The sequence below is a fragment of the Lissotriton vulgaris genome, chromosome 5, assembly GCF_964263255.1.
Source record: "Lissotriton vulgaris chromosome 5, aLisVul1.2, whole genome shotgun sequence".
In the NCBI taxonomy this organism is placed as follows: Eukaryota; Metazoa; Chordata; class Amphibia; order Caudata; family Salamandridae; genus Lissotriton; species Lissotriton vulgaris.
The window spans coordinates 1,623,642,217-1,623,786,395 of NC_141693.1; the positions used below are offsets into that span (position 1 = coordinate 1,623,642,217).

The 144,179-nt window shown below is 45.5% G+C and overlaps 1 protein-coding gene across 1 annotated transcript; it reads left to right on the plus strand.

Moving 5' to 3' along the window:
* The first annotated feature begins 118,052 nt into the window (after window positions 1-118,052).
* LOC147716854 (olfactory receptor 5G26-like) lies at window positions 118,053-118,997 on the plus strand. The gene has a single exon (XM_086919809.1). It carries the CDS (start codon window positions 118,053-118,055, stop codon window positions 118,995-118,997), a length of 945 nt encoding a protein of 314 aa, XP_086775935.1.
* Window positions 118,998-144,179: the final 25,182 nt, after the last annotated feature.

A 144,179-nucleotide genomic window follows, 5' to 3' on the forward strand; every position in this document is an offset into this window, starting at 1 on the left:
GATTTCTAGGATTGTGACTGTATTCACAAATAACCTTTCTAGCTCTCATACAATAATAGAGCACTGAAGTGTGGTTCTTTGTATTTTAATGGCTGTTTAAGCGCTTTTCATTAAACAATTAAATACAAATAATGAAGAACGACGCATGGGACATGAATCACAAAGCTATTTATTGTCAGAAATGTACGTTTTTTAGACTAATGAAAGTCTGTATTTGATGGTGCTAGGCGGTGGCGGTTCCTATCTATGGACGTTGACCCAGTGATATTGTGGCCCGTGTACCCCTCTCCCCCTTTTATGTGCATATACATTCAAATTTTAATTTACAACACACTCACTAATGGCATTTTATTTCATGTGCATGCGGCCTTCAGCCGGGGCATCAGCGATGTGTTTTTTAAGGGTGTGAGTTTCAGGCCGGCACGGTGCATACACATTTGAATTTATTTGGTGTACAGGTTTCTGTGGATGCATGATTGTAAGTATAATTTGAATTTGGTATACGAGTTTGAGTTTCTACGAGTACACACGCCATGACTAGTAGAAATGGCCACACATTATATTTACTGCAAATAAGATTTCTTTTAAATGGCAACACAAGGAGAAAGCTAGTTTTACACTGCCTTTGCGCAATTAGAATGGAGAAACTATAAAACAAAACCTATTCACTGTTCATATGTGAATGATAGGACTGCTGGTCGCACAATAACAATATAAAAAATCCAATCTGTTTTTATATTGCCGTTCTCTTGTTAATTAAAAAATACAGTGTACATTAGACTTCGGCATCTCTGCCGTAAATTAAAGTCAACGTCATTGCTATTGGATGTTATGCCCATTTAAAAGCATGTTCAAGACTATAAGTGAACCAGAGAGGTGAACCATCTGCTGAAATTCCAAAGTATTTCCTTATTGGTCCAAAGGCTTCAGAGGCCCTTTGTTCCCTGTAGGATTGTCATTGCAGCAAGTGGCTCCGAACCTTTTGAGGGCGAGTCTTGTCACTTTCAAGACACCGCAATGCTCAGAGTTCAAAGAGATGTGCTTTCAAACTCTATGCACACTCTGCATTGCAGAGTGTGTGCGTGGACTGCAAATACGTGAACCTTATGAGTGCATTTGCTTGCTCTGTCTACACACAGCTGTATGCCTGGGTGCTTCTGCTTCAGTGTGCTGTGCGTGCATCGTGCCTTGCACACAGGGACCCACAACTCTCTTGTTGTCGCGTTGTGTGATCCAATGGATCCAGTTAAAATGCTTCAGCTGAAGTGCACGGCACTAGTCTCCCGGTGCTGTGAAACCAAGGGAGGGACAGACAGCATCCCATCCTGCTCTCTACCCCCTACCTAGGACTGCCCCACTTCCCGCACACTGCCCTAAGTGTCTTCCCTCGCCTCTTCCCCATGCTCTGGTGCTCCTACTGATTCACTCTGTCTTATCATTCACCGTTTCACAGTCTCAGTCTGCCCACAGTGCTGCCCCAGCCCTGTCCTCTGATGTCAGCCCTTTACTCTGCCCTCAAGCAAGCTGCCACTCCCTTTCATCCTGGCCCGCCGTTGGCTCTGACCGCAGTCCTGGACAGCCCTTCACGCTGCCTGCCTTTACGCCTTCACTCTCTCTTGCCCACTCTCTGGCCCACAGACCTGCCCTCTGACGTCACCCCCTTTACTCTGCCCCCAACTAGCCCCTAGCGATACCCCTTCATTCGCCCATGTGAATCCCGTATGAATTTCCTCTGCCCATAGTCCTGCCACAGCTGGTACTTGGCGACGGTCCGGTTCTGCCCCTTTCCTGTACAAAAATGTTTATTGCATTTTGGGATGATGCAGATGTTACCAAAGTTCCCCGGAATTTGGAGGCTGGAATATCTAAATGCAGAACTAACCGGCTGTGTTTTTTTCACACTTCAGCTATCACTATTAACCACTAAATATCACGGCCTGGGTCAACACTGGGTGAAACGTGTGCCAAGTTGTTGGGTGGAATTTAACAACAGGATTTTGCAATGAGTGGAATATACAGCTTTCAACAGCTGGGCATTTCTTGGAAGTGCTCCCAGGGTGACCGCCCACTGCCCTCTGTGTCGCCTTCACACACAAACAAGTTGCAGTTTTCCAGATAAAAGACTTCTCTCAAGTCTTTAGACCTGAGTTTATTTTTTGACAAAACACTTGAATCTGCTCAGTTTTGATTTTAAAGCAGTTGGCCGATTTTATGGTTGTTTGGCAAACATAGATGACTGGTGGCAGGAATAGTCCAAGTTTTTGGTTTGCAGGCACGATGGGCAGTGCCAGGCCTAATTTTTGGGCCTTCCGTTGAACTCGAGGTGTGCAGTCAAGAAGATGTAAAGAACTTTTATCAGGGGCAGGCCGCTTGGCCCTGGCTGCCCGCTCTAGGCCTGGCTCCTGGTTTTCTGGTGGGACGACGCTGCTGCTGGAATCTTCTGGAAGAACCACATCCACTCGAGCTTCCTCCAGCGGTGTCTGAATGGGTGTGAGCGACGCGAAATGCAGCAAGTGATCCTCCCCATATTGGGCATGCCTGGGATACCTCGACCCGGGCCGGGTCCAAGGTTCCTCCTTCCTCTGCCCCTTCTTCATGCTGGACCTGTACCATGCCATGGCTAGCGAGGACGACAACAAGGGGCCGCAGGGGATCTCCCACCCAGTGCTGACCAGCCTCGGCACCCATTCCCCCGTCATCAGTCAGGCGAACACCATCATGAGTTTTGTGATGATAGTTGAGTAGTATACGGGTGCACCGTGTATGTTGGGGGGGGATTTATGGGTCTGGGAAAAAAGCTGTGTATGAGGGTTGGTTTGTAAACAACTATGTGTTAGGGCAGTTTGCTCAAACTGGGGCACCTCAGGGGATATCAAGAGGGCAAGGTGACAAAAATGGCTGGTGTTAGTTTAACCTCTCCACTAGTATTCCTGAAACGTTTAACAGAGTAGCTTTTAATCGTTAAAAGTTTGAAATGTTAAATGATTTCTCATCAAATAAAAAGTAACAAGTGACGTCATTTTGTTTTCTAGTCCCTCCCTTCACTTACAATGTTTGCCGTTGCCTTAAGACACATCACACTGGTTGGACTTCCTGGCCGTGTAAAAAATGTCATAGTCCACCCCCAGCGGCTGGTGCCTGTTCGTCTCTGGATGTGGAGACTTGCATTAACCAGAAGCCTTGAACTGCAGGCGTCTGGGACAAGTGACTGCCTTCACTCTGGTGCGGGCTCTCAGTCAGTATTCGCTTTATTTTTCTTTAAAAACCTCCTTGTCTGTTAGCCCACTGTTGACACACGTGTATAAAAGCTGTACTCAATGCGGTTTTCCATGTATGAGTTGAGGTGAAATTAGGTTTGTTCAGTGAGTGTTCGGATCCCATTAATTTGTACTGAGCAAAGGTTTGTTATTTAGTAAAGTGTTCGTATCAGTGCTGCAAATGAAAAAAACGTACCCTAGGAACCCATAAATTACGAGTCAAGGTGTTCACATCCAGTCTGATGGTGGCTGATTGATACTATATACTGTATACTTTTTAGAAAAGAAAAACAATAAAAAAACTGTCATTTACAATGCTAATAGCTCTAAACAATGTCACTGCGAGAGTGATTGCAATGCAAATGCTTCTTTAATACAGTCGTTCAGTTGTACATAATGTCTTCTTAGTAATATATAAGGTAACAAAAATTCTTAGAAACAAAGTTATTGTAACTTTGAAATATTCTACACAACAGGCCCGCCGCTCTACAACATAGGGTAAAAACATTAGCAATGCGTCCATTTCTAACGATAATGGCATTACTCCTAGTCCTACTCCCTCGCCTTCCTTCGGTACAAATGAGGCCCCGCCTCCCACCCAGACCCACCCCCAGCATAAAACTCTGCCCGCCCCCACCTCCACCTGTACATAAACAAGCCGCGCTAGCACTCAGTTGAACCGCACCGGGAGGGAGGGAGGGTCCTTGAAGGAAGGCGAGGGAGTAGGACTAGGAGTAATGCCATCATCATTAGAAATGGACGCATTACCTCCCGTCCCTCCCTCGCCTTCCTTCGGTACAAATGAGGACATAGCAAGCAGAGGAAAAGAGAGACAGACAACTGAGTGACAAAAAACACAAAACAGTGCCCCAAACACAGCAAATCAACATCCTAGGCCTCTGAAAGAGGACAAGACTCCATGGCCCGAACCCCCACAGGAGGAACCACCCCCACGAGAGCAAGAGCCACCAAGAGTGTGGACCGAAACCAACCACCAGGAAGGCTAACAACACCTGAGTCGGACCAAGCGAACAAACAAAGAGACCTCCACCCGGAAGGACCCAGGAACCAGCAGGTACCACAGCAAAAAGGTGCCGGACAGTCAAACTGACCAAACGAGCCTCAGTCAAGGAAGGAGCAGGACCGAACACAGGCAAAACCAACACGTGACAGATCCAAAACACAGAGTCAACGGAGGGACAAAGGACGGAACCCGACTCGAAACAAACAGATCTAAACAGCCCAGACAGAAGGGAAACATCCAAGAAAGGGTCCACAACCCCCCCATGCGCTCCACAGGGGCGACAACATTCCAATGCAGAGCAGCCGACCACACCGAAGATACATGAGGATACGAACCCGCGACCAAGAACCGGAACACAGGCCGCCGCAGTGCGCGCAGCAGGTCAGGCAGCCACCCGACCAGGCCCAAGTGGGTGGTAAACCCAAAAGGCAAGAGCCGAAACCCAAGACCCGCAAGGGGCCCAGAGGGAGGACCGGAAAGGACAACCAACCCCAGCAGCAAATACCCCGAAGGGAAGGACCGGACAAGGCGGGGAAACAAACACAGCAGACCCGGAAAAACAACCAGGCAACAGACCCCAGGCAACATGCAAGGAAGTCAGGAGCATCAAGAAGCCGGAAAGACGCCCAATGCACTTGCAGGGGGGCCACCGACAACCCCAAAAGAGCCCCAGCTGGAGGGAACCGCCACACCAAAAGGAGGCCAGGAGCAGAACGTCAGGCCCAAAAGGCCCACAAACACCAAGCACAGGACAGCCAAGAGGAGGACCAACGGGAACCCCACAAGCCACCGCCAACCAGACCGGAACCCCCAACACAGCTGAAACCAGGCGCACAACCACCAGGCAGCAGGCTCAAACCCCGCACAGAACCCAGGGGAAGAGCCCGAAACCCCAAAGGGCACAGAGCAACCGGAAGGAACCTCCACAGAGAGCAATACTGCCCGGACAGGAGAGGAAAACAAAGAGCCCAAGGCCAACGGGGGGCAGCCAGCAACACCCGAGCACAGAGCCACAGAGCCCGCACTGGAAAGGCCAGAGCAGTGGAAAAGCTGGGAAGGGGAAGCCGAGAGAAAACCCAGGACGAAGTATGGAACTAGCAAAGCAGAACTGCCAGCACACAGGCCACCCACCAAGGCAGAGAGCTGACAGACCCAGCACCCAGACCCCAGCCCAGAGAAACAGGGCCCAGGCAACCAAGGACAAGGACCAAAAACAGGACCCATCCGATCGAGGCAGACGACCAAGCCACTGGAATAACCACGGAGCCAACACCCTCAGATCCGCAGAGACCCCTGAAGGGGCACAAGGGCAAGTCCCAATGACAATACAGCCGCCAGCAAGAGGACCCCCGGGAGAGCAGCAGGAACCAGAACTGGAATCCGAACCAACCCCAGCCAAGCCCAGAACAGGCAGGCGACCGAAGCCACCACAAGCAGATCCGGAAGAGCCAGCGAACACCCATCCAGTAGTCAACAGCGGCCGAGCCACCAGGAGAGCACCCCGGGGGACGGACCGACAAGGGCAGCAGGGACAACAGACCCCGGAGACCAACTCAACAGAAGCCAGAAAGACAGGCGGAGAAAAAGAAAACAAGCCCAGGGAACCAGAAACACCACAGAACAGGTGCCCCAGCACCCGCAGCCACAGGACCGCCCGAGGAGCCCCGGGACAAAAAGGCCCAAACCCACGAAGGAAGAGAGACCAAGCACCCGGACAAGGGAACGGGGCTGAGCACAGTCCGAAGACAAGCCCTGACAAACTCCAGGGCCAGAGAGGGGACCAGTAAAGACACACCCCGGGACACCAAAAACCCAATCACCTTAAGAACTACAAAGGACCTCCTGAACAGACCGAGCAAAAAGACACTCCAGCCGCATGCCGCACGCGGCCGACCAGAGAAGGAAGAGGGAATACCCCTGCCGCATGAAGGAGAGCCCCGACAACAACCGGACATGCGGGAAGACCCAGGGCGAAGGCCCGAGGCTGAAGAGGAAGGACGCAACCCAGAAAACGTGCATACCACACAGAGAACGACAGGAAATGCAGAAAAGAAGCAGCGTCAGAGAAGCGGAGAGAAGGGTCCCCCAAAAAACCCAGCGCACACCAAAAACTGCCAGGCAAAGCCCGCGAAAAAGCAGCTTGAAAGGCCAACACACAGAAGGGAACCGGCTGAAGCCAGGAGCAGACCCCCAGGGGAACTGCAACAGGCACAAAGCCGCAGGACACCCCAGCAACAAAACGGAGCGGGCCCCAAACCCGAGCCCCACCGACAGGAACCCAGCAGACTGAACATAAGGCAAGCAAACAGGACACCCCGTCCAGGAGAGCCACCCAGCAGGAACAGGAGATGGGCCCCGGCAGAGGAACCCCCCCCAAACCGGAGGAACCCGCACCAAGCTGACCCAGCACCCATGAACCACCGCACACAGGACACCGCCAACAGAAACGTCCCGCAGCCACAGAGGAGGAAATGCCAAAGACGACCACCCACTGACAGGGAACCGACCAGACAGCAGTGACAGGAACCCAACAGGGCACAGCACTAAGGAAGCAGCAAGCCAGGGTGAAAAAAACAGCCCAAACAGCGACCACCCGAAAGCCAGAGGAGACACCCACAGTGGGGAAAACGGAGAGGCCCCAGTGCAAGGCACACGGTAAAGGCGGGACGCCCCATCACAGGCAAGGCAAGTAGAGGGTCCAAGGCGGCGACACCCAGCCACCACGAGCCGCCGACGCCAACTCCACGAAACCCCACATCAAGGAGGGCACAGAAGAAGCAGAGAACAGACCAGCCAGTGCCACGGCAGCGGCCAAGCAGAACAACAGACCCACCAAGCAATGCGGCCAGGACAGAGTCCAACAGCCCAACCGGAGGAAAGGGGCGACCCCCACCAAGAAGCAAATCCACTGGAGGGATGCACAGCCCAGAAGAGAACGCCCCTGCGCAAACAGAGCGTGCAGAGAAACCTGAAACCAAACAGGACTAAAACAGCACAGAAGAAAGAAGGAGGCCCGTGAAGAGACAGGCAACGGCCTGCTGCACAGGCAACCGACAAGCAACTGTCAGCAGGGCAGCACCACAGTGGACAAAGCCACACGCACAAAGCACATACAACACGTACGAGCAACATACGCCACACACAGCACCAACCCCTACCCTGGGAAAAAGGGCAAGCCCAACCGGGAGGGCCGGGAACACCAAGGGAAGAAACCCACAGGCCCCGCCCAGCAGGAAAGAGGAAAAACCCTGCCGACCAGCACAGGAGTCCAGCGACCCACAGCCCAAACGCCCACCACCCCTGAGCCACACGCAGACCAGAGGCGGGAGAAGGATTCACACCCAAGGACCCAGACGGGAATCAGTCGCACACAGGACCAGCTGGTCGAGGAGGGGACGCAGAAGGCATCAACCAAACCCCAGAACACATGACAGGGCAGCCACAATCAAGTCCAGCACCATCCTGAGACAAGCAAGGCAGAACACCCCCAAGGAGACCAGTGCAACAAGGGCGCCACAGGGGGACCGGAGACCCAGAAGGAGAGGAAGAGGACACCAGCATGCCCCCAACCAACCCCATGCAACTTCGCAAGGAGCAGACCCAGTGGCAGATAACCAGCAAGGCCACCACCAAAGGGAACATGGAGCAGAGGCAGGACAAGAATGGAAGCCAACCAGCGAAAACCAGTGCCACCAAAGGTCTTCACCGAGGCACAGCACCAAGGCCGGCAAACACCACTTCAGGGCAAGAGAAACACCCCAGCTGGAAGAAAAGAAAAAGAAAACGGGCACAAACCCGTCCTACCTGGTCCCCGGGAAGATAGCACTCCAGGCGGAGGCAGCCACGCAGTCCGACCCGGAAACGCAGCCCCAGCCACAGGAGGACCATCCAAAAACGTCGAGGAGCTCCGAGCCACCGCTCCGCCCCCACACCACGAGGGAGACGAGGAGAGGAGGCACCGCCAGGAGAACGCTACAGAAGGCATCGCCGTAGCAGAGAACCAGACCGAAGATTCCCCGGTATCGCCACAGGGAGGAGCTGAAAAGGCATGTCTCACTAGGGAGACAGAAAAAAACAGGTGGAGGTGGGGGCGGGCAGAGTTTTTATGCTGGGGTGGGTCTGGGTGCGAGGCGGTGCCTCATTTGTACCGAAGGAAGGCGAGGGAGGGACGGGAGGTAAAGCCAATTGCTCTGGCTAAACACTTATTAGGTCACAAAAGCAAGACCTATTGGCCATGCCAATGCTGGTTTATTGAGCCTTTGGTGGTTTAATTACAAAATGTGCCTCTGATTAGTACCGCAGCAGAGAGGATGTCAAAAATGTAACTTTTTTGCATATGATATTACTTTACATCTTAAGCCGGAAAAAAATAACAACCGAAGAGCCCTCGATATAATTCATGAATTTACTATGGGGAATGACTATAAAATCAATCTCTCTAAAACGGAAGTCTTGCTTTTTCGGATAGTGGTTAGCGATATCCCTCAATGTCTACAACCACAGCTGGCTTTGAATCATCCAGTACATTATCTTAGAAACCTTTGCCACCTCATATTTTGCAATTCGGTTCCATTTAATCAATTCGGCTACGGCTGAAGAAAGTCAAAGATCAGTCAGACTGATGGAATTTACTTCCAGTATCAACAGTAGGTTGAGATTCCCTGATTAAAATGTCAAATATACCTCTATTTGTATTTCTTCTGACTAGTTTTCCAATTAAACTGAGTAGGTCATATTTTCATCAAATAGACTCTCTTTTTAGTAAGTTTATTTGGAAAAACAAACGTCAGAGAGTTTGATTGGCAGTTCTGCAACTTAATTAGAAAAAGCGGGGCTAGCGCTACCCCTATTACACGGTTATTATCGTGCCTCTTTTTTAGATATTATGGTTCGAATAGTTCATCAGGACGGGCTTTCCAAATAATGAAAGAGTCGCAAAGGAAGTTACTGGCCTTTTTGAAAACCGATAAGCTACCAAAAAATACCGAAAAATAAAATGGTCCACAATATGACAATGTGTGGCAAACTGCTTTTTAGGAAATGGAACAAACCTTTATGCCATGCATTTATAATGTTAAAGGAGTGTAGTTATATGGAATCAACAACTGCTGGCTCTCTTCTAGACCACTGGAAGGCCAGATGGTTTCATCTAGTCGGAGATTCCTTTATTAATCAGAAGATAAATCATTATTGGGCTGAGGTTCAACTAGAGTTACAAGAAAATACTCATTCCCCTTTCTATAGTTTACTACAAGTAAACAGCTGCCTGAAAAATAAATGCACATTACTAAATGAGAGCCCTTTCATGTTAATGAAGTTAAATATTTCAGAGCAAAGTTGTCGGAGTTGGGAACAGGTATAGAGCTTTATGACAGAAATCAAAAGAAATACTGAATTCCAACAACCTATAGAGACTCTCTAAAAGCACTGGATGTAATACTACTCCGTCAGAATGGGGATTAACAGCAGAAAAGGGGCATAAAACACTTTGAGCGGCAAACTTTAAGAGAATTACTTTTTCATCTAGCTAGCTAGCGTACTAAACTCCCAGCGTTCTCCACAAGATAAATTCTGCGGTATTGAGCCAGTGTTCTAGGTGTCAGAGCAATGCTCTAGGGGATACGATTGGCCCCATATGTTCTTTACCTGTCTAGTACTCTACAACTTCTGGCATCAGTTTTACTGTGTTTTAAACAATATAGGGCCTGATTACGACATTTGGCAGTGTAGGAGTGGGCGGCATGCCACTGTAGCACCCCCGCACCCCACGAGTCCCTGCTGTCTGCCTGACAGATTACAAGTCATTTTATGATCTGTTCGGCAGGTGGCGGGCGGTCTTGTTGTGCTGATGTTTAAAGGCTCATTGTAAGCCTTAAGCTGCACCGCCCCTGGACTCCTGCATGAGAAAGAATGCACCATTCCTTGCATTCCTTCCTGTGCAGGAACTGGGGGTGCAAAACTACAGGGGGCACAACAAGTGCCCCCCGGCCTGGACCCACATGCACACGAGCAAGAGTAGGCCCTGTGTGGCCCCCCATTTTTCCTCACAGCCAGCAGTTACATGGAGGAAGAATCTCCATGACACCGCTGTCGGTGAGGAAAGTCGTAATATTCTTGGTGGTGACTCCGGGCACAACCAATAGACTACTCAATTTGTTGCGGAACCTAGAACTAATTGCAATACAATTTCTGTGAGTGGATTCTTATTGAAATTTGTCCGTGGAAAACGATGGTGAAAAGTCTACCACTCTATTATGACGCGTTAATCCAATATGGTGGATTTTTTAAAATGGCTGCCCATTATTTGAGATATAGGGTATAACTGTTTATATGCCCATGTGTGGTATCATTTTGAATGTTTTTAGGAACGGGAAAGTCAAAAATAACATCAAAAATTGTTTCTGATAACCGTAATATCAAACAATCGCAAAATATGTCAGATAGACAAAGTTTGTATAATTTTTTCGTTTACTTATATGACAAAGTGTGAAGGAACGTAAATATTACAATTAACTTTTGAAAGAAAAAGTTTGCTATTGTTTGTGTATTGTTTCGTAACTTTGTTGTTATTGTTTGTTTTTTTGTTAATCAAAAATGTTTCCTTTATGTGTTACAGGTTCTTGCGAGTTGCTGTGAGAGGGCAGCCATTTTGAAAAATCTGCCATATTGGATTAACGTGTCATGATAGAGTGGTAGACTTGTCACCATTGTTTTCTACGGAAAATTTTCAATAAGAATCCACTCACAGAAATTGTATTGCAATTAGTTCTAGGTTAGCCCATTTTTTAACTAATTTGACTAGACTAATACTCCATAATCAGGCCCTTAGTTGGCACAATGGTTCAACGCAGTACTAATCTGCAACTTCTGGCATCAAATTTTGTTTGGAATACATAATACCGTGGCACAATGGTTCAGCCATATGTTTCTTTGGCTCTGTTTGGCTTGCCCAGACAGACTAAAGGCCTTCTTTAGATTTCGGCGAGCAAGTTACTTTGTGACAAAGGTGACGGATATCCCATCCTCGGAAATAGAAATTCCATAGCATATTACAGGATTTCCATTTTGGTGAGTGGAATATCTGTAACTGTTGTGACGGAGTAAACTATTAGCCGAAATCTAAATCAGGCCTAAGATAAAACCTGGGACATTTCAGAGTTTCATTTTTATAGCCACGGCTGTGGCACACTCTCTAATACTACGAGCCTGGAAGTCACAATATATCCTGCAATAGACCATTGGGTCAATAAAATGTCTAGGATTAAAAAACGTGAATATTAGTATGTTTTACGGAGTAAGGGGTCTATTATGATGGTGGGCGGAGGCAACACCGCGGTGCTGGCAGTGGTGGAAAATGCTTTTTTCTGCACACCAGCAGCAGACCTCACACCCGCTATATTAGGATGGCCAAACATAGCCAATTTCCCATCCACCACAGTGCGAAACAAACCACCATCAAAGTTTGCCCGCCACCGCGGCAGTGGGAGCCAATGGAGATCCACCGCCATGCGGAATGACGTCCCGTCCGCCGTACAAATCAGGATGCCCCAAACATCCAGTCGCACTGCAGCGGAGAAACTGCCTAACCAGAGACGGTCGAAGCACGACAGCAGAGCACGAAATCAGAGTCCTGGGCCCCACCACCCAGTCATGACCACAATGGATCCAGCACTACACGTCTTCCCAGTGCTGTACCTGATACATTAACAGCAACTCATGCACGGTCACGGACGACACCTCAGGTACGCAAACACAATCCCGCACACACAACAACACACTATTCCTGGGCTGATATGGTGTTCCTGGCCATACCAGGCACCCTGGTGGGAAAAAGGAAGACATTCACAAGTGTACCAACACATGTCCTACCTGACACAAAAGCACCCCTCCACATCCGGGACACCCATCCACCGAGATCTTGAAGTAATGTCTTGGTCACGTCACCGCTGCAGTGAAGCCGCGTGAAAACATGCACACAATGCAGAAGGCAGGGCCGCCGCCAGGCATGGGCAGTGCACAAATACCACAGGGCGACACTGCCACCCTCCACACATTAGCCCCCCCCACATGAAAGGACATGCCATGTGCCCCTCCTGCGCTCCCCCATGCACAATACCAAGCCAGGTGAACCCACACCCTGCCCCACACACCAAACAACTAGGGAGATAGACACAGTAGGTGTGGTTGCCGAGGAACACACAGCACAGACGACCAGGGCCAGGGCAACCCACGCTCCACAACAACACCACACTCATGGCAAGGAAACTGAGTCCAAGCAAAAAATGAACACACACACAAATAATGAACAGTCACCCAACTGGACACACAGCCTGCCAAGTCTCACAGACATACCCCACACTGTCATACAGCCACATACACAGACCTCATGCCAGCAGCAATGGAGGACAACAAATAGGAAAGCCAAAGTGAGGTGCAAACACATGGTAGCCTAGGAGCCAACCACCAAGCATGTGAACATCACATGCAAGATAAGGAACATATAACAACACCCTTGGCCAACCAAATCACACATGGCTGGCACAGTGAGTGAAGTTAATCCACAGTCATCTCAGTGCAACAACTCAGGGAGACAGCAAGTCAACCCATGTATAGGCACATGGATGAAAGGAAGGGAATAAAGTCAAACAGTGAACAGCCACACATTTGTAGCCAACTACTTGATAGGTGTATGTCAGCAGCACAACACACAGGGCCCATTGCAACACACCATAACTTTCAAACACAAGTATGAACCTTCACACATACCCCATTCACACCTGCAGCACACAACACCAGTGTCAAACGCACAGAAGGGTGCCAATAATGTCCAGTCAAAACACTGAAAAGGCAATAGGAGCACAGACACAACATGATTGCAAACCCTCATCAGTCAGGAACAATGCACATACAACATACCACAACACAGACAAGAAGTGCATCAACACAAAAGAATCATGGACACACATGGGGAGAAATGGGCCTACAAAGACACACAGATATACATACCACACTACCCCATCAAGTCACCATGGTGTCATAGTGTACCACATGCATGCACATGCACAAGAATGACAAGAGACAGCTCAAATATGAAAGGAGGAAACATCAAGGATGCACCAAACACAACCACAAGAACACGAATGGACCTAAGTACATGTAACAGACACACAAGTAAGGCACAACACATCCAAATGAGACACACCAACAAAACACTCACACTGGCGTGCAGATACAACACCACACACAGAGCACCTGTCAACTGCAGGAGACAATGCAGCCCAAACACTGCACAACCACACCAGACACACAACAGATGCACATGCCAAGAAACCACATTGCAAACACAGCAGTACATTAGGGGATGCACACCAGGCAAGGTAAAGGCAACATACACTCACATCACTGCATGCACACCAAGCAGTGTGTGCACAACAAACATACCTGTTTCACGCAGATATGAGTGACGCACCATGAACACCAACAACAACAATCAAAGCAGCATACAGACAACACCACATCCAGGAAGTCAAGCAGTCCTTCAGCAAACACACATACAGCTAACCCAACACCCGCAGATGCACAAGTCTGGGACCCCAAAGTCGAGAAAACAGGATCAGAGGAACCAAGCCATAGGCAATGTTGAAGTGGCATATAGTGCAGTAAACCAAACCCACTGAGATAACGTTTTATTCAGCAAGGACACTGACAAGGCAGACACATGGAGTACCTTCTTTTTATTCGCGCATGACACAGATAGGCACCAGAATTAGACAAGAGCAAGGCCAATGGCCAGGAAAAAGTGCAGTTGAGGTACATGAGATCCTGCACAGGCAAGGTGGAAACAGCTGGGAACAACAAGGCCAGTGTCCAGGGCAAAGTGCAGAGAATGTCCGTTCGAAGCTGCACAGGTACGGGGTACACATCAAGGCCAGTAGCCAGTCCAATGCTCAGAGTAGTTGCATGGGATCCTGCACAGACAAGGTGTAAACAGCAGGGAACAACGAGGCCAGTGGCCAGGGCAAAGTGCAGTTGAGGTACATGAGACCCTACACAGGCAAGGGGCAAACAGCTGGGAAAAACAAGGCTAGTGGGTAGGGCAAAGTGCAGTTGAGGTACATGAGATCATGCACAGGCAATGTGCAAACAGCAGGGAACTACAAGGTCAGTGGCCAGGGTAACGTGCAGATGAGGTACATGAGATCCTGCATAGGCAAGTGGCATACAGCAGGGAACAACAAGGCCAGTGGCCAGGGCAAAGTGCTGTTGAGGTACATGGGATCCTGAACAGGCAAGTGGCAAACAGCAGAGAACAACAAGGCCAGTGGCCAGGGCAAAGTACAGTTGAGGTACATGAGAACCTGCACAGGCAAGGTGCAAACAGCAGGGAACAACAAGGCCAGTGGCCAGGGCAAACTGCAGAGTATGTCCATGAGAAGCTGCTCAGGTAATGGGCACACATTTAGGCCAGTGGCCAGTCCAATGCTCAGAGTAGTTGTATGAGATCCTGCACAGGGAATGTGTGTGACTGTACCCTGTCATGGTCAGCAACACAGTCAGGGTGGTAACCATGGGCAGTACAGGCACCGCTGTGGGTGAGACAGGTGTGTGAGGGGGACTTCCACTCAGACTTGGCTGTCGGTCAGACTGGGAAGTGGCTGTGTGTTGGGGAAAGTCAGAGGACTGGCCCAGGGAGAGAGAATCCAAGCTGAGGCCGAAGCATCAGAAGCCTGGGAATCTTGGACCAGGTGGTGTAGTGGCACGTGGAGGTCGAGTCATGCTGCCATGAGACAAGGTGTGGGTGGGAGATTGTTGAGGGGTCCCTTTCAACTTCTTTGGGATTTGAAATGGCTTCCCAGTCAGAGGATTAATGGAAAATGGTGAGGACACAACAGGCACACTCACCACCAAAGCTGCATCTGGTGCAGACTGTGCCCCTCTGGGGACATGCTGAATCCAGCAGGACACTGTGCCTGGCCTTGCCTATGCCCCTCCATCCCCTGTTTACCAGGTGTACCCCCTACAGTGCCCTCCTTTCCCTGATTCACGTGGCTTTGCATGGGAGTAGAAGTTGTGGGTGAATATGTCTTGGAGCTCTTCTTATGTGTACTCTTAGCAGGCTCCACCTTCTTGGCAGGCTGGGAAACTGTCTACTTGTCTCTGCAAGAAGCTTTTGGGACAGGAGAGTCCTGGGCTGGGGATGCCTCTGAGGCATGTGACCCTGAGGCCTGCTTCTTGCCTTTGTGGCCCTTGGTGTCGCCTGACAGGCTTTTATCTTTGCTCTCTGGGGTGGCTTTAGTTTTATGTGAGGATGGTGTTTATGCCCTGGACCTTTTGGGCTACTGCTGCTGTGTGCTGCGTGTACTGTATCTAGCCCTTGATGTCTGTGGCGTGGGGTCGCTATCGTCTGATGTGGCCACTGGCAGGTGGGTGGACAAAGGGACTGGAGCTGTACTCTGAGATTGTGCCTGTTGGAGGGCTGCCGTCAAAGTGGAGGATAAAGACCCTACATTAAAGCAACCACCTGTGCCAACTTTTTGTCATAGTCTACAAAGGCATTGAGGAGAGTTGTCTAGCCCTCACACAATGGCCCAAAGGTCCACAGACCCAGCACTGATGGCAGCAGGGGGGGCAGGAGCAGCGGTGCCAGGGGTGATGGACACTCTTCCCTTCTTACTATTGTGAACACAGGCAGCCCTAGTGGCTGCAGGTGGGAGACTGGGCACTGTACGCTGTGTGGTAGAAGAGGAGGCTGAGTCCCCGTTCCCAGTGCCCACCAACATAGATGCATCACCGCTGGCATCTGATGATGTTGAGGTCTGCGTCTCTGACTGTGATTCCTCATGCAGACTCTTGTCCCCCTCCGAGGAGCTGGTCACATCTGTGTCACTGTGCTTGTGGTCTAAACTGGGGTGGCATGGTGAGCAAAAGAATGATGGATTTAACCCATATCTCCTGACTGGGGGTGGATGTTCTGATTTGTTCTACATTCTGTCTATCAATTGTGTGTCTTTTGCTTTCTCGCCCCCACTGTGCTCGTGTGCAGCAGTCATGCTTGATGCCTCACCACTAGTGTCCATCACCTGGCCTTCCGTGCCGACGGGAGATGCTGCTTGAGTGAGAGAGATGTCGGGTCAGTTCATTTGCATCAACAGAACATTCATATGCAAGCAAAGCAACACTAAAGATGATGACATTTCCTTGTTACACACTACTCTGTACAAAAACATTGCGCAACTTCAATTTTTGACTTCATCTTACATCTTAAGCCGGAAAAAAATAACAACCGAAGAGCCCTCGATATAATTCATGAATTTACTATGGGGAATGACTATAAAATCAATCTCTCTAAAACGGAAGTCTTGCTTTTTCGGATAGTGGTTAGCGATATCCCTCAATGTCTACAACCACAGCTGGCTTTGAATCATCCAGTACATTATCTTAGAAACCTTTGCCACCTCATATTTTGCAATTCGGTTCCATTTAATCAATTCGGCTACGGCTGAAGAAAGTCAAAGATCAGTCAGACTGATGGAATTTACTTCCAGTATCAACAGTAGGTTGAGATTCCCTGATTAAAATGTCAAATATACCTCTATTTGTATTTCTTCTGACTAGTTTTCCAATTAAACTGAGTAGGTCATATTTTCATCAAATAGACTCTCTTTTTAGTAAGTTTATTTGGAAAAACAAACGTCAGAGAGTTTGATTGGCAGTTCTGCAACTTAATTAGAAAAAGCGGGGCTAGCGCTACCCCTATTACACGGTTATTATCGTGCCTCTTTTTTAGATATTATGGTTCGAATAGTTCATCAGGACGGGCTTTCCAAATAATGAAAGAGTCGCAAAGGAAGTTACTGGCCTTTTTGAAAACCGATAAGCTACCAAAAAATACCGAAAAATAAAATGGTCCACAATATGACAATGTGTGGCAAACTGCTTTTTAGGAAATGGAACAAACCTTTATGCCATGCATTTATAATGTTAAAGGAGTGTAGTTATATGGAATCAACAACTGCTGGCTCTCTTCTAGACCACTGGAAGGCCAGATGGTTTCATCTAGTCGGAGATTCCTTTATTAATCAGAAGATAAATCATTATTGGGCTGAGGTTCAACTAGAGTTACAAGAAAATACTCATTCCCCTTTCTATAGTTTACTACAAGTAAACAGCTGCCTGAAAAATAAATGCACATTACTAAATGAGAGCCCTTTCATGTTAATGAAGTTAAATATTTCAGAGCAAAGTTGTCGGAGTTGGGAACAGGTATAGAGCTTTATGACAGAAATCAAAAGAAATACTGAATTCCAACAACCTATAGAGACTCTCTAAAAGCACTGGATGTAATACTACTCCGTCAGAATGGGGATTAACAGCAGAAAAGGGGCATAAAACACTTTGAGCGGCAAACTTTAAGAGAATTACTTTTTCATCTAGCTAGCTAGCGTACTAAACTCCCAGCGTTCTCCACAAGATAAATTCTGCGGTATTGAGCCAGTGTTCTAGGTGTCAGAGCAATGCTCTAGGGGATACGATTGGCCCCATATGTTCTTTACCTGTCTAGTACTCTACAACTTCTGGCATCAGTTTTACTGTGTTTTAAACAATATAGGGCCTGATTACGACATTTGGCAGTGTAGGAGTGGGCGGCATGCCACTGTAGCACCCCCGCACCCCACGAGTCCCTGCTGTCTGCCTGACAGATTACAAGTCATTTTATGATCTGTTCGGCAGGTGGCGGGCGGTCTTGTTGTGCTGATGTTTAAAGGCTCATTGTAAGCCTTAAGCTGCACCGCCCCTGGACTCCTGCATGAGAAAGAATGCACCATTCCTTGCATTCCTTCCTGTGCAGGAACTGGGGGTGCAAAACTACAGGGGGCACAACAAGTGCCCCCCGGCCTGGACCCACATGCACACGAGCAAGAGTAGGCCCTGTGTGGCCCCCCATTTTTCATCACAGCCAGCAGTTACATGGAGGAAGAATCTCCATGACACCGCTGTCGGTGAGGAAAGTCGTAATATTCTTGGTGGTGACTCCGGGCACAACCAATAGACTACTCAATTTGTTGCGGAACCTAGAACTAATTGCAATACAATTTCTGTGAGTGGATTCTTATTGAAATTTGTCCGTGGAAAACGATGGTGAAAAGTCTACCACTCTATTATGACGCGTTAATCCAATATGGTGGATTTTTTAAAATGGCTGCCCATTATTTGAGATATAGGGTATAACTGTTTATATGCCCATGTGTGGTATCATTTTGAATGTTTTTAGGAACGGGAAAGTCAAAAATAACATCAAAAATTGTTTCTGATAACCGTAATATCAAACAATCGCAAAATATGTCAGATAGACAAAGTTTGTATAATTTTTTCGTTTACTTATATGACAAAGTGTGAAGGAACGTAAATATTACAATTAACTTTTGAAAGAAAAAGTTTGCTATTGTTTGTGTATTGTTTCGTAACTTTGTTGTTATTGTTTGTTTTTTTGTTAATCAAAAATGTTTCCTTTATGTGTTACAGGTTCTTGCGAGTTGCTGTGAGAGGGCAGCCATTTTGAAAAATCTGCCATATTGGATTAACGTGTCATGATAGAGTGGTAGACTTGTCACCATTGTTTTCTACGGAAAATTTTCAATAAGAATCCACTCACAGAAATTGTATTGCAATTAGTTCTAGGTTAGCCCATTTTTTAACTAATTTGACTAGACTAATACTCCATAATCAGGCCCTTAGTTGGCACAATGGTTCAACGCAGTACTAATCTGCAACTTCTGGCATCAAATTTTGTTTGGAATACATAATACCGTGGCACAATGGTTCAGCCATATGTTTCTTTGGCTCTGTTTGGCTTGCCCAGACAGACTAAAGGCCTTCTTTAGATTTCGGCGAGCAAGTTACTTTGTGACAAAGGTGACGGATATCCCATCCTCGGAAATAGAAATTCCATAGCATATTACAGGATTTCCATTTTGGTGAGTGGAATATCTGTAACTGTTGTGACGGAGTAAACTATTAGCCGAAATCTAAATCAGGCCTAAGATAAAACCTGGGACATTTCAGAGTTTCATTTTTATAGCCACGGCTGTGGCACACTCTCTAATACTACGAGCCTGGAAGTCACAATATATCCTGCAATAGACCATTGGGTCAATAAAATGTCTAGGATTAAAAAACGTGAATATTAGTATGTTTTACGGAGTAAGGGGTCTATTATGATGGTGGGCGGAGGCAACACCGCGGTGCTGGCAGTGGTGGAAAATGCTTTTTTCTGCACACCAGCAGCAGACCTCACACCCGCTATATTAGGATGGCCAAACATAGCCAATTTCCCATCCACCACAGTGCGAAACAAACCACCATCAAAGTTTGCCCGCCACCGCGGCAGTGGGAGCCAATGGAGATCCACCGCCATGCGGAATGACGTCCCGTCCGCCGTACAAATCAGGATGCCCCAAACATCCAGTCGCACTGCAGCGGAGAAACTGCCTAACCAGAGACGGTCGAAGCACGACAGCAGAGCACGAAATCAGAGTCCTGGGCCCCACCACCCAGTCATGACCACAATGGATCCAGCACTACACGTCTTCCCAGTGCTGTACCTGATACATTAACAGCAACTCATGCACGGTCACGGACGACACCTCAGGTACGCAAACACAATCCCGCACACACAACAACACACTATTCCTGGGCTGATATGGTGTTCCTGGCCATACCAGGCACCCTGGTGGGAAAAAGGAAGACATTCACAAGTGTACCAACACATGTCCTACCTGACACAAAAGCACCCCTCCACATCCGGGACACCCATCCACCGAGATCTTGAAGTAATGTCTTGGTCACGTCACCGCTGCAGTGAAGCCGCGTGAAAACATGCACACAATGCAGAAGGCAGGGCCGCCGCCAGGCATGGGCAGTGCACAAATACCACAGGGCGACACTGCCACCCTCCACACATTAGCCCCCCCCACATGAAAGGACATGCCATGTGCCCCTCCTGCGCTCCCCCATGCACAATACCAAGCCAGGTGAACCCACACCCTGCCCCACACACCAAACAACTAGGGAGATAGACACAGTAGGTGTGGTTGCCGAGGAACACACAGCACAGACGACCAGGGCCAGGGCAACCCACGCTCCACAACAACACCACACTCATGGCAAGGAAACTGAGTCCAAGCAAAAAATGAACACACACACAAATAATGAACAGTCACCCAACTGGACACACAGCCTGCCAAGTCTCACAGACATACCCCACACTGTCATACAGCCACATACACAGACCTCATGCCAGCAGCAATGGAGGACAACAAATAGGAAAGCCAAAGTGAGGTGCAAACACATGGTAGCCTAGGAGCCAACCACCAAGCATGTGAACATCACATGCAAGATAAGGAACATATAACAACACCCTTGGCCAACCAAATCACACATGGCTGGCACAGTGAGTGAAGTTAATCCACAGTCATCTCAGTGCAACAACTCAGGGAGACAGCAAGTCAACCCATGTATAGGCACATGGATGAAAGGAAGGGAATAAAGTCAAACAGTGAACAGCCACACATTTGTAGCCAACTACTTGATAGGTGTATGTCAGCAGCACAACACACAGGGCCCATTGCAACACACCATAACTTTCAAACACAAGTATGAACCTTCACACATACCCCATTCACACCTGCAGCACACAACACCAGTGTCAAACGCACAGAAGGGTGCCAATAATGTCCAGTCAAAACACTGAAAAGGCAATAGGAGCACAGACACAACATGATTGCAAACCCTCATCAGTCAGGAACAATGCACATACAACATACCACAACACAGACAAGAAGTGCATCAACACAAAAGAATCATGGACACACATGGGGAGAAATGGGCCTACAAAGACACACAGATATACATACCACACTACCCCATCAAGTCACCATGGTGTCATAGTGTACCACATGCATGCACATGCACAAGAATGACAAGAGACAGCTCAAATATGAAAGGAGGAAACATCAAGGATGCACCAAACACAACCACAAGAACACGAATGGACCTAAGTACATGTAACAGACACACAAGTAAGGCACAACACATCCAAATGAGACACACCAACAAAACACTCACACTGGCGTGCAGATACAACACCACACACAGAGCACCTGTCAACTGCAGGAGACAATGCAGCCCAAACACTGCACAACCACACCAGACACACAACAGATGCACATGCCAAGAAACCACATTGCAAACACAGCAGTACATTAGGGGATGCACACCAGGCAAGGTAAAGGCAACATACACTCACATCACTGCATGCACACCAAGCAGTGTGTGCACAACAAACATACCTGTTTCACGCAGATATGAGTGACGCACCATGAACACCAACAACAACAATCAAAGCAGCATACAGACAACACCACATCCAGGAAGTCAAGCAGTCCTTCAGCAAACACACATACAGCTAACCCAACACCCGCAGATGCACAAGTCTGGGACCCCAAAGTCGAGAAAACAGGATCAGAGGAACCAAGCCATAGGCAATGTTGAAGTGGCATATAGTGCAGTAAACCAAACCCACTGAGATAACGTTTTATTCAGCAAGGACACTGACAAGGCAGACACATGGAGTACCTTCTTTTTATTCGCGCATGACACAGATAGGCACCAGAATTAGACAAGAGCAAGGCCAATGGCCAGGAAAAAGTGCAGTTGAGGTACATGAGATCCTGCACAGGCAAGGTGGAAACAGCTGGGAACAACAAGGCCAGTGTCCAGGGCAAAGTGCAGAGAATGTCCGTTCGAAGCTGCACAGGTACGGGGTACACATCAAGGCCAGTAGCCAGTCCAATGCTCAGAGTAGTTGCATGGGATCCTGCACAGACAAGGTGTAAACAGCAGGGAACAACGAGGCCAGTGGCCAGGGCAAAGTGCAGTTGAGGTACATGAGACCCTACACAGGCAAGGGGCAAACAGCTGGGAAAAACAAGGCTAGTGGGTAGGGCAAAGTGCAGTTGAGGTACATGAGATCATGCACAGGCAATGTGCAAACAGCAGGGAACTACAAGGTCAGTGGCCAGGGTAACGTGCAGATGAGGTACATGAGATCCTGCATAGGCAAGTGGCATACAGCAGGGAACAACAAGGCCAGTGGCCAGGGCAAAGTGCTGTTGAGGTACATGGGATCCTGAACAGGCAAGTGGCAAACAGCAGAGAACAACAAGGCCAGTGGCCAGGGCAAAGTACAGTTGAGGTACATGAGAACCTGCACAGGCAAGGTGCAAACAGCAGGGAACAACAAGGCCAGTGGCCAGGGCAAACTGCAGAGTATGTCCATGAGAAGCTGCTCAGGTAATGGGCACACATTTAGGCCAGTGGCCAGTCCAATGCTCAGAGTAGTTGTATGAGATCCTGCACAGGGAATGTGTGTGACTGTACCCTGTCATGGTCAGCAACACAGTCAGGGTGGTAACCATGGGCAGTACAGGCACCGCTGTGGGTGAGACAGGTGTGTGAGGGGGACTTCCACTCAGACTTGGCTGTCGGTCAGACTGGGAAGTGGCTGTGTGTTGGGGAAAGTCAGAGGACTGGCCCAGGGAGAGAGAATCCAAGCTGAGGCCGAAGCATCAGAAGCCTGGGAATCTTGGACCAGGTGGTGTAGTGGCACGTGGAGGTCGAGTCATGCTGCCATGAGACAAGGTGTGGGTGGGAGATTGTTGAGGGGTCCCTTTCAACTTCTTTGGGATTTGAAATGGCTTCCCAGTCAGAGGATTAATGGAAAATGGTGAGGACACAACAGGCACACTCACCACCAAAGCTGCATCTGGTGCAGACTGTGCCCCTCTGGGGACATGCTGAATCCAGCAGGACACTGTGCCTGGCCTTGCCTATGCCCCTCCATCCCCTGTTTACCAGGTGTACCCCCTACAGTGCCCTCCTTTCCCTGATTCACGTGGCTTTGCATGGGAGTAGAAGTTGTGGGTGAATATGTCTTGGAGCTCTTCTTATGTGTACTCTTAGCAGGCTCCACCTTCTTGGCAGGCTGGGAAACTGTCTACTTGTCTCTGCAAGAAGCTTTTGGGACAGGAGAGTCCTGGGCTGGGGATGCCTCTGAGGCATGTGACCCTGAGGCCTGCTTCTTGCCTTTGTGGCCCTTGGTGTCGCCTGACAGGCTTTTATCTTTGCTCTCTGGGGTGGCTTTAGTTTTATGTGAGGATGGTGTTTATGCCCTGGACCTTTTGGGCTACTGCTGCTGTGTGCTGCGTGTACTGTATCTAGCCCTTGATGTCTGTGGCGTGGGGTCGCTATCGTCTGATGTGGCCACTGGCAGGTGGGTGGACAAAGGGACTGGAGCTGTACTCTGAGATTGTGCCTGTTGGAGGGCTGCCGTCAAAGTGGAGGATAAAGACCCTACATTAAAGCAACCACCTGTGCCAACTTTTTGTCATAGTCTACAAAGGCATTGAGGAGAGTTGTCTAGCCCTCACACAATGGCCCAAAGGTCCACAGACCCAGCACTGATGGCAGCAGGGGGGGCAGGAGCAGCGGTGCCAGGGGTGATGGACACTCTTCCCTTCTTACTATTGTGAACACAGGCAGCCCTAGTGGCTGCAGGTGGGAGACTGGGCACTGTACGCTGTGTGGTAGAAGAGGAGGCTGAGTCCCCGTTCCCAGTGCCCACCAACATAGATGCATCACCGCTGGCATCTGATGATGTTGAGGTCTGCGTCTCTGACTGTGATTCCTCATGCAGACTCTTGTCCCCCTCCGAGGAGCTGGTCACATCTGTGTCACTGTGCTTGTGGTCTAAACTGGGGTGGCATGGTGAGCAAAAGAATGATGGATTTAACCCATATCTCCTGACTGGGGGTGGATGTTCTGATTTGTTCTACATTCTGTCTATCAATTGTGTGTCTTTTGCTTTCTCGCCCCCACTGTGCTCGTGTGCAGCAGTCATGCTTGATGCCTCACCACTAGTGTCCATCACCTGGCCTTCCGTGCCGACGGGAGATGCTGCTTGAGTGAGAGAGATGTCGGGTCAGTTCATTTGCATCAACAGAACATTCATATGCAAGCAAAGCAACACTAAAGATGATGACATTTCCTTGTTACACACTACTCTGTACAAAAACATTGCGCAACTTCAATTTTTGACTTGATCCTTTGCCTGACAACAAGCTAACGGGGCACGAGGCAGCCATTTGATGCCCACACAGCCCACTATCCTTTCTATGGCTGCATTGAACCAGACACACAAATAGCTCTGAGCACGCCTAGGGCTCTGAAGGGGGCAAAGATGTACCCCACCACATGTTGCCACTGCCATATCTGTGTGGAGCAGAGGGGGACAACCCAGATACAGACGACAACATAACAGTCCACACTTGCCATGAGCTTATGCCATACACCACATTGTACTGTGGAGCAAACTACTGTTGGACATTGGTGTCAGATGTCTAAACATCAACATACTGAGGTCAGGCAATGCACACATTGATGAAAGCACACTCAGAATCTGCACACTGCCGTGCCCTTACATGGGATTTTCCACACTGACCCAATGCTGAAGAGACCTGAAGCCCACGACTATGAAAGCAATGTCAATGCTCATTACTCAAAGAACATTACGAAGTACAGGTAGTGCAAATGCATGACAGCTGCACCCAACACAGAGGCCACTTACAAGACACTGCATCACACTACCAACATCACATTGCCCAACACTGTCACAGGCTGTGAACACATGCAGACACACACAGCCAAAGTCACCCTTCCATGAATACTCACACCTAGCCTGCTGCTGATGCTCCTTCAAATGTGCATCCAGCTCAAGCTGTGCTAAGGCCAGGATGCGGGCCATTAATGGTGTCATTCTCCACTGCGCCAACCTGCCAGTCCGAGGGAGCAGCCCCAGCATCATCTCCGTCATGTTCTTGCTCAGGCTGCAGATGTCATCCCACCTCTTGTGACAGTAGGTTCGACATCCCAGAGCCTGCACCTTGCATGCAATGGCCCTCCACACAGCCTCACGCTGGTGGACTTTGAGCTGCAGGCATGGGAGACAAGAGGTGGAAAACATCAGTGACACAGTGTTATGTACCAAAACCTCTCAGTACAGTAGCATGATACTGACTCATCCCAAATCCACAGATATGTCTTTTAGACACAAGAATGCATCTTAGATGGTACATCATCATGGGAGATGCACGCGTAAATGCATGCAGGTGTGAGGGGGGTCACAGTTCTGCCCATCTCAAACACATGCCCACATCTGCTGTCCATTTTTAGGTAGAGCAAGACATACATTACATATCAACATATGTTTGGGGCTAGTCTCACTTTGTTCAACACTGCACAGCCCTCAATGTCCTTGCCCTGTGAATGGCTCACTGTGTCAGGGATGTCACATTTAGGGACATGATCTCACAAACCCACACCCTTCTCACAGGGCCTGTCGTGTGCAGTCTACAGGGCTGAGAAGGCTCATTGATGGAGAGTACTGACAAAAGACACATGTGACACTCTACGTTCAGTGATGTGTCCTTGTCATTTTGGGCGTTGACAGTGCAGGCCAGGTGGGCTCACATTGAGATGGAGAACAGGGATCCACATAGCCATTCACGCAAGCAATCACTGTCCTGACTCCTGCATTTCCAACTTGCTGCATCACTGTATGGCTGACGAGACAATACATGTCCCTCCAATCTTGATGTGCAGGCATGAAAACATGTGAAATAGGGTACACTCCCATTTCCCCTGGAGATAGCATGTTAGCTAGTGCATGACACAACCCCACACTCTTAGGCACAAACTGCATCAGATCAACTACATTTGTGCCGCCCACTGCACTGTCACTCATACTGTTGTAGACTTACCACGACATTTGAGGCAGCATATTGCCTTGAATACTGTGTGACCACCTCATCTACTAGGACCTTCAGCTCCTCGCTGGTGAAGAGACCGGCCCGGATCTTCTCTGTCCTCGACATCACTGTAGCCAGGTGACAGCAGCACCGGCAGTAGGTGGTGAGGGGTCTCAGGCAGCATCCCTTGAGGCAGCAGCAGGTGAGGGGTCTCCGGCAGCAGTCCCTGGAGACTGCAGCAGGTGAAGGGTCACATGCAGCAGTCCCTGGAGGCAGCAGCAGGTGAGGGATCTCTGGCAGCAGTCCCTGGAGGCAGCAGCAGGTGAGGGGTCTCAGGCAGCAGTCCCTGGATGCAGCAGCAGGTGAGGGGTCTCAAGCAGTAGGCACTGTAAGTTGTGTAAATGTGGGGCTCTTTCCCACACATATAGCCTCCTGGGGTAGTTCCAGTGGTTGTAAGTTGCTGCAATTGGTGGTCTATGTCAGCTTTTTTCAAATACATCCAATGACCGGCTCCACTGTGGCGGAGTACGCCTACCGTGATTTTCAAAATTGCATTAGTCTACCAAAATTGCGGTTCCCATTGGCTGTAAGGTCATGCTCAATTGCGGTGACACACCGCAGGGGCCAGGTGGGCACTTCCGTGGTGGTGCATCTTTCAATTGCATCCAATGGCCAGCCCCGAGGTGGTGGAGCACGCCTACTACGATTTTAAGAATTGCATTAGTCTACCGCAATTGCGGTTCTCATTGGCTGTAAGGGCATTCTCCATGGTGGTAACACACCGCAGTGGCCAGGCAGGAACTACTGCAGTGGTGCATCTGTCAACTGCATCCAATGATCGGCCCAGCGGTGGCGGAGCACGCCTACCGCGATTTTCAAAATTGCATTCGTCTACCACGATTGCAGGTTCCCATTGGCTGTAAGGGCATGCTCCAACTGCACTTGCGTTTTTGGTATTGGTGGTGACACACCGCTGGTGCCAGGTGGTAGCTACTGCGATTTGGGTGCCATACATTCACATGAGTGACCGCAATTTGGGTGGTGGAGCAAGCCTACCACCATTTGCGCATGTGTATATGGCTGTCACTACCGCATTTGCATTTATGGTGACACACCTCTGGTGCCAGGCAGTATCTACCGTGATTTGGGTACCATACATTCACATGAGTAACTGCGATTTGGGTGGTGGAGCACTGTGACAGCACCTATGGACACATCATGCTGTGTCAATGGCCAATGGGCAGTTATCAACAGTGCACTGTGGCCACATGACTAATGTTACATCATTGTGCACACAATGCCTATGTAACATTTACCCCACGGCTGGCTACACACGTTTGTGTATGTGATTTGGGACATTAGCATGTACTCCCTCACATGTAACTTGTGATATTCATGGGCATGTACACAGAACAGTGTTGTGATGGACTCTCCAATGGGTACACATGTCAATGTGTGAAAGTGCTTGGAAAATCTGAATGATGTTTGTCTCAATGAACAATGTGCAGATTTGACGGTCTACCTTTCTTGGCTAATGCACACACTTGTTGTTTATGCACAGCCTGTTGTCATTGTATTGCTAATGTATGCCATGTTCAACTTACTCATGAGCGTGTGGCATGTACAGTAACTAGGTATGAGACAGTGGTGTAGCAGTTTCACACATGCTGAATGATATACTACCAGGCCTGCTCATGCTAGATGTGGCCATATCTGCATTCTGATAGTCAGATGTTGGTTCAGAGGTACTTTCTGTGTGAAAGAGGACAAGTGTACGAGTTGTGTAACTGAAGGTGTCCCGATATATAAGCTGGTCTGAGACTCAAATGTGATAACAGCCATTGTTGGCATTGTGTCAGTCAAAAGGTAAGATGTTGTACACATCTCATGGTTTATTGCATTGACATGTGTCCACTTTGATCTCAACTAGGAGGAGAACAAATCTGCATCGTCCCTTCACAGTACAGGCAGACGTCGAAGCTGAGGAGGTCATCCGTAAATTCCATCTGGGTAGAGCCACCTACAAAACCTATGTGCTATGTTGGAGCCGTACCTGCAGGCTCGCAGGACATATTCAACTGCTTTCATCCCTACGTCTAAGTTGATGGCGGCCCTGCATTTTTTTGCCGCTGGATCATTCCAGCACATAGTGTCCAGCGCAGGTGGGATGTCGCAACCTATGTTCAGCATGGTGCTTCGTGATGTCCTGTCTGCTATGATGATCTACAAGAACAGATATATCCATTTCCCCAGGAGGGGTGACTTGGCGGCTGTGAAGGGAGATTTTTATGCCCTTGGACACATCCCCCATGTTGTTGGTGCCATTTTTTGCACACATGCTGGACTTGTTCCACCACAGGCACATGAGCACATCTACAGAAATCGAAAACATTTCCACTCCATAAATGTACAAGTGGTGTGCCAGGCGGATATGATCATCTTGCATGTGTGCGCAAAATTTCCAGGCTCAGCCCATGACTCCTACTTCACGCATTACAGCATTGTACCACAGCTGATGGCTAAACTGCTTCCTGAGCATGCATGGATTGTGGGTGGGTATGCTTAGTAAAAAAGCGTGCTGTGTTTGACATGTTGTCCTTTGCCACAGTAACATTACAAGGTTTCTCTGTGTTTCTCACACCTAGGTGACTCTACATATCCCAATGTCCTTGGTTGCTGAGCTCACTGCGGGATTCCAGGACGCCAGCTGAAGTCTGCTATAATGATGCCCATGGGAGGACACGTTGTGTGGTAGAGCGTACGTTTGGTCTCCTGAAGTCACGATTTCACTGCCTGGACAAGACCGAAGGTGCACTGATGTACTCGCCCAGAAAGGTGTGTTAGATTGTGATGGCATGCTGCATACTCCACAACTTGGCCATTCGCAAGGAGATCCCCCTGCTCCTCGATGCTGATGAGCAGCCAAGGCCCCGCCTGCAAACCAGCCTGTGTCCAGTGACAAGGGTAGTGGAGAGGAGGAAGGTGTTGACCTGTGTCTCAGCTCATCACCCGCTACTATACTTTGGAGGAGAGTGACTATGTAAGACGGACCCATTGTATGATGATGTTGCTGTTGTTGTCAGGGTGTATGTGAGCTTTGTCACTGCAGCTGGTTGTTGACCCAGTGGTGGCTGACAATGATTCCTGGACAGGGTAGTTTGGTACATCTACATGTTGTGTATGTTGGCACTGTTGCTCATTGTGATGTATGTATGATTGATTGGATTGATGGTCAGTGTTGTGTGATGTCTGTGATGCCACACATAGTCTAGTGAGTATTATTCTGTTGTGTTTTCCTAGGTCCCTTCAGCCTCTCCTTGCCTACATACATACAACACTCCTGGTACATTGCAATCATGGTGGATACTGCACATCCTAGAATAAACATGGATTATAAACAACAGCATGTGTGTAAGGATTATATATTTACAATGGTGACGTGAGGGAGTGAACAGCAACATTGAGGTGATTCATGAAGCAGTGAGTTGACAGTTATGGTAAATGAGAGAATCGAGTAGTTACCACATTGATGTGGTGACCCAGTCCAACAGACTGATGTCATTCCCAAGGCAGTGTGGGTAAGGACAGTCCAAAAGAGTCAATGCAGCAGTGATGAGTCTTATCATCATGGCTGGCTCCCTGATTGACGTTTAGCAGGTGCTTTGCCAGGGGTTACTCTCAGGGATTTCTTGGAACGGCCCCTTCGTTGCTTGGCAGGGGGGCCTCTGCTGTAGTGCCAGTGGGGTTTAAGGACTCACCCCCTCTGTGACTGCAGGGGAGGATGTTGAACTGCCATCCTGCAGAACACCAGTGGGAGGGGGAGGGGTTGTTTTTGGTGCAGGCCTGTCCCTCAGTTCCGCCACTAGCTGGCCCAAGAGGTCAACAATTTGACCCATGCGGGTGTCCGTGGACCTCATCAGCAGGAGGAGCTCATGGGAATCTTCTTCTGACCAGCCTGTTTGTCCCTGGGCTGATTCATAGGCTTCAATGACTCTGTTTATGTTGTCCAAGGCTTCGGTCCCAGGCTCTGGTTGTCTCTGACTGACCCTGCCCTCCCACCTTCTCCCTGCCCTCCTCAGTTGTTGGTGTGGGGTGGTCATCCTCTGTGACAGTGAGAGTGGTGCAGGTAGCACTGGTGGTGGTGAAGGATGCACAGGCATTAACAGCAGGGGTCTGCAGAGAGGTTGGTGTTGCAGCAGATGTCCTGGGACCTGTTGCGCCCAGGCACACCAAATGGGCCGGCTTCGAGCTCCTCATCCAAAGAATCCTGGGAGTTAACATCCGAGAGTCAATGTTCCGGTTGGGAGACTAGCTCAGCAGGTTACTGGTGTTGTCCTATGCAGTCAGTTCTTGGTCACCTGTGGGTCAGATGGGATATTGTCATTGTAGTGCTCCTGCATGCTTTGAGTTAGGTTTGTATTATTCACTGTTTGTACACAACACAGTTGAGTAATCATCACATCGTTTGTATGTGCACTACTGTGCCTACTGACATGATGTTGAGGTACATGTATTCCTTGTCCATGGTGTGAGGTATCAATACATACCATGCGCCACTTGCATATATTGTGATTACAGGGACATGTTGTCATCTAACCACCGGTGCAACAAATAATTTTGGTGAAGCCTCTTTGTTGATTACTCTGCCCTGGCAGACATTACATCTGAGGATGAACTGTTCATTGTCATCTCATGCATACCTTTGTCATGTCATGTGCATACCATACTTTCTTTGTCATCATGTGGTCCTTGCTGCTCTTGCCACATGGCACTTTCAGATGGCATTCAGTGCTGTGCATGATTATGCCCAGACTTTCTTCTTCATGTGAATTGGTGTGTCAAACTTTGGTTGCTGTGACAGTTATATTCACTTAGCTGTCTGCACACTGTGGGTGGCAATAGGAACTGTGTGTATTCTTGTGCGATGAGAGGCCTGGTGTTGTAATATGGCACCATGCTTTTTGAGGGAGGTGTGGCTTGGCCGGGTTTGATGGCGGACGCGTGAGCAGGGAGCTCTGCATCAGCCTCGTAATTCTCCTGAATATCCGGATGACATGGGCCGAGTAGTGAACCAGCAACAACCCCCAGTGGGTTGTGTTTATGCGGAGAGTGCCTGGAGCCTGGCACCTGGTGGTCTACGCAGTGAAACGGGGGAAAAGGAGAAATCGCCCGATCAGAGAGCGGGGGCTCAAAATGGCAGCTGAGGTGGCGGAGACCTACGCAGTGGATTGAGCTCCGGTTTGAAACAGAGAAGGGCCTTGAGATACTTCCCTAAGAAACGGCCCCCCTCAGCAAGATTGTGTGCTGGACCTGTGGCAGGAGGAGATATTCAGGCGGATCCGGGCGGCTCTATCCAGACATGCTGGGCGGTGGGAGGTGGATGCTCTTGGACTGCGGGTAACAACATATCCCTGAAGATGCTGCTGGGTACCCGCGGATACCGGATAGGCACCCCCCCGCCTGCGGAGCTGGTGGAGCAGGGGCGGACTGCGAGAGCTCTGGGGCTGGATCGGGTAATCGGAGTGCTGTATGTCCTGAGCCGATTGGGCCTGAGGGGGAGCACAGACATCAGGTACATGGGCGCCTGGTTGTGTGGGGCCGGTTACTGAGCCATCGTTGGTCCCCGGAGCACAACTCAGCGTATGGGATCCTACATCAGTGTCACACGGGTTGACGAACAGCCTTCCCCCGTAGGGATCTTGCGTGATGCAGCCAATTGGAAAATGTGGGACTGGGGGGCCCTGGGGACGCTGTGCCCAGAGCAGTGAGGGGAAGGCTTGGACTTATGCCCACAAGCAGGTGTTGGGCAGCAGGATTGTGCGGGCAAGACAGTACCTGCTGTCCTCATTGGACTGAGTGGTGGAACTAGGTTGAGCAGGAACACTGAACGGGGCAGCAGACAGGCGAAAAAACCCTCCTGAAGGACCGTGACTGGGGCCATAGCCAGGAATGGCTAAGAGGCGGTCGCCTGGATCACTGGCAGGGTCATTGGTGTAGACGTTCCCCGCTCTCACAGAGGAGCCTACGAGAGATCACTTGCAGCCAACAGTGGAGGGAACTACTGGACGGAGCACTTGGTGGTGGCGATCAAGGCCTTGGGTGAGCTCTGTCAGCCTGTGTGAGTGAGACACCACGCTGTCTGGGGCTCTGGCACCAGGAACAAGAGCACAATTGTCGTGGCGATCGGTAGCGGCCTGAAACATACAGTGAGGACTCTTGGTTGCTGGTGTGGGAGCATGGAGACCCATGAAGGATAGCAGGACCGGTGGCCTGATTGCGGCTCCAGTGCTCTGGCTGGGAGAAGACCAAGGGGAGAAGGTCTAAAGAGGAGCAGTCCTGAGGGTGCGTTGTAGTGGGCTGTACACTGCTGCGATAGGAGGGCTTTTTAAACTGGGCCCCTGGCACATGCTGCATGACGATAGCCCCACTGAGCAAGAAGAGGCAACAGCGGTGACCCTGCAGGCCACCTGTCGCCGGCTGTGAAAAGAGCCTGGGGGAAGTGAGGGAGGTCTACATCATCATGGGCAAACCCAGGGGCGGCCAGAGTGGGGTCCCCCAGGAACTGGAAGATGATATGCTGGATCCGGCATGGAGCGCCCTGAATGATCCGGTGCAGCCACAATTACAGCAGATTGTAGCAGCTATTGCTGACACAAAGGCAACCCTCCAGGACAGCAGCAAAGTCGCAGCGGGGCTTGGCCTATTAAGGGACAAACAGAAAAAGCTCTCTTGGAGGGCCAAGGAAAACAAACTCAGCATTGTAGAGTTGGCACCAGGACACAAGAATGTAGCGCAGCAGCTGCAGGCCTTAACAGATAGGGTGCAGATCTGTCAGAAGGGGTCAGAAGGGGACGACATGGTGACCTTCCTAAAGGAATGGTTCAGGAATGTTGTGGCTCTGGAGGGACTTACCACCTTCTACATGTTTGAGAGAACCCACAGAGTATCGGTCAGACCGCCGGCCCGAGGCAGGCCCCCGAGACTGGTGGTGGCCCGCCTGCTCCACTTTCGAGACAGAGACTTACTATTGCAAAAAGCAAGAGCAGATGGCCCCTTCACTGTGGACAGTTCCAGAGTCATGCTGTTTCCGGACTACATGATGCAGGTGCAAAGTAAGGGGGCCTCTTATATAGCAGTCAAAAAAGCTCTGAGAGATAAGGGCCTCCAGTACTACCTGTTGTTTCTGGCCCGCTTGCGTGTTATCCTAGACGAGAGCACACATTACGTTGACTCCCCCCAAGAAGATTGGGACTGTCTAGAGAATTATAGGAAGGAGCCGCCAAGAGTTCAAGATGCGGGAGAGAGGCAGGACGAGCTCTCAACTAACCCTAGGCGAAGCACTATGCTACGCTTGCGTAGTGTGCGAAGTTTGCGCAACTTCGCACTACGCGAGCTGCACGTAGCACAGTGCGAACACGTGTAGTGCAGCGTAGCTTAGTGCAGCGGTCATTTTTTGTTTGTTCGCGGTCCTCAACGTCATGTTCGCGACTGCGAGCAAGCAAAATGACATCCCGGCGAGATTCTCAACGTGGGGAGGTCAGGTTTCTCATTGCACATGCTAGCGACCGCTCGCGATGAGAAACTACCAGTTTGCATTGAGAAAGCTGCAGCTCGAGTAAAAATGTACTGGAGCCGCAGAAAACTACAGCTCTCACTGTGCAAGATGCCATTGTCAATGATTGCACAGTGCCAGATGCTTGTCCGCACTGTGCAATCATTGAAAACGCATCTTGCACAGTGCGAACATGCTACTACACAGCTCGCGTAGTGCTACGTGAAGTTCGCGTAGTGCGAAGTGCACTTCCAGTAGCTTCACGTAGCGCTACTTCGCGAACTACGCCCACCCTTACTCTCAACCATACTCTGCGACCATTATGGTGCACCCGCAACAGGCTCCAGAAGAAACCCACACTCACTCATACTGCATGGGAACGAGCAGCAGTGCTACAGGCAGTGGTGGGACTGGCACAGGAATGACCCTTAAAGATACTCATGTAGGATCGGCGGGAATAGATTTTGACTCTTCCTAAACTGGCGAGGAACAGATGCCAGCGGTGACACTGCAGACGTTGGATAACATTGCCTGAAGGGTGGGGCAGCATTAGGGTAAGCAAGAGCCCTGTAGCCTAATGATGCTGGTGGAGATTTGGCAAACGGCCTGGACTGACTTCGAAACTTTGAGGCTGATGTGCATTGACTGGAGATCTGTCAAGCCAGCTGCTGTACCCACTACCTCTGTATTCTTCAGAGGTTTTTGTGTGATTTGCTTTCATGGTTTGGATGGGTAATAGTTCTATAGTAGCTGTCCTGGGGAGGGGGAGTTGGGGTTGTTCCTTAGTTTTGGGGTTCATTGGGGCCAGGCATGCCACTGGACCAGCTTTTAAAGTTGAATTCCTGACACGGCTGGGATGTGGTTCGTCGATAACCTGAAGTGTTTATCATGGAATGTGCGTGGCATTCATTCAATGTGGCAACGCCAAAAATTACATGCATATTTAGTGCAGAGGGGAGTTCATATTGCATTGCTACAGGAAAAACACCTACAGGCGCAGGAAGGGGTAGCATTGCAGCGGCGCTGGCGATGCTTTTGCTCGGGAGTGTTGATATGGGTGAGGGAGGGGGTACCCTTCCAGTGCCGGGAGAAAATTATAGATCCAGAGGGGAGGTAGGTAGTGGTACTTGGGAAACTTGATGGACGTAACATTGCTCTGGGGAGCACTGATGCTCCTAATACGGAGCAACCAGCCTTTATCTCGCAGTTGTCCGGGAAGTTGGACCCCTATTTTACTGGCTCAGTATTGCTTGGAGGGGATTTTAATTGTATAGCAGATGTGATCATGGACCGCTCACACCCCGCTCCCTAATGTCCACACTCATGAGATCGCAGAGTCCAGGCGCAATTGGCAGAACCGTTGGGGCTTGGTGGATACTTGGATGGCCCAACACCCGGATGACTGAGATTACTCTTATTTCTCTGCATTGCACGACCTTCACATGCGGCTGGATGCATTATTATGCACTCTGGACGCCGATGTAGGAGTGCAGGGTAGTGAATACCTCGCCAGGACACTGTTGGATCATTATTCCTTATTGCTTTGGATACGATGGTCACGAACCCGGGCCCGGGTACCGACGTGGCAATTGAGACCGGAGGCATTGGAGGACAAAGTGTTCTGAGAGGCGGTGGGTACAGCCGTCACTCATTATTTTGGGGATAATGAGGGAATCGCCTCTACACCAGTAGTGGAATGGGATGCCCTTAAAACGGTGATTGGAGGAAGCTGCATAGCTGAAGCGGTAGGTGTGCATAGGGTACTACTAGGAGAAGTAGGAGATGCGGAACAGCACCTGCGGGACATAGAGAAAGATCTCCCTGAAAGACCCAATAAACAACATATGGCACGAAATAAAACACCAGGGACAGACAGTCTTCCGATTGAGTTTTATTTAACTTACTCCGAGCAGTTGGCACCACGCCTGGTAGCACTATATAATGAGGCGAGACAGTTGGGCCACTTCCCCGTGTCCACAAGAGAGGCGGTTAACATCCCTCTCCTTGAACCAGGTAAATCAGCATGGGACAGATCGGCGTATTGCCCGCTGTTCATGCTTAACACGGACTATAAGATATTGAGTCGCATCTTGGGTACCTGACTATTGCTCCACATGTCAACAATAATACATTAGGATCAGGCTGGGTTTATTCCTGCTCGTAATACGGCCTTAAACATTCAGAGATTGATGCCGGTACTGGAAGTGGACTCTTACACAAAAGATACTGCTGTGATATCTGCCGTTGATATAGAAAAGGCGTTTGATAGTTTGGAGTGGCTCTACCCGTTTAATGTTTTTGCCCGATTTGGACTTGGGAACAACTTTATAGCTTGAACGGCTTTACTTTATAAGTCTTCTACGGCATGGGTCAGAACGGGTAGGGTGATATCGGAAACTTGTGAGGTGAGTCGAGGCACGATGCAGGGATGCCCCTTATCCCACTGCTCTTTTCACTGGCCATGGAAAAACGTGCGGCAAAGGCTAGGACTTGAGAGATATTATCGGGGTCTACAGGTGCAGGGTCAGGCTCATAATATCCCCCTATGCGCAGATGACCTATTAATGTTTTTGGAAGACACAGGGCAGGCGTTGTTGGAGGCAAAGGCACTGCTACACGACCTAGGAGAACTGTCTGATCTTAGAGTTAACTGGGCTAAATCATGCCTGTTCCCAGTGGATGGAGGTGGGGCAGTACCTTTACCATGCAACTTTTACAACGCAAGTCGTTACAACGACTTGCGCTGGGGGGCACTGTAGGATAGGGAATAGTTTAATTTACATCCAAAACCTTCCCTACATTCCACGGGGACTGGAGTTGGAATAGTAAATTAAACTATTCACTATCCAGCGCCCCACACCGCAAGTCGTTGTAATGACTTGCGTTGTAAAACCTGCGTGGTAAAGGCATTGCATTGTAAAAGCATGTGTAGTAACAACATACATCCGTCCAGATTTACCATGCTCAGTCGGATGTATTAGAGGGCTACATATTCAGAGCGATAAGAGTGTTGGTGGGCAGCTTTGAGTTTTAGGGATCGCTCCCATTATCGCTTGCTGAGAGAATGGCCTTACTCAAAATGGTAGCCCTTCCCCGATTGTTGTATTATTTCATGACCTTGACGATTTGGATCCTGCGTGGATTTTTAAACATTCACGTCTATGATCACAGGATTTCTATGGGGCACTGGGAGGCAGCGGGTTGCCTTGACTGTACTGATGCGATCGAAATTTGAAGGTGGATGGGTGGTTCCCGACTTCGAAACTTACTATTTAGCCACGCAGCTGCAATTGTTGAAACAGAGAATGGCGCTGAGGCTGCTTGGGTCGCAGGAGGACAGAGGGGGAGCCCTGGAGCTGAAGTTGCTCTCACAGATCTTGCTAGACCTCCCTGTCCGCATTTGCTCCCAGTCAGAGAACCTGAAAACGGCATGGCAATGTTGGAGGCGAAGTCTCAAACAAGCAGATATACTAGTGCCATATGCCCCTGATATCCTGCTTTCTCTGTGAGAGGCACTCTCCCACGGGGGCTCCTGGAGGGAGTTAAGAGCCTGGGATGAGCAGAGATTGTCCACTATTGGGGATCTATATGAGGATGGGAATATGTTGCCCTTTCATGTATTACAGGAACGATTTGACCTAAGAGGGCCTGACTTCCTGCTTTACGCAGCGCTTACCGTGGCTATCCGTGCACACTGGAAGGAGGGTAAGACACAGCCTTGGGCTTCTTTGGGGTGTCAATATATTGTAACTGCAGTGGGGAAGTACAAGGCGGTCACATGCCTGTACAAGCACATGACCCAAGAGAAGCTGGCACCTTTGGAGGTATTTATAAGCAAGTGGGAGGTAGACCTGGAAAGTGAGATACCGGATAGGGCATGGGCTGAGGTGGCTGAACGAGCGTTGAAGAGCACCAGAAATGCTCGATTTTAACTGATTCACTTTTACATCTTACACCGTGCCTATATCACACCGGACAAAATTAAAACATACTTCAGTACGGATACAGATTAATGTCCATGGTGCTGGAGGGAGGGAGAAGACTTCCCGCACATGATTTGGGGGTGCCCTCTAATAACAAGTTATTGGAATGAAGTGGTCCCACTGTTGATTGCTGTGATGGACAGAGAACTGGAGCTGGCTATGGGGTTTTGTATACTGCATTGGTTTCCCCATATGGCTAAAACTAAGGTTACTGGTAAGTCTATAGATATGGGGCTGGTGTTGGCCAAAAGGGAAATCAGAATGCAATGGAAAGCGAGGGGGGGGGGCCTAGAGTAGCTAGATGGAAGAGGGAGTTCATCAAATGGTTAGAAGGTGATGGGATAGTTCGATTACAGCTTTCAAAGAGATCGGGGAGCGAGAAGGCGTTGGAAGCGGCCAGGGCATGGAAACACTTAGTGGGATTATTGAAAGACCCGGATAGCAAAATGACACTGAGCCACGCACGCCGGAAATAGAGTGGTGACATAATAACATGCAACTGAAGAGGTATGAACACACCCGAAGCACACATGATTGGCGATCCTGGAGTGCTAGCCTGCACATACTCAATTTATTTGGATAAGGAACAACTATGCAAAGCCAAGTGCTATTGATGGTATAGCTTAATATTGTAATGATAAGCCTTGGGAGAGGGTGGAGGAGGGGTGGGAGTTTGTTAGATTAGCAAAGCTAGGATAATAGATATAGGAATATTTTGAGAATTTTATTGAACAGTGAAGGCTGATCCCCTGGTAAACATGATTAATAATTTTGTATTTTTCCTTTAAATCCGCTATTTTGTGATATCATATTGATATGTGTAGTGAGACTGTACCCCATACTGCAGAATTGCACGACCATAGCGATCATTAAAGGGGAACCACTGGAAAAGGGCCTGGATATTGTTTGTGAACCATAAACCTAATGAAGTTTGTTTAAAAAGAAATGGCACCATGCTTTTTGAGAGTAATGGATGGGTGCATGTACATGCTACTTACCTGTTCTGTTTTCACATTTGTGTTGGATTTGTGACACATCTCTATGTGTGTGTGCTGGAGGCTTCCATCCTGCTCAGGGGTGGGACAAGAGAGCACAAGATGTCTAGCTACCTGTTATTTTGAAGTAGACAGTGCAATGTCTGACATATGCATCTGGTTTGGAGGGAGTGCTCCATCTGGATGATTTCTGGTACAAGGGGACATGGTGGTAGTAGTAGTGCAGGCCTCACACCCACAAACAACCAACCACGTGAAGATGGCTACCTACCTGTGAGTTTGGTTGTTGTACTACAATGGCTGCCACATGCTTCTGGGTGGCTGTGGAGTGCTCCTTCTTGCTCAACTGGGGAACAAGGGAGCATGCTGGGAGTAGTACTGCAGGCCTCCCACCCCCAAAATTCCACAACCTGCAAATATGGATGAGGCAGAAGAATGCAATGGCTGCCACATGCTTCTGGGTGGGGGGATGAGCTCCATCTTGACCAGCAGTGGGACAGGGGACATGGTGGAAGTAGTTTTATGGGCCTCCCACCCACAAACAGCCCTCCCAGGGAAGATGACCACTTACCTGTAGGTTGGTTTCTGGTGGTACAATGGCTTCCAACTGCTTCTGGGTGGGGGAATGCTCCAACCTGCTAAGGTGTGGGAGAGGGAGCATGGTAAGAGTGGTTATGCAGGCCTCCCACCCCCAAACAGCCCTCCCAGGGAAGCTGGCTACCTACCTGTAAGTTTGTTGTGGTGATACAATGGCTTCCACCTGCTCCTGGAAGAGGGAGTGCTCCATCCTGATCAGGTATGGGATAGGGGGCATGGTCGGAGTAGTTGTGCAGACCTCCCACCCCTAACAGCCCTCCCAGGGAAGATGGCTACCTACCTGTTAGGTGAGGGTGTACCATTCAAAGGCTGCAAACTGCTTCTGGGTCGGTGTGGAGTGCTACATCCCACTGAGGGGTGCGACAGGGGGCATTGTGGGAGATGTAGTGCTGTTTGCCGGAACACATACAACTCTGTAAATATTGGCTACCTTTGGTGTGATTCAGATGTAGTGTATGTTACATCTGTGGTACATGTGTTGGATATAGTGGTGCATATGGATATACTGTCTCTGAGATGTAGCTTTGTAGTTGTGCTGAACAGTACATAGCAGTGTAATGGTCTACAGTTGTTTGTATTTAACAGCCTCCACTCCCCCGGTTATTCCTGTGAGACTCTCTGGATGCAGTATGGCAAGCCCCTTCGCCTTCCATGCAGTGAATGTTCTTGGTTGAATGGGAGGGCCACCGCAAGTCCCCTGAGCCTGCTCACAGTTCTTGCTCCTCTTCTTTTTGACAATACTCTTCAGGTCATGCCACCGCTTCATGATTTCATGTCTGTTGTGTGGGGTGGGCCCTACTGCATTGACCTTGTCGACTATCCTTACCCACATTTGATTCCTTGTGGCTAATTGGGTCTGTTGGACCAGGTTACCAAACAGTTGCTGTTCTACTCTGATAATCTCCTCTCCCATGACTCTCAACTCACTCTCTGTGAATGTAGGCTTTTTTTGTGGTGCCATGATGTGTGATGTGCAAAGGGGTTAGAGGTGCAGGTGTGTAGGGGGGTGATATGTATGGTGTGTGAGGTGCTGAGGAGTTAGGGGTACAGGTGGTAAGGTGGTGGTGCTGTGTGTGGTGTGAATAGTGATGATGTGTTGATTTGCCTCTCCTCTGTGCTCTGGTGTTGGGCCCTTCAGTTTGTGTATATTGCAAAGGATTGTCGTCAGGGAAGGGGCTGGTTTTATGCTCAGCTATGTGGGTGTGTCCAAATTGGGTATTGCTGTCAGGTATGTTGTGTGAGTTGTCCTGGGATTATTATTTTTGTAGTTGCCATGTGGTTGTGTCATTGGGGTGTGTTTTGTGTTTTTGGGGGCATGGCTAGTTTGCTGTGTACTCTTGGTGGCCTTGGTGTGAGTTTTTTCTGTCGACTGCCATGTTTGTCACGGAGCGTCTGCAGTGGTGGCTATGCTACCGCTCTACCCCCGGCTCTCCTATTCATCACTGTTTGCGCCTGCAGCGGTCGGATACAGTGGAACGTACCGCAGTCACATCGGGGATATCCTATTTGAACGTGTAGTGTCTCCGCTGGTATGGCGGTGGTTTGGTGATTTTCTGCTATGAATCCGACCGCCACAGACGGATTTCAACCTTCTCCACCCGCTTTTTTCATTGCCTCGTACCGCCGCAGTCAGAATTTATTTCTGGGTTGTTGATCTTAATTGTACCACTGTTTTTTCTGCGGTACAGGTAGGCAGTTGATTTCTGCTATCATGGTGGTCAGGTGGTTTTCCGACTGCCATCCTAATTGGCCCCCAAGAGCTTAATTACATTCTATTCAATTTGGAGAAGATTTGACCATGACAAATGTTAAGCACTTTAAGTCATAATTAATTAAATGTTCCAATGTGATACACTCTTCAAGACTTTTTGCCTCTGTAAGAAGTTACATATAAAATGGGAAATTAATGAAAACATGTTCTTTCTTGTATAAAGACTTGTTAATCTAAGCATGATTTTTTCTCGCCACTCCTCGCCATTGTTATGAGCATATTGCACTTTAAGATTTTTTAAAGGAGCCTAATAAGGAGGATGGATATCAGAGAGAAGAACAAAGGCATTTTTAAAAGGAATATTCTATATTACATTAATTGTATTGACTGATGTTTGATTGCTAAAAAACTATTTATTACTCCGTACTATTGCACAAGTCCACTTTACTCTTTAATGGATTGAAGAATTCTGGACACTGCGGTTGACAAGTCTGCGCCCTCCTCTTACACATGCCCAAGCCCCTTAAGGCCTTTCTTGGTGCACCCCAAATCATTCTCCTCCATCTTGTGAGTTGCAGCCTACCTGTGCCCCAGATTGCAGTGAGCAGAGCCCAGAAAGTGGTAAGGAGACAGACTAGTGATGTCTCTTCCCAAGACAAAAAGTTTCACTTTCTATGTTTACTGTCTATGCCTGTGGTTGTTACAGTTAAACATTGTAATTTTAGCCTGCCTGTAATTGCATGTTTTATCACCTGTGTTGTGTTTTAAATTTGTGGTTTTCCTGCCCATGATTGCCTCCATTCCGTGAGTTGAATTGTGGGATTTGAAGTCCAACCTCTGTAGTTTGTCTCTCTCATTCCTTGGTGACAATTCTGTTTTCCCTCTAAATTTCTCCTTTGCTCTGTGCTAAGACCTGTATGTTAAAACAGTGCACTCCCAGCCACCATTTTGTGTTCACAAGCCAGTGAAACCAGCCCCCGACCCCCTCAGCAACAGGGATTTGTCTACATCAGGGCCTGTGCACTTCGTTTTTTGTCCAGCAGGGGGAGTAAAGCTTTATTCAAACAGTGTTGTTAGATTTCAAGTTAGTGAGGTCCTTTTCCTGCTGAAGTCCAAAGTGTGGATTGAGCCTCTCTGTCTCCTAGGAGATTCTGAACAGGAGAAGCAGCTTTTAACTCCCTGGCCAGCAAACTTTGTCTGAGGTCGCTGGGACCTTATATGGTCTGCCAGAGGTTGGTACATGTCTACACTGATTGGTGGTTGTATCTGGTGTTTCTATTGGATTAGGGTGAATGTTCTCATTGGTTGGGTATTTGAGGGTTCTGATTGGTTTCTGGTAAGCATGGGCGGAAAATCCGTTTCGCTCGCGGATTTTGCGGATTTTCGGTAAATTCGCAATCCGCGAGATTCGCGAATCTCCAGCAAAATCCGCAAATCCGCGAGCAGCGGATTTTGCTCGCACTGCTCGCACTGTTCGCGTGAGTTCGCGGCTTCCCAGTACAACTTCGCGGTCCGCGAATAAGTGCAAAATTGCAGAAATACGATCTTAGCAAAACTGAAACTACTTACCAGGTTCAAAAGTTCAGGTTCATCATTAGTAGCCATTTCCTGTAGTGCTTCCTGAGGGGCCCCTCCAGAGTTCAGTTGCCAGTTGCAACTATTATGTGACCCTGCTCTGAACCTCAGAATAGTTACACATATGCCACAAAGGTCCTGAATTACAGCTAAGGGAGACAAGCAGGAGCCAGGCTGGAGGTTCAAATCCATTAATCAGCCCCTAATTCATTATTGTCAGTTGGGGCAGGGCAGGTGTTGTAACTAATTTTGCAACAATGAAAGCACTTAGCAAGTGCAAAAGATCACTAATCAGGAAGCACTAAGGAAGCAGGTGCCAGCTAAAAAAATATTCTGTGACACATTAATCAGCCCCAAATTAATTCAGGTCACTTGAGGCTGGGAAGGTGTGCTTGCGTTGCCACAATAATGTACACTGACTGGACAACCAGAGGGTGCTGTGATGAAACAGAGGGTGGCATGGGTGGGCCAGAGGGTGGCATGAGTAGTCAGAGAGTGGCAGTGGTGACAGAGAGTGGCAGTGATGAAGAAGAGTGTCCCAAACAGGCTGGACACGTAGAAACAACAAGTTCGCGAAACTTGCGACCCGACAGGTAAGTTCGCAATTTGCGACATTGTACAAAACCCTCGCGAACTGGCAGAAACCCGCGCAAACACAAAAAAAAAAATCCGCAAATTCGCGAGAATTCGCGGATTTTGCGGATTGCGAGTTCGCAAATCCGCAAAATTCGCGAACGCGAGATTCGCAAAATTCGCCCATGCTTAGTTTCTGGGTCTGTGATTCAATCAATGTAGGGTTGGGACTAGGGCTAGGATTAGGATTTCTATTGGAAGTAGGGACTAGGGCTTCCTATGTTATTGGTTGTTGGGAGTAGGGTGGGACTAGGGCTAGGGTTAGACCTTCAATTGGAACAATTTGGGCTTCTGGTGTGATTGGTTGCTGGACTAGGTGTGGGACTTAGAGTAGGGTTAGGCGTTCGATTGGAAGTAGGGCTACCTGTGCCATTGGTTTCATGGACTTATTTTGGGACTACTGGTAGGGCTAGAGCCTTTATTGGATGTAGAGGTCAGGGTTTTTGAACTAATTGGGTGCTTGGACTAGGGCTAAGATTGGCTGTAAGGTCCTGGTCTCCTATTGGTTCTAGATTTTAGGGCTAGTGTTGTGATTGGATAGTGTTAGGGCTAGAGCTCAAATTGGCTGAAGGGGTCACCTGATTACTAGGGCTTTAAAAAAGGCCAGGCTTAGGGCGTGCCAGCCCGGTCGTCGAGGCTAAGGGCAGAGAGGACAAGGGCAGTTTCCTGTTGGAGCCTGTTAGAGACTGGTCAGGACTAGGGCCAGAAATAATGCCCAATATTCATACCTTCTTTATGTATCTATATACTTTCAATGTACTCATAGATCAATATATTTATCACTTTCTTCTAATTTAGCATTTCCAATGAACTTCCCTAATTCTCAGCCTATACTTCAATCAATATATCTTCTAGCCCAACCTTCTGACTCATCTCAAACTCTTTCTAGCACTCTTTCCAGTGCACTACCCTATCTCTCATCCCATACATCCATCAATATATCATCTACATGCACTCTCACATTTATCCCAAACACCATACCACTACTATGATCCCCAAAATAACCCTTTCTAGACTCTCCCTACGCTACCCATCATTGCATCATCAGACACCTCTTACTATATCGTTCCCCCAAAACAAACCTTTCTAAACTCTTCCCTCTTTTCTACCCCTCCCTAACCCTTCTCAATCCAAATACCTGACTAACATATCCACCACTAAAATTACTTTCATGTTTCATCATACTAATTCAACACTAATCCTGATGGGTTCCAGAGTAGCGTGCTACTTGCGCTTCAAAACCCCATCACGGGTAGCAAGCGCTCTTCCCCTTCACTATCCCACCACCTACCCTTCTCTACCCAAATAACTGAATAACATATCCACTACTCAAATTACTTCATATTTTACTATACTAATTTTCAACACAAATCCTTTATGGTTTCCGGAGTGGCGTGCTACTCGCCAGAAAAGCGCTTCAACATCCATCAGGTGTAACTAGTGCTGTATGAATGCAAACCTTTCTTCCCCTTTATCCCTCCGCTATCCTTCTCACTCCAAATAACTGACTAATATCCACCACTGAAATTACTTTCATATTTCACCATACTAATGCACCACTAATCCTTTATGGGCTTCCGGAATAGCGTGCTTCAACACCCCATCAGGGGTAACAAGAGCTATATAAATACAAACCTTTTTTCCTCCTCTATCCTTCTGCTATCATTCTAAATCCAAATAACTGACTAACCTATACACCACTTAAAATGTACTTGCATGTTTCACTACACTAATTCAACACTAATCCTCTATGGGTCCCGGAGTACGGTGCTACTCGCCGAAAACGCGCTGCGACGCCTCGTCAGGGGTAGTTAGCACTATATAAATGCAATTACAATACAATACAATACATTTTAATGTCCTTGGGAACGCAGAATTGTTATAATGATTATAGAAAACTGTTCAGGGGTTTTTAAGAAAACTCAGATACTAGGGGCGCACTGCCTCAATTCTTACGTTACAGTGTGTCGTGAAAATAGTCGATGGGTAGTGCGTGAAGAGCAGACGGAAAACACCCTTAACCGTCTAAAAAGTCAATGACTTAACAACAATTACACAGCTGTGCTCTCGCAACTACAGTAAGGTGTCACAAAACTTAGTACAATGAACAATATGATTCAATGAACAGAAGCAGATTCTTCGGTGTATTTCTTGTCACAACAAGATGACGGTTTATTGTGTCCAGACTTGAAGAACAATCACAGTAAGCCGACACGTGTTTCGTCGTGTACAGTTGAGTCAACACGACTCTTCAGGGCTTTAGACTCAACTCCAAATGAATGGGTTGAGAATAGTCTGGAACTTGTAGTGGCGTTAGCTTAGAGAGAGACACTGAGTGTACAGGTTCAAGTCTTATTGATCAGTGGGGGCGGTATATCCACTTGGCTAAGTTGCAAGAAGTCACTCTTGTTAATGTAATCCGCCCTGTTAGGTGGGTCAAAATCTTCAGAAATTATCACTTGATACGGGTATGTATCAGGCAGTAACCGGGAGGGGATCCATCTGTTTTGGTGCTTCTAGAAAACGGGTACGTTCTCTCACTCGCGGTATGCAGTAGTGTGGTATCCCTCCTCTGGTGATTCCCGAGGAGGGATACCACACTACTGCATACCGCGAGTGAGAGAACGTACCCGTTTTCTAGAAGCACCAAAACAGATGGATCCCCTCCCGGTTACTGCCTGATACATACTCGTATCAAGTGATAATTTCTGAAGATTTTGACCCACCTAACAGGGCAGATTACATTAACAAGAGTGACTTCTTGCAACTTAGCCAAGTGGATATACCGCCCCCACTGATCAATAAGACTTGAACCTGTACACTCAGTGTCTCTCTCTAATCTAACGCCACTACAAGTTCCAGACTATTCTCAACCCATTCGTTTGGAGTTGAGTCTAAAGCCCTGAAGAGTCGTGTTGACTCAACTGTACACGACGAAACACGTGTCGGCTTACTGTGATTGTTCTTCAAGTCTGGACACAATAAACCGTCATCTTGTTGTGACAAGAAATACACCGAAGAATCTGCTTCTGTTCATTGAATCATATTGGTCATTGTACTAAGTTTTGTGACACCTTACTGTAGTTACGAGAGCACAGCTGTGTAGTTGTAATGATTATAAGCTGCTCAATAAAAACATTTAAAAAACACTATTACCATTTATGTGAAACAATAAAAACAACACACCTCTGGCACATATGAATCAAGTTTGTTTGTAAAGAATATAAACATACAAATAGGCAAAATATTACCCAATGAATAATATGACTTATTTTCATTGTTCACAGCCTTCCATCTCATTGAACATCTCCTATAAATCTATTCTACCCAATGTATATATCAAACATTGTACTCTTTCCAAAAATAAACATATTTAGGCATTAACCCATATCTCCTAAAATAGCTACAACTGGACAACTACATGTGTTGTTACATATGATCACTGTCATGTCCTTGAATTATAAAAAACTCATAATCAAAAACATGGAGTGAAAAAGTAGACTTCACCTAGTGAATGCACATGTAATCTGCTAGAAACACCCTATATAACATTTGCTCTAAAGCATTGCTCATCCATTTTAGGAATTCTGTTAAATGCCACCATCTCCAAATGCAAAAACCTATGACTGTACTAAAGCAAGGTAGTCAGACACTTTAGTATACTAATGCTCTTTAAGTCTTATAAAAATAGGATTAGGTCTACTTCTGGAACAATACCTACCTACATGTATGTTAGATCATGAGCCAAGCCCACAGAAAATTACCTTTCTGCAGGGCTTGGCTACAAGCAAGATGGCAAGCAGAAGAGAGAGCTCCTGGGTTTGATCACCTTTCACAACTAAAACACCATGATTCCAGAGACTCGCTGGATCGTTTCCATAAGATCTGATGTGGTAAACATGGAGGTAATATTCATGCCAGCTTGTGTTGACCTAAACCTGTGAAGCAATTGATTTGATGTGCGGCAGATAATCCTGTGAGGCTGTGGCTGTATTGTGCTAGCAAATCTAATTTGGAGTGCACACTGGAACATTCTCACAACCCCTAGGCCAGGGGCACAGATACTGCAACAGTGAGGTCCAGCGAGGTGCCAGTACTACCAAGCCCAGTGGCACAGCAGGCTGCCTCTCAAGAACTGGGACTACACATTGGTCATTCCACCTAATGAAGAATGTGCATGCTCCCATCTCTGTATGAGCTGTGTCCTTACCTGATGGGAGCAAGCTGATGGTCTGCCAGGTGTGGTAATGGGGAAGCTGCCTTGTCCCACCTTGTGGCGGAGATTTGGTTGGCCCATCCATCATGCCCAGTAATGCTGCAGCAGCTATTTTGAATTAATCTCACCACAATCTGATGATGACTGTTGTCTTAATAGAGGCTGCCATCTGGGGAATATCCACAGCGGAGGCGGTCTTAAACATTGTAACAGCACCTTTTGCTAGCCCTCACCTATAAGACACGAAATCCCTTTGCTGTTCAATTCCTTCACTTGCCCTAAGTGTGGGGATAAACTCGTCATCGCACCATGTTAAAGGTTTAAAGATTTCCTGATAAACACAAGGGAGCTAACTTCACTAGGTTGTTCTCTAGGGTTTGCACAAAGTGGATCCCTCTAGCCTGTTACCAAGTTACCATGAGTAAGAGACTCTAGACACTCTGGAAGGAATGTTTCATGATACTACGCAATCATGTTGATCGCGGTATCTTACAACGCGGGTTTTACAATGCAAGTCGTTTCAACGACTTGCGCTGGAGGGCGTTGGACTTAGGGACAGTACAATTTACTATTCCAACACCAGTCTACATACAGTAGGGAAGGTGTTGGATAGTAAATCGTACTATTCCTTAGCTTACAGCGCCCCCCAGTGCAATTCGTTGAAACGACTTCCGTTGTATAACCTGCGTTGTAAACCTACCGTGGTGAAACCCCTGGGTAGTAAAGGTCGTCTCTCCTCTTGAACTGTCTGACTATACTCCAAATCTATGTATATGCAAAATATAATTGTAGAAACCCTTTTTTTTTTAGAGGTGGTTGATCGCAAATCCATCAAAAACAGGAAATTGACCTCGGGCACCACCGTGAATCACATATGTCAGAATTGAAGGGTATTACCCTGTCATTAGCAGCAATAGAAACATTTGGAAATCATAAATAGTACAACAATTTCTTTATTTGGTTTTTTACAACCATAAAATATAACACTTTTTAAAAACGGTGCTACAATGTATGTTAAAAATCAATTTCACGATAAAATACATCATTAAGTCTTGATATATACAAAAGAAGCTAATTGTTCTACTCATTAAATAACAGTATTCACGATAAAGTGCATCATTATGTCTAGATAAATACAAGATTTTCCAACTTGTTAATAAACATATTCCCAGATTCAATGTCTGCTTTTATTAAGAGTGAGTCAATCATGGTTAAAAACTTTACCCGTCTACAGATTAAAATATTTGATGACCCCGCCCAGAGGGTAATAGTCTGCCTGCAAGTACGTATATTGAGCTCTTTTAAGATGGTTTTTAAAAGCATTTTTCTTGCTTCGCTAACTGCAGGACAGACACACATCACGTGGCAAAGGGACTCCTTTTAATATCAATAGAGTCTGCAAGTTGCATTATCATATTTCCCTTTCCAACTTGGTTGCAAATCCTTAGTTTCTTATACTTCAAACCGATACAGCACATACTTCTTTTTCAGACACAATCTGAAATGAGCTGCTGGATAGGCTTGCGGTTTTAATTTTACATATGAATTTATCACTGTCCAGGAGTGTCACCTTTTTACCATTGAGTTTTTGTCTTCTAGGAAAGATAATTGTTTTGCGAAGCCGTTGCACACTCTGTTGAATGCCACCCTCTCCATCTTGCTGTCCCATGCCTGTTGAATGTACTGTTCTACCAGAGCTATTCCTAGGAATTTACCCCATGAAAAAGGGTTTTTTTGATCAAACTGAGCCCTTATTACTGTCCAGCATAGATTGTTCAGTGTGCCGGTTTCCGAAGAGCGAAGTTTCCAAAATAATTTCACAAAAACAGATTGCCTCTGAAATTTTTGATTTTGAAGTCCAAATTCCAGGCGAATCTGTGCTGGTGACACTGCTCTTGGGAGATGAAAGACAGCTTTATACACTTTTGTCTGTAATTGGTTTAAGATTCCGGTTTCCCGACCATGCCATATTTCTAGTCCGTAAGCCAACGCTGGAAGTAATTGTGCTGCCATTGTTTTTAAAAGATGACTGTAAGATGGGCAAGTCTATTTTATTTGTAGCTGTTTATATGCAAAAATTAAAGTTTGTGCTTTTGCTCTTATTGCACTTGTTTGATCCTTAAAGGACATACATCGCCCTAAATTGATACCCAAATACTTATAGCTGCCAGCTTCCTCTATTTCTTTACCATTGGCTAACCATTACATTTTCTTTTGGGTCTTGGGCCTACTAAACGCACCAGCTTTGTTTTTTTTCTGTTTATCTCCAGCCCCTGTTGATCGAAGTAATTAGTCAGGTGGTCGATGAATCTTTGCAAGCCAATAGGGGTTTGGCTTAAGACCACTATGTCATCTGCGTATTGCAAATACTGTATGTGTTCCTCTGCCTATTTCGGGGGATGGCCATTTACTTTTGACAAATGGTTGTCTAGGTCTGCAAGGTACAAGTTAAAAAGACTCGGGGCCAAGACACACCCCTGTTTCAGGCCGTTTATTATATTGATCTTAGATGATGCTATGCTACCATCTCCCAGCTTCACCCGGGCCAGGTTTCGCTATGGAGGGATATTATGGAGTTAATTAGTTGTTGTGGTACCCCATCCTTTCAATTTTGTCCATAGTCGTTCACATGAAACTTTGTCAAAATCCAATTTTAAATCTATATAGCATACAAATAGACCTGATTTCTTTAAAATTGCTTTTTCTGTGAGAAGTGCAATTGCTGCCAGGTTTGTGCTTGTACCCATTCCTTGCCTAAAACCAGTTTGATATTTGGGAATTATACCTTTCTCCTCCATCCAGTCCTGTGGATGTAATAGTAGAAAGGAGGCATAGAGTTTTGCATCAACATCCGTCAGGGTGATGAGCCTGTAATTACTAGGCTCATTGCGATTGCCGTTTCTATATATAGGATGAAATATGCTCCCTCTCCAGGAATTATTGATCTTATTTGTAAATACAAATAATGGAGTAAGAAAATTTGCCCAAAGTTCTGCATCGCGTTTGAAAATTGTGTTTGGAAGTCCATTTGGCCCTGCTGCTCCCTCCGTTTTCAATTGTTTTTGTTACTTCTTTTTGTCGGTTGTTGTCAATTAAGATGTTTAAGCCATTATAAATTGAATCCTGTGAACTGATTTCAAATGAACCTTATTGTGGTGGACTAACATTTTTTCACTTTGCACTATTTTCCCTGAAGAGGGGTCAATGTCAATTTTTGTGTCTTTTTTCCTCCTGCAGGGTGTCTGGCCCAGGTTCCAATTTCTTCAACACCTCATGGTTTATATTAATATATACATTGTGTATATGTAGTTTCCATCTTTTCTCACTTATTCCAGCTTTTTGCGACATTCCTGTTACCTTAGTTACCTTGTTTATTATGCCCCAGAATTCACAACTGTTAGGTAATTTGCTGGCCCAGTGTAATTTTTGCCAGAGCTTTTCCTTACGTTCCTTTTTTGCCACTCTACATCTCTCTCTAAAGTTCTTCTTCATTTCTTTAATATTGTTGTTTAAAGCCGGCTTTCCAGATCTTATGGCCATAAATACTTTTCTCGATTCCCTTGCAATTTCCATTTTTAGGTTTCGCAGCTGTGTGTAGAACCATGGTTCATAAATTCCATTTTGTGGACCTTGATGTCCCGGTAGGATAGGAAATTTATTTAGAAGATGCTTTCCCAGTTGTTCCCAAAAATCTTCTGGTGACTTGGTACACTGCGACTCACCATTGTTTATGAATTTTTGTGCAGCATCCATTATTTGTGAAACGTTCGTACCACGCCATTTTAATTTCTTCAGATTGTATGTTACCGGGATTTCTGTAGGAGCAGTTATTTTCTCATTCAAAAACAGCTTTGGGTTGATGGTCAATATTTGCGGCAAACTGTCACTTTCGGGGCGGGATTGTATTTAAAATTAGTCAACTGAGATGTAAAGCTCATTACTGATCATAGTATAGTCAATAGTTGATTGGTTCTTCCCACTTACAAGAGTGATCCTAGCCGGTTGATCTCCCTTTATTTTCCCGTTCAGAATGTATAATCCCAAGTTGTCCAAATCGCTTTTCAGCTCATTGGCCTCCATTTCCTTTTGACACAAACTTTTGTTTGACTTGCTCCCTATTAAGTTGGAATTAAAATAACCTGTAATTATCAACTCACAATTTTGATGACTTTTCTGCAAAACCTTGATTGGGTTAATCAGGCATGCAAATTTTTCCTTTTTCAACTTTTTATTGAGATGGATTTATATGTTTAAAATCAGCAGCTGCCAGGGCATTTTATTTCCAGTGTTCTTGCTTTCCTTTTTCACAACCTGTATCCAGCTTTCACCCGTATCGAGTTCTTCTATTTGCCAAGCTAATTTTTCTGTTACGAAGGTGGACAACCCACCCCTTGGTTGTCCATATTTATAAATTTGTTCTGCCAGAACATGAAAGTCTACATATCCAATAATGGGTTAAGGAATCAAAATTCCAAGTTCCTTGTAACAGGAAGATGTCAAAACTTTGTAAAAATGCGGGATCGTGGCTCGTTTCATTGAACCCATGGATATTCCACTAGCAGATTTTTATTTTGTAGTCCTACGAAATAACTGGGTATATCACGAAAGGCTTTAACCTATGTGGAGCGTTAAATTCATTAGGATCATTTATAGCTCAAGAAATGGGGCACCCACGACCAATTTTGAACTTCTTCTGGCGGTTGGTTTAGAAAAACTTGATTCTGATTTGGTATCTCTAATACATTATTTGCCAAATTAGTGTTTTTAGAAGTAGTGCTTCGAGCCCCCCTTAAGCAAGTTTTTGGGCAAATCTCCTTTCCAGGTGTAATCGGGGTTACTATATCTGATAAAAGTGGGTACGGGTTTTTTAGATTTTTGGGTAAGATAGAGAAATACCCCACGCATCAAAGTTTACTCTTTCAGAGAAAATCAGGGCTGTTACTTCCTCTGAGGACCATGTTGTCAGAGTAACCTCTTTTTCAGATCCTTTTTTCTTTTGCAAAAATTCCACTGACAGGAGATCTTCTATTGTGATATTGCATAGGGGTGGGCGGGCAGCTACGCTCCGTGCACGGAGTGTGCGTAGTGCCGGCTTCTACGCATTTTGCGTAGCAGGCGTAGAATTCGGCACTACGCACGCTCCGCAGACGGAGCGTAGCTGGCCGCCTCCCGCCTCCCTCCCGCCCTTCCTAAATACTTTAATTTAAATGTGTAAAAGAATTAAAAGGCACTTACCTTGCCCACCGCTGCCCGCCGCGTCCCCGGGGCTCGCTCTCTTCATCGCTGCCATCTTGGGTACTAATGCGCATGCGCGGGCGGCCGTGCATGCGCATTTCTCACGAGAAATGCGCATGCGCGGCCACCCGCGCATGCGCATTAGTACCCAAGACGGCGGCGATGAAGAGAGGGTGCCCCGGAGACACGGCGGGCAGCGGCGAGCAAGGTAAGTGCCTTTTAATTCTTTTACACATTTAATTTAAAGTATTTAGGGAGGGCGGGAGGGAGGCCTGCGGTGCGTAGTGGGGCTACGTGGAGTGCGGAGGTGGGCGTAGTTTCTTGCCCACTTCACGTAGCTCCGCGAAGCCCCACTACGCCCTCTATGCCCAGGGTTAATATTGCACAGCTTTGGTATCTCTTTAAATAATCTCATTAGGTTTCCCCATTTAAAGAGTCCAATCTTCCCTTTGTTTGATATTCTGGCTCAAAGATCAGTTTATTTGATGACTCTCCCGGTTCCCCTTGTCGAATGCCCATTCGGGGGGGAACTATTCTGTTCTATCTGTGTTTTACCGCCTTTATTTCTAATTTGCACTATGTTGTCCGTAATCTCCTTTTCCTGCTGTAATACATTCACTTGTCCATCACTTATTAGTGTTCTTAATATTTTATCAATTTTTTTACCTACTTCCGTGCTAATAAGGTCTTGTGAAATAGATGTAGTTTTTAGAAACTCTCAGACCTGTCCCTGTTTATCTAGATACATTTTCAAATTATTCCAATTTTTGTTTTCTGTATATTCGCTCAAAAAACCTGTTGATTTTTCAGAATTATTTAATAACCACCTGTCTGATTTTAGTTTGTTTTGATCTGCTTGTACTCTATCTTGAGTGGTAACCGTAATGTGGACATTCAAAATTCTCTCGCGCTTTGTAGAAATAATTGTTGAAGTTAATACGGTTCTATTTTTACCGTCTTGTCTGTTAGTTACGGTTTTATCATCAAGCCGTATATTCAAATTTGTTATATCCTCATTAGCAATTATTTGTTCATGTCCTTCTTTTGTCGGATCTTTGATTTTTCCTTGTTTTTGTTCCATAGTGTTGTCTCTCACAGAGGATTTAGAATTAACTGGGAAGTCCTGCTTTTTTATGATTGTAATGCACTCTTTGTCACTTTTTGTGGGTTTAACAATTTCATGTAAGTGTATATTGCTTTTTTGTGTATATGAAGATGTATTATTTTGAAGGGATTTATTCAAACTTACAATTGGATCTTGCAAATGAAACGTGGCTCCATCTGAGACCCCAAGGGGGCTTTTATTACAAGGTTGATTGGTTTTATGACCGTACAATTGTGAAAATATTGGATAGATTTGCTTCTTTTCTTGACCAATTTGCTTACTCACATTAAGCCTGGCCTTACGAGCTCTTTTTCGTTGTATTTTTGTTAATCCACCATTTGATAGACTAGGTGTAGAAGTTGAATCCTGGGCGGTTTGCATGTCCCCTGAACGAGTAGATTCCTTGATTTTATTTATCATAACACTGCCTTCATGTTGGGGGCATTGTATCATTACTTCGTCGTTCTTCACATCTATTCTTTCAGTCATATCTGGGTGTTCCTGGTCAGCCTTTTTTTCTATTGGCTTATCTATATGTAGGATTTCTGTTAATAGTTCTGGAAGGGATGCCAATTTTTCTTTTATCTGGCTGCATCCACAATTTGAGTTTACTAGGAATCAACTGCCTGGAACCTTACTCTGATTGTCCTTAATGATCAATACAGTTAATGTATCAAGTTTGGTGTTAATCCCTGCAATATAAATTACTATCAAGTTCATTAAATCAATCTGAACATCAAGTTTGTCCGCTTGCAAATGTAATATGTCTATGGCTTGCTGTAAAGTTCTCAGTAAATTATCACTCCATTTTACTGAGCGAGTGGATTGCGACGGGAATTCTGAAATTAAATCAATTCCACTCATTGAACAGGTTGTAATTGGGGGTGACCTGCATGGTTGACTTCCCATAGGGCTAGAGTTTAGCGTGATGTTTTTACCCTCCTGCTTGTCCATGCATACTGAGTGTTTTATTGGGGTGGAGGCTGCCCATCCCTCCTCCCCAATTTGTTGAACCAGAGGTGTGCCTATAGCTGAACTCTTTACCCGGTCTTGAATGAATGCATCCTCATTTAATTGTATGTTAAAGTTCAATGATTGAATGAGGTCCGCATCATCTGATATGGAAAAAGAACCGAACCATTCATCGGTTTGCACTTTGTTATATTCTTTATTTTTTCTACCCGAGGTCTCCTCTTTCCTTTAGATATTCTCAAGGTGTCTCATCTTTATTTTAAATGAGCTGGTCTTTAAGCTGGGCCTTGGGCGGATACACCTGCGCTGTAGTTGTTATCAACACTATATTTGGATGGAACATCAATTCTGGCTGTCACACTTTTTGCGTCTTTGTTTGCCTTGATTAAGTCATCCTCACTTCTATTTGTTTCATGGCCTGTCGTCCATATATGTGTGGATTTTCCATTACATAACAGGGTTGTATTTGTTTAGTGCTGGTGCTTTGGGCACCCTAACCACTGTAAGCTTCTTTTGTCCTGTGTTTTTGGTGTTATTGTACTCTGCAGACCTTGAGCCCCATCTGTGACATAAATTGCGGCCATTGGATCCTTAAGAAATTGGAATCTCTAGTTCTCATTTTTTCCTCTAAATTTATAGAATTCACTTATTGGTGTTAAGACTGAAACCAACTTTTCCTTTCGAGATGATGAATTGTCTTTCCTTCTCTTAATGTCTGCAGTAGAATTTAGATCTGTTTTAGACTATCTTTTTATAGGTTTACTCTGTGGTGTTTGTCGCATTTTTCCTGATCTCATAATCCTTGATTACTCACTCCCGATGGATCATGGTTAGTTTCCTGTTTTGACTGAGTCAAAATTAGCAGATATTCCAGTGTAACAAAACAAGGTGCGTTGTTATTTTACTTAGCTTATTGCAACTGCAGCTCACAGCTTTTTATCGGCTGTTTGGCAGCTCCCCCTGTACCTTGGGTGAGTTATTACGCAAAAGGCCACAATCCACAATCCACTGATAACACACACACTGCTGTCAATCCCACCCCGGCGGACTGACTTGCTCCAAATGCCCCTAGCGCTGCTACTTCAGCTGCTACAACCTCTGCTATCAAGAGGGACTTATGCTGCAACAACTACTGCTACGAGTCTGGTCCACTAGTCCACAGGTCCAAGAATAAAAGTAGGAGCCCGGGACCGGGGCTAAAACAACAACAGCATCAACAGTATCAACTGCTAGATGGAGAAGTGGTTTGGGACAGTCCAGCAGGGCTCACTTGTATGCAGAGAGCTGTGTGCTGTATGCAATATGCGGTATGCGGTGCGTGGTGACTTTCTACAGCTTTGATTGCCATGTTTTCGACACCCTGCTCTGCTTACTTGTTTGCTTGCTGCGGAGCCAAACCAAAATCAATAAGGATCAATGGGGTCAGTAGGAGTCAATTATCAATTGCAGTTAATTTGAGTTGCATAGAAGAGCTTAACCACAAAGCTTAACCAGCACTAGGGGTGGCGCCAGGTTACTTTTTCCAAAATCCTCCGATATTTCTTACCCCGTTAAGCACCACACCGCAGAGCACAGAGGATCGGTGAAGAGGGGGGCTCACCTGCAGCTCGGCTCATATAGTAGAATACACATTGATAACCTAGAAACAAGACTGTTAGCTAATCCAGACTGGGGCATATAAATATGGCAACTCAATTAGAACATAATGGCCTTGAAGACAGAAATGCGAGGAATAGCATTTGTATAGGTGGCTAGCCAGTAACAAGGAAACTAACATTTTTCAGTATCTCAGAGATCTCCTGCCTAACTTACAGGGCATAACATATTCACATTTCAGAGAGTATATTTTCTTAAAAATAAGCCACACTGTCATTGCCTGCCTGCTTATCCATCAGCACATGTGCTGTATCCTTACAACTGCAAAAAGAACTATTGTTCGCCCTACATTGGCAGGGTATGCCCAGACGTGGGTCTCTTGCTCACTTTGCCACTGGATTAAAACGAGCCTGGCTGATGAGGGGTGTTACTCTGAAACCAGTCCCAGGATGCTTGTTTCTGGTGCAGTTAAGACCTGGCTTGGCAGTTTGGGCTGGAATGCTCCCCATAGGGAACAGGGTCAAGACTTATTTGGATATGGCTGGGTCTGAACTGGGGTGCTGAAGTGAGCTAAAAAATGATGATGGATTCAATCCTGATCTGTGACTGGGGGTGAGTGTCTGAAAAGGTTGAGCGCTCTGTCCATCATCTCCTTGCGTTGCTTTGTATCCTTGCAACCTACAAGAAGCACAATAGCAATGACATAATGGCTCAGCTGGCTACTCTTATCACAAAAACATTGTCTGGAGGAAATTCTGAGCCTTATGGGCCCAACTATACACGCTGAATGCTCTATATGCTCTGATAGACCCACTGGTGATGATACCTAGAAGCAAGCTATTAGGATCTATCTAGACGTTAAATGGTAGTGTAGACCATGTGCACTAACACCGGGATTCCCAGTGAACTAGTAAACAATTCTTCAGACGTGGAGAAAACACCTCTCCCCATAAGCACAACTACCAAAGACCTTAATAATTGATCCCTTGTTGTCAACAGATTATCATCTTTTTTCAAATGGAAGAATAAGTTAACTAATCTAGATCATGATAAACCCAATATTGTTCTGCAACAAGGGATGCACATCAATGAGAATGAATCAGTAAACTCAGAACAGAGTGGGGGGTATTCACTCAGGCATAACCCGCGCGTCAAGTGAGGACAATAACCCACCCCAAATACAAACATTCTGCATATGGTTGTTGTTATTGTTACCTGCAGGTACCTATGCTGGACTATAGGAGTAAGGCATGAAAGCCTTATGCATCATTCACATTCATGGGATGTATGCATTAGATAGGCAGGGAGTTCATATGTCCTGAAGAAGACAAACGACCAATGACCAGTAATGGCTTAGATAACAGTCAAGACATGTCAGCAAAATTATATGTCGTTAGGTGAATCCTGGCATTTTAGCAGTTACTCCCTTACACCAGTTCCTTGTAATCATATCAAGGGTACCCACACATAAACAGTAAAATTGGGTATATCTATAGGTATTTGTATGTGTGTTTCAACTGGACCCCTGCATTTTTCCTGATAAATGATAACTTAGGAACTCCCTTTAAGGTCAAGTCTGCCAGAATGGTGTGGGGAGTTCACCACCTCTACAGTGATCTCTGTATCCCTGGGACATGATTCCTAAAAGACCAGTCCATCTTATTTATTAAGAACTGGAGATAAATTGAAAAAATGCATGAGAATTATATTGTGTTTGTGGATGCGTAATGGAAATATCTGGTTTATATCATTGTTTAATGTTACCTACCACATGAACTAGTGCTTTTCTTCTATGAGGAATTAACAGCCACAGTCAAGTCAACATTTAATATTGTGTTCTGGCAACTAGAAGGCCAAAAAGCTGAGGGGATCATCATGTTGCATGCTCTATTGTGCATTAGTGTTAGGGAATAGTGTGCTTGGGTATGTGACCGCCATTGGGTTGATAATGGGGAGGGGACAGATTTTGGTTAATTTCTTTATGATCATATTTTCCCTGGTGAGTAGATTACTGGTTGCATTGGTAAATGTACAGCATGTTTATCAATTTTGTTTATTTGTACTTTTTAATAGCATTGAGAAATATTAGATATACATTACATTGCCGACATTTCGTGAGTACATGCAGGTTAGCAAGGTCAATAGTACAGTGCATGTTCACATTTTTACATTGTTTATCAGTCGTGTGCTCTACATCCATTCTTCCACTAATCCTAAAGAGATTAACAGCATTGACACCATATACCCGTCCTGGATCCCTTAGTCACTAACATCCGACACTGAATCGACTCGTGGAGGGTCACAGATGTTTCCCCCATCAGCGTTCCATTTTCCCCATACCCATGCCCATTTCTGAGGGCATCCCCTGTGTACATAGACCACTTTTTCTGCTATCATTTTGCAGTCCATATCACACCACTATTGACGATAGGTGGGAATCAACCCCGTTCCCCAGTATTGGGCAGTATTTTGCTTCGCAATCATATTGATATTCATCACATTTGATGATAAAGCCCATGTCTGCATAATCAGATATGATAGCATGGATTCTGATCACCATGATGATCAGAAAGAAGCTGTTAAATTATATATTTCAGACACTTTCTATTTTTTATTGCATTGCACCACCACAGTCCTGTACAAACATAAATTGGGCATTCAGCGGTCCAATTGCCCATTTATTAGATAGCACATAATGAATGGCGGTTCGGTTGTACAAAGGGTTTTGTAAAGCTGCCAATTGATGATGGTTGGACCAGACACCAAATACGGGATGAGTGTAGAATATCACCTGGTACAGAAACAAGTAAAAATTCTTTGAAAACGTTGCAGTACTGCTCCTGTATTCACTGACATACATTCATTTATGGTTTATTCAAGCTCTGCTGATGAGTCAGTAATTTTGGTATTTTGACTCGGGTTTTATGTCTGCACATTGAGATTTTCAATGATGCTGTGTGTAGGAGAGTAGGATCTGCTCTTAAGATTACTCCCACGTTTTGCTGATGTTTCACTTTTTTTTACTTTAGTCTGGCTGGGGCCCTGCTATCCATAACCCCAGCATAGCTGTTTCCTCTCTAAATTGATTCCATGTACTATAGTTACACTCCAGTTTGGTTACTGGGGTACCCTTGTGAGTCCCTAGTATATTGTATACTAAGTACTAAGGGCATAGATACCCCAGAGGCCTACCAGGGGCTGAAGCATGTATCATGCCACCCCTGGGAAGCTTTCTAAAATGACACCACATGACTGCTACTGCATCCTGGGTAAGGTGGTGCATGCACCCCTTACTAAGATATAGGTTACCTATATCTACCTTAAGTCACCCCTATGGCAGGCCTTATTAGTCCTGAAGGCAGGCTGCTAGGTTTGAAGTGAGAGGGTGTTCATGCATGAGGAGGGCCCCTCTGCAACCTTCAGAACCTGTTCTCTGTGCTGTTCTGTGATGCAGCTAGACCATATACACTTAAGTGCATTATAACCTTGCGGTAAATGGAAACTTTGGAATGGCTGCACGGAAACATGTTGTGTTTTGTGTCAAACACTTTGAAATCCTACCCCCCCCACCAGTTCTGGCAGCGGGGGTAGAATTCCACCCTTCTATAGGGAGAGACATGTACACACCCGTATACCCGGTACCAGTTGAAAAGTGCCCTGGCATCACAAAATGGATGATGCAGCCACAGACAGGAGTCTGGCCTCCTGCTGCTGGACAAAACTTCGGTCAGGGGAGTCCTAGACAATAGGTTTCCTATCACAAGGAGGTGTACCCACCTCCCAGACAGGCCTTATGATATTAGGGCAGGGTGGAAGCACTGCTTTGACGTCTGCACTGTGGGCACATTTGGGGTCCCTGTGCATAGCCCAGTTAAAACCGGTAGCAGGGGCTACCAGCCTCTGCTCTGGTGTGAAACTGTACAAAGGATATGAGTGTAGCCACCCCGCTTTCCAAACCCTCCCTTAGGTGAGTCACCAGAGTATGTCCAACCCCTTCCTTGGGTATAAGAAAGGAAGCCCTGACTACAAGACTTTAGATTACATGTGGACAAAACTCTGCTACAGATATCCTGGAACTTCGACAATCTAAACGACTACATGACTCAAGAATCTCCCTTGAAGTAAAGGAGTTACACCCCTGCTTGGCGGGCCCCAACAAAGGATTTGTCGGTCTGCATCTCCAAATCTCCCACAGGACTCCAAAGCATTTGCAGGCCATGAGGAAGATTTCCAGACCTCTCAAGTCCCCAGCAAAGCTGAGACCTGTAGCCCTCTTGAGTGACGTGGAAACCGAACTCCTGGACACTGTGCACATTTGCAAGTGCTTCAGCTTCTCAACATTCTTTGAGGCTGTGCTTTGAGTTCCTTGTAGCCCAAACCCCGAGCACCTTCTGCAACAAAGATTGCTGGCCTACACTCTACAAGTGTTCTGTGAGCCAGTTCTGTGTGCTTCCGCTCAAGGTCCCTTTGTGATCCGTGGTCTATCAACTGGTGGGTCCCTGTGAAGGCAACTCTGATTTTCCTTGGGCATACCTGGTTGCTCCAGATGTGCCCCAACTCCCCATCATGTGGTGAGTCCCTCAGACCTTAGTGGTCTACACCAAAGCATCTTTTGTCTTCCTGCATGCTGTTGCCAAGGCTTATTGGGTCCAATCCAGGCACCGACACCGCAGCACTTAACAACTTTGTAGCACAGCTCAATTCCAGTTCCTGGTTGTCATGGACGCCTCCTTGTCCTCTTGGCTGAAGAGTTAAGCTTCACCTCCTCAACCTGAAATCCCCCGAAATTGAGAGGCATTCACCTATCATGTTCCTGGTCAATGGCTAGTGACTCAAACTCTATCCCCTGTGCTTTCAGATTCTTCGCATCTTTGATCAAGGCTTGGATCACCCTAGAAACTCTCCTCTTCGACGGCAGCAGCACTTTGCTGAAAATCGCCATTGAAATCAACGACGATTCCCGACATCAAAAGACACATATGCACCTGGCTTCCCTGGGTGAGGTAACACAAGTACTCCGGTGCTCCTGTGATTGTTGGCCCTAGAACCCCTTAAGTCTAAAGGGGTTTGGTCAAAGTCCTCTTCCAAGTCTCCCTAAACTTTAAATTTCCAACTCCGACTTTCCCCATAGAAGCGAACTGCATCTTGTGGCTCTGTTCTCACAATGTATGTGTCCCCTGTGGATCCCCTGTGTCACTATCTTGGGTGGTTCCTTGTGGGCAAAGCAATTCTACAGACTCTAGGCCTTGTGTCTAGACAAGTCATGGTTCTTATACCACTTTCTTAATATATGGTTTGGTAAGCCCACAGGGCTCAACATATATTGTGCTAATTTACTGTGCTATATTAAGTGTAACGCATGTGTTTTTATTTCTAGCCTCAGAAAGAGACTAGTAGGATATGTTTTGAATAAAAACATGTACTTTATATATATACCTGGTGTTGTTCTCCTTTCATTTATTCAATCAAGTTATTATAGACTGGTAAAACAAGCTGCTGTACATTCCTTCAAGACTTAGCGTGAAGGCTGCTCTCCATAGCTACCACTAGGATAGCTTTCAATAAAGGTTGTCTTAAACCTATCATAAATAAGGGTCGTTTGGACTGGCGCAAGGTGCCCACTAGAATAGTGGACAGCATATGCCAGGTCATCTTCTCACACTGTGGCTGAAGTCTGCTTAGTAGGCTCTACTTAACATTCTCCACTTAAATAATGATTTTATTTCCAGATTGCCATGATACTGTGGCATTAAAATGCCAGTTCTTGGCTTTACTAACTTGTACCCTTCATGGTTTTCTGCTGATGCTCACCAGGGTCCATAATCTGGAAAGGATACACTTTCACTGTTTGCACTGTGATATAACAGGGACAGTACACCCTTTTGCAGGTAATGCACTGCCCCAGTGCAGCTACAAATTCATGCTGACCTGTGGTCAACACATTACAAACAGGATGCTAAAACAATTCTTGAATATCCACTGGCTGGCTGTTGGAAACCCTTCCCTTGTACTACCAGAATTTTGCTTCTGGGTTTATTATGGGTATAGTGGTTGCCCAATACTAGGCTTTAGTATTAGATGTAGGAGGACACTAGGAGTATCATAGTGCAATTCACAGACACACCAAACCCTAAGAGCTCACATTTTGTGTGGCCAAAGAACTTCATGATCTTGAAAATGTCCAAGCTGGGTAGTGTTTGCTCCAGGAACTTTTACTCCATTGATTAGAGTCTCCCAATGAATCATTCCCACCCACTGGCTTCTGCCAAGTATAAATGTGGCATCTTCAGGCCCTCACTACCGAACACTCCTGACCCTGAGAAAGCTAAGAAGAGGGCTAAACCTGCTCTCTTTTAACTGTGAAGAGCCCTGAAGGAGTTGACCTGCTATTTCTTGTACCCAATAAAAAGATGTGGACTCCAAGGGTCACAAGGTTGACCTCTTGCTTAAGTTACAGAGACATAAGAAGCTACAAGAAGCTTTTTCCTGGAACAGCCCAGCTGAACAGTGACAACTAGGCTTGGACAGGATCCTACTGTTGGCCTCTGTCTGAAACCCATACATCTATAAGTACATGCCATGAGGTAATGAGAGCCTTTAGAAGTGTACTCCTGTGGTGGAGTTGGGCCTATAATCTTTGACTAGGATGTACCTGGTTGATGTATCTGGCCAATGCTCCAGTGTGGTCATTATCAAATGGTGCCTACGTTCTGGTCTAACCGTGACCATTAACTATTATTCAGGGATCAATAACCAAAACACAACAAAACTGGCCCATACACAATTCCCCCACGAAATCCGCAGACTGATGGTCTATTTAACTTCAAGACTGAATAAACCCTCAAAATCAGTTGTTCATTATACAGGCTTGTATCTATTACTCTACATACCTAACTGAACCCGCATATCAACTTCTTGCCTCTGGTCCATGGACCTAAAGTTGGAAAAGTGATGGTAATATTAGTACTATCTACCTATAATCACTAAATATTCCCAAAATAATCACAAACTCAGTGTAAGATCAGTATTGTTTTGAGCTCAACATGTACAGAATCAGAAGGTAACAATGCATTAATCGCAGGGAGAGAGAGAGAAAATGTATCAATGAAAATAGTGTCTGACTCGTATCAAAATGATATAAACGCACATGAAGGAGTCGATAGGTGTAGAGTTAAAAGTTTCAGAGACAAAATACATTTGCAAATTAATGATGCAAAGTACGGATCACTTAGCTAATACTAACCTAAAGATATAGGGAAAATTCCACTCCCTGGCCACAGGAATAGTAGGGGGTCCCCTGAGACAGATTCAGGGAACAAAGGTTATAAGGATACTGGTTACAGAATAGGAACAGGAAAAAGGTAGGCCTCAGCAAACCTTGGACAGCAACGATCTCCCTCTAAGCTTCTTCCCAACCGCAAGTCCAACACACCCCCATAGGGCACCTCTATTATAGCCTAAAACCTACATGTCAAACCCACAGTTGTTGAAACACTCACGACATTCAGTCTCTCAGCTAAATTAGGGGGTGTTCTATCACACCACCATAGTCACATTCATATTTTCACAGGGCTCTTTGTTCAGCATATTTTCGTATTATGTTGACAACAACCTTTGAAGCGAATTCCTCTACAAAATAACATGTTTCAAAGCTCTACACTTCATTGTTTAACACTGCCGCTTCTGCGGAAGAAGTTTGCACATTTCTTCCCGTTCTCATGGCAATCCTTCCAATACTTGGCAGACATGTAATGTTCCTTTTGAAGGTTATCAGCCTTTGCCTTTCTCCATTCTATATCATAGAATTACTTCTGGTTAATTTATTTTCACTTTATTTTAGTTAACCCTCTATTGGCATGCAGAAATATAGGCTGTTATTAGTTTTCAGGACAAAGAATAGCACACAGACATTATTAATTTCACAAAGTATTCCTCTCACTGTTTACAACCCTCCATTACACTATACCACATTATGTTTCTAGCAAGGCCATTAATGTGCAAAAGCAGCATTATTTATATTTTATTTAGAAGCAAAACGCAAATCCGGCCTAGTTTTTAATGCATTAGTCTCCGCATTAGTGCACACAGGTGCAAAACATTTTCCCGTATTTTCATGTTTGTGCATGTTAATTTCACAGCACACTTTTAGTAAATATTAAAGAGGAGTCGATCCGAGCAGGTTTTATTTTCTCAAAACCCTGCTCCATCAATTCCCCCCTTTGATGGAATTTTTGAGCCATTACAAAAATACCCATCACACCAATTACCCCCTTTGTTCTTATCTCAATGCCTACACTCTTGTCTCTCTTCATCATACTCTTATCTAAATCTTTCATCATGTCATAATAGTTTCCGCTCATGTCTTCTAATTCTATCTAATCTCTCTTTCTGGCTTTAAGTTTGTTGTCTGACTCTGTCATCTTCTTCTTTTCACATTTACTATTACAACATTTATATGTCAGTATTGTTAATAATGTCACTGAAGTTATTGAAATAATTGGTATTAGTATTTTCCCTAATAAACTACTCCCAAATGTAATCAACCATTTACCTACAGAGGAAGAACTCTTACCAAGTTTCCCCCAAACATTATCAACCTCTACTTGGGACAAATCTTCATATAATTTTGTTATGTTTTTAATATATCCCTCAAGACTCTTACTTTAGTCACGGATATAAGTACAGCAATGTTGAATTTTCAACATGCCACAGACTCCACTCTCTTTTGCCAATAAAATATCAAGGGAAAGTCGATTTTGCAAAACCATTGATTTGATTGCAACCATTTCAGTATCAATCATTAAGAACCCACCAGCGGTATATGTTAATAAACGATCAACCACTGTAGACAATTTCTGAATTTTCTATCGACATGGTAGACCGTAGGGAGTACAATCCCAAAATAACCACTACCATACCAATGTGCAGGCAACCTATTGTAGGCACTCTTACCACATACATAATGAACTCTTGGAAAAACATGATAAGTTCCTTCTTTCAATCCTCATCCACCAGTTATTAAGAAGGTATGTTCAAATTCACTAGTACCAATTAAATAATTATTATAATCAGTTTTGGTCTAAGCAAACAAAGTTTCCCTTTATGATACCAATCAAGAGACATTGCAGCGTAAGTCTCACCCTTTTTATAATTTCCCTCTCTAAAAGCCCGTGGTGGTAAATGTGACTTCTGGTCAGCAGCTTTTCTTTGATAATCCTGTCTTCTATATTTTACCATGTTAATGAAATCTTTTTCTTCAGCTCGCAAACTACAGGTAAGATTTTGTCTATGAGCATATACTATATTTAGTGTCTGAGTAATATGGAAAAAGCCTCCCATGTATACAGCATTCCTTTTACTATACACCTTATTTCTATCTTTTCTAATTTGAATTTTTGAAAATACTAAATCTAGGTTTGAATAGTAATACTCCAACTTCCCGTCACATTAAAGAGACTGGTTAATACACTGCACGAAATACCACATGTTAAAGGTAAGTTATGGTAAGTCACTCCCTCTGAGATAGACAAAGGGAATTGCATGCACATTTTACAATCTCTCATATCCATTGTCTCAACATACTCGTAAAGTAATTTTGTAAAGACATTTAACGAGAAATCATTAATCGATTTATCATGATGATAAATACTTTCATCTATCTCTTCAATGTTAGCATTAGGTGTTTCTTTAGTGACAGCTTTCACTCTCTCACTTATTACGCTATTAATATTATTTTTGTTATTAGTCATCATTAGAACAGGGACAATGACAGTTAATATTAACCACACCAACATTAGTAGTAAGACACTACATTAGCCACCTTTAATGAATCTATGTTTTAAACTAGATTTTGGATGTCTAGTCACTGTAACTTCTGGCATTTTGTATACTATAAAAATATAAGATACTAAAAAATCTAAAAATCCAAGAAAAACTCTAATAACTCTCAAAAACCACTGAATTAGTGTATCACGTATCCTACACTTCAAGGCTTTCTCTTCTTTACCCCCCTCTTTTTTTTAAAAGTCTATTCAAGTCTTCTTCAGATCTCTTGATTTTTCAATTTATAGTGACTGGAATTGTTGCACCTTAACTTTTCACAGTTCTCTTTAAGGAGGTTTCAATTTGCTTTCATCAACTTGATCAGTACCGTTACCAGCTTCTCTATTTATTTTATCAATGCTTTCAATTTATTCCAATAATTCTTATTCTTTTTTTTTGCACTAATTCTTTCTCAGATTTTTCTTGTTCAGTTTGACTTGCAAACTTCATTTATTTGCTCTGGTTTTCTCTTCTCAACAGTGTATTTCAATCTTTTCACTCCACTTGGTCAATTGTCTCCTTTTCTCACTTGAACCTCTTCTTCACCTTCTTTTTCTGGTGCACACGTTTTTTTCAGACTTTCTCTTTGTTGTGCTTTCTCTTTATTTTCAGAAACGTTCTCTTTTTCTTGTTTAAAAGCAGTCTTACAAGACCAAGTAACTGGTGCCCACTTTACTTGGCTTGTGCTTGGTTGTTCATCATCCCCAGGCTCATCAGAATCTCCATCTCCAGGTTCTTTTTCTTTTCCTTGACCAGTTGCTGCTCACCTTCTTCAAGTGGACTTGAGACTCTTCTTGTAGGACTTGCATGAATCCAGTTTGACAAGCCACCACACTTCACTGCTGTTGTTGTCACCAGAATAATCTGATAAGATCCATGCCACCTGGGTTCTAAACACAACTACCTCACCTACTCTCCTGTACTGAGATTATGTGTTGTGGTGGCAATTTCTCTAACCTGATGAGACACAGAACCCACAAGATCAGCCAATCTCTTGCAATAATCAAGCACTAGATCATCAGAAATATTCATCAGTTTATTTGGTGGTACAATTGCTGGTCTCATTGCTCTTCCAATTAGAATTTCATGAGGACTCAATTCAGTCTTTTTATCTGGAATGCTTCTAAGACTCATCAATACAAAGGGTAAAGTGTCAGGCCATTTCAGTGTTGTTGATGCGCACACTTTTCTGAATCTATACTTTATAGTGCCGTTGATTGTTCGACCACTCCAGAAACTTCTGATCGATAGGCAAAATGCAGTTTTTGCTCAAATTGTAATGCTGCACAAATAATCCAAATTATCTAGTTATTGAAATGGGATCCCCTATCTGTTTCTAAAGTGACTGGAAATAGGTCCTGCTGCTATTCCAATTTGTCCCCAACTAAGAACTGTCTTTCTACCAGGATTGTGCTGCTGACAGGTAACCCACCTGTTGGACAGACTCTCTGCAATTACCATAAATTTAGGGTTATACCATGACTGCTTGAAGGGCCTGATCAATGCTTCTCTTCCCACGTGTGCAATTCCATTGTATACCCTTGCCATTTGAGAAAGTAAACAATCTGGCATGACTGGTCTATCATTTGTGTACACCCATACTTCATTTTCTGCTCTCCTTTTGCAGCCTGATTTTATCCAAAGTTCTTTTGCTTCATCAACTGCCTCTTCCTGCAACTGCCTAATTGCATCCCAAGTTTCCAAAGATGAAAACATCAAGTGGCAATTGGCCTTTTTCTTTTCCACCCATCGGTTGATGGCAATTGAATTTTATGCACAGAAACGCACTACTTGATCGGTGGATCTGTTACAGTTAATCACATATTCATTTCCTGACTTATGTGCAGAACACTTGACCACTTCAATCCTTTTGGGCAATTTTAAAGCATCCAATAAATCTTTCACATGTCTGCCATTTCTAATCTGAGAACCTGAGGAAGTCAGAAATCCCCTTTTCATCCATAACTGTCCGAAATCATGAACCACCCCAAAACCATATTGACTTTCAGTAAGTATGGTTACTCTCGATTTTTGCCAATTTTACATGCTCTAATCAGAGCAATCAGTTCAGAAATGTGTGCAAGGTTTACCCCATTTAGACAGAATGCTTCTAGAACTGCATAGGCAGAACTCAACACTCCTCTTTCATTTCTCAAACATGATCCATCAAAAACATCATACTATCTGATTCTTTTAGCGGGGTATCCTTGATATTCGGCCTCGGTTTTGTGTACAACTCCGTCACATCCAAACAATCATGATCTGCTTCATCTTTCACTTCCTCACAAAATGGACTAGGCAACAGGGTTGCTGGATTTATCATTGTGCATCTTACTACTGTGTCATTTTAAGCACCCAATATCACTCTTTCATACCTAGTCAGCCGACTATAGGTCATGGGCTGTGTACGTGTTCTTGTCAAATTAATCTCAACTGAGTGTGGCACATATACTTTAACTGGATGTCCCATCACAAGAAATTCACTCTGTTCCAAACTCACACAAGTTGCAGCCACTGCTTTCAAACAACCTGGTAATGCTACAGCCACTGAATCCAAAGTAGCTGAAAAATATGCCACCGTACGTCGTGCCATTCCATGTCTTTGGGTCAAAACTGATAATGCACACCCATCTCGCTCACAACAAACAGTGCAACACTAAATCTTTTGCATAATCTGGCATTCCCAGTGCAGGTGCTCAATGAAGACTGTCTTACAAATCAACAAAAGGTTTCATGCTTTCACCATCCAATTCAATCGGATCAGTCACATCTTTGTCAATCTCTGTGGAGGTTCTGCAATCAGTGAAAAGCCACTGATCCACTGTCTACAGTATCCAACCATTCCCAAAAACATTTGCACTTCCTTCTAAGTCTTAGCAGGCCTCATTTGTTGAATCTCGCTGATTCGTTCCAGTGTTACTTTATCTTGTGTCCCAAATATTGGACATCCTATTTAAAAAAATAAATATTGGATGGTTATACTAATGTCCATCCTCTGCCAAATGGTTCAGTAAGGCAATTGTATCTGTTACATAAGCTTCTCATGTTTTTGATGCCACCAACAATTCGTTAATGTAATGAAATAAAAATGATTTTCCTGGCAGGACCAAAGTCTCCAAACACGGTCTCCGAACCGCAAAGCAACTAAATACTGGCTATCTGGGTATAAAGGAATCTAGAAAAACGCTTGACACAGATCTATCACTCTGTACCATTCTGAATCACAAGGAATGTGATAAAGGATCACTACTGGATTTGGCACTATTGGGCAACAGGGTACCACGATCTTATACATTTTATGTAAATCTTGCCCTATTCTATATTTTCTGCTTGGCTTCCTAATTCCCATACTAGGCAAATTACAAGGACTGCCTAGTATTTCTCTCAGAATACCCTGCTCAGTCATTTGATTAATCACAGGAGTACAAAATTTCACCATCTGGTGAGCGGGCTTTGCTCTCAATTATTCAGGACCTCATTGATAAAGGGGTAGTAAAGGAGAGAGCTGCCAATATTTGTAACAGCCCGATTCTTCCGATTTTCAAGAAAAGTCCTGATTCTGTACCACAGGGAGATATTGATGCCTATCGTTTTGTGAATGACCTGCGGGCAGTTAATAAGGTTGTAGTACCGCAGTACCCTGTGGTGACCGACATCACCACTATACTCACGATGGTCACGCCTACTGCTCAATATTTTTCGGTCATTGATCTGAAGAATGCCTTTTCAGTATCCCTATCCATTCTGATAGCAGGCAGATCTTCGGCTTCTCGTTATCTGGCCGAAGCTTCAGATTCTGTTGTGCACCTCAAGGCTATACTGAGAGTCCGAGCATCTATATTCAGGCCCTTCAGGCTCTGTTGGATGATCTAGTCTTGCCCGAAGGCAACGTGCTCTTGCAGTACGTGGACGACTTGTTGATAGCATCTGACACTGAGGAAGGTTGTAAGGATGCTACTATAAAATTACTGCACCATCTGGCGGCGAAAGGTAATAAGGTATCCCTGTATAAGTTTCAATACTGTCGTCAGGAGGTGACCTACTTAGGTCATCTACTGTCAAAGGAGGGAAGGTGTTTGACTCCTGAGCGTATTACTACCATCTCTAACATGTCTGTCCCTCGCACCCAATGTGAAATTTGTGCTTTTCTTGGCATCACCTCTTACTGTCACCAATGGATACCTAATTTTTCTCTTCTTGCGAAACCTTTGTTGCATTTAACCACTAAAGATGTGCATGAACCTCTCCCTTGAATGGATGAATGTCAGCATTCTTTTGACTCTTTAAAACCTTTTGTACTATACGTGCATGAGGTCTACGGCTGCTCGCTTTCAGTGTTAACGCAAGGATTTGGTGGTAAGCAAAGACCTTGCGCTTATTTGTCGGCCACATTGGATAATGTCGCCAGAGCACTTCCTAGCTGTCTGAGGGCCACAGCAGCTGTTGCGGTGGCCATCCGGCAGTCAGAAGGACTCGTCCTAAATTCTAGTCTAACAGTGATGGTACCGCATGCTGTAGATGCATTGCTAAATAAAACTAAGACACAGCATCTTACGAGCGCATGCCTCACTGGATATGAATTGACACTATTTTGTCCACACATTACGATTATGCGATGTGCCACATTAAACCCGGCCCCATTGCTACCACTCCCTTCGAGTGAAACTGCAAATGATGTACACGATTGCATATTTCGAACTGAAGAAGAAACGAAGGGCAGGATTGACCTCACAGATATTCCTCTGTCTGACCCTCAGGGGGAGTTATATGTGGATGGGTCCTGTTTCAAGTTAGCAGATGGAACAACAACAGCTGCATATGCAATCACAACATTGAAAACAGTAGTTGAAACATCTCGAGTTCCCCATCAATCAGCCCAGGCTGCTGAATTGGTGGCGTTGTTACAAGCCTGTGAATTAAGTGAGGGGCTCGAGGTTAACATTTACACAGACAGCCAATACGCCTTTGGCGTAGCACATAGCTTTGGGCGGTTGTGGAGGGAGGTGGGTTTCCTCGCCTCCCATGGTCAGAAAATACAGAATAGTGCTCTGGTATTACGATTATTGGATGCCCTAACTTTACCCAAGAAGCTAGCCATAGCAAAATGTAGTGCCCATAAGGCAGTGATGGACGAAGTGGGCGAGGGGAATGCTTTTGCAGATCAGGTTGCCAAGCAAACGGCCCAGTCTACAATATAAACTATGTTGGTAATGTCCTCTGCAAGATGGGTGGAGGAATCTGATTTGTTTGATAATACCATAGAAAGCGTGAGAGAACTGCAGAAGGAAGCCTCCCCAGCCAAATGAGAGGGATGGGAGAAGGAAGTGAGGAGATTGGAAGAGAATAACTGTTGGGTTGATTTGACAGAAAAGCAAAGTTGGCTATTACCCAATGCATTGGTACAAGCCGTTGTAACTATGGCCCACGGTCCGGCCCACGTTGGAGCTAAAGGAATTTGTGCCTTGTTAGACCCAGTATGGAATAACCCTAACATGCAGAGGACGGCAGTCCGTTTGGTCCAATACTGTATGGTCTCTTTGCAACACAATCCGAGGAAGGCAGAAAATGTTTTGAGTGGAAGTTTTGCACCCCCAACATTACCATTTGAAGTACTACAGATGGATTATATCCAGATGGAGCGCGTCAACAATTTAAAATACGTGCTAGTGGTGGTTAGTGCATTCAGTAAATGGGTTGAGGCCTACCCAACAAGCCGTTGTAACTATGGCCCACGGTCCGGCCCACGTTGGAGCTAAAGGAATTTGTGCCTTGTTAGACCCAGTATGGAATAACCCTAACATGCAGAGGACGGCAGTCCGTTTGGTCCAATACTGTATGGTCTGTTTGCAACACAATCCGGGGAAGGCAGAAAATGTTTTGAGTGGAAGTTTTGCACCCCCAACATTACCATTTGAAGTACTCCAGATGGATTATATCCACATGGAGCGCGTCAACAATTTAAAATACGTGCTAGTGGTGGTTTGTGCCTTCAGTAAATGGGTTGAGGCCTACCCAATGAAAGAGAATACTGCTTTGGCTACCGCAAAGGCCCTTATCAAAGAGTTTATACCATGCTTTGGCTTGCCTCGTTTGATTTGGTCGGACAATGGGGGGCATTTCCTAGTTGAAAATGGCTAAAATTCAGTAGAGCACTGGTTTAAAATGGCCTGACACCCTGCCCTTGGCCCTCATGTCATTAAGAGTCTCCCCTCATTCTCGCTCTGGTCTCTCTCCCTATGAGATTACCTTCGGGCGAACAGCCAACATATGGGGGGTACCTAGGTCACGGTCCTTTTCTGATGTTGAATATCCTATGTTGATCGATTACCTGTATACATTGACTAAAGACCTCCGTTCTATTCATCAGCAGATAGCATCTGTACTGCAGCCTCCGCCAGAGGGCCCTGGACATCGCTTGGAACCTGGCGAATGGGTACTGGTCAAGAAGTTTGAACGAGACACTAGCTTGGCTCCGAGGTGGTCCGAGCCGCATCATGTCCTACTTGCGACCCGGACGGCTGTAAAGGTGGATGGGAGGAAGCATTGGATACATGCCTCCCATCTGAAACGGCTGCCACTCCCGCTTCCTTATGATCAGCGACAATCTGGTGGAATCTTGACCCAGGAAACTGGGAGAGCCACTGCATTTGTGCCTTTTTCCGACGCCTGCAAAATAGAGCAAAGGCAAGAAGAAGGAGTGACGGGTCACAGCTGAACCCGCAACTGCCCTTAATCTAGTCATTGATATCCCAGTAAGCAGAAGCTCTGATGAAGGAAAGGTACCTTCTTTGCTATTTTCTGATCAGGAAGCTCCGGGTCATGTGCGATGCAACCTAAGGCCAAGAAAACATCACGGTGCCTCAGACACCACTGCCAGGAGATGAGGAAAGACTTGATTGAATCGAAAGGGTTTGCTAGATTTCAAGTCTGAGGTACTGAGCGAGACACTGGACTGAACCAGTTGAGAGCTGGAACTTTTATTGTTGTGCTCTGTTCAGAAAGAAAGACTGACACTTGAGAACGGCCAGGTTGTACATCGGATTCCTTTGACAACGACGTTTTGTTTTCTTGAGATGAACGATAGGAGTCTGCCTGTGAGACTCTGACCAACACAGGGAGAAGAACCCTCTGGCAGGACGGACTGCTAGGCACGAGTTCACTTTTGGACTTTTAGTTAGGAATGTACCCTTTTGGTTGTATTGTACCTGAAGAAGAAATTCCCATTGCACCACGATATTTGCCATTTTATGAGCCAACGTTTTTTACTTGGACCACGGGTGTAAAAGTAGCCTTTGTGTTAGTAATAGCAGTTATATTAGCTATCTTCATGAGTATATTCATATATTTAGAGTATAAGTATCCTATGCAGACTCTGATGCCCTCTATCAGTGCCCCACTTGAACACTTCATGTTCACTTTAGCACCCCACAAAGAAAGGTATCGCCAGACTTATGCAAATAATGTATTTGTCAAAATGCTCCATCAAACCCATAGCCCTACTAATATCACCTATTGTTGGGTTTGTGGGCTCTTGCCATCAGTTATGCATAAACATGACCTGTTCCTCTCACTGCTCTTGTCCTATTTAGCGAGCTGTGAAGCATGGTTTAAAATGTTTTCTGCTATGTACAACCACTATGTAGAAAATCCCAAATAATACACAGAAAAGGACTATAGAATGAACCCAGCTTACATTGAAACACACCAGGGATTCGACCCAGAGGGAAATGGGGGACAGGGATCGTTGGACCCAGAAGCCTGTATGAATTTGTATACAGATAATGAAAATAGTACTTGGTTAAAAGATGAACTTTATGATTTTGCTAACTTTAATGATTCACAGTATTTCCAAAACTTTGTTGCTAGAAACGTCACCAGTGAGCATATTGTGCCAGTTACCATTTTGAATACTTCCTCCGATTTCTGTGTGCAAGGAATGGGACATGTGCAAGTTGGTAACAGTGTGTGCAATTATACTTATATGATGAAAATATTTAGTAGCCCTCCACTGTTGACACCGCCAAATGTGTATTTCGTGTGCGGGGAAAACACTTACACTTGGTTACCTCGGGGCTGGGCAGGTCAGTGTTATCTGTCCTTCTTTTACCCCCTGTATACATAGCACCATCAGACTACCATAGAACACGCCAACTCCATCACGCTAGAGCAGTTCCCAATAGGCAGCGGAGACAGCTCGAGATGACGGAGGTTGATCAGACTGACACCTCCCTGCAACAGTTTACAGACTTTAGGAAAAGAGTGGCCCATAATCAATAGTAGGGAAATAAGACGATTGTCCTGGATAGTAGAGAACGTCATCAATATCACCACCAATATCATGACCAATATTACAGTAGAGCTTCAGGCTACGAGACTCGTTTCGCTCCAGAAGCAGATGGTTCTTGACGTCATCCGGGGTGATCGAGGGGGAGCATGTAGAGTGATCGGCAGCTCCTGCTGTGTGTATATTCCAGACTCCGCCCCCCACAGTTCATTTGGCTATCCAAAGGTTGCACCGCATCGCGGCTGAAAAGCACACCGAAAATGGGTCCTTGTCACTCTCTGGTTGGTTCTGGGGGCTCTTGTCGACTTGGGGTTGGAAGTTATTGTTGATAGTAGCTGGAGCAGCAGGTATCATTTTTACCTGTTGCTCTTATTGTGCCACCAAAGTGACAGCCATGTGTGTCCCTTCCCCTGTGCCTACCAAGATTCAGATGCTCCAGCAGAAGATTCATGAGCTGATGGCCATTGATGAGGAAGTCTTCCAGGATCAGTACTTCCATTTTGGTTAGCTACATCATGCTAAAAGGAGGGTTTGAGGAACGAGAATTCGATTTAGGCCTAGTCGAACATGTAGTTACTTTTAGTAATTAGCGTGATGTAGCTAGCAGGCTAATGTAGAGACACAGACACCAATACGCACGCTATATGTAATAACATAGGGATTAGTATACACTGTGTTAAGCTTTTCCCACCTAATTATACTCTGTACTGTTTGGCTCGACCGGTGCCCTTTTGTGGCCTGGTTCACTCAAGGGATTAGTGAAAACCTAACATTGCATTTAGCTCAAGCCGTTCTCCTGAAAAATAGTACCACTGTAGCAACCTGCTGCTTCTGCACGTTAGGCCTGTCAAGGTTGTAGGTGGGGGTAGGCTGGATAAGCCCATTCCGAGGGGTGCTGTGCGGACTCTCTCGGAGTTAGCAGAAGGGAGTTACCCTCACGACCTTGCTATATTGAGATGAGCTAAACCAAGAGCTCTTTGTCTCCCATACATGGTCTTTCCCCTGCACCGACCTGTACCAACTTGTATTTTTCCTTCTTAGGTAACAGTTTCGAAATGTAACAGTATATATGTGATGGGTTGAAAATGTGCCAGCAGTCTTCTTGGCGGACCTCGTGGGGTTAGGTCGCAAGAAGCTCCTCTCGCAGAGTTTGTTTGTTATAATAAACGATTGGACCTTCTACACTGCCAACTGACTGATTATTGATAATTGGTATTGGGCTATTTGTAAGTCTGGCTCTAGGTGGGTTGTAATTTATTTTTCGGTACTTCACACCTCATTCTGCATCTGTGGATTTAAATGTTGATTCACCCCATTATTCTTTAGAACAAATCTATACATGTTCTTCCATTCTCCAAACTTTCTGCATGCATGACAAGGATATTTCTTTTTCAAGTCATCTTTATTCATTTTACCTCTACCTCTACCTACACTAGATGTCTGACCATTCTGATTCTGACTTTCATCTGATAATCTGTTTGAGAACCACTGTTTACTTCTTGCTGTTCAGCTACCTTCACTTGTGCCCACATCATTTTCTCTTTTTACTTTTTGTGTCTCAACTCAATATTATCACTACAATATTTCGCATACCTGAGTCTCATCAACTGTTTTGCTCTGGCAACAAATCAATTGTTGCTGAATCATGTTACTAATTTCCGGTTTCATACCAAACACAAAACGATACACAAAATTTCCCATGTCTTTATCTCCGATATTCTCGAACCCACTGTACTGTTTTAACACCTGTGACAACCTTTCATAGTATGCATGTACTGAATCTTTTGCTTCTTGTGTTGTCCTGTCTATTTTAACCCAATCCGTTTCCGTTGGAGAAATTTTACTCTTCGGGTAAGTTATTACCTAATTTAAATTTTTCATCATCTCATCTGAAGGTGCACCTGTTTTCAGATCTTTGGATATTCCTCTTTAGGTCAATCAACAGTAAACTTACACTCAGTCCACAAATCAGCTGAAACAATAATCTCAAACAAACCATTTAGAACCTCCGTAAAACCTTTAAAACTTTTGCAAACCTCTCTACCTGTTTGTACCACTCAGCTGTTTTTTCCCTCAGCCTAGGAAAGTAATTAGTAAAAGACAGTATATCAGGTCTCGTCCAAGGGACATGAACATATCCACCACCTAGAACGTCTCTCATAAGACACACCCTTTCAGCTTGTCCTGATTCTCTTAGTGGAAATGAAGACACATTTTTATCAGTATTTATTTCTTCTTTCTTTTTCGCCCATCTACCTTTCCACCATTCTACATTTCCCCATTTCTTCAAGATGTTCATGAACTCTTTTACTTGCAAACTTGTTTAGCCTGATCAGTTACCATTACCATCTCAATTCTAACACTATTCATTGGAACCGCCAATGCATGTACTCTCGATATATTCTGGTTTTTTCTATACAATGGGACTATGGGACCAATTGTTACCAGCACTGTTAAAGCTTTTGCATTCAGACTCAATTGATTGATTTTCTGAGTCAACTCCTCTCTCGCTTTATTCATGAATCCATTTCATTATCTTGTACTACTCTAGTAACTACTGGGACTTGTGGTACCTGCAAAATTAGTGGGGTTCCTATGGACTAGTGCTTTCAGAACTGTCTCAATCAGAATTTCATCTAACAACTCATCATCAGATTCTCTACATCTCTACATCTCTACATCAAATGTCTCTACATTTTTCTTTTTCTCTTTACATTTTCCTCCAACTGTTTCTTCATAACCTAAAACTGGATACAAACCCTCCATTACCACAGCTCTCTTCCATCTTTTCATTCTTTCTTCCTGACTTTCAAAAGGATATCTAGTCATTATATTTCTATATTTTGTCCACCCCTATACTTTTCTCACTCGTTTGCCTCATATTCCCATTCTTCAAGTACTTCATACTGAGTAGATCTAGCTCTTGGTTCTAGAGAGTTCATTTGTCCACTCAGATTCTATAACATTCTTATATTAAATGTACCATTCTCTGGAAAGGCTAAGACACCATCATCTTCTGTGTATTTCATTCAATTCTCTGAGCAAGTACATGTATGGTCACCACATTATAACATCATAAAAGAAGCAGGCGTTCTTGGAGGGCGAAGAAGAATTCCTTCTATAGTTACTATTGGTTTGTCTTTTTTAAAGAAACTTTTTATCTTATTAATCAGTTTTATCTTTCCAACTCTTTATGCTAAAACACAATTCAATAAACCAACAACAAACTCTTTGTACTTCTGCAATTTCTATTACCAGTGCGACTCACACCTATCAACCAATCAGAGCACTACTACGTAAGCAGTATTTTAACCAGTACAAATGCAGCTTATGACAATCAACCAATCACGGTTCTCTACGCGCCTGTTACCCGACCAATGCCAGTGGGACCTTTTCTGATGTCAGTATTACTCCTTCTACTGACCCTCCTTTCACAAAATAACACAGCAATGTATTTTCTAGAGTTTTCTTAACCCAAATTCTTCTTAATAACAAGATAAAACAATGCTACCTCGTCTGTCCCACTAAATAAAGAGATAGCCTTCACTTAAAAAAGAATTTTTTTCACTTTGAGTAAAACAACGACTAAAGCTATCCTACACTCAAACAAGCTACAGGAGAACTTGGTACTCCTCTAGGGATACTAGCCAAAGTTTTGTAAGAGGACTTTCACATGGAAAGAGGTCATGGTACTCCTTTGGGGATGTAAGGCCAGGGATTTAGAAGTGGACCCTTCACTATTACACACAAAAATCTACTCCTATACGAATAGTCCCTAATATAACACCTACAGTCTTTTGCAGTTTAATATTTTGACAACAGACGAAGTACTTCTCCAGTGTGATAGCTTAGCCAAACTCTTCTTCGGACTACTTCAGGCTAATAACATTATCCCGGGATCTCAGGTAACTCCGTACCCGCATTTCCAGACAACATAGAACAAAACAATAACTTTTCATGTTAGGAAATACATAATCAATAACTATTATCAAACTAATCAACAATTACTCTAAAAACCGAACTAAGCCTGCGTATCAACTTCTTTCCTCCGTTCGATGGAACTAAAGTTAAGAAGTCGATGGAAATATTAGTACTATCTATCTATCTTTCTATATTATTAAATAACCACAAACTCAGTGAAAGTTTAATATTGTTTATCACCAAATAATGTAGAAAATTTGAGTTCAGCATGTACACAATCACAAGGCAAACTATGCATTTTTCTCAGGGATAGAGAGAGAACATTTATCAATGCAAACAGTGTCAGACTCATTACAAAATTAAATAAATGCACATGAAGGAGTGGATAGGCGTAGAGACAAAGGATTCAGAGACAAAACACATTTGCAAATTAATTATGAAAAGTATGTATCATTTAGCGAATACTAACCTAAAGAAATAGGGAAAATACCACCCCATGGCCACGGGGCTAGTAGGTGGTCCCCTGTGACAGATTCAGGGAACAAAGATTATCAGGATACTAGTTAGAGGACAGGAACACGTAAAAGGGAGGCCTCAGCAAACTGACAGACAGCAACAATTTCCCTCCAAGCTTCTCCCAACCGCAAGCCCAACACACCCCCAAAGGCACTTCAATTATACCCTAAAACCTACATGTTCAACCCACAGTTGTTGAAACATTTACGAAATTCAGTCTCTCATTGGCTAATTTAGGGGGTGTTCTATCATACCACCATAGTCACATTCATATTTTCATAGCGCTCTTTGTTCAGCATATTTTCGCATTATGTTAACAACAACTTTTGAATACACACTTCTTTTACAAAATAACATGTTGCAAAGCCCTACGCTTCATTGTTTAAAACTGCTGCTACCGCTGAAGAAGTTTTTACATTCCTCCCGTTCTCATGGCCATCCTTCCATTACTTGGCAGACATGCAATGTTCCTTTTGAAGGTTATCAGCCTTTGCCTTTCTCCAACTCTGTCAGAGCTTGACTTTTGGTTAATTTAGTCTCACTTTATTCAATTTAACCCACTATTGGCATGCAGAAATGTAGGCCCATATATTCTTTTCCACTACAATGAATAGAACACAGACATTATTAATTTAAGAAATTATACCTCTCACTGTTTAACACCATCAATTGCACTATCCCACATTATGTTTCTAGCAAGAGCATTAATGTGCAAAAGCAGCATCATTTTTATTTTATTTAGAAGCAAAACGCAAACGCGGCCTGGTCATTCATGCATTCATCTCCGCATTAGTGCACGCATACGTGAAGCATGTCCCTGTGTTTTCATGTTTGTGCACGTCAATTTCACAATACACTGTTAGTAAATGTTACGAATGAGTCAATCCGAGCATGTTTTATTTTCTCAAAACCCTGTTCCATCACTATTATCGGCAGCGTTTATTTCCTGGTGCTGTTCCTACATAACAATACATATCTCCAGAACCACCTATTGGATTTTTGTCATGTTGATGTTGTTCCATTTATTACATTGTCCTCTATATTTCTAATGTGGTTTGGGATATGTTATTTTTTGTTTTGCATTTAAACTTTATCACTGTTTGGTAAGGTATAAATTCTTTACCCTTTGCACTAAATTAAGCCTGACTTATTGGCTCCATAGATACCAGGGGGTTGAGCACAGATCCATTTGCTTACTTTGAGAATTCACCCTGACAAGGGCTGAGAATCTTTCTTGAGGTAGTAGTCACCCACCCCAAATAATAATCCAATTTTTTTCAAATTTGACCACTGCCCTTTCAATGAGGCCCTTGAATCATATGGGCACATACAGAAGGACATCCTGACAGCCAGTGTAAGTTTGTGAGAGATGTGTGTTCCGTTTTTTCATTTGAGAAATATGACAATTCTTCAATTAGTTAATAATTGACTTGTATTCTCTTTTAACTCTGCTGAGAGAACGGAATTATACTGGGACATTTTCCCATGAGTGTGTCTAGTCAATAAGAACAGTTCCTGCAACCAGGCAATGATTATTAGACACAGAACCCCGAACAGTGAGGTCCTCTTTACTTATAGGCTAGCCTGTTCGAGCCTGATGTATTCTGTTCTACCCCAACGAATACTGTAGGAGGGGAGCATGCCGCAGTTGAGTCGCCACATCTTTTTAACCATCTTTTTTAGAAGCTATAGTGCTGCTGTGAATTTGAACAGTTTAGGCTCGATCTTGTCTATCTCATCAATTTCAATTTTTCGCCGTTTCACAGTGAGCATTTCCATTTTTTCTATTTTTGCTATTTGCATTTGGGGTGTTGAAATTGCAGTCCTACTGTGAAGAAAATTACTTTTACACCGTCTAAGTTGAGGGAACAGAGTGAAAGTCTACTACATCCTGGATGATCTTCAAAAATCTGTTTATGCCTAAGGGAGAACGCTTAGCATCATTTTAGGCAGTCCCTATGACACAGATCCATGACATGGTATGTTGCTTACTGAATAGAAGGACAAACTACCTGATGAAACTGAATGTTGTGGTGTGAAAACTCAAAGGGAGTATACAGGTAAGCGTTCATTCCCTCTGCATTCACTGCTGTCGCCACAAAGGAATGCAAGCAGCGGAGTGGAAGGGGTCAATACACCTGGTTGTGATTAATTGTAGTTATGATACTTAGGGTTAAAAAAATCATAGGGACACTTGAAGGAATTAGATAAATGTTTCATAGTGGTATACTAGGACAGGTTGACTACAGCACCAGCAGGTCCAGCAGAAAGCTCCCTTATCTAAGATGGCTACATTAATACCGAGCTGAATTGATGAGAGCGACCAGGACACGGTTAAACCCAGGAGGTGTCATGATCAACAAGGGCCGTATCATGATGGGCATCTCTGGCGCAGCTCAGAGTCGAGCACCTCTTTTTATGTTCCTCCCTGCAGTGTGTAAAGTGAATTCACTGAACCCACACTTTTTCCTAGTTAATTAAGGGAAATATCGGGTTAAGTGAATTAACTTTAAACAGTTCGGGTGAATAAAATAGGCACGGGCTCTGTGCTGTGCCAGCAAAGCCCATCATGTTAGGGTCCCGGGTGCATTGCCTCAGCACAGAGAGCCTCTAAGTACACACATAAAATTCTGATGGCCTCATTTATGATTTTTTTGCCGTAGGACAGCACAGCAGGCCTTGCTGCTGCACTGCGCTACGGCAAAGGAAAATGGCAGGAATGTGCAAGGATGCCTGCGTTGCAGGGATGATTATTTTTGCGCAGGAAGGGAAACTTTCCTGCACAAAAACAATCACAAGGCTTTTTCCTCTTTCTATGTGTGCTACAAAATGCAACACACATAGAAAGAGGAAAAACAAGAGAAATAATGATATTTCTCCCCGTTGTGCCTCCCTTACGCCTCTCCTGGGGAGGCATACGTTTTTGGTACTGCCTCAGACTAACGATTTCTTGTAAATCTGGGGCAGTGTCAAAAAGCCATAAATGTTGCTGGGAACGCCCACAAAACACCTATGGAATGCTCCTTTCACACAGTTTTCTGCGTGAAAGGGGCATATATTTATAAGGCTATGAAAAGCCATGTAAAGTGGTTTTATGTAGTCTTATAAAGATGCCAGTAGCACATTGCGCCACTGGACCCTCAAACAAGCATTTGCAATGCAATAGGTCTCGCATTTGTGCGAGTTTGAGCTATTGGAATTGTAAATGACAATGTCTTTTATTTATGTGTTTTGAGAAAGTGCAGCGTAAAAACGCACTTCGTACTTATATTTGTTGCTTAAGAGAAGCAAGGCTGGCAGTAACTGTGCCTCTTTTACTGCCATCCTTCCTTCTTGTAAGCAGGGACAATAAGTACAAAGTGAGTGTTTACGCACCACTTGCATGGTTTCAAGGCACATAAATAAAAGGCATTGTAATTTATAATGCCAATAACTTAAAGTCTCGCAAATGCCAGACCTATTGATTTGCAAATGCTTTGTTTTAGAAGATCATAGCAGTAGGAGGGATTTGAGGTGTGAGTAAACAGGAGGTGGAGGGGGAGAATAGTTGGAAGGAATGGTTTCGAAAGGCTTGTTTGGGATATCTGAATAGTAGAAGAGGCATGAGATGATGCAAGGCGGGGTAGAGGAGGGGTAGAATCTAGAAAGGGTCATTTTATCCCAAAGGTGGCATGTTTCCAGAGCCCCGGAGATTTGACCAGTACTATAAATATTAATGTAAATATTCAGCACTTTATTTAGTGCACAAAACCAGAGTCAGACTGTTTCTAATTGCCCCTGATTGCGGCAAATGAGGTAATCAGGAACAGAAAAAAATAGAGTTCCCCAGGGCCACATTATTTTGTAAGGTGAAGCCAAGCATGGAACTTATAAGGCAAGTTATGTAACTAGTTGTTTGTCTCCTATCTTTGAATTATGTGGAATAAATGTAAATGCCTCTGACACAAAACTGTTGTGTGATCTGGTTGATGTTCCTGGGTCCTTCGCATCATTGGAAAACAAAATATCTAGTTGGAAATAAGCTGGAGTGCCGACTGGGACATAGATTGCATCCACTTCAGTCTATATATCAGCAAACCCGATGTTGAATCAAAACCAGAACACTCTGCAACAGCCTTCGAAAACTAGAGCATTGCTGTAAACATCTATTTTGTCGGTGCCCCTCTTCCGCTTACTATTAGGGTGACCAACTGACAAGGGTGCAAATTCAGGACGGTGAATGTAAAAATTCAGGACCAAGGGTCAAAATTCAGGACAAAAATTTAGGGCAGGAGGTCAAAATTCAGGACAAAACTTCGGGACAAAAGGTAAGCTTTACAGACACATCAGAGGAGGTAATGCAATAGAGTATAATTAAGCCGATCCATATCCAAACATATTCAATCATTTGCAAACCTATTCATTGTGTTTCCTTATATCCATCATTTTACTCACCCATCCCTCCATCCACCCTTTCACTCATCCATCCATTATCGATCCGTCCATCCATCCATCCTTTAACCCTATCCATCAGTACACTCATCCATCCACTATTTCACCCATCCATTTACTCATCCATCCAGGCTTATATCCTTTCACCCATCCAGCCATCCCTTCACTCACTCATCCATCCACCCAGTCACTCATCCTTCTAACCATTCGCCCTTTCAGTCATCAATCCATCCTCCCTTTCTCTCTCCATAGACCCTTTCACTTAGCCATCCCTACTTCCACCCATCCATCTACTCATCCTCTCATGAATCCACCCATTGACCCTATCAGTCATCCATCCACCCTTTCACTCCTTCACTCATCTATCCATCCATTTGTCCATCTACCCTCTCTTTCACTCCCTCATCCAACCTTACATCCACCGCTCACTCATATGTCCAGCCACTTACCCTTTTCCTTATCAATTTATCAATCGATCCATCATTTCACTCATCCATCCACCCATTACCTCACCCATCACCCACCCGTTCACTCATCCATCCATCCTTTCACTCATCCATCCACCCTTTTACCCATCGATCTACCCTTCCACCCATACATACAACTTTTTACTGTTTCTCTCATCCATCCTTCCACTCACTCATCCATACATCCTTTCTCTCATTATCCATCCATTCACCCTTTTATTCATCCGTTCACGCTTTCACAAATCTATCCAGCCATCCACCCAGCCCATCATTTAGTCACTCGCCCACCTTTTCATATTAAGTATGAGCTGAGCCTTTGTCTGCAGAATTGCAGACAGAAGAGGCCCATCAAAAATGTCACCCTTTCTGTAGTTCCTAAAGCAAAGGGTGGGGATAGGGTTCCCTATGCCCCTGCAAATAGGAAATCTGAAAACGTGAAATTTATGTGTCATGCATGATTCACAGTGCCAGGCCCTGAGGTGAATGTGACATGGTGTTGTTTCCTGGGCTTTAAGTGGGATGAAAATACTGGGGGGTCTTTCCAAAGGGGGTGTTCGATGTAATAAAGGGTGTGGCTTAAAACGCGTAAGCTCAAAATCTGTGCTTAGTATAGTGTGCTGCCTGATTGGTATTTTGCCTCTTCTGTCATTGTATCGAGATATATACCAAGACGTAATGTTACCCCTGCAACAAGCCAGAACTATTGGCTTTGTCAATGGTTGTTAGTTGCATAAAATAAAAAAGTAACAATCATGGCTTCCTTGAATATAATATTGAAAATGCATCAGTTCTAAAATGACAAGACTGTGAAAAAGCTCTAGCCCCTTCTTTTTAACTTCTTTCACCAGCTCCTTTTGTTGAGCTGGATTCTCATGTAGCAACATTGGTATTTTTGCACATTTCTTCTGCCTGACCGAATCCCCTGCCGACAGAGCCTGTGGGAGGCCCACAACATGCTTTACCAGCCTAGACTGGAACATTGTCATTCTGTATGTGGAAATCAGCCAGCAAACAGCATGACAATGGGCAGGTAGGCTTGCTCTTGTGCTCCGAGGAGGAGTGCAAGGTGGCCCCATCAGGGAGTTGAGGCTTCATGCAGGGAACAGTGCTGTTCCCTTCCATTCCCAAAATTACGGACAAAAGGCGTCCGTAAAAAGGATCCTCATGGACAACGGACGTGAGGTCCAAATTACGGACGGACCGTTAGTCACCCTACATAATCACATAAAGATGCACCCTCACATACACACACAAACCATCACGCACACATGCCACATCATATGCACAGAGTACTAGGCCTGGCTGGTAAATTCCGTTCCGCTCGTGGATTTTGCGGAATTTGGGTAATTTCATGTTCCGCGGAGAACACGGAATTGCCAAAAATTCCAAGATCCGCTACTTCACAGAAATTTTTGGTTGTTCGTGCTATCAAAATGCGTGTTCGCGAGATATTTCCCCCGAGCACGCAAACAGCATTAGCGAACAGGAAAAAAGCATTGTGAATGGGCGGAACAAGCAATTCGGTGTATTCGCGCAATTTCTGCATGCTTTCTGAGATTTTTCACAGTTTTGCAGAGCTTTCAGTAGCGCAACTACGCAAATTTCGCCCACCTGATTAGCAGTGGTAAGGTGCTCAGAGTTCTAAAACCAACAACAACAGGTCAGGAAAAAGTAGAAAGTAAAACGTTTGGGAATAACCCTGCAAAAGGGGCCAAGCCTAACAATAGGCTTCGGTGACCTTAGATTCCAGAGGTAGAGGAAGTATAGGGCGGTAGTTCTCCGCTTAGAACCGTCCAGAGTAGGTTTTTTAATTAATGGAATTACATTGGCATGTTTCCAGGTGGTGGGGACTATAGCAGAGGACACAGACAGATTTATGAGATCACAGTAGGGATAAAGGAGCTGAGGTAGGAATTTCTGAAACTGATCTAATTTGAGATCAGCTGGAGAAACTGATTTAAGTATATTACAGATAGTGTACATGGGTTCCAGGAGAGCGCAGGAAAAACTAAAAGTTAAGGGGGAGCTCTAGACTGGGGGCCTACTCTAATTGAAGTGTGGGAAAAGATTTTATAAATGTCTTCAACCTTCTTAATGAAGAATGCAGCTAAAGACCAACATTGCTGATTAGAGGAAAGGGGACATGTATTCGGTTGCCCTGAGAATTTAAAATCCTTAATCAAGGAGATACACTTTGCAGGATTACTGATATTTATAATTTTGTCTGTGAAATAATCAGCTCTTTCTTCCTGGATGAATATGTGGTACTTTTTGATGTAAATTCAGGGAAGGATCATACTGACGTCCCCATGCCTATTCCAGGGCTTCGCCGATTTTCCTAGCCTGGGCCATATTGACATTGAACCATGGGCTAGACTGGGATCTGCGACTTCCTGACAGCTTTCTGGGGATAGGATAGTCCAGAGAAAGTGTGAGCCACTCAGACAGGATGTTATCAGCCCTTTCAGGTATGCCAAGGACACTTTAAGTTGGGTTTCCATGGGACATTTGCGGAGCATCTACTCCCTATATTGTCATAGATGCCAAATAGTGATCAGAACAGCTCATAGGGAGTAGTTAGTTAACTGTGAGGGCAGGTAGAGTGGAGACAACAGGGTCCATCAGATGCCCTGCTGCATGTGTGCTGTTAGGGATGCGCTGTGTTAGTTGGAAAGCAGAAAGGTCCACAAGGAAATTGTCAATCTCACTGTCTCGGCTTGCTTCTAGGTGCAGATTAAGGTCCCCAATAATGCTAAAATTTGCCAACCTGGAGGTTAGCATGACAGATGCCGTAATTAAGGCTTCCCTGATGTCTTTGAAGGGCCCCGGGTGTGATGAATCAGGATCCCTGATGGAGTGAAGTTAGCGTAAAAGGAAATTTAAAAAAGTGCGCATGCACAGTCCACAATGACCTCCTTAGTCAGTGTGCAGGTATAGCCATTTAAAAAAAATAATTGCAATGCCACCATCCCCGGCCCCCTCCGTTCAATGTCTTAATAGTGAACTCCATGGGCAAGGTCAATCTTGTCGTGTCTCAGTAGGGAAGAGGATATCAGGAGCCTCATCCTGAATTAGTTAAAACACTTCAATGAAGTGTTTAGAGAGTGGCAGTTTAAACTAAAGAGCTTGATGGTAGGAGGGGACAGGTATAGAAATTGCGGCTGTTAGAGAGCTAAAACGGCAGTGTGTATATGTTAGACCTGGCATCTTTGGAGTGGTTTCCCCGGACTTTTTGCCTCTACCGCCTGTATTTTTGATGCTGTGCTGGATTTCGTTTTTGCTGGTTTAAATGCTTTGGGCACTTTGCCACTGCTGATCAGTGTCAAAGTGCAAGTGCTCCCTGCGTAAATTGTTATTGTAATTGGTTATCCATGATTGGCATATTTGTATCACCAAGAAGTCCCTAGTAAAGTGCACTGAGTGTGCCAGGGCTGGTGATTCAAATGCTACTAGTGGACCTGCAGCACTGATTGTGCCAACCACTTGAGTAGCCCTAAAATAGTGTCTCAGGCCTGCCACCACAGCGCCTGTTTGCAGTCTGTGGACTGCCATGTCAACCTGTCCAGTGTCCCCACTGACCAGGCCTAACCCTTCCCTTTCTGTACACATTGGACACCCCTTAGGAAGGCCCAATGTACCCCCCTGGGCAGGGTGCAGTATATGTGAAAGGTAGAGCATGTACTATTGCAGGTGACATGCTCTGGTAGTGAATTATAACTGTATGTATGCTTATAGGCCCCAAAAAACTGTTATGCTTTCAAGACAAACAAATTAATTATTTGTCCTGAAGATGATGCCATGTATCTGTGTGTAGGCATCGAAACGCCGTCGACATAGTAGCATCATATGTACCCTACAAATAGAAAATTGTTCACAATGATGCTTTGTACTTTACCATTGTCTGTTCACTGAGATACTAGCACAGACCGCCTTTGTTGCGTCAAGTTTACCCCCCTGTTTTGTCTTGTCCCCTGTGGGTTACTGGTTGTACCCACCTTGTAAAAAATCCTTTTATGTTTTCCATATCTCTTAAAATAAAAACCTGTCCTGCTGGACAAAGGTCATACTGACTATTGAGTGTATGTCCATCAATTCTGCCTAATCCCTGAACTACTAGGGACCACTGTCTTTTGAAATACGTAACTGCCCAAGGTCCCTAGTGATATTCCTTTGGGTCTCCCTTGTTCTTTGAAAAAAATCTGGTAGTGAATTACAGCCATTTTCGTTTCTCACTGTTGTAAGGCTATCTTGCTCATAGGCTATCATGGGGAATGCTGTGTACAGTGGTTACCTGCATATCTTCCCATATGAGCAAAATAGGACATAAAAGTCTGGTATTCTTGAACTCAGAATTTAATAACACATCGTTTAGGAAAGGTGTTTTTTAAATCCTGTGTTTGAGAACAGCACTTTTTAGAAAGTGGCTGTTCTCTTGTCTTACCTTTCTGTGTGTCTTGGCCTGCTTGTGAATGTACTGTCTGGTTTGTGAGTGGCAGAGGCTGGGTGGCTCCCAGAGGCTGAGTGGGCCATCCCTGGCCTGAATAGCTGCATCTGCATCTAAAGTGGTGGGAGGGGGTAGCACCTGGGACTGAATAGGGCTGTGCCTGCCTTCCACAATGCTGGCTCCACCTACTGCTGGGTGGCTGACGACCCTGCCCCCTCTCTAAAAAGAAAGATGAATCCAGGAAAACAAAGTGCTCAAGGAACACCCAGAACTGGTTCTGACCGGGCTCAGAGCCTTCCTGCACAAAGGGAACAAATACATTTAGGGGTATAAATATAGGACCCCAGACTACAGAATATTAGATTATCCTGGAATCAAGAAGGAACCTCTGCCAAGGAGAAAGCTGTAAGACTGAAGAGGAAGGACTGTCCTGCTGTGTGTTTGTGGGCTGACCTGCAGTTGCTTTGCTGCCAAGGAGAGGGGAAAGACTTTGCTTTCTACTGTGTCCCCTTGCTTGAAGAGATCTCCAAGGGCCTGAGTAGAGCTGGCTCCCTGTTAAGAAGTCTCAGGCACAAAAGGACTTCACCCCCAGCTTCCCCCCTGAACTCTACTGAGAGAGTTCTGTCCTTCCTAGAGTGTTTGGGCCAGTTGTGGTGCCTCTGGAAGTTGTGCCTGTTGTTGGGAAGCTGGACAAGAAGGAACTAAAGACAATCTGCAAAGTTTCATGCATCGCTCACGGAGCACATCCCCGACAGTGCGAGGAAATTTCCGCCGCAGCGAAGATGGAGATCATCGCAGTGCCTGGTGCCACTGCAAGAACCAACGCATCCTTTGCTTGCGGAACGCATCGCTCCGGTGCGGGAAGATTACCATCGCTGCGAGTATCATCGCAGAGCCTGTCGTCTCTGGGTGAGATCGTTGCACTGCTTGTTTGCGAACCGCATCGCATCACTGCGAGAGTCGTTGCAGAGCCATCGCATCGAGGAGCCGTGAGAGGAGAAGATCGACGCTGCGCTGCGCATCACCGCCGCACCTGAGATCGTCGACGTCCTGTAGATCGTCGCATCGTAACTTTTTGAGATGATTCCTACGAAACCTGTGCACCGGAATTCATACAAGGTATCGTATCCCTCCCCATACAGACCGGAGTCACCGAAACACGCCCGCTGCATCCAGCGGGGTTGTCTCTTTGCCTCCCCAGGGTCTCAGGAGTGACGCATCACTTGTTTTTCAATGCTGCAGCTATCACTTGGAACCTTTGTCGCATCTAAAGGTACTTTTGTCTAAAACGTGACGCAATTGTGGATTATTTTAACACAACTCTAAGAACTCTTTCAAAACCATATTCTTGAACTGTGTATGTTGGATTTTTGTCGTTTTAGTCTTGTTTAGTTTAGATTAAATACGTTTATTTTTCTAAACTGTTGTGGCGTCCATTTGTGGTGTTTTCACTGTGTTACTGTGAGTGTTGGTACAAATACTTTACATATTGCCTTTGATAAGCCTGTCTGCTCGTGCCAAGCTACAAAGGGTGTGAGCAGGGGTAATCTAAAGAGTGTATCCCCCATACCCTGACTAGAGGCCAGGTTCCCTATTTGTCACAAGTACCTACCTGTGCCAACTAGAGACCCCGAAATTTAACTGTATAAAAAAGGGAACCTCTAGATGGACACATAACATGCACATGGACTAGTCCTAGTTCTAATAGCTACTAAAGCTCTCCTTTTTTGCTGATCTCTGTGTATTTTAGAAAAACTATTCCTAGGAATGGAAAGTGTTTAAGCTTCAGCTGAAACGATGCTTCATGACCTGCCATAATTTGTTATTACAGGAGCAGCTACCTGATATTCTGTACAAAACTGTTATGAGGAAATTAGAAACGGATTTGTATATTGAGATTGCACCTTCCATTAATTATAAAACAATGAGAAGCATTCTTATTATTTTTCAACTGGACTGCGCACTCAAGAGCTACCAAAACAAAGCAAAAGATTTGTGGCATCTATTAAGTGCCAAGAAGGGCTCTGTGGCAATACAGTTATGGTTTCTGAAAATTTTCACCCAAATGACATGGCCAACATTGGGCATCACCTGAAGTGAAAAGGGACCAACCGCCATAAGTGCGGCGGTCCACTGGGGGTGATTAGGATGCGCTCGCCACACTTGTGGGCGCATCCTGCATTTTCAACATTACGGTGGGCGGTGCTGCACCGCAATGCCAAAAATGTTGTGCCTGCTGCATTGTGCCTGCAAATGCTGGGGGGTTCCATAGCTACCCCTCATATGCACCCACCACCCCCCAACTTCCAGGGGGCCCGCAACGGGCCCCCAATTGTGATGTCTGCATGCCTTTCCTCCAAGGAAAAGGCAGCTCTACGCCTGCATACTAATATGGATGGCTGTGTCTACCAGACACCGCCATCATATTAAACCCTTTTCTGCCCAGTCGATTTGTCGGCTGGGAGGAAAAGCGGCGGGCGGTCTTCCTGTCCTCCGCGGTAACCCCCGCCGTACTAATATGGCGTGGGAAAGGGGTGGCGGGCAGGGAAAAATGTAGGGCCGATCGCCACCGCCATGTTGGTGGTGGTGATCCACCCTACATCCTAATGGACCCCATAGAAAGGCTGTTTAGAACAAACATAAACCTTACGGTGGCGCCCGAACAGGCTGCACTACCATTTGTGGATTTTCTGTCTGTCTGACGCCCTGACTTTATCTCGGATCCTGTCGGAGGTGTTGGTCTTTCCTCAAGCCTTCAGCGGTCAGACTAGCCGCATCATAATGCGGAGGTCGGACCGCCAGTCGGTGGTGATCTGCCCAACATTGTAGTGGGCCCCAATGTTGAGAAATTGGGTTTCAGTGAAAAATCAACATTTGCACATCACTATGTAAAGTGTATTGATTTGTTTTTATCCTAATAAAAAAATGTTGTTGATGTCATAATGTAGAATTACAAAGAATGCCTCATTGTGCTTCATTTGTGTTTTCATAGCTGAAGAGATATTTTTAAATATTAATATACCACATTTAAAGGTATTTACATTTTATTTTAGAAAAAAAATGACAAACAACCTTTGCTTTCATGCTCTCTTTACGCCAGCAAAATTGCAACGTAGTTCAATTTAAAAAATACTCTGACTTTGTAATCAAGGAATGAAAAGTAAACGAAAGTTTCCATTGGAAACAAATATGCAGCTATTTGTCTAAAGAGATTTGATTTCTGCCTTTGAATGCACAACAGTATGGCAAGATAAAGACAACATTAAAGGGCATCTTTATTGCTCATTCACCTTTTGAACACCAGCATAGTTATTTCTAGTGGTGCTGCAGCACCCCCAGCACCCCAACTTCCACTGCCTTGTGCCAAGAAACTCCTTCGGTGGTAGTTAATATATAAATGCTTTCTTGCAATTAACCTATCAGTCTTTGAAATAACTAAAACAAGGAAAGGAAACTGGTTTGCCCTAAACATTGGAGTGCAATCATTCAAGAGGATGGGGTCTCAGGGCTAAACTGCCGACTTTGGAGCTGGGAAGCCAAGGTTCGAGCCTCGGGGTTGACTCCAGATCCTGTGTTCTGGGCAAATCACTTAATCATTCCGTGCCTACCAAACAAAACAAGCATTTGCAATTCATTAGGTCTCACATTTGCGAGTGATTGAGCTATTGGCATTTTAAATGACAAGGTCTTTTATTTATGTCTTTATTTTTAAAACCAATGAGAAACCGAGAGCTATTTCATTGCAAATGCTTGTTGTGTAGTGCTACCAGAAGTGAGCCCTGCCATGACTCTGGGACAGCTGACCCCAGATATCCTATCCTGCTCAGCTGGGCAGACGCATGCATTAACTACTCCAGTGTGTCTTGCTCTTAGGGCTAACCAAAACACTAACCACTGTGTTAGATGGCAATTCATATTCTGAAAACACAATAACCTGGTAGGATAATCAAGCTATAATGTTGGCAATCTTCACAAACGCTGGGAACTCCTCCCCAAACTTATCCAGAGGATAACATTCCAAAAAAAGCAACTAAAAGATGATTTCTCAACATCCTTCCATGAATTCATTAGTAAGCACATAATGAATGGAAGCATGCAAGGGCAAAGATTCTGCGTGCTGATTTTGAGGAAAAAAGTAATCAGAAGCCGGAGTCTGAGCAGAAGAAGCAAATCTCAAATTATCGCGCACATGCTGCAAGATTTCAGACATATCTGCACCATGAGGCCCTTAAGGTCCTTATCATCACCCTCCAAAGAAGGATCCCTCCTGGGCCTGAAACCCAGCCTCCATAGCTGTTTCAAAAATAGCCAGGAGATCTGGGCATACAGCAACCCCCGAAGATGGCCCAGGCACCGAGGGGACATCGTCCATGCGCAGTGCAACAACCCCACTTGTAGTCTCGCATTTGCGAGAGTTTAGTTTGAGCTATTGGCATTGTAATTGCCAAATATACAGAAATGTTACTCCGAGAAGCAACCGACAGTCCCTAATTCAGATATATATTTTTTTTGTCCTCATCTCACCACTAACGAGTTCAAATTATCTCCTATGGCCCGATCTTGTCCTGGGCGCCCCGGGCCGGAGTTCTTGCTTTCGCCTGGGGCCAGCCCGGCCTGCCTTTTTATACCAAGGCATGGTGTAATCATTGGACCTCGCGTATTTTATTACAGCCTCATTGCTATTCCCCATTCAATAAAGGGTTTCCACACAGTGCTATTTACATTGTGAGTTAAAAGTGATTCTAAACGCACCATTCTAAGTGTAGCTCGAAGCCAATTTTCATATAATGGAGGGCTGGCATCCTTCCAGATCTTACATATTTCTCTTTGAGCAATCAAAATGAAACAAAAAAATAATGCAACTTGTGCCTCCCTCAATTCAGCAATGAGTTCTGCATCCAGGCCAAACATGACTCTAGCTAAGTTCAAACATAGCTTTATTTTAAAAATACTCTCAATAGCCCTCTCCACTCTACCCCAGAAGGGGCCAACTGCCGAACAATCATAGAAAATATGAATATCATCTGCTTCTATGAGCCCACATCTTGGGCAAAGAGGGGATGGGTTTACAAACTTCGCTAGTTTTTTTGGTGTGTAATATAGCCTGTTTATAGTGTAAAAATGATTATTTTTAAGAGAACCAGTCCTAACATATTTATAGAGTACTTTGAGAGAATGATAGTACAAGGTAGCTGAATCTGCCTCCAGCCTCGTAGAGTTCCAAACCCGATTTAGTGGAGGGGACTGCACTTCCTCTGCTTCCAACATTTTCCTATACCAGAGCCCAACTTCTTTCTTCCTAGGCCCTGGAAATAGGCGAGCACACTCGATTTCCCAGTTACCTCCGATGTTCTCTTTCTCGGCCTTGAACCAGGAGCAGAGTTGGATGTATTTAAATCTAGAGAGGGAATCTCCTATCCTAGATCTCAGTACCTCCCACGGAAGGACCCCTTCTGATGTTATCAAATCAGACCAGATGTTTATTCCTGCTCTCCTAATAGGAAGGGACAGGCTATCCCTTAGATATGGGGGGGGACCTGGAGATTCCCAAATTGGGGCACACTCAGAATAATATTTGATATCCCATCTTCCTTTAACTTTGTTCCAAACTATGAGAGCCAATTTTAAGACCTTTAAACTTACTTTTTTTGTAAAATTTTACTGCTCCAAATTTATATAAAAACCCGGACTCGCCTCCCTCTTCTAACATTATGTTCAAGATTCTCCCCCAGTTAGAATCATCGGGGCATGACAGAAGACACCTGATATTTTACAGCTGGAAAGATAGAGCATACCAATTTATATCGGGGAGTGCTAGCCCCCCTTTTAATAGTCTTCTTTTTAGCTTTTTCCAAGATAACCAGGAGTTTTTTTCAGCCCAAATAAAACTGCCAATCTTTTCCTGAATATTCGCCAAAATTTTATCTGGAAAAAAAGGGGTATTGAGTTAAACAGATAAGTCAACTTAGGCAGAATGACCATTTTAACCAAGTTGACTCGGCCATATATTGTAAGGGGAAGATTCTGCCATCTGGAAAAGAGCTGATCAATATCCTTACATAATTTCTTTGTGTTGATTTGAACTATGTTATTAATATCTGGAGTGATAATAATGCCGAGATATCTAAACTGGCTGCTGCAAGGACCTTCCCAATTATCAATCCCCCAACACATGATTTCTGTTTTTGAATTGTTTATATGATATCCCGAGTGGAGGCCGAAATCCGCCATTATCGTCTCTACCCTAGGGAGTACTTCTGCGGCGTTGCTAGTATAAATCAAAAGATCACCGGCATATAAAGCTAGCTTACAGCTGTAATCCTTACATTTAAAGGGTGTAATTGTCTCGTCGGTCCTAAGTGCTTGTGCCAACAGCTCAATATAGATGTCAAAAAGAAGAGGGGAGATGGGGCACCCCTGCCTGGTGCCCCTCCCTATATTGAAGCTTGATGTTGGAAGACCATTCAATAGAATTTACGCCGAGGCACCCTCATAACACCCTCTCATAGTTTGAATGAAGGTCTCGCCAAAAACCCATTACCCTTAGTACATTCCACAGGAATCCCCATTTGACGTGGTCGAAGGCTTTCGCCGCATCATATGCGGCTACCGCCAAGGGCTCCGACCGTGTCACCGCTAGATCTATACTTCCTATCAACTGCAGATTCAACTCAATAATGTATCTATCGGGCACAAAGCCTTTCTGGTCCGTACTAATGAGTTGTGGAACCAATTTAGCCAATCAACCTGCCAAAACACGGGTAAAGATTTTATAGTCAGCGTTTAGCAGGGAGATGGGTCTGTATGAGTCTGCATTAAGGGGGTTCTTCCCTTGCTTTAGGATGAGTACAATGATAGGCTTCCTCCAGGATGCTGGTATCCTACCATTTGTAATATATACATAGTTAAATAGTTCACATAGCCTCGGAACCAGACTCTCCTGGAAGATTTTATATATTTCACCCGGGAGAGCATCAAACCCTGCTGCTTTGTTATTTTTTAATATTTTTATATGATTCCTGACCTCTTCCTCGGTGAAGGGACTATTAAGAATGGTTCTGCCTTCATCTGTCAAGCTGGGGAGGGCCTTACTCTCCAACCATCGTAAAGAGTTCTCCTGTGTGGAGGATGGTTCTTCCTCATAAAGTTTAGAAAACATAGAAAGCAAATGATCCTCCATATCTTTCTGTTTGCAGGATATATTCCCCTGGTCATCAAGCATTAACCTGTCTATGTTGTTCCGCACCCGGTCCGCTCTAATCTTACTTGCCAGAACTGCACCGGGTCTCTCACCGCACTCATAATTATCCATAGCATGAACGTCCCATTGAGCCTTAATTTTTTGATCTAATAGCCCTCTATATTCTGATCTGAGGAGTTCCAACTCGTCTAGTAACCGTGTTTGATTTAATTGTTGAGTACCCAGTCGAGCGTTCTCTAGCGAGGTTTTTTTATTCTCTAGAGTTTTAAATTTCCTCGCCTCCTCCCTATTTTCCGAACAAATTAGACTATGAAGATGACCTCTTATGTGTTCTTTCCAGGCGTCCCATACATACTCGGGGAGAGTAGAGCCAACATTGTCAGTAAAGTAATTGTCTATAGATATTCTAACAGATGTAACTATATCTTGACTATGTAGTGCAGACCTTTTTAAAGTCCATCTAGGTGATGCCGTGGTAAAAACACTATTAATAAAAACCGAGAACATAATGGGTGCATGATCAGATATAATAGTGGGTAGAATTCTTATATCCTCCAAGATCTCTAAACATTGCCTATCTAATAAGATATAATCCAATCTCGATGTGTGACCATGCTTTTTACTGAAATAGGTATATCCTGGGGCTGACCCTCCTTTGACCTTCCAAGCGTCAATAAGCCCAATCTCGTTCATCATATTAACCATGGCGCGCCTAGAACGCGGTGCGGTCACATGCTGGCAATAGTTGGAGCGATCCTGCCTGGGGTCAAGGAGGACATTAAAGTCCCCCCCCCATGATAATAGGTGATCTAACCTCGACCAAATTGGATTGTACTTTAAGTAGGTGGGTAGGATCGTCTATGTAAGGCCCATAATATGAAATAATAATGTGCAGTTTTATGCTAAAATCTAACTGAGCCATAACCCATCTTCCTGTGTGATCCGTTGATGTTGATCTAATGATACCACCTATCCCAGTCTTTATCAAGATTGCTACCCCCTTGCTTACAGCAGACTGTCCAGAACAACAAAAGGCCTCTACCCATCTTAGTTTACCAAAGAGCTTGTTGCCCTCACTAAAACTTAAATGGGTTTCTTGAAGAGGAACTATTTTGGCCTGGGATTGTTCTATATACTTCAAGACTAGCCTTCTTCTTCTCGGACAGCGGAGCCCGTTAACATTCCAAGAAATATAAGGGACTTTGTTGCTAGTCATTAAATACTCCCCTTACCCTACGCCAAAAGCCCCGTATGGTTAATGGGGAACTCCACCAGGGTAGAACGTGGTGAATATGATGAGGACTTAATTTTCGGTTTTTTGCCCCTCCCAACCCCCCCCCCACCCTCACCCAACAGCACCCCAAAACCCCCTTCCTTCCCTGGAGGACCCTCCCTTTCTTCCTGGGCATATGCCCCCACCCTGTGTATAGTTGAAAAAGAGAAAAAAAAATACATGCTAGTTAAACTTAGAATTTTTTTAATGTTTTTTTTACCTTGGTGATTGTGCTCTAAAATATGTGCGTTTGATGTAGAGTACATACTAAGAGGAAAATAGAATATAACAGATATGGGGCCTATAGTATAGTTCTTACAGAGTATTTCGATGAAGCTCTTAACCTGCTCCCTGTATCTTACAACTATCCGGCTGCTACCAATGCTCTACTTCCCCCCTTCACTACCAGACCTTATTTTCTCTATCAGAGTATCTGCTTCCTCCACCTGACGTATAATGTGCATATGATTGCTCCACATCACACGGAGTGAAGCGGGAAATTTCAGCTGAGCGCGCGCCCCCAGTGAATTGAGTATTGCCGCCCTCTTGCCCAGCTCCCATTGTTTAGTAGCTGTTATAGATGAAACATCCGAGCGAATCATATATGTAAACGGACTGGTGAAGGAAGATGATTTTATGTGACCTGTTTTGAGAGCCAGTGATAGAATCTTTTCTTTAATGGCATAAATTAAAAGGTTCACCGATATCTTCCTTGGGTGTTCTTTGCGGGGTTTCCTCCTATATGGATCACGATGAACCCGCTGAATATCCGCTAATAAATCCAAGTCCACTTCCAGGGATTTCTTTAGCACTGTTGTTTTAAGGAGGGCTACTATAAATGCCTTAATGTCGCTTCCTTCAATGTCCTCAGGGACATTCAGAAATTTTAAGTTGTTCTTTCTCGTGTGGTTTTCCAATCTCTCAATGTCATCCCGCATCTCCCGGTTCTGCTGGGCAAGTTTATCATAAGCCACTGTAGTAGCGCCTAGAGCCTCCTTAATTTTTGGCAACTCCACTTCTAATGCATCCGTCCTTGATGCAACCTCCTCCACCTTCCGGGCAAGTGTCTCACAAGAAGCCTGGATCGCATTCTGATTTGCTTCCAAAATAGTGAAACGTTTTCCAATGTCCTCTTTTAGCCCTAGCAATAAGTCCGCCAATGTACCAGGAACAGACATTGCAACTGGAATTATATGGATATTATCTGTGTGAGTCACTGCAAGTGTGTCCTCCTTAGGTGTTACTATGGCTACAGATGAGTCTTCTTCACCAAAATTATCCTCCCCATTTGTCCGACTGTCCTGCTGAATCTGCTCAGTCTCCTCATTTTGAGCCACGTCTTGAATGACAAGAGCTGAAAAACTATTCGACAGTGCTATTTTTGGATGTACTGTGTCCTGTATAGGGGATGACGTAGAGTGAGGCAGTGGGTCTATGGGGTCTATTGAATTAGATGGACTAGGGGTTGTAGGAAGCAAACAGGCACTAGTGGAGCTCTCCCTCACTGCTTTGCCTATCATTGTTGTGGCACTCATAGTGTTTTTAGCACTTATAGTACTTATAGACATATTGCTTGTGGTATTTCTTACGGTGCTGCTTGCAGTGCTCACGGTACTAGTAGTGGTCACAGCACTTGTGGTATTTGTGGTGCCGGTTGCTGCCATCTTTTTCCCTTGATCTACACCACTAGAGGATAAGACCTTATAGTACGATTTTAATGATGGTGTAACCTTAGGAAGACTGGATACCCTGCCCGATATACCAGCTCTCACTTTTTTAATTGCCCCCTTACCTGGGGGGGTGGCCACCCCGCCAAGGCTTATCTTGCCTCTCCTAACTCTAGCCTTCAGTTGTATCACTGGTGGGGAAATTGTTGGTTTTGAGGGTATTGTTACAGCGGTCATATTTGTAACCCGGTTTCGCAATGTATAGCGAGTTATCCCAGCCTAGGAAGGAGAAGTGTCAGATTTGCAGCCACGATTAACCACGGAATTCTTTGACTGTACACTGACGATAGCAGTAGCAGTACTGTGGTCTCCCTCCTCCATACAGGAAGCCTGATCCTGGTACCTGTGCTGGGTATAAGAGACCTGTTTTATGCTGAGTGGGATTATAAAGATCTAAACTCAGGCCCCCCGTGATTACTTGCCTTGTTCTCCTGAAGACCAACATACCCAGGGGAGAGGATGTATAACTTATCTTTCAACCGCGTCCCTATTTCAGATATTACATTCAAGCAGAGAACACTTCATTTTTGAAGCGACAACCCGTGCAATGTTAGAGTTCTGGACAGACAGGGAAGAGAAGTACTTTATTTGAGGGAGGGGCAGGAACACAGGAGCATTTCAGAGAGACGCTGCATGTAAATTGATACTTGTATAGCGCACTACTCACCCGCAAGGGTCTCGTACGAATACCGCTGTCGAACCCGTCCTGGCTTTCCCCAGGGCCGGACTGGGAACCAGAACCGGCCCTGGCAAAGTGCTCGGCCGGCCCCCCTGGGGTGCGACCGCGCTGTGCCAGGGCCGGTTTTCAGCCGTTTTTATTATAACAGGACCGTTTTTGCAGCAAAACGGCCCTGTAACAAAAACGGCCCCCAGGGGGCCAAAACCGGCCCCCAACCATGCGGCCCACCGGGGGAGTGCCCGGTGCCCGCAACGGCCAGTCCGGGCCTGGCTTTCCCTGTGAGGCGTCCACTCCTGGGCACCGCCAGGGTGAAGGCCAGGCATCCTTAGCGTTGTGGGGGCCGTTGTGGAGATTAAGCAAGCTATTGCCCAGAGTTGCAGAGTGGGACTCGATGATTAGAATAGGCACCAAGGCGAGAATTATCTGGTCCGTGGAATTTTGAGCCCAAGACCCGCCGAGGCGGGGAATTGAACCCTGGTCCCGGGCTAGACCTCTGCATCAGGGTCTGCCGTTCTAACCATTGAGCCACACTTCTCCACTGCATGGTTGTTGCGGGAAGCAAGCCTGGCTGTAAGAGAGAGCAGAGTGTATAACTGTTCCTAGACTCTCCAAATCTACACCCAGGTCTGCTTTACTTAGGGCTTTCTTTCAAGTTTCGGACAACATGGGGCAGCAAGTTATCATCTCTGTACTTTCTCATGCGGAGTAGATGTTGGCATGGAGTACTAAATTCCTCACGTGACACAATTACGTTTGCCAAAAGAGTTTATAAACGGTTAGAGTTAAGCTCCAAGCGCGTGCCCTGCTCGGCCGGAATCTTGCCGAATTTGCCCAATTAGCTTCTACAAATACGCTGTCAATTCAAAATGTCAGCACAATCTGTGCCTTGTTAGTACTTCTGTTCAAATGTAGGATCGCTAAATCAGTTCAGCATATTTTCAAAGAATGAGGACAGGGAGCAAAGTGATGCCTCTTGCAGTGCCGGAAATGCTTAGAGTGTTTATGCAAATGCTGCAGAGATCTGTGAAGTGGCACTTGTAGAGCAATACATGGGGGGAGATGTAGTCTAACCACCTGAGCAGCTGACTTTGGAATTTAGGACGCGGAAAAGGAGGCAGATTAAAATAAATAAGGGTGCACGAAATTTGTGCCATTTGTGTAATTACGCAGAACAAAATAGCGAAATTATGTGAAATACAAATCTGTTATTTAGCACCATATTTTGGCGCAAAATGCTCAAGGGCACATTATATGCTCAAAAAAAGTACAAAAAAGAAAGCAATGTGAACAACAACTGCTTGCGGTCTGTGGGTCCCGAGAGTTAGAGGTATGTTTTATTGTGAATGGCATGTTTGAGGTACATTTTTGCTAAAAAAAAAATGGTGCAATTATTATGCTAAGTGGCGCAACGTTGTAATTTACCACAACAAACTATTCTAGAAATACCAAAATTACATCAACTACGCCAAAGAAGTTTACATTTTGCCTAGGCCTAATAAAGTAATTGTTTAGGATTACACAATTTGGTCAAGTGGAGAAGCTGAGATTGATCCAAGCTTCCTGATTTCATCCTCTGCAATTCAGCCATTAGATTGTCATTAGATTGTCTGTCTTTCTCTCTGCCGTTTGTGTTGAATATTTTGAGGATATACACGAGGACATTGTGTTAACTGAATGCATGCCATTCCCTAAAGACAAGTCTAAGGGGGACCACGGATGGAGGTCCGCTGCAGACTTTGACTCTGTACCCACAGTGCGCAGTCTTTATGCATTTGTAATTACCCCCCGGGGGCAGGGGCTGCAGGTCCGGTGAGCTGATCTTCAAGGCTGTGTAGAGTGCCGCGAAAGCGCTCGGAAAGCGCCATAATGTTAATCTTGTTTCCATGTTCGCTATAGACCGAAACGTATTAGCATAACATCCTTCTCCGACCACTTTCGCAGCACTCTGCAGGTCTCCTCTGCCAGCCCATCTGCAGGGTTGAGAGTGAGTTGGGAGCCTGAACAGCAGAGGTCACATGAAGGACTGGCTCCTCCTTGGCTCAGTAGTCCAAGAGGGCCTCTAGTGGGCCCGCTACCATTTCCGCCTTTGGTGGCAGTGTTCTTAGGGCAGGGGTTGTTCCTAGCACCCCTGTCACTTACTTCAGCTTCCCACGGTAATTACAGGGGGGAGGGGGAGAGAGAGAGAGAGAGAAAACGCAGTGCTGCTTTGAGCATTCTTGTCTGGGCTGATTTTGGTTCCCAGAGCAGCCCTGACCTCGAGCTGAGCCAGAGCCACGCATGTGAGATCCACCTACCTTTAGAGAGTCACGTGTAATTTAGTCCTCAACCCTCATATACCACACAACTACCCCAAGCTGTGCCAATCCAGCCTTACGTTATACTTCAAGTCCCAAGCTTTTCTTTTTCAAATAATTAGAATCAAGCGTTATTCCTTAGATTTCAATAGCAACTCTTGACTACAACTCCCAGAATACACTTTGTTACAAAATGAAATCCCAGGTCTCAATACATAGGGGCAGATTTACAAGCCCCTTGCGCCGCTTTTACGCCGCCGTTGAGTCACTTTTGTGACGCAGCGGCGGTGCAAAAGATGCACCAAGGATGGGGGGTATTTACAACGTGACGCATCTCCCAGATGCGTCACGTTGTAAAGCCCTGCGCCAGAAGAGGCGTACCATCGCAGGGGAAGGCGTTCCGGTGCAGGAACGCCTCCCAAAAGTGGCTGACTGAAAACTACAAGATTTCACTCAGTCACTTTTGGGCCCATGCTGTGACAAAACCCTGCGCCTGCTTGAAGCAGGGGTAAGGATTGACGCAGCATTGAGCATTGAGTTGCGCTTGCAACGCAACTCCAGCAATGCGCCGCTTTTTCAGCACAGATGCGCCACGCATCTGTGCCGTTTCTACCCCATGGTGCCCCGCATTGTATATGAGGCGCATCAAGGGTGGCAGAGCTGCGGCGCACAATTACTGGTGCATCCCTGCCGATATGCAGGGATGCGCCAGTAATTGTAAATCTGCCCCTGCGTGTCAGAGGCGAAGCTAAGAGAAAAATTCGGGATTGGGGGCTAATTCTTCAAGCAATAGGCAGAGTGGAGCTGCAGGGGCTCTAGGAAGGTGTTAAAAACCATAATGCCTCATTCACAAGCAAAAGGTCTTTTAAAGACCTGTGAAGTGCTCTGGGGCGGCTGTGTGTGGCCCGGGAGACTGTCTCAGCCCGGGCTGCCACACACGACGGGGGAGGGCACTGAAGCCCTTTGAGCCCAATGGGCGTTGCGCGCCTGCATACTGTACTAATGAAATGAAGACTTAAGGCAACCCTATGTAACATGAAGGCCGGATATCTGCAGATTTTTCTTCCTTCCGAAGTTGATAAGAAGTACCAAGTAGATTACATGATAAAGTTGGTAACTCACAAGCAGGATACATTACGCGGCTTGGGTTTGAGTGGAGACCTTGCTACCTGCAGGAAGAGTCGAGATCGAAAGGAGGCCTCGGGGCTCTCAGCTACTCACGAGAGAGGCGCAGCTTCTCTCAATGTTCCTTCGCCATGCATGCAGATCAGGAGCATTGTCATTTCTCGGGAATATCGCGCCATCTGCATCCTTAGGGGAAAGCAATGGACTTTACACATCATGATTACCACTTAAATGTCGGATAACTGGTGTAATGTTGGGCCTGGGTGTCACGGGGTGCAGTACAGTGTGCTCAACGACCCCCCTCATGCTCAGCGCATGCGCATTGTCAAAGGATCAAACCGGGGTACAACACTTTCATTATAACACAGTGCCCGGACCATAGCATGCACTTTGCACTAGATAAGAAGAAGACACTTATGAATACATCCATAGCATAGCTTCTTGCATGGTATGGGTTTCTTTGCCAATCCTCGGGGCCTCTCATGCGTGAACAGAATGCACCTTTCCTCCTCAGTGCCCACAAGGTAATTAAAAGTAAACTATAGCTCGCGTGTCTTTGTGCTACCCCCAAAAAGCCACGGGTACCTGCCAAGCCGAGCCCAGCGACAAGAAAGGGCAGCTTGAGGGGTCGTCGGGGCTCACCTCGGTGGTCTGCTGTTCCCGATTGTACTATCGTAGACACGGTCTAGTGTCTCATTCTGATGTATTCACACTAAACACCCACCCACCACCAGGCGTCATTGGTCAGATGACCCTGGCCAATAAAAGCGGATGAGCGCACATGCTCAGGGCCCATTAGATAACCCACTACCACTGTGTCTGCGTCTCATTCTCCATTAGCCTAATGAGGGCCTAGCGCCCGTCATTACAATGGCGACGAGGACAGAGCTGTGCCCAGCGTGCCACAGCTGAAGATTCGGGGGAAAAAGGTTGAGAAGTGCAGGGCGATGTCGCGCCCCCACCTCCCCTGCAGGATCGGCGCCGGCCGCCAAGAGGCCCGCGGGACGTGTGCTGAGCCTCAGGCCGATTTGTTAATGAGACGAAGACCGGGAGGCCACCCCGCACCTCTCAAGCCTCCCGGACAAAGAGCGGACCGACCGGAGCCCACCCGCGTTGGCCGCACTGGATTGAGCCCTGGCGTATGAGGAAATCCACGCGGAGACCACCCGTGTGGATGAAGAGGGCGCCGACATGAGGTGTGCCCCAGAGGGAATGTGAACCGACTGGAGCCTACCTGCGTCGGCCACAACAGCATGACCCCTTCTAGTGAGTGGCCCGCAGGCAAGAGGTGAGCCCGCAATAGTGAAGAGTGGCCCCCAAGTAAAGCAAGGCCAGCAGAGCCCACCTGCATCTTGCCAGCAGTGACCCCTGTCCCCGCCGCGCATGTGAGGTGAAGCTGCCGCGTCGGGGTGAATATCCCTCAAGGAAGCGCCCGTAGCAGGCGGAGAGCTGCTGGACACTCATACATCAAGCGGAGCCCACCCGCAACTGCCGGCAGAGACTCTACCGAAACCCCCCCGCGCAGCGAGAACTGGACGAGGCTGCCGCGGAAGGGAAGGGAAAGCAAAGCACGCGACCCGCGGCCACCAGGAAAAGCGTCAGCCCCCGCACGAGGCCCATGCAGTGAAAGGGCTGCCGTGGGGGGGATGGTGGAGGAAAGACTGTGAAGGCGCCACAGCGGGAGCCCACCCCGCTGCTTCCATCCGGCCTGATGTAAAGCAGCACTGTGTAGCACACTGAGACCCCTACCCTGTGCAGCGAGGGTATTGAAAGCTGTTGCCGCGGGTGGGGAGGGGAAGGCACAGGATGAGGTTGAGCGCCACCAGCGCAACACCCCGCGCAGCGTGTAACCAGAGAAAGCTGCCTCAGGAGGGTGAGACACAGAACGGTGTCCAGGGGGTGCCTGCAAGTGGGTGTATTGCCCCAGGATACCTGCCGTGCATAGAGAGTAAAAAGACGCAGGCGAACAGAGTCTGCCCAGAGACCCCGCCAACGTCCGATATACCCGAGCATGATGGCAGAAATGTAAGCGACTCACCGGTTGTGAAGCGGAGCCCTCCGGTGGTGCCTGCATGCGTGCGTGGGCCCCAATGAGCGGCCTGTAGGCGTCCCGAGCAGCAGCCACCGGAAAAGGAGCCCCATCCACGAACCTGGAGAGCACAGCCAGCAGGACAGGAGCAAATCCCCACGAGCCCTACTGTCGGCCGGCAAGACATTCCACCAGTGAGGGAGAGTCCAACCCTGCAATGCACCTACACAAAAGCACCCAGAACCAGTAGAGACCCTAGGGCAGGAGACGCGAGACCCACAGCATTGAGAGCCTGCTGGGAATCGCGAGCTGTGAAAGAATAAAACACTGCCATCTGGTGGCCGTATGGAGAAATTACAGGCAGGGAAAGGGTTCCAAGGAAAAGGAACAAGCCTTGGACAAACCAATGTAAAGAACTCAGTATAAGGCAAGCCTGCAGCAACGCAGACTGGAGACTGCAGCCCACACCAGTTGCTAAAGCAAAACAGAGGACAGAGTGCAAGACAGGCGCAGATGCATCCAATAAGGTACACTGGTGCTGGGCTAGTGACACAGAAACACATCAGCTGTTGCAGCGAACAAGTGCCAAGTACACAGGAAACACAGTAACGCAGGAAGAATAAAGTGATGCCACGCCATTAGAAGAGAAAGTGACCAAGAGCATGAGAGCACCAGGAGAAGGACGACGGAGCAGTGGCACAGACCACTGGATGCACTGAGCCAAACGGAGAACTACCAAAGGCGGGGCGGCACCTGAAGGCCACAGGTTGTCGTTGCACCGCAGGAAAAGAAACGGCAGCACCACAACAAGGAGGCACCGTGGTTCCGGACCTGGCACCAGGCAAGTGTGACATAGTGACGGAGCGTGACAACCTCCGACACTGCTCCAGGGTCCCAGAAGGACAGCAAGCACACCCCATGAAGTAACGGGTAGTGACCTGAACACAAAGAAGCAAGAAGGAGTGGTGCTGTAACCCTCCGCACCCAACACCACAGGAAGAGCGCAGACAGAAACATGCCAATGCTAAAGTACCGCAACAGAGTGAAGAGAGAGCACATGGAAGACGGCGAAGCATGAAGACTCACGCAGAAGGTGAAGTCAACCACCCAGATGGTCGCACCAAGAAGTTCACCCCTCAGGCGGTCGCATGGAGAATTCAGACAGCCACGCGATGTGACGCATCCAGGAAGCCGGCCAGACAGCTGGCCACACCAAGAAACCAACCCAACAAAGGGTTGCGAAAGGAGGTGACCGAAGCAAGGGCTAACAAACAGTGACATAGCAAGAGTTCCAACAGGAGGACTGAAGATGGCCTGCCAGCATCAGCAGATTGGACCGGCAAGAGGTCCAAGAAGTTTGACAACCAAGACACAGTCGAGATAATTAATGTTAAGGAAGCAGAGAATTATCTCTCCAGCATTACATTTAGCAGGAGCTAGACGCAGAAACAATTTAACATCAGAAGCGAAGACTGATGTCAGAACAAACTATCTAATGGGAGTATGGGGGGCACAATTCCACAATTCCACAAATTCACGAAGTTAGAGGGGGGGAAATTGAGAAAAAAAGCGAAAGGAAACACAAAAAGATTTATGACACTTTTTTAGCACATATAACGAAGCCTGCTTTAGGAAGGGGGAGGGGGTGAGGGGGGGTGAGAGTGTCACAGGGTGCGTCACCACACGCACTGCCTCACTAACGGCAGCATTCACTGGGGGGTGGTTCTTCCCCGGCTGGGGTGAGAATCAAGGGGGGGGAGGGGGGAGGGATAACATCTCCGCAAGATGGGGGCTAGGGGAGCCAGGGGGGGGGGGAAATATGATAAAATCTGTGTGCAGGATGACAAGTGGAAACTATTTGATAAAATTCGCAACTTATGGTTTTTTTGTGGTATTACTGGTATTACTGTATGTTCTAGAGGCTTAAGAGAACTAGCTTTAGCTTTATTATTTGGTTATCTGAAGAGGGGCGCATTATTTCAACAGACAGTTAAATGCATTTAATTAAATGTCTAGCTTGGAACGTGGCAGGACTTAATAGCAAAAACAAAAGATCCTTAGTATCAGAGGAATTGAAACGACATAACCCCCATTTTTGCTTATTATCAGAAACCCATATCATATGGAAAGATAGGAAAATTCTAAACCAACTGGGGTATGAAGTTTTGGCTTGTTCCACTTTTGGGAATCCTACAAGAGGAGTTGCCATTCTTAAGGACAAACGACTCAGAGTAGAGGTACTTCAAACTGCCCATGACAAGGATGGCAGATGGGCCATAGCGCAAATTAATTACGCTAATACTAAGTATGTTTTATGCGCAGTTTACGGCCCAAATGTAGATGATCCAAAACACTTCGATCAATTAAATGTGAAACTCTTGGGCTGGGAGGGGGAAATCATCATAATGGGGTATTTTAACTGTATAATGGACTACAAAATTGACACTACTAAACCGAATGCTCATCAAAGGATGCACAAGACTAGGCCGTCCATAATAGATATATGTCGGACACATAATATTAAAGACGCTTGGAGATATTTGCACCCATCTGTGCCGGGCTTTACATACTATTCTGCACCCCACAAGACGTGCACTAGAATAGATCTGGCTTTAATCAGTGATAAATTATTACAGGCCAGCTCTATGATTCTCTGTCCCCGGATAACATCTGATCACAATGCACTCATAATAACATTCGATACACGCAGCACGTGGACACCACCCAGGCCTTTTTCTTTTCCAAGACACTTACTTTCTGATCCAAATTATGTGACACAGCTTAAAACTCATCTCAATGAATATATAACCATTAATAGAAACTCAACCGGGTGCTGCATGGTATGGGACTCTTGCAAGGCAAGCATTAGAGGGTTCACTCAAGCCTATGTTTTTAGGCAAAATGCAGAACAGAAACAACACAAGCTCACATTACTAGATAGTATAATCAAACTGGAAGATTCACTCATCAAAGCACTACAACATAATTCCGCAGCAGTAATGGAAATTAACCTAAAACTTAATACATTGAAATCCGATATAAAATCTAACTTTACTAGGAAAAACAGTGCTAGGATCCACAAATTTAAAATAGCTCAATATGAGGGTGGGGACAAAATTGGTAAAGTCCTAGCCTATAAAGTAGCAGAAGATAGAGCAGATACTTTAATTTCTAAAATCCGAGGACAAGGTAACAAAATATATAATCAGCCACAAGACATACTTAATCAATTCGCTGAATATTACAAAAACTTATATACCCCAGAAAACCCCGCCGATACAGAGTTAATTGAGGAATATGTAGAAGAACATCCAGTGAGTACAGGGAGCCTATTAGGCTTGGGTGCACTCTCTAATGCCATATCATTGAATGAATTACAACAGGCCATTAACTCATTACCAATAGGGAAAGCGGCAGGAGAGGACACAATACCTCTGGAACTATATAAAATCTGCGGCCTAGAATTAGAACAGTTATTATTGGAAGTAATACAATCGATTGGACCAAACGGAATGGCTCCTTAATCCTGGAACAGGACAAAAATAATCTTTTTTTTAAAGAAAGGGAAACCTAAGGAAGAGAGAGGGTCATATCGACCCATCTCTCTGATAAACACTGACGCGAAAATATTCGCTAAAATCATGGCAAACAGATTAGCCCCATTTATGCCCAAAATTGTCAATCCACAACAGCATGGCTTTATTTCTGGGCGAGACACAACTGCGCACGTAAACATGGCAATCACAGCGTTTGATATCGCGGAGGTTAAATCCATTCCACTCGGCATGATATTATTAGACGCCGAAAAGGCTTTCGACCGAGTGGGGTGGACTTATCTCTGGCGAGCACTATCTAAAATGGGTTTTGGGGGAAACTTTTTGAAGGGTATAAAAGCACTCTATGACAAACCCACTGCTTGCATCAGCTACGGGGGCTTGACTTCATCGGAATTCCCTATTATGCGTGGGACCCGGCAAGGTTGTCCCCTCTCACCTCTTTTGTTTGCCCTTTCACTTGAACCTTTTTTACTTGCCCTCCACTTTCAAAATTTGATTATCCCATTTAGTTTCAGCTCACAGGAGCTGAAAATGACAGCCTATGCTGACGACATTGCCGTATATACCATGGACATTGCCAAAGCACTAAAAGGAATTTACCTCGAGGCTGAGAAATTTGGGAAGGTGTCAGGCTACAAGCTTAACGTTCAGAAGACGCAAGTCTTATCAAATTATTCCCCAACTGTCCCTATACCCGAGATTTGCAAAGAGGCCACATATCTAGGGGTCAAACTAACAGCTAGACTACAAAACATTAATAATATAAACTATAATGACTTGACGAAAAAAAACACTCTTATTTTGAAAAAATGGAACAAACTGCCCTTAAATATGATTAGTAGAATCAACCTTATTAAAATGAAAGTACTACCAAAATTTGTATACCTATTTCGTTCCATTCCGCTGGCACTAAATATTAAATTTTTTCAACATCTAGACGGGCTCCTGAGCAGCTTTATATGGGGCTACAAAAGGGCCAGAAGGTCATTAAAAATAATGAAAAATAATTTAAACAAAGGAGGGCTGAATGTTCCAGATTTTAAACTATATTTTTGGTCCTCATTCTTTACTCGTATACGCTCACTATTACATGGAGATAGAACTCTTTTTTTTCACTCTTTTATGTTGAAACAAGACTCCCTACTTTTTCTGTTCAGAATCAATGATCCGAACTACCACAAAAGGGTAAAATTCAAGACCGCCAGAGACATTGTTAGGATTTGGAATAATATACTAAAATTTTGCAAAACAAATTTCTATCATTCAAAACTTCCGCTGTGGGGCAACCCAGGTCTCCCGGCTATTTTTACAGATTCTATTACTAATAGCTGGGCCTCTTTTGGGATTAAGAAGTTGGAGGATCTATACGGCTCGCAGGGGTTTCTAGAATTCAATACACTTAAGCAGCAATATGACCTACCGGAATCCTCAAGGTTCAAATACATGCAAATCCATGACTATCTGATTAACTATAAAAAGATACAAAATATTTCTGATTGCGATATCTGGACATGCTTTTATTCAAATAAGAATAAATCAGTCATCAGCGAATCTTATAAAACACTCAGCCTCTCTAGAAACAATGACAGTGATAAACTGGCGGCGAAATGGAGTACCCAACTAAATCTAAACATTACTCCCAACCAGATAGAGCACTCCCTTATCAATATAAATAATCTTGTACGATCATCCAGTCTTCGGCTACAACAATACAGAACGACCTGCATGTTATATTACACACCAGAAAGAATTACCAAATGGTCATCAAACTCCTCTTTTAGTAGCCGCACTAAATGCCCCAAATGTTCACTGGAAGCAGCTAATTTAGTTCATATTTTGTACTCTTGCCCTAAACTAAAGAACTTTTGGGGCAATATACTGAGTGTACTGAGACTAAAAAATATTTCATATCCAATCATTACGGTTGCTTCGGTCTTACTAGACCTTAATACCTCTCTATCTTCACAATCATCTCTAATCACCATACTTTTTTCATGTGCTAAACTAACTCTGGCTAGGGCTTGGATGGACCCAGAACCACCGACGGTTTGGAAATGGTGGATCTTAGTAACGGAAATACATGCTATGGAGCTAGCCTTAGCAAATCTTAGGGGAATACGCTCACTGATTAAGTTTAATAGAATTTGGGGCACCTTTTTAGATTGAGAATCTCATATTGCTATAACTTTATAAATTTGTACGACTCTTAAGCCTTCTCTGTTTAATTCTACAAATGGAACTCTTTTTGTGTTTTCTTTTTTATAATTACTTTGCCATAGTAACTATAATCCACTGGTTTTCAAAATGTACTCTCTTTTTTTTATTTTTATGAACTCGCATATGAATTTTTGTTGTCTTCTGTTTTACTTTGTCATCCTGCATATCAATAAAAAAAAAAAAAACCAAGACACAGTCCACAAACATGGACCAGCGAACTTCGACAACCACAGTTCAACATTCAGAGTTAAGAGAGAAGATCGCAACGACCGGTCCAGTCACAGACTAGAAGGAGACAGTGTCCAAGAACCAGGACAAGACCAGGGGGAAACAGGCGGGATGCACGCTGCCTAGAGAAGTCTGGTCAGGAAGACGAAGACAGAAAGATGACCAGACTGCGTTACGAAAAGGAAGATGGAGCAGGAGAGGCACGACACCACAAAGGAGAGTGAGTGATATGATGCCTCAAAGGGAAAAAAAGGAGAAGAGGTCTGAGTGGCACGTTTGCCACCACCGAAGAAAAGAAAGGAGAAGAGGTCTGAGTGGCACGTTTGCCACCACCGAAGAAAAGAAAGGAGAAGAGGTCTGAGCAGCACGATGACAGGAAGAAAAGAAAAAGGAGCAGAGCAAAGAGGAGTGTGGAACAAGACACTACAACTCACCAGAAGGGGAAACACAGAGGAGAGTGTGAGAGGTGCACCACAGTCCACACGCATGACCGGGACACATGTAACACCACTGGAAGCAAGCATCCACGTGCGAACCCGACAGTCACCCAGGATTGACAGAAGCGAGCATGCCGGTCTGTTGGCAACAACTACCTCTGGGATAGAACGGACAAAGGGTTGTGGAAATCCAGGGGCAGAGGCCTCAGGGACACCGGCGGCAGCGGATCCCACGATGAGAGACGGACTGTCGAACCTCCCGCTGAAGATCCTGGAAGTCCGAAGGTCGCACACAATGCAACCAGTGCCAACAACACCCTTTCAGGTGGAGCTTGGACATGGAGAGAGGACCCGCAGCGACGTCCTTCAACACGTTGGAGCGGCAAGGCGGCATGTTCTCTGGTCCAGTGGGAGCCTGGTAGAAAAGGGCCTCCGGGTCGTCCAGTGAGAGGGGACACCCTCGAGAGAGGGGTGTCCGTGAGAGGGATAACCTGCAGCTGAAGATCCCATCAGGAACAGACACCAGTTTGAACCAAACACCTTGACCAGGACGATCCAGCGGAAAACAACACACTTGGGACCTGCTATTCTTACCTCTACACATTCACAGGATGTGAAACAGAGCGAGAGAGACTGTACAGCCCACCTACAAGCTGCAAGTCTGCCAAGGCAAGAAGAGACACCATTGCCAGTATTTGACGTAACCAGCAGTGGAGAAGACTTGATGTCGTCGTGATTGAGTTATGGGTTTTGTGTGAACTATATTCTTTCCCACAGGTTGGACTTTAGTTAGTTTAATTTTCTTAACTAAGGTTGGGAGGGATGTACTATCGTAGACACGGTCTAGTGTCTCATTCTGATGTATCCACAATAAACACCCACCCACCACCAGGCGTCATTGGTCAGATGACCCTGGCCAATAAAAGAGGCTGAGCGCACGTGCTCAGGGCCCATTAGCTAACCCACTACCACTGTGTCTGCGTCTCATTCTCCATCAACCTAATGAGGACCTAGCACCCGTCATTACACCGATCCCTCCTAGAGGGCTGGAACAGCAAATGCTTCACCTTTGGAATGAGGTCTGCCCGCCACTCGTCCTATGCAGGGACTGGATGTGTGCTCCAACACTGGGCTGGAAAATACACCAGTCCGTGCACTGACTGACAGCCACTTACACAGCAGAAGCACAGGGACTGACTAACAGCCATGCAGCCCAAAAGAGAAGCTCAAGAACTGACTGGCAGCCATGCAGACAAACAGAAAAGTGCAGAGATGGACTCACAGCCACGCCACCGAATAGAGTAGTGCGGGAAGTGACTGAAAGCCACACAGCCAAGCTGAACTGCGGTGCGAGGCGCAGCGCGGCCTCGTGAGTGTGGAGGGATTGTGTCAGCCCTGCAGCTCCGGAGAAATCGCTTTGCTAAATCTGCTTCTCAAAATGGAGAACCTATAAACACCGGCCCAAAGTGAGGGCAGCAGGCAGTGACTCACCCAAGACGCCCCCCGTGGACCTCTCAGAGTGGGGCAGCGGCAACAGTCCAAGGGAGCCGCACAAATTACAGCGGGGAAACTGCACCGGAGCTGTGAAGAGGGCTGCCTTGCACACCGAGGTGTGGGGGCCAGCAAGCGGGAGCTCAAGAAATCCACTGAGAGGCTTGCGATCAGTGGCGAGCGCATCCGGAAGTCATGTATGGCATTTACCTCGCGGGAGCCAGCGTGATAATTACTAACAGATGGCGCCACTGCTGGCTTCCACAACGCCATACATGCACGAGCACTAATAGGAAACAGTGCAAAACATGCACAAGTTTAATCTCAAGCCTGGACCGATTCCAAGATGTCCCTTGTAGTAGTGCTTACACACTGCCTAGGCGAGACCTAAAAATGAATATGTCCTTGTGCAGCATAACCAGTGCTCATGTAAAGCGCTCCAATACCTTCGGGTTGATTGTGTGCTATATAAATCTGCAAAAAACAATGCAAAATATGTATACATTCTCAAAAGAATATAATATAACAAAGGGACCCCCTGAGCCTAGATACAGTTCCTAGGACAGGGCAACAACAGTATTAGTAAGAATTTTTCCTAGGCCAAAAATTCTTACTAATACATTCTCAAAAGACACCTTCTTAGAATAATCAATTTGGGCAAGTAAATGAAACACCCAAACAATTGTGGGAAACATGTTAAGGACCAGCATAAGGCTGTTCGTGAGACCATTCTAAACGCTTTGATGCCGACATCCCAGTGTAATATTGCTCTTGTCTTACAATTATTATCACGCAGTTTAACCATCCTATAGGCATAAGGCAGACAACTGACTGAGCATTGTTCTTTGAAGGTATCATGTTCATTGGGCATCAATGCTGTGGCTTGTCTGCAATGCATTCAGGAGCCTAAAAGTGTTACACAATACCTTCAAATGCTTGTTGGTTATGCCAATTTGGAAGGATCCCCAAACTTCCACCATACTTAGTCTACTCAGTGAGGTTTTGTCAAATGCTATTAGAAGCTGCGTCATTCTAGTGATGTGCCAAAAATCATGATTTCTAAAGATATACATAATTCTAAAGTTATGTGCATACATTTGACCTGCCACAATTTAATGAAGGGTGAGGTCTTTACTGTGCCAAGTAACTACTCAGCACAAAATTCCGACCCCTGCAAAAACTGGAATTTCCATAGGGGGTGAAAATCTCAAAACCACATTGCATGTGACACAGTTAATCACCCAGTTCTAAATACAAAGTTCAAAACCTTGAGTTCTCTTTTAGAATCTTGTGAAGCAACCTACAACTGCATAGTTATACATGACCAAATCTACACACACAACATGCTGCCGCGGCCCATGCAGGTAAGAAAGGTGGAGGGAGATTTCGACGGATGATGACAAGGGAAAATTAAATAAATAATTAATGTTCCCTCGTTGTCATCTATCAAAATCCCCATCCCCTACCAGCCCCATCGCTCTCACCTGCACGGGTTGAGGCTGACAACATGGTAGAAGTTAGTTATCTTAAGGAGTAATGTTTAGAGAAGCAAGACTTTGTTGACACCGCTACTCACAACACTACTTATTTCAGCTTTGTAAATTTACCAGCTTCCCTCCTAAAGTTGGCTACATTCATGCCCTTATATTGTATAGAGATGAGTATCTTCTCACAAAATTTAAAGAGAATTGCACTCAAATTAATTTAAAGGTCAGGTATGTTAACTCTAACATTCTCTTATTATTAAGAAAGTTAAAAGATACACAATTTTGTCAGGGTGATACACAGCCAAAAGTTATCAGTGAATACTGGTACTTGATCCTATATTGAATATTCACTTGCTCTCAAAACATGTGATGGGTACCAAAAATATTCTGTTTATTCCAGCATGATAAATTTAAATAAATGCAAGGGATTTTCCAGCCTTGCGTTACAAATCTTAATTCTGGTTGTCAATGCAAATCTTTCCATTTTTAACTTACTGATCTCCATTCAAATTATCAACATTTATCAAGACGTTGTTGCGATTGAAGGCTCAATTTGGAAAAATGACCTATGTTTAAGAATTGCCAATCCAACTCAGAGCATTTGGAGGAAAATATTTGTATCCTGACTTAGAGTCCAGGAATTCAAGAATGGTGTTTTTTCTTTCTTAAAATAAAACATACTGATACTAATTGGCGCTTAGAGTAATGACTATGCAATTATCAAAGATTTCAGAGAAGTTTTGGTTTTGCTTGATAGGTTGGTTATCCAACATATCTGTTTTTGTCAAATATTTACTCTCTGCGTTTGTTTTTAAGCCCAGTGTTGCCCAAAAAATTAAGAAACTGTCACATAAAGAAGATAAAGAATATCTTAATACAAAAGTTCCAAACTAATTTAGTAGTTTTATTTTGAAAGATCTGCCTGGATTCATCCTTAAAAACTGGATCCAGCCTTTAGATGAAAGCATTGAAGGAGTGTATATCCTTGAGGAGATCTTGTGTACAGTTGATGTGGTTTATATTTGGAGCTAGAGGATCATGTCCTATTTGCGTGTATACTTTGTTCCAGGAAAGTGTCAGAATGGTACATCCTTTCATTACATTTTTGTACAAAAATATTCACCCACACTTCAATGCTCTAATGATGAACTGAACTCTTTTAAGGTTTATTTAGTTTTTAAGCACATCCTACACAGAATCTAATTATAAAGTATTATACAGGGGTTATTAATGTTTAACTTATCCTAAATTGGTAAAAAAAATGTAAACCAAAAAATATTGTACATTAAAAAAAGGTTTTGCTTTTCATGCAGCGATGTACCAAAACAAATAAATCTATTGAATCTACCCAGTGCCCTTATGTGTTTAGTAAAATTCCAAAAAAACTGTCATGTATGCATTAGAGCAGTGGTTCTTAATGTGTGGTCTGGGGACCCTTGGTGGCAACCTTGAAAATAAAATAATAATAACAGAATAATAGACTGTATTTGAATAGAAAGGCACATTTGTAAAGTTAGTATCCTCAGAGTGATTTGTGGGAGCAGTGAAAATTGTATGAACGATGAGTGGCCTCAATTATATTTAGATAAAGCTTATAAATTATACATTTGTTTTTTATATTTCTTTGTGAGATAAATTACATATTTTATGATTTGGGTATTTGTTTGCTGTTTTCTTTCTGCATTTTGTGAGTGATGTTTTGCAGTACAATCATCTAAAATGCTTACAGGCCGAGGTCCGGGGCCTCCAATAAGGTTTCAGTGAGTTTACCTGGATTGTAGTAAGGATTCAGTGTAGGGTCTACAGGGTCCATAATGACTAAGTGGGGGTCCACAAAAGTCAACATTTTAAGAACCACTGCAGTACAGGAACCAATAATCACTCTGTCTCCAATGTGGTCCTACTGCTGCTCCTGTATCGGAGTTGCTTCACCAGTATTTTCATTTATTCAGAAATCTTTCCAGACTATTTTATAGCCTATCACAAGAGTTACCTCCATTACATCGAAGTTTTAACAAGAGGCCATACACTGCATTTACCCACTAAAAGACAAAGGGCCCGATTCACAGATCTAGCTTAAGACAAAATCCTAAACTTACTACTTTTGGTATTTACAGAATGCACTTACTACTTTTGGTATTCACAGAATGCACTTACTGCTTTTGGTATTCACAGAATGGATTTACAACTACTAACTTTACGTACACACTCGGGCCGGAGATTCCAGCCCAGAGGTCGAGATTCCGGCTCGTAGGAGGGACTTCCGGCCCGAGGTGGGACTTTCGGGCCGTAGGTGGGACTTCCGGCCTGGAGACAGAGATTTCGGCAATTGCTAAATCTCCGCCACCGGCTGGAATTCCCACCTCTGGGCCGGAAGTTGCACCTCCGGGCCGGAAGTCCCACCTTCGGGCCTGAATCTCCGGCCTGAGTGCAGACATAAAGTTAGTAGTCGTAAATCCATTCTGTGAATACCAAAAGTAGTAAATGCATTCTGTGAATACCAAAAGTAGTAAGTGCATTCTGTGAATACCAAAAGTAGTAAGTTTAGGATTTTGTCTTAAATAATTCTGTAAATCAGGCCCACTATCAACACCAAGGTCACAAGATTTGACCATGTAAATTGGTGTGAACAGTTAGCAACAGTATCAAAGCAAGATTAATCAGCTCTCTCTTTCCAAGATATAACATTAGAATAGTAACTTAAGAAAAATATTATTTTGACTGCAAACTCACACTACTTATGTCTTTGTAGTGTTCTGAAAATGTAATGATGCTGGAAAATGAAAATGATCACCCTATTTTCTAAACGTTCAATGAGGCTACTGCTGCGAAACTAGCTTGGTGACATAAGTAGTTATTGCTAAAAACTGTGTGATAGCTGCCAGTCAAAGGCTTGAATTCCATGGCGTCAGATGTGCTTTGTAAAATGAGCTCAATCGAAGAAAGCTTCATGCCACATTTAAGCCAGTGTGAAAGTGTTTACAGAAAACATGATTGGTCTGTGAATCACAGAGATACACTAGAAGGGGTTCCCCCAATCATCAGCTATGGAGCTAGGCCCCAAGGCAGCTGTCAAACATACACCCTACTTCACAGTGTCAACCACAGCACAATATTCCCAGAAAGATAACTATCAGGGGCCATATTATGGTTGAGGCGCATCTTCCTGCATAGTGCTGGCCGCACCTTCCAAAAGGTGCACCCAGCGCAATCCAGGAAAATGCAACGCATAATGGTAAATGCACTGCCCCAACCTACCTGAACTTTTAGAGGATTAGAGATCCCCTTGCAGGTGGGTTCAGGTGACTGCACCCACTTGCAAGGGGATATCTGGGGGGGTCCATGGTACCACCTTTCCCCCGCCAGAGGACTGCAATCAGGGGGCGTAAAGATAGTGTACCACCTTTTAGGTGGTGCACTGTCAGTGCGCCTCCTGAGAGCTTCTTTGCCTCTGCGCCCATGTCTGTAATGCCGCCCAGGCACAGAGGCAAAGGGATTCCCTCATTTGCATGCGGCACGCCCCAATGCAAATGAGGGAATACCCTCTGAAGAGATCACTGGCGCTTTAAGTGTGTGAACAATATTTGTATTACAGAAGGGACTGCACAAGATTCTGCCGCCCTTTCTGTAATACCATTGTGCCCCGGGGTCACGCAAGGCAGTCCCAAATGCCTAATGTGCTCTGGGGCACTTATATAATACGGCCCCTAGAGTATACCTGACCGAACCAGTCAGAATTACAAGATGTCATGAACAAGTGACAAACATGTCAATGGTTCTAACTTGTTAAGCTAGTTTTCAATGTTTGTGTCTTCGCTGCCCAGACCCAATGCTTCCATGGCTCGTAGATAGGCGCTTTCAGAAGGCCAGGTTAGATGAGCAAGAAAACATAGCAGGAGTAGATTACAGTTATGCTAAGATGTGCAATTACAGTGAAATATATCTTCCGTACCACAGACCTAAGTAATCATAAGACCTACATCTGCTCTGTAAATAAGTTAATATTTCCCTTATTTTTTCTTTGACTTTTTTTCTTCCTGTTTTTCTTTTTTACACATTATTCTATCAAAAATCTGAATTATTCGTATATTGTTTTGCAGGCATCTGTATGGAGCAGAAAAATCAAACTGTGGCGAAAGAATTCATTTTCCAGGGATATCCAAGTTCCCAAAACGTACAGTTAGCTCTATTCATTGTACTTTTACATGTTTATATGTTGACAATTGTATCAAATATCCTGATCATACTTTCAGTGAAGGTTGACCCACAACTGCACATCCCCATGTACTTTTTCCTCAGCCACTTCTCATTTGTAGAGATCTGTTACACCTCAACTACTGCGCCAAAAATGCTCTTTGATTTGTTGAGAAAGCATAAAACTATCTCTGTTGCTGGGTGCCTTACACAATTTTATTTTGCAATGTCTTTTGGGGTGACAGAGGATTTTCTACTCTCCACCATGGCTCTTGATCGCTATCTGGCCATTTGTAGACCACTGCATTACAGTACTATGATGACCCATACTGTGTGCAAACAGCTGGCTGCCACATCCTATGTCATCAGCTTCCTTGCTATTTTGATTCCTGTTATCTGGATGTCAATATTGCCATTCTGTTTCCCTAATGGCATAAACCATTTCTTCTGTGATTTTGCTCCACTTCTGAAACTATCATGCACTGACCCCACTATGATGGGGCAGATGTTTATGATAATTGGTTGTATTGCCATCTTCTTCTGTTCTTTCATGATCCTGATATCTTACACCTTCATCATCATAACAATCCTGAAGATCCCATCCACCAGAGGTCGTCAGAAGGCCTTCTCCACATGTGGCTCCCACCTCATGGTGGTCATTATCTTCTATGGAACTGTGATGTTTATCTATGTTAGACCAACAAGTACAGAGTCCTTCTCTTTTGACAAAGTGGTGTCTGCTTTTTATGTAATTATTGTACCACTCTTGAATCCACTCATCTACAGTTTAAGGAACAAGGAGATGAAGCGGGCAATGCACAGGGCACTGCATCCATTGATAAGGTTATGGAAGAAGTAGTTTATAATGGCAATGATAATATATCATAGCAATGTAGAACTGTAATGAGTTGCCTTTCAATAGGTACGTCTGAATACTCTGCTGGAAATGCATGAAAACTTGCTCGACAGAGATAACCTATCAACTTGTCTTACAAAATATGTCATAATAAATATTGAATGAACAGCTACACTCATTCTTATGAGCTGCCCAGTATAATCTCATGCAAGTCCTCAAATTGATGAAATGATGTAATCTACTTCATTTTCTTACCCATATGAGCCCAGACTAGACTCCGTCGGATTTGTTAATGGTATCATATTTTCTACATGTTATTTTAAAAAAAAAAAGAAAAACTGCATTGGATCTTTGGGATTCCTGTTCATAATGATATGTTTTAAGCTGCAATTTAAGACAGATTGGGGCCGACTTAGATTTTGATAGACAGGGTACTATATCACAAATGTGATGGAGTACCTTGCACACCAAACCTATTCAGGAACGGGAGGACCCCAGGCCTTCTGTCAATAAACATCCCATTGGCACAAAAGCATCCTCTTTTTGCCTGATGGACATCGGGCAATCGGAGGAATACACTATCCCCTTTACTTAGGATTGACATTGGGATGTCCTTTTTAGTTTTCCCTGCACAGAGCTTTTCTGTGCTTGTGAAATCTATTTTATTTAATATACATTTTAAAATAAGCTTACATCCTCCCTTCTTGTGCTTGCCACTTGCTTTTCCTCTCTTTCTATTGGCTTTAGCATACTATTTCCTGTTGTTCCTCTCCTGTATTTCTCTTATCATTGTCCCGGGGCCCAGGTACTGTTTTGATCCCTTTGGTTTTGGAACTTCTTTTCTAATAGATTTTCTACTTTGCACATAGCGTGAACCCCAAAGAAGGTTTCGAAGTGCTTCACAGGCACAGAGAGATTAAGGGATTTTCACAGAAACACTGGATGTTGTTCCCACCGCTTAGACTTGAACCCTGATCACAATGGCACTCACCAGCCCCCCCCCCCACACCCCCACACCCCCTCACCCCCGGCCAACTTCAACTAACCAGTCCTCCTGAGACTGAAGTAAGCTCCCACTCTAGTGCTCCCTCTTGTTGCAGAGGCTGGAGCTTGCAGCGACCCCGCTGCAGCCATATCAAAGGTGTTTGTTTGACAGCACACAGGAAGAGTGAGCTGCGCCCCTCGCAGCTGTGTGCCTGGAATCACTTGTTTTTATTTTGCATCATTGTACAGGCCCTGTGTTCAACCCTCGCATCCCGTCTGTATGTGTTGCTTTTTGCCCTTCATCTACTGTTTTCCCGGATATTACTGGAACTTCAGATCTTTTGTTGCTGCCACTATGACCTGTCCCCGGCTTGCAGAGCAAGTCTTTGTATTTTGTTCTATTTACATTGTCTGATTTTAACATCCGGTGCTGCAGGTGTGATAGTCATTCAAAAAGCTCTGGATTTCTCACATTTGTTAATAATGTACAGTCAGAACACGGCAATGCTCTTTCCAATGGTTTTATTTTAAAGGTAAAGGGCCATGAACGCGTCCTCTCGTCCTGGCCCTTCCAGGTTTCCTTTATCATGAGATGGTCAAGGACAAGGACAAGGCCGGGGCATAACGGAGCCATGTAAAGTTTTTCCACCCCAAGTGGGCTATTTTTTAATGGCCACCCTCATGTTAACATATGCATACTATATAGATCGGCTTGCCTTTTAGCAACTAACATTGTGGTAAGAAAATGTTCCCCTTTCCATGTACTGCCAGCTTACTGCTGCAAAAGTGTAACAGTGTCGTGCTGAACATAGCGATGTAGTACTGCAGTCAAGAATTCTCTACCCTTTTATCTCTCCCTCGATTATGTTTTTCATTAATGGTGATTTTGCACCACATGTTGTGTTTACTGCCAACACAGCTTCTAAAGTAATTTATTCTTTCGGCCGTATTTTCTTTTGTATTCAAATTGCATAGAATATATGGCTCTAAGCCTCATACATATTTGGACAAATAAACGTACAGTTACGCATGATTAGTGGTGGCTAGTGACATTTGAAAGTGGTGAGGCATAAAAGTTCAAGATGAGTGCCCCATAGTGAGCAAGCGTAGCGAACAAGGCTGACTGCCTTAAGGAGAGAATGATGTTGGCAACTGCTCAGACTTTGAGGTAACAATCCTGTAGGTACCGCACAGATTTAATTATTTATTGATATACCTTTACAAACTAAATCTACTGAGGAAACACAAGGTATTGTGATTAGCTGTACTGGACACAATGAGACAACAAGGAATAAACATTAAGAGGCAGTAAGGCACCCACAACGCACTTTACAGCTCATTCAGGTAATGACAAAATATGATAACATCACCCCATACTGATCCTGCTGGAACTCCATTAGCTCCCTTTGCTGGCCCACTACATCATCAAAACCAGCTACATAATTTACAAACATTGCAAATGATGCAGCAGATTTTCATGATGTAATGGGCCAGCAGAGCCAACATGACCTGCAGCATCTCTCTTATCTCAAGGACAAGATTGGGAGTACTACATATTAGAAATACAAGTGTAATAGACAAGCAGAACAAAGTTATCAAAAATGTAATGGGTGCTTTGGTGCAGATAGACATCAATTGCAAAGAAGGCTTTATGAACCAACCCACACAAGGTAATGAGGGAGGTGCTGCTAAAACACATTCAGAAAATGAAAGACTTTGCAAAGTCTCAAATGCTCAGTATTGAGTTTCAGAGCAACCTCTGGTTGAAGTCAGACACCCGTCATTTCAGTGACTTCAACATCTGTAAAGCAGATGAGGAACAACGGAGCAGGTCACAAACTACCAGCATTCAAGAAATGTTAGGATTAACATGTATTGTTCACTTTTTGTAGACAAAATCAGCATGTCTTTCTTTAATAGCTGTAAACTTCTCATTGACTTGAACGTTTAAGTCTGGAATTCTTTTAACAATCAATCAATCAAATAATTTGTAAAGCGCACTATTTACCCGCCATGGTTTCAGGGCGCTGATGGTTGGAAGAAGGGGGGGGGGGTGCTGTTGCTACTGGTCAAACAGCCAGGTCTTGAGTCGTCTCTGAAGGTTAGAAGTTCTTCGGTTAGTCGTAGCTTGAGGGGAAGGGTGTTCCAGGTCTTGGTGGCGCAGTGGGAGAAGGATCTGCTTCCGGCTGTGGTTCTACGGATGCTTGGTACCCTGGCCAGGGAGAGGTCTGCGGAGCGGAGATTCCTGTTGGGTACGTAGAAGGAGAGTAACTGTTGAGATAGGCTGGGCTGCTCTTGGGGAGTGCCTTGTGTGTGTGGATTAGGAGCTTGAAGGAGATTCTTTTGTCGACGGGGAGCCAGTGCAGGTTCATCAGGTGGGGGTTGATGTGGTTGCGGCGTGGGACGTCGAGTATCAGGCACGCCGAGGCATTCTGGATTCTTTGCAGTCTGTTGATGATCTTGGTCGGGGCTCCGGCATAGAGGGCAATTCCGTAGTCGAGTCTGCTGCTGACAAGGGCCTGGGTGATTGTTTTACTTGTGTCTGTCGGGATCCATCTGTAGATCTTGCGAAGCATATGGAGGTTGTTGAAGCAGTTGGAGGAGACAGCGTTGACTTGTTAGGTCATGGTGAGTTTCGGGTTGAGGATGAGTCCCAGGTTGCGTGCATGGTTGGTAGGTGCTGGGGTTCTCCTCAGCGATGCGGGCCTCAAGGATTCATCCCAAGCTGAGGGGTTGGACACGAGGATGAGGATCTCCGTCTTGTCTGTGTTCAGCTTCAGGCGGCTATCCTCCATCCAGTCGGCGATGGCCTTCATTCCCTGGTGGAGGTTGGCTTTGGTGGTAAGGGGGTCCTTGGTGAGGGAGAGGATCAGTTACGTGTCGTCGACGTAGAGATTATGTTGAGGTCGTGATGTCGGGCGATGCGTGCGAGAGGCACCATGTAAATGTTGAATAGCATTGGGCTGGGGGAGGATCCTTGCGGGATGCCGCAGATGATTTCGGAGGCTTCGGATCGGAATGGGGGAGGCGGACTCTCTGGGTTCTGCCAGTGAGGAAGGAAAAGGTCCAGTCCAGGGCCTTGTCTCAAATCCCTGCGTCGTGAAGTCATGTGCGTAGTGTGCGGTGGCAGATGGTGTCGAAAGCGGCGGAGAGGTCCAGAAGGATGAGGGCCACTGTCTTGCCATTGTCCAGTAGGATCCTGATGCCGTCTGTGGTGGCGATGAGGGTGGTCTCGGTGCTGTGGTTGCTGCAGAATCCTGACTTGGAGGGGTCCAGAATGCTGTTGTCTTCGAGGTAGTGGGTGAGCTGGATGTTGTCTATCTTCTTGATGACCTTAGCTGGGAATGGAAGCAGGGAGATGGGTCGGAAGTTGTTGAGTTCGCTTGGGTCCGCCTTGGGTTTCTGCAGTAGGGCGTTGATCTCGGCGAGTTTCCAGCTCTCAGGGAAGGTCAAGGTCTCGAAGGATAGGTTGATGATGTTGCGCAGGTGGGGTGCGATGGAGCTGCCGGCTTTGTTGAAGATGTGGTGCGGAAGAGGGTCAGACAGGGAGCCAGAGTGGATTGTGCCCATGGTCTTGATTGTCTCTTCGATGCTTACATTGGCCCAGGTTGGCAGGGGGTCGTGGTCGGTGGGGTGTGGTGGGTCTGGCGTATTGGAGCCTGTTAGGGTTGTCCTGGGGTTGAAGCTGTCGTGGATGTTGGTGATCTTGCGGTGGAAGAAGGTGGCGAGGGAGTCGTACAGGGCTTGCGAAGGCGAGATGACGTTGGCATTGGAGCTGGAATTGGAGAGTTCCTTCACAATGTTGAAGAGCTCCTTGCTATTGTGTGCATTGTTGTCGAGGTGGTATTTGAAAGAGGTCGTCTTGGGGGTCCTGATGAGGTGGTGTTGGTTGCGGATGGCGTCTTAGTGGGCTGCGCAGCTGCCCTACGACTTCTCGCTGTGCCATATGTGCTCCAACTTCCGGCAGGCGCGCTTTGACGCTAGGAGTTCTGGGGTGAACCAGTTGGCTCTCTTGCTGGTGTCTTTGAGGGTTTGCTTTTTCAGCGGGGCTAAGGTGTTGGCGCAGTCGTCCATCCATTGCCTGAGGGTGCGCGCACCATCATCAGGGTTGGAGGGGTTGGTCGGGTGGTTGAGTGCGAGGTTTGTTTGTAGTTGTGCTTCGGTGATTTTGCCCCAGCAGCGACAGGGGGTCTGTATAGTGTGGTGATGTGCAACGGGCTTCCGAAAGGTGAAGTGCATGTAGTGGTGGTCGGTCCAGGTGGGTTCGAAGACGTGGCTGAAGGAGACGCAGGGGCTTGAGGAGAAGATGGCATAGAGCGTGTGTCCGGCGATGTTGGTCGGCGTCGTGATGAGCTGTTCCAGTCCAAGGTTGGGGAGGTTGTCTATCAGGGTGGAGGAGTTGCTGTTGTTGTTCTCCAGATGGAATTTCAGGTCTCTGAGGAGGATGTAGTCGGTGGAGGTCAGTGCGTGCGTGCTGATGAAGTCGGCGATGGCGTCGCAGAATAGTGGTCGGGGTCCGGGTGGTCTGTAGACGAGGGTGCCTCTTAGGGTGGTCTTGGGGTCCATGTGGATCTACAAGTGTTAGACCTGGCACCTTGGCGTGAGTTTCCCTTCCACTTTTTGCTGATGTGCCTCCGATGTTTTGCTGGTTTTCCGATACTCAGGGCACTGCGCCACGGCTGACCCGTGCCGCAGTGCAAGTGCTCCCTACTGTAAATTGTACATGCGATTGATGTCCATGATTGGTTCATTGGATTTACTGTTAGTCCCTAGTAAAGTGCACTAGGAGTGCCAGGGCTTGTGAATGCCGATACTGCTAGTGGGCTTGCAGCGCGGGTTGCGCCACCCACAGAAGCAGCCGTAAGATGTGTCTGGGGACTGCCACCGCAGAACCCGCGTGCAGTCTCGTACTGTCATGCCGGCTGGGCAAGTGCAACCACTTTCCAGCCCCTGAACCTTCCCTTGACTACATATTAGTCGCCCCTATGGTAGGCCTACGGGCAGGGTGCATTGTAGGTGTAAGGCAGGACAAGCCCTGATGTGTGTGGCGTGTCCTAGTAGTGAATTACACCTAAATTCGTATTTCACTATTGAAGGCTACCATGCTCCCGTTAGGCCAGACTGAGCTGCTGGAATTATTACATCCTATAATCCCAGCAGGCTCAGGGAGCATGGTAGAGAGTCATGTTTAGTATGCCTGAACTCAGGATGATAAAATATTTCTTTTAGTAAAGTTTATTTTAGTATCCTGGATTTGCAAATGCTACTTTTAGAAAGTTAGCATTTGCTTGCCTAACCATTTCAGCCCGCCTCTGCTGGTATGTGTATCTGACTGTCTGGGATGTGTGAGTGACAGGGCTGGGGGGATGACAGGTGGTGAATGCGCAGATTACACCTTAGTGGGAGGTAGGAGTGCCTCTTGACTCGAACTCTAGCTGTGCTCTGCCACCACAATGCTGGCTCCACCCTCCTGGGGAGCGCCTGATGGCTCAGCCGACACCTGGCCCAGGAAGGGCGAAGCCCCATCAACAAGGTACTCTGGCTGCCCCTGTCCGCACAATGCTGGCTCCACCTCCTGTGGGGCGTCTGATGCGCCTGCCCCTCACACTGAAAGCAGAAGCCGGATTACGCCCACCAGAGTACTCAAGGACTGAAAGTGGCTATGCAAAGGCCCCCCTGGCCTGCGAGAACAAAAGAAATACCGTATAAAAGAAGGAGCCTTGCTCCTTGAAAATTAGATCCTGTTTGGGCTACAGAAGGAACTCTGCCCGACGAGAAGGACCGTGAAGGACAAGGAAGAGTGCTGTCTCTTGCCTGTGTCTGGTGCCTTGCTGCCGAAGGAGAGGAAAAAGGAAAGACTACGAGAAGACTTTTGCTTTACGAAACTTTGTGCCAAACTCTGCTGAAAAGATCTCCAAGGGCTTGCTGCTGAACTTGCCCCCTGACCAGCGCCCCAGGACCAGTGGGGGGATGACAGGTGGTGAATGCGCAGATTACACCTTAGTGGGAGGTAGGAGTGCCTCTTGACTCGAACTCTAGCTGTGCTCTGCCACCACAATGCTGGCTCCACCCTCCTGGGGAGCGACTGATGGCTCAGCCGACACCTGGCCCAGGAAGGGCGAAGCCCCATCAACAAGGTACTCTGGCTGCCCCTGTCCGCACAATGCTGGCTCCACCTCCTGTGGGGCGTCTGATGCGCCTGCCCCTCACACTGAAAGCAGAAGCCGGATTACGCCCACCAGAGTACTCAAGGACTGAAAGTGGCTATGCAAAGGCCCCCCTGGCCTGCGAGAACAAAAGAAATACCGTATAAAAGAAGGAGCCTTGCTCCTTGACAATTAGATCCTGTTTGGGCTACAGAAGGAACTCTGCCCGACGAGAAGGACCGTGAAGGACAAGGAAGAGTGCTGTCTCTTGCCTGTGTCTGGTGCCTTGCTGCCGAAGGAGAGGAAAAAGGAAAGACTACGAGAAGACTTTTGCTTTACAAGACTTTGTGCCAAACTCTGCTGAAAAGATCTCCAAGGGCTTGCTGCTGAACTTGCCCCCTGACCAGCGCCCCAGGACCAGTGGGCGCTACACCCTGAAGAAAGCGACTGCGTGTGCTGCTATCGCTGCAGTACCGACAGAGGAGTCTGGGAGCACTGGGCATCCATGCCACGCTCCCCGTAATCCAAGGCATCGACATCCTCCCGAACACCGTGACCGCGGGCCCCAAAGCAACAGCGAAAGCAAAGTGAGGTCCAGCCGCCGCTGGCCTGAACACCGTGACCGCATCTGCACCGGGAACCCTAGAGCAAAGTAAAGGAGGACCCGTCCGGTCCAAACTCCCGAATTGACTGTGCCTCGAGCCGTCAATCCTCCTGCAAAGACGGACAGCCGCCCTGTGAGAACCCCCCTCTGGTCGGTATCCTGCCCGACAGCCCAGCTGTGAGCGCACAGCTACAACCGGCCCTTGGCTGGGTACGTCCAGCACTTGGGGACCGTACTGCCACTGGCCGCCACCACAACAGCCGCCGCCTCCAGGGTTGGAGAGAACGCCGAAGGAAGGACCCTGCCGCCTCTGAACACCGCTGCCCCGGATGACCCGTGAACTGCTCGGCTGGGAGCCGCAGCGAACAGCGAATCCGGGAAGGCAACGCGACGTGGGACAGCTCCCCTGGAAGCCGCCTGCTCCACAAGAACTTTGTTGAACTGGGCAGAAGGCCCTAAAGAACGCTTATTGCCGGAAAGAACTGTGGCAACCTGAACTAAGTAACTTGGAACCGCTATTTGAAAGTTTGACGACTGTATTCACAAGCCTGCTTGAAATCTATATAAAGATATATATTTTTACAGAATACAGTTTGGTGTCATTGTGTGGTGGGTTGGTTGTAACGGTGTAATATTGCAAGTGTTTAACCCTATGTGCCCCAAAGATTAGCCTACGACTGCTTAAGCCACACTACCTAGAGGGTAAGCAGAGGTTGTCTGGAAGGTAACCCTCAGCCCTGACGAGGAAGAGCGAGTCCCTGCTTGTCGCTAGTGTTCCACTGCGCCAACTAGAGCCTCCCCCTTCCTACAACAAGTGAATGTGTTCTGCAGTGCTGAGAGTGTCATCGGTGTTTGTAGAGGCCCTGATGGTCTTCTTGTGGACGATGGCGATTCCTCCTCCGACTCAGTTGGTGAGGTCTCTGCGAGCGATCTTGTATCCGTCAGGGATGGCTATAGGGATGTCTGGAGAGGAGGCTTCGTTCATCCAGGTCTCAGTCAGGAAGGCATTGTCTGGCTATGTGGTGTCGAGTAGGTCCCAGAGCTCGACTGCGTGTTTGCGTGCAGAGCGGGTGTTGATCAGGATGCATCGGAGCTGGTTGTGTTCTGTCGTGGCGGGTGTCTCTGTGTCTTTGATGCAGGAGAATCTGCAGTTCCGGCAGGCAAAGGGACCGTGGGTGTGCTTCGTGGCGGCCCTGCAGCAGGTGAGGGTTCATCCTGGGTTGAGAGCATTGAGGGTGCTGGCGTTGTATCGGAAGCGGTCTTCATGGCTGGTGCGGGGCCAGGAGTTCTGGCGCTGGGCGTGGTCCAGGTGCGGAAAAGCACAGACAGGCTTGCCTTAGGCGCGCCGCCATTGAAGCGGAGGTGGGAGGGAGGAGCAGCTGAGAGGCTGGTGGCAGGGGGCAGTGAATGGGCACGGAGGAGGGCGGGGCCGCAGGGGATGCAGCGGCGGAAGTGGCGAGAGGGGCGAGCTGGAGAAGGCAAAACGGGCAGCGGGGCACAGAAGAGGCAAAGGGCACACAAGGGCAGCAGAAGGCAAAGGCAGTTGGAGCTGCAGCGGGGGGAGCGACCTACCAGGCAAGGTCAAGGGTCTCTCTCTACAGAAAGCATTGATAAAGCATTCAGTCTTTGCTCAGTCATGGAGTTCCTCAAGAATGCCTTGATTCTGTACAAAGTTGAAAAACACCATTCCAACTCTGCTGTTGTCATTTGTGTTTTATGACAATTTTAAGTAAAGCCGCTATTCCTGTGAGTGATTTTTCCACATTAAGTTTCTGCATAAAAGCGAACAAGGAAATGGCACCAGTGGTCTGCCAATGTATTCATGCATTCCGTACAGTACAGTTAACTCAGTCATCAGATCATCTTTGTTGTGCTTGCTCAGGGAATGAAATATCTTAATTTGCAAACTGATCACTTTGCAGTAATTTGTCACCTACCAAATTCTTTGTGAAAGAGAAACGTTCCTTTGCATGCACAACTATAGTGTCACATATTTCCTTTGCATTTCTGACCAGACGGCTGAGGTTTTTTCTAAGGTTTGAAAAACTAGAGTCTTTTGTCAGTCTGCGGTTTAAAGTGTCAATCCTTTCTCTTGCTTTGTTCGTGCTGGTAACAAACTGAATGGTAGCTCTTAGCACTACTACAGTATCTATGTCGCATTTTTGTAACTGATTATATAATATAGTGACATGAAGCATTATTTCATTAAAAAAACAGAAAGAACAGAAACTCTCTGCCTTGTAGTGTTCTAGCAAAGCCACTGGCCTCCTTTCGACTTTTGCATTCAAAGTCACCACTGGCTTCTATAGTGTCAAAACATTTCTCAACATCAACCCTATATTGGTATGTTAGGATGGTTGTACATATGCCAAAGTTCTAATTAGTTGGGGATCCTTTTGAAAGCCTTCTGGCCACAATGTCGTGAAGTTTTTCCATTCTTTTGGATGGGCGTGAGAAGAATGATGCATTGTGTGCCACATCCAAAAAGAAGATTTACTCCTCAGAGATCTTTGCCACTGCGTGTTGCATAGTAAGATAAAGTTGGTGGGCATAACAATGGACATAATGGGCATTATGGTACACATCTGTTGGTTTTTTTGTATTCTAACATTCCACTCATTACTCAAGCAACATCGTAGGTTTGTGCAATAAGTTTTTGTTTTTGAGGGTACTCTGAAAAAATCGAGTTCAGTTCATGGAGAATAGCTGAAGCAATGGTTACTACACTAGTGTCCCTTAAAGATGTGAATCCATTGAACCTCTGCACAATTTTACTGTCATTGTCAAGGTAATGAAAGATCAATACTGACGGTGTGTTAGTGGCCACATCATTGTTGTCATCAGCCTGAATAGCCACAAAGTCTTTGGTTTTCCCATGTTGAACAATATAGCTTCTTAAAATCTCTAGCATACACTCAAGAAGATCATTACTCATCGTTTTCGAGGTGCTCTAAGGAATATAGCACTTGCTAAATGTGCTTCCATTTCACTGTCAATGCTTCCTAATAAACCCACAAGGCCTCTGAATAAACCAGGATTTCAGGAACTTTCAGATTCATCATGCCCTCTTAATGCCAGTTCAAAAGCACGATAGAAAAGAGTAAAATTAATAATTTTTGACATTATGTGTCTATTACTATCAACTGCTTCATCGTGCTTCTTTATTAGTTTTTAGTACGCATTGCTTGCGCGGACTTCAATCGGCATGCCTCCCAACGTTCCCTGTCTTTTCAGGATTTCCACATGGATTCTCGAGCGTGCATGCTTGTTTATTTTATCAATAAAAAGTTTCAAGTCTATTGTTCCTCTTTTTTGTCCAAGAAAGGTAACCACCAAACAGCAGCAGGGGAAGCAGAACAGATAATTTGTTGAAGGACTACCTGTAAGGCACTCAACTTTTGTGCACCAATATTTTGGGAATGTACGTTTGTACATCTTCCTCTGTCTTGGGCACTTTGCTGTAGTTTTAGGTATGGCCGGTCAGGTCCTACTTGTTTTACTATTAGTTTACTTTCATGACTCAGTCCAAAGAATGGCTTTACAAGTAGCTGCCGGCTGTATTCATGATGTCTTACCAATATTAAAGTTACCTGTCAGTAATTAAAGCACAATTTTTAAGGTTTGGTGCAAAAACATTACTAATTTTTCATGCCCAAAAACACATCTAATCCATTATTACTCCAATAGTTACACTTTGCATAACATGACTGTTCAAAATATCACCTTATAACCTGATGCCTCAGTAGGCCCTACTGGTTGCTGAAGGCCCTGTGCTAGAGATGTATCTCGAGCCACACGTGAGGTTCAAGCACCACTGCAGCCTTTAGTCACGGCAGATCAGATCAATACACCTTCACCCAGTGCCTGCCCAACACTTCCCCACTCTGGTTCTGGTCCCAAGGATGCCAATGGTAAGTGGCATTTTCAGCAACCTCACCTCAGGCCCAGAATGGAAGCTGCTGATCTTCATTTTAGTGGGGGATTTTCTTTTTTACTGCACAATTCTTCTCATCTTCCCTGTATTGTTGGACCAGCTACTGTGTACTGCACTAGTGGCTCTAAAAATTGAATGTTAATTGTTGTAACTAGTGCTGCATAGGAACGAACATCCATGATTGTGCCATGTGTCACTGCAAAATTTAAAGCCCAATTTGTAGATATTGTAGAAACTATCATTTGACATACAATGACACACAACACAATCACTACTGTGAACATTCCATTTTTAGGTCGAGCAGACCTTACTCTCAATGCGTGAGCATTGAGAGTGTCTGCTTCAGACCTAATGTTGCCCGTTATTGGGAATGTGGACACCAATCTGACACGAGCGTTTCCTTCGCAGTTTTCACTGCGGGAGCGCGCGTCTGACCCGCGCATGCGCAGAGTACCCGCGCATGCGCAGAGTAACTCACAGCCCTTGCTCACACAGACACAGGCAGGCAGCCCCCACCCCTCTGCATGCACGCACGCACACACAGGCGAGCGCATGCACACGCAGGCACACACATACAGGCACACAGACACTCGCTCACACACACACACCCCCCTCCCCCACAGTCACACACACGCACGCACACACACACATATAAAGCCCGCCCCCCCCCGCACTCGCGCACATGCTTCCCCCCCCACTCGCGGGCGCACATGCTTCCCCCCCCCACTCGCGCGCGCACATGCTTTTCCCCCCCCAGCAACCCACTCACCGGCTTCCTTCGTGCGGTGGCTCTCCTCAGCTGCAGGGCCCAGCAGCAGGACTCTTCTTCCCTCCTTCGGCACTGGGGCGCAGGGTAGGCTCCTGCCTGCTCCAGTGCTCCAAACACGGCTCCGTCCAATCGCGGCTCTTCCGTAGGAGGCGGGGTAGGCTCCCGCCCTCCTACTTCCTGTTTCCTGTTGTCGTGCCGGCCTGCCTGACTTCCTGGTCGCAGGCCGGCAGAGTGACGGCGGTGATTTGCGGTATTTATTATTTAGTTATTTATGCATTTTTATATAGCGCGGACTTTACCCGAAGGTGGTATTTATTTATTTATGTATTTATGCATTTTTATATAGCGCGGACTTTACCCGAAGGCGGTATTTATTTATTCATGTATTTATGCATTGTTATATAGCGCGGACTTTACCCGAAGGCGTCAGAGCGCTTCACAGTAGGAACAGAAATGAAACATAATGAGAAACATTACAAAAGAACAGGTTGCAAAAACATACGTTACTTACATAAGGTAATAGTGACAATTGTGAGCAAACAAAATACATGAGGTAGTAAAAACTATGAGCAACCCAAAATACATGAGGTAGTAAAGGTAATAGTGACAATGGTGAGCAAACAAAATACTTCAGTATAAATTGTGAGCAACAAAAATACATGAGGTAGTCAAAAGTGCACAAGAGGAAAAATTGTGAGCAACCACAATACATGAGGTAGTAAAGGTAATAGTGACAATCGTGAGCAAACAAAATACTTGAGTAAAAATTGTGAGCAACCAAAATACATGAGGTAGTCAAAAGTGCACAAGAGGAAAAATTGTGAGCAACCACAATACATGAGGTAGTAAAGGAAGTCTTACTCACAAATAGCGCGAGGACATGAATTACTTTTGGAGGTGTCTCTGGAGGAGGAGAACTTTGAGGTCCCTTTTGAAGGCCTGGGAGGAGGCAGTGGTCCGGAGCTTTTTTTTGTCCTCTCGCGGTTTGTAAATACAAAACATATTGCATTACAAATGCTATAGGTATCACATTTGCGAAAGTTATAACTATTGGCATTCTAAATGACGAAGCTATTAATTTAGCTATTTAAAAAAAAAGAAGCATAAATGAAAACTTTGCCATTTACAATACCAATAGCTCAAACTTTCGTAATGCGAGACCTATTGCATTGCAAATGCTTGTTTAATGTATATAATTGTTTCCAAGTAACAATCCACATCTGCATCTTCCCAAACCTGCAGGTTCCTTTTCACAAGAGCACAGTGCATCTAAGGCAAGTGGGGCATCCTGGGATTTCCTTTCTCAAAGATTACATTACACAAGAACAGCTGTCGTGCTTTGCACTTCCAGAATATACAGAATATCACTCTCATACATGGTGGCTCAAACACGATGAAGCAATAAACATTACACAATACTTTATAAAAATGAAGCACATCAAAGACTGTTCTAAGAATAAGGCTTGGGGTTTTATTTATGCAATGCTCTACCAATGCTTTTCCAGATGTCAAATGAACAACATTTAAATGTATATAAGGATATGTATACACACTTGGCAAATGCAACTGTTAAATGCATAGATAATAATAATAAAATACAACAAATGATTAACTTGGATGTGCAATCAGTTTGTCACATATCACAAAGTGAATACTCAAGGAAAACACCTCAGATGGTTATAGCCACTGGAAACTAAAAGTGCACACTGACAGTCACGCATCTCAATGATTGTTATAGCCACTGGAAACTGAATATGCACACAAACAGCCACACATTACAATGGCAACAATCAAAAATCAAACAGTTCACCTGGTGCAATCTTCATCCTGGCCCACTCCAGACTGGGGAATTAACAGCCGAAGTCAGGAGACACAGCAACCGGATGCCTTCACTGATGATGCGTCCACTCTTCAAGCTCGAACAATCCCGGTCTCTAAGTCAACAAATCACAGCTTTATAATCTCAAAAAACACTAGAAGGTTCCGAGAGGCATTCCCTCTACGCCAAGGAAAGTTACCGGAGTTGGCCTCTTTCCATGTAAGCATTCCCAGGCAAAGGAGTTCTCAAGTTACTTCTTCATTTTTATATTCCAGCCTTTATCTTAACAAAGCTTATGAAAGTCTTGGCAGTACATTCAACAATAACAAAGCAACCTTGAACGTGAATAAAAATAAACAACTTGAGTTTGGGCCTGCCTGTGCACGCAAAAAGCTCAATCAAGACAGAGTCAGAATTCAAGATGACATGAGCGCATGTCAAAGCCAATAGTAAGAACTTCATAATACTTCCCAATGTACAACACAATGCACATTTGTGCACAACTGCTCATTACACTGCACTTCCACATTTCTCTTTCTCTCTCATGCTTTCAAATGCACATCCCACACGTTCTGTTCTTGGCAAACTGTTCTAGTCTGTAACAGCTCCAACTTTAAAACTACAAGATGAAGAAATCTTCAAGGAAAAAGGCACATGCAGGACATACATTCAGGCTATGGTAAAGTAAAACACCAAAAGTCAATTAAAATCATGGTCGTCGGCGAGGAGCCAAGATGGCGACCGGAGCAGACGCTTGAGCTCCCGGCTCCGTCGGCCCTTGGCTCCGCAACAACATCCTGCTTGCTATCCTCCTCGTTCCTGGAGGCGAAATGTGCGCGACGACGAGCTGACCACGCCGGTACTTTCCCGAGGTCCCAGCCTGCCCGGATGCCGGAGTTGTCCGTGATGGTGCTCCCCGCCCTGGACCCTCGCTTCATTGCCGCTCTTCGCCGGCCCTTGGAGGCTCCGCAGTGACCGGACCCGCTAGCGCCACTCCAGGCCGCGCGGTCCTGACCGCACTCCACACAGAGGACTGCCGTCAGCTGTGTCTGGGATGTGATGGCTGGACAACCGCTGCACCCTGCGCCTGAAATGTGAGGGCTGTGAGGTAAGCCCCGGAGGAACGGGTCTCCTGCCCGATCTGTGGAGTGCGCTGTGGGAAGCTCAGCGATCCGGCACGCTGTAGGCTGCCGGCCCCTTTTTCTGCCACTTAACCGGCTGCACAGTGAACTTGAGGGACGGGTGGCGACTCTCAGCGCTCCTTGTGGCGGCGCAGACCCGAGGGGAGCTTGTTTTCTGCTACGACCTCCCCCCCCGGCCATTATACCGTCCTGCGGTAAACATGACCTCATCTGCCTGCCCGCGGCTAGGGGGAGATAGCCCGGTCCTGCCCGCTGACTGCTTCACCCTCCCTACATCAGGCACCAGCTTTACAGTGCCGTCCCGGATTGTTGTTAATGCGGGGATGCAGCTTCCACTATCATGTGGCTCCGTTCTGGCCGCCCTACGGGACTTTCACTTGCAGATGCGTGATGGTCTCCAGGCGCTGAGTGAGCAGTTCGACTCCATAATATCTGCTGCGGGTCGTGAGCACAACGTTTGTTACCAGCAAGGTGTGGGTCTGCCTTTGCCTTCATGCGGGGATACAATGACTACATGTGACCGTGCTACATTGGTGCCTGCAACTGACTTTCCCGGCGCCCATGATCAGTTACTCTCCTACTCTGCTGCTGATACTTTGTTTCCCCATCCATCGAAGCCTGTCTCATTGTTGCCTGCTTCACCGCGTCCGCAGAGGTATCCGGCTGCGCAGCTCCTGGCACCCTCGAGGGCTCATTTACTGTGGCCTTCGTCTTCTTTCCTGTGGAACTCCTGTGCTTTAGATGCCCTGTTGGGACTATGTGCAGTGGACAAAGGGACCTCTACAGATGGTCGGCGGCCATTTTATGCTCCTGATTCACTTTCTTCTTCTGAGCGGCCATATTGTCTTTGTATGCACGGGATGCGGGGCCTTCCTATAGGAGCTGGCTTTGTCTTACACCCGCGATCAGGCCAGGGTTAGGCTGATTCATGACGCTATGGTTTCACGGGTGGGCTGGACTGGGAGTGGAACTGCTATGTATATGCTGTGTGCACATGTCGCGAAATGTCTTCTTCCATCTATGATACTGTTGCAATTTATTATAGCACTGCTGCTTTCGGCGCAGTGGGTTTTCAGTGTGTGGAAGCTATAGATGGCCGAGGGTCCCGGGCGCTCTGATGTTACGTAGGCTCCTCCCCACCTTATTCTTTTTGGGAGTTTAGATTAGAATAGTTTATTCTTTTCTCACCCCCTATATCATAGGTGTTAACGTTTTTCTATCTTCCTCTTCATTCTTCTCTTGCTCTCCTTTCTTGTCTACATTTCGGGTTTTAAAGGGCGACAGGCACTATGCTGGGGGGGGGGGGTAGGCCGTAGCCTCCGCATTGGTGTAGGGTGGGGGGGTAATTTACTACTTCTTATTAGTTCTATGGGCCTTTATTTTCTTTTTATGTTTTCTGCGCTTTTACTCTGGTTCGACTCTGGGTCCGGATTTGGGGCTGGCTGAGTGGGAGCGGCACTGAAGGGGTGCGTAATTGCTGATGTGAATATCCTGCTGTTGATTTGCACCGCCTCACTGCTTGGGATTTTAATTTCCACTGTTGTTTTCAGAAATGCTGCCGCTCTCCCGTGTTGTGAAGATATTGTGCGGACTCGAATCTCCTTGGTTCTTATTCTTCACTGCCTTTTTCCCTGATAAAATTATATAAAAAACTTTAAAATTAACCTTCATTTCTCCTCTCCCCTGGTGTCATGGGTCTCTCCAGTGTAACATTCATAAACTGTTGCTATTTCGTCCGTTGATGCTAGGGGGCCGCAATGTTTGTATCAGTGCTCAAAAGTATCGTGGCCGGCCTGATGGTTGTAGGTCCGTATTTGTTCTTTTTACATGCACGAATAAAGGTTTTCAAAAATTAAAAAAAAAAAAATCATGGTCGTCAAAGGTCATCAAGTGGTTTCAAAACAGGTGAGTACCTCTAGCACTACAACAGCAAACAGCACAAAGAAATGTGTTTGTGCTATCTTGTGGAATCTGCTGCAAGGCCCTATGTTTTGTTTCTGTCCTGACAAATGACTGGAATTTTATTGCTTGCTTTCGAAAGAGCCAGCTTTCAGCAAACCAGTTTATGTAGGATGTAAGCCATTCGTCAGACCATAAAGACACCTCACAGTGCTGAGGGTTTGGGAGTCAGACGGGCTGTAAACTGTTGACAAACGGAATCAATGACAGCATAAGCCCATTGGGAAAATTGTATTTACATGCAAGCAAGCGGCATGCCTGCAAGCATTTTTACAGTTTAACTAACTGCGAGGGCCGCGTGATCTCGTGCTGCAATTAGTAATGGTGACGGGGCAAACTTATAACAGCACTTGAATAGAAACTGGGCCTGATGGCAGAAAGCGAAAAAAGCCAAATGCGTTAATGCACCAATGCAGCTGAAAGCACTGCCTAAGGAGCACAAAGGGGTTGGAAACGTGCAGTTCCTTTCGATTACAAGCCACAATACAGAGTCCGCAAAACTATAAAATAACACCATGGATGGATGGATAGGTTTTTATATAGCGCAATATCACCGCCAGGTCTCAAAGCGCTTTGCATTGGGAACCCGTCCTGGTTTTTCCCTGCGAGATAGCCCCAAGGTGAAAGCCAGGCATCCCGCCACAGGGTGCCGTAGTGGAGATTAAGCAAGCTATTGCCCAGAGTTGCAGAGTGTGAACCTGTGATTCGAGTAGGCACCGAGGCGAGAATTACTGAGTCCGTAGACATTTTGGGCTCAAGAGCCTGCCGCGTCGGGAATTGAACCCTGGTCCCGGGTCTGATCTCAGCGTCCGGGTCTGCCTCCTCTAACCAGCGAGCCACACTTCTCCACAATGCTTTTCCAGTTCTACTTTCCTCTCTCGCAGCACCCCCCATGTTTCACTCACTTTCCAAACCTCTATTTCAACTTGATTTTAAGGATCAGAGCTATTTTGGCACCTGCACCAGTTATTTCACTGTTCCATTAGCGCGCAGACCAGTCCCACAATGCTTCCATCCAATTATGTGAATAAACTCATATTTCCTGCTGAAAGCAGCCCAGATAAGTGAACTATTGGGACACATAAGTGATCTGAAAAGTTGTTAGTTACGCAGAATAAAATTGGTGTCCTTGACGATCTCCAGGAAATTAGTTTTAAAAGTCAATAACATGATTAAGTATTAGCATGAGTAATTGATAAGGATTTATGTATTGCCACAAAGAACAGGTTCAATAATTCATGCCTGCCCACTCAAGTGACTGTAAAGAATGGGCAGCGCTGAAGGGATGAGCTGATAAGAAAGGCTTGAACCCCCTTCTTGAACAGAGCAAAGAATACCCCAGGGCTCAATATCGGCTCGAATTGTCAAAGTAAAGGCACGTGTTCAGCACAAACAAAACATCCCGTACATGCAGAGCGGCTCATCAATGTTTATTGGTTCCTTTCCTGTGCATACAGATTCAGATGAGAAGAAATAAAGCGAGGTATCCCGTAACCATTACAGTCAAACTAATTCACCATTATTTGTTTGAGAAATGTAATTTCCTTGGTTGTATGATAGAGGCACGACTAGATAAACCATGCATGCCTCTACCACGCAGCCTAAGCTGTGAATGCGTAACCAAGCATTCCTTTACCACGCATGCCTTTACCATGTAATTTCGTGGTAAAAGCATGAATAGTAAAGGGCTATGCATGGCTATGCTTGCGACCACCCTGGCCTAATCTACAAACTCCCCCTACCCCCTACCCAAACTGAGGTCCAAATACCCCTACCCCTTCCCAGCCCCCATGCTGTCCCTAACCCTTAAACACTACCATGACCCCTTTGTGCTGTCGCTACAACTACCCCAACCCCTGCCACTGCCCTTAGGCAAACCCTATTTTAACAAGTATTTGCAATGCATTAGGTCTCACATTTACGCAAGTTTGAGCTATTGGCATTATAAATGACAATGCATTTTATTTATGTTTTGGTTTTTAAAACATAAATAAAAGGCATTGTGATTTACAATACCATAGCTTAAACTTGTGTAAATGCGAGACCTATTGCATTGCAAATGCTTGTTTATCAATAGGCGGGGGGTTGCAAAGAGCCAGCAGGGACAGGCACCCGTCAGGTTCAATAAATGTGCCACGCATCAGCTCGTCTTCCAGAAGCATTGGTCTGGTAGGATACAGTGCGCTGACTCTGCCCCGGCCCTGCTTGTGCTTATGAAGCATCCTGATGAACGCAGGCCTCTCGGTTTCACACTGTGGGCCTGTAGAGCTCTGACTGGATGGGTGGGCGGGCCTCGAAGGGAGGCCTGTGAGCCTTGGATTGGATCTCAATCCCATAGAAGATAGTGTGTATCTAATGAGGGGGAACGGATCTGCTCTCTCTGGAGGGAGCGTTGCTTACATAGCAAATGAGATGTGATATCTTTAGCTAAATGGCAGCAGGATGGTATGCCAATCTGAGAGGAGGAGGGGAAGAGGGGAGAAATGAGGGGGATATTGAGGAAAAGATAAATGGTGTGAAAAGAGTAAGGAAATACATAAAGGGAAAGACAGAAATGAGGACCAGCTGGCAAGAAAAATGGGAGGTGTGAGATGGGGGAAAATGTTAGAGGTGGTAAGGAGTGAGCAAAATGCAGAGGCAGAGAATATATGCAGAGAGAGGCAAGGATATAGGTAGGTGGAAATATCTCGCCAGCTCTCTCTTCAGGTTGGGATACACTGGAAGGTGCGTACGGCAGAGATCTAACTGTAGCCTCTTTGGAGAAGCAGTGATCCGGTAGGCCCCAGCGCTCTTTGTCTGACCTGCCATTCCTTTTCGGAACGAGCAAAGTACTGTGGGAGAGAATATATGCAGAGAGAGGAAAGGATTTAGGGAGGTGGACATATTGATGGGGTGATAGGGAGAGATCTATGGTAGGGGAATGAGAGAGCATTTGTAGAGAAAAAGAAACAGTATCTAGCAAACTATTGATAATTGAAGCGTCCTTATCTTGACCTTATATTACATATTGAATGCTAACACATAATGATTTACTGAAACAGTGATGTATCAAAATTATAGGTTTTTTTTATTTTATATTTCTTGATTTTTTGTTCATTATTTTTTTCTCAATTCATTTATAAAAGACACATATATTTCATATAATTTAACAATCAATAACGTATAATGTACATACAGATATAAACTACACAAACTCAACAATAGTGCAAAAAGAAAAACTAACGAGTGCTATACGATATGTTTAGTCGATGGAAAAATGAAGAAGGCAAATGCGGTAAGGTGGAACACAACGCGTTTCGGCCAGGGGGCCTTCGTCAGGTGACCGTCATTCGTATATTACATACAACATAACCTATATGGAAAAAAGTGAAAAAATATACATACGATATAGTTATAAATATTTCATTAGATATATTTTTTTTATATCTTTTCACGATAGACAGTATTTACTCATTTGTTAGCAAAGGTCAAGATCCTTCATTTTCATAACAATTTTAGTTATAGTTATTATGGGTCGCATATTTTCTCATTCCAGAGAGTTATAACATTATGCTTTTCTTGACAGAGATACACTAGCAGGTTTGTCACTGTGTTTCACACAATATATTTTACGTTCATACATTATAGTGTCATTACTTAAAGGTAGACATTTGCCACTTTTAGTTTCAGGACACTCTATATTGTATAGTCCCTATCTTTGCCTCTTATATATTCTATCTACATCCTACTTCCCTTCCCTCTTTTTGCAAAATTGGAGGACATAAAGTGTGATAGATAGGAGAAATTCAGAGAATAAAAGAATGGAAGACATAAAGTGTAATGGATAGGAGGAATTCAGAGAATATATAGAATGAGGTAACATATACAACAGAAAATCCTACGTTTAAGTTATTCATGTGTTGTGTTTTTAGGTTACTCACTTCTATTTATTTTGGTTGACTACACGGTTTTAAGGTTCCAAACACAATTTGGTTAGCTTTTGGATATTGAAGAATGCTATACTGAAGCACTGAAAAGATAAATGTGGTTTTGTTGTAAATTTCAACCAGCCTTTTATATATCATTTAACTTGTCTGGGCTTAGAGTATTGATGGTCTATTCTAAATTACCTGATACTCTTTACTTTGGACTCCCTCGTTGACAAACAATTCTAGGAAAGCGATGATCTTAAATAACTCAAAAAGATATTCTTCTTACGGATACCAGCACGTGCTGACCTAGGGTAGAAACAGCTACACATATTAATGCGATGACACTAGTGTTTTAGAGCATACAATAAGCATAGGACATTTAAACAAACAAATTCTAAGTTAGTTCTGGTGATTTAAAGACGCTTATTAGGTAACTGGTTTGGTTATACTGTGCATTATATGTTGCCACTAAGAGGTATTTTGTTACATTATTATTATTATTTTCTAGTCATGTCAGTATAAATTTTTTACTGTTTACTAACGGGCCATTTGTGCTTAGTTTTTGTATCTTACCTTTGACAACTATTTCTGAAGCTAAATTTTGTAATCCCTTCCAAATAGATACTTTGGCGTCCTTTGTTTACCCCTTCTAGTTAGCTATTTCTGGTTTGCTGCAATGTTTAGGGCAATCCATTTCGTTCTTTAGGTTTCTGAAATATTAATACATACCAGAGTTGTACATTAAATATTACCAATTTCTGGGAATAGTTGTTTTGTAACATAAATATTAGCTCACTGGTCCTACCTTATTATTGGTAGTTAGAGTCGTGGTCTCTCTTGATAGTCTAGTACCGGTAGAATCTAGGTGGTAAACAAACGGCAACAGAAAAGAGAGAAATGTTAATAAACCTCTTTCTGAGTTTAGACTTAAATTAAGAGTTACCAATAGATAATCTATTCTCTACGCGTTGGGACATACCTTCTATTTGGTGCCGGTTCTCCGTAGCCTGGGGTTCTGCTCGTTCACGTGTCTTTCGGTACCGATGCGAAGGCGTATTGAACACCCGCCTACTATTTATAGGACAACCGCATTGTACTAATTGGTGCTAAGGGCTTGCAGCTGATTTCAGTTACGGTCGGCTCTTTTTTTTGTTATATCTGGCGATCGACCCCGGGTCATTCTTGGTATTGCGCAAGATGTTAAGAATAGAAGACAGACTACCTCGTAGTTTTAATTGAGTAGGGTTGTTAGCGCAAAACATACTTGGCTAACTTTATTTTCACTCGATTTTAGCAACTTTATTAAATATAGTATTTCGGGGTTGATCTGGATATATATTATTATTGAATTCCTTAAGCGAGTTTTTTTGTCCAACATAAAGAACAGACTGATTGGTAGTGCTACGGATGTCTAAGGTGGTTAAACAACAAAAGGAGGAAAGACTTATGTACATTTAGAATTCGATGTTTATTTATTTTAAGCTGGATGTTTTTTGTAAGATAGTATTGTATATGTATTATTATCACTCATACATATTATTTCAGATTCAGTGTCCTATCTTATTAGATGTAATGTCTCCATATTTTTTATTTAGTTGAGGCGTGAGCCAGTTTGTATATTCTGCATATATTGCCAAATACTAATAGCTGACTTCATACAATGGCCTGCTGCCAAGGAATGTCAGAATTTAGTCCTAGTTTAACAGTATCTAATGTAAAAATCCAAAATACCTCACGTTTTCGCCGAATTTTGTCTATAATAATTCCTGGTTTTGATACAATTTTTTCCAAGACTACCCATTTTATGTCTTCTGGTTTGTGGTCATTCTCAATATAGTGCTGTACCATCGGGACATTTAATTTTTTCGTGCGGATGGCAGATTTATGTTCAGTAACTCTAGTGTATACTGAACGTGAAGATACTGTGGGAGAGAATATATGCAGAGAGAGGAAAGGATTTAGGGAGGTGGACATATTGATGGGGTGATAGGGAGAGATCTATGGTAGGGGAATGAGAGAGTCAATGGATAGAAATGGGCAAAAAGATCGATAAAACTCCCCCTCTCGCCAGCACTCTCTCCAGGTGGGGATACACCGGAAGGTGCATACGGCAGAGATCTGACTAAAGCCTCTGTGGAGAAGGGGTGATTCAGTAGGCTACAGCACTCTTTGTCTGACCTGCCATTCTTTTCCATCTAAGGCGCCTCGTCGCCAACGCTTCAAGACCTAAACAAATCACTGAATGCCCATCTGGGAACAGTTCCAAACTCCAACGGGGGGAGAGAGGGAAAGCGAAAGCACGCTGCCATGCACGCATACGGACAAAAAAATGCACGCGTGTGTGCACATCCCTACGATAATTAAAGTAAACAAAAATGGTGTCGGGCTGTCCACAAGCGTGTGTATTTTTTTGTCTGTATGCGTGCATGTTTAGCTTTGTGAATGGGGAGAGCAGTCATCATTGTCCATCTGTAGGGCGTGCATTCAGCTTAGGCTGAATTGATCACAAAAGGCCCTCGCATGGTAAGAGCAGTGCATGCGAGCAGCTAACACCAGGCGAGACCTAAAAAACTAGCAACTCTCCGAGCCCTAAAAACTACCCCGCTCTCCCATAAGCCGTAAAAAAATACCCAACTACCCATTCCCCTCCCCTTGCCCTGAGGCCTAAAACGCTGACCCCTTAACACTGTCCCTTAACCTGACCCAGCCCAGCCCAGCCCTGACCCAGCCCTAAAAACAACCCTGACTACCCATTCCCCTCCCCCTGCACTGAGGCCTGATACCCTAACCTAATTAAAAAAAAAACGACCTTCCCCCAGCCCTAAAAACTACTCTGACCCCCACTACCTCTGAAAACTAGCCCCGAACCCCAGCCTACAAAACTACAACAACCCCCAGCCCTGAAAACAACACCCAAACTACCCCCAGCTCAGAAAATTACCTAACCTACCCCGAACCCACAAAACTATCCCTGGCCTCCACCAGTCCACAAAACTCCCCCCGACCGACTCCCAGCCTAGAAACCTACACCTGACCACCAGCCCAGAAAACCACCCGACCCACCCCCACCCCATAAAACTATCCCAAGTCCCCTGCACAGAAATATACATCTGACTCCCAGCCCAGAAAACTACCTGACCCACCCCCAGCCCTGACCCACCCCCTGTCCACAAAACTACCTCGACCCCCAACCCACCCCCTTGCCCAGAAAGCTACCCCTGACCCACCTCAGGCCAGAAAACTACCCCTGACCAGCACTTCAACCCAGAGAACTACTCCAACCACAGACCAGAAAACTATCCCAATGCCCCAGCGCCCCCAGCACCATGCACTTCACTGCAACGGTGGGGCCAACCATCTGATGTACCACAAAGGTGCCGGAACTCTCCCATAGCACGGGATGCACACAGGCGCACCTGGGCAAAGTCCGGGCCAATGCCATGCCCATCTGCACCAGTCTGCCCCTGACCGAGGCTGGGCAGGGCCACCCATCTTGGCTCTTGCACCAGGGACTGTCGCCCGGAAGGGAATTAAACCATCTTATAAGGTAAGACTATGGGGAAAAGGAAGGCAGTGATGCCGAACACCAGAGAATGCCTGCTGGCAGCAAACTTAACTGGCTTTTTGACTACTGCAATGGGGGCGATCAACAATGAGATTGAGTGCGTGGAGGAGAGGATGGGGGTCACTAAGAAGGCTTTTCACACTAAAGCCCTGGGTGAAGACATGGAAGATGAGGGTGCAGCTCAGCCCCCACAGCCTCCGCTCCTCGATAGCAGAAAGGACTGGAAACCCTTGGATTTTCAGTGGGGACCTCTTGATCATGTCTAATGACGATCAGAGCTCACAGCTTGAACCTAGTGGCTTGCCGCAAGTTAAAAAGGCAAAAAGCAGTAACAAGCGAAATGCAAGTTGCC

Bases quoted from the DNA above. Each gene is read 5' to 3' on its own strand.
- LOC147716854 (XM_086919809.1), top strand. From the start codon at position 118,053: ATGGAGCAGAAAAATCAAACTGTGGCGAAAGAATTCATTTTCCAGGGA.